The 144,179-nt window shown below is 40.6% G+C and overlaps 3 protein-coding genes across 9 annotated transcripts; 1 reads left to right on the top strand and 2 right to left on the bottom strand.

Annotated features, from left to right (window-relative positions):
• Positions 1-2,175: 2,175 nt before the first annotated feature.
• Positions 2,176-12,245, bottom strand: prph2a (peripherin 2a (retinal degeneration, slow)). The gene is made up of 3 exons (XM_072580699.1): positions 11,346-12,245; positions 10,341-10,587; positions 2,176-3,728 (listed from the first exon to the last, which is right to left on the bottom strand). Exons 1-3 carry the CDS (start codon positions 11,924-11,926, stop codon positions 3,504-3,506), a joined length of 1,053 nt encoding a protein of 350 aa, XP_072436800.1. The 5' UTR covers positions 11,927-12,245; the 3' UTR covers positions 2,176-3,503.
• Positions 12,246-26,606: 14,361 nt separating this feature from the next.
• On the bottom strand, positions 26,607-27,653 carry tbcc (tubulin folding cofactor C). The gene has a single exon (XM_072580700.1). It carries the CDS (start codon positions 27,651-27,653, stop codon positions 26,607-26,609), a length of 1,047 nt encoding a protein of 348 aa, XP_072436801.1.
• Positions 27,654-27,793: 140 nt separating this feature from the next.
• bicral (BICRA like chromatin remodeling complex associated protein) lies at positions 27,794-119,236 on the top strand. Of its 7 annotated transcripts, none has more exons than XM_072580693.1 (14): positions 27,794-29,269; positions 40,149-40,271; positions 40,959-41,233; positions 64,656-64,701; positions 75,407-75,455; positions 84,093-84,164; positions 88,907-90,895; positions 97,623-97,830; positions 100,002-100,123; positions 101,277-101,338; positions 103,179-103,327; positions 114,068-114,162; positions 114,459-114,561; positions 115,535-119,236. In XM_072580693.1, the coding sequence occupies exons 3-14, from the start codon at positions 41,212-41,214 to the stop codon at positions 116,476-116,478; spliced, it is 3,861 nt and encodes a 1,286-aa protein (XP_072436794.1). In that variant the 5' UTR covers positions 27,794-29,269; positions 40,149-40,271; positions 40,959-41,211; the 3' UTR covers positions 116,479-119,236. The 7 variants fall into 7 exon arrangements, with proteins under 7 accessions (XP_072436794.1, XP_072436797.1, XP_072436795.1 ...); XM_072580694.1 differs by lacking the exon at positions 27,794-29,269 and adding an exon at positions 39,504-39,607; XM_072580696.1 differs by lacking the exon at positions 40,959-41,233.
• Positions 119,237-144,179: the final 24,943 nt, after the last annotated feature.

Raw genomic sequence — 144,179 nt, 5'->3', positions numbered from 1 at the left:
AGACCCATTTCCCGAGGTAAAAACAATGACTGCAGATGCTGGAAACCAGATTCTGGATTAGTGGTGCTGGAAGAGCACAGCAGTTCAGGCAGCATCCAAGTAGTTTCGAAGCTACTTCCAGCATCACTAATCCAGACCCATTTCCCTCTGACTGATGCGCCAAACACTATGGACAATTTAGCATGGCCAATTCACTTGACCTGCACATCTTTGGACTGTGGGAGGAAACCAGAGCACCCGGAGGAAACCCACGCAGACACGGGAAGAATGTCCAAACTCCACACACACACGCCCAAGGCTGGAATTGAACCTGGAAATCTGGTGCTGTGAGACAGCAGTGCTAACCACTGAGCCACCGTGCCGCCCATAACTCACTCGTATCTATTTAGTTTAAAGTTCATTTATCAGATTTTTGATAGGTCAAGTTTGTTCATGCATTTTCAGTCACTGCATTTGGGGAAAACATGTTAAGTATTTTGAGATATGTTGATGACAATTTTTTATTTTTAGAAAGTTTCATTTTGATAAAATACAACTTTCTGCTCACTTCATAAGTTCATAAGATATAGGGGCAGAATTATTATCAGTATTCTGTCAAGGATTCAACATCAACAAAAAGAGACTGTGAAAAGCATAGAAGCAAATACTGCAGCTTTTGATTCATATCCAAGAAATCTAAGATAAATGTTTGTAGCTGGCAGCTATCAATATTGCACTGGAGCCTCACCACGAGAGTTTCTTGTTCTTAGAAGAAGTGTCTCAAAAAATTAATAGCGCCAATTTGTACCTGTTGGCTAGATTGATTCAGGGGAATATCAAATGTGCTGTTCTGAAAAGACTCATGTCCTGGGCTGTTCCAATCCTTTAATTGAAGATAGATCCATCCATCATCAAGACTGAGTACCATGTTCTGCTCAAATCTTTATCTATACTTTTGCAGCATCATAGCTTTCTTCTCACCAACATCCAAAGCTCATCACTATGCAGACTTGTGCAAGATTCTAGTGCCTGCACAAAATCTACTTGACCATCACTGCTGCCGTCTACAATTTCCAATGGCTTCTTGCTATTTGAAACACTGAATTTGATATGCTTGGTCACCATAAAGCAGGAAAGACATTGTAGAAATAATGTGAGGCAAGTCCACAACAGCATTCGTAACATTGCACTAAGATTTGGAATTCAGTCCTTCAAGAAATGGAAGCTATTGGACATTGGGTATGACAGCAGTGATCATCAAGTAAATTTAGTGTCAACTTTGATGTTATGGAAGGTAGAGTGTGTGTCTTGATGGGGTTTTGATGCTGGTGAACAAAGTTGAGTTACGCAGCAGCAGAAGTATAGATAACGGTTTTAGTGGGGAAAGGTACTCAGACATGGATGGGTATATCCTCAACTGGAAGACATGGGGTTTCTGTCCAGTTATATATCCTCCTTTTCTTTCTGATCTCCCTTATTGGTGACAGAGCTTCCAGAAGAGCAAGTCCTTGACTGTAACTGACTCACTCTTTGCTTTATTGTTTCACTTTACATCTCTGAAAGTTTGCTGAGAAAGTATTCCTCTCAGTGCTGTTTCTTCCATCCTATTCCATCTATTTCTTTTGTAAAGTGTCCTGAGCCATTTCATTTCTCTTCAAGGTCTCTGCCAATGCAAGTGTTTTTTGCTAAATTATGAAGAACTTCTGGGATTTTTTTTAAGCAGTGGCTATGGTACTGGATTAATAATCTAGATATTTAGAGTAATGATCTGGATTCAGGAGTTTTAGTACCATCATGGCAGCTCAGCAACTTAAATTCTGCTGCTTAAATAAATTTGGAATAAAAGGTTTGTACTATGTAATTAACAGTTGTACTTTAAAATTTTTCTAGTATATTAATACCCTTTGGGGAAGGAAATCTGATCTATCCCTGCCCACCTGGTCTACATGAGACTTCAGACCCATAGAAAAATGGTTGGAACTTCGCAATGGCCTAGCAAACCATTGGTTATCAAAAAGCAGATTCACGAATCTTTTTTTCTGGGGAAGTTAGGGATGGTCAATAAATGATGGCATTGCCGGTGATGCGCACATCCCATGAAGGAATACTTTTATTTAAAAAAAGAGTAAAATGGCGATTGGGAGAATATTTATGTTTTTAATCATAATTCATGTCAACTGTTTACTTTTTTGAGAATTATACAAATAGGACAATGTTTATCCTTTCTGTCCTCTCATTTATCACATTTCCATGTGTAGTTAGATGTCATGATGAATTAGTTGTCTCTCCTTGAAAAAGAATTACATAAGTTAATCCTATAAACTGATGTTAAGCATACTTAGGACTTTTATCCTTGAAGCTGCAACAGGCAGTTACATCTCAAATTGCTAACAGAGAGCTGTTCCAAATAATCAAAAGGACGTTGGTTTATGAGACTTGAGATACAATGGAATTTGGAACCATTTTATCTTAAAATTTCAGACTGCCTGAATTAATGAGACAGACATTTCTTAGCTAGTGTCCTGTAGTAATTGAAATACATTGTGAGTCTATCCTAAATACAACTACAATTTTGTTAGTGACAGTAAGCTATTTATAAAAATTGCATTTAATGAACAAAACGTAACATGGTTTAGTTTCAATATGATATGAATACAAGTCATTGCTATACAGAATCATAAAAAATGACTGCGCTTGTACATATATTGTGGTGTAATTGATTTGTTTTTTTCAACTGCACCTCCTATCCAAATGAATAGGTGTAAACAAATAGTTATGGACTTAACTGCAGACCACAAAGGAATCTCCTTATATATACAATGCTGATTTCAGAAAGTATTGGGAACATCACATTAACTGTGTTTAATTCAAATATTTTTTTGAAATCTGATACAACCTTTGTAATTTTTCCATCTATGTTGTTTATTTTAATAGCCCTGCTTTGAATAGAGAATATTTTAGTTCTTTGTAAAAGTTGATTTGTCACATTTGTGATTTTGATTTGGGTTTCTAACATGAATTATTGAAATACATAAAGTATTAACGGAAAATTTTCACTTCATGAAAAATGCCCTTCTGTCTTGGAAGATGCTTTTAATATTGAACCCTATTTTGTAACAACACAAACTATATAACTTCACATAGCATTTGAGCTACATTAAAAATGGCAGGACTGTTTTAAATAAGTACTGTCATCACACAATCCATATTTCCAGATTCAAAAGCAATACATTGGTTATATTTATCTCTTTATATAGTACAAGCAAATAAATTTCAAAATTAATTTAACATAATTCAAATATTGTAAATAAATGAATTACATATTATGTTAAATGGTGGATGGTTTATACAATAGATTACGCGTGGCAAATACAGGAAAATAAAGTCCTTGGGGTGCATGCCTTTTATATTAAACAACAAAGGGAATTATTCATTTCGTTTTGTATTGTACATTTATTCAATTTTCATTTCCTTCATAGTCTAAATTGTTTCTCCCCTCTTCTGCAACTTGTTGTTTGGTCTCTTCAGCTGACTGTGGCAACAGTCGTGCCCTCTTCCTTTTTCACCTCTTCAGCTGTAGCTACCTGATTGAACTTACCCAGCTCTTTTACACTTTCCAGGAGAGATTTAAGTGTTTCCTTCAGACCTTTCTCCATTAACCAACCCTCACTATCACTCTCAGGATCTTCAGGATTTGCAATGCTATCCAGGGCTGTGCGCAAATATTGGATCCCAACCATCACAGTCACCTAAAATGCAGGTAGAGAATATACCATCAGTTAACTAAGTCAGTGGTAGTCACAAACAGGAGGGCATTGTCCAAGTATAAAACAATTTAAGTGGGCTTTTGACATGCAGTGGTAGTGTCCCTGTCTCTGAGCCAGAAAGTCTGCATTCAAGTCTCACCTGCTCTAAAGGTGCATTGTTGGTAAGTCATCAGACAGCCTGATGGGGTAAATCTATCACTGGGATGAATTAGAATTCTTTCTTGGCTCTGGATAATCCTGCAAGTCCATGCTCCAACAGGTAGTTCTGGCTCGGCACACAGTGATAACGTGAAAATACTCTTTGATGGCATGCTGTACATTTGAAGTTAGATGACCCCTTTGGGGTCCATAAGCCTTTGATTCTGAATGATATTTTACTGTGTTCTCTGAATTTAGCTGAAAGGGGCACACAAAGAGCATGCACTCTGCATTATGCTAAAAATTATTACAATTATGAGTTTGTCAGTAACTTAGTTGTGTGTCTGCAATTTCAGGATGAAGTTAGTTCATCTTGTCCCATTACTGTTTCTACCTGAACCTGCTAATGGATTTATACATTTTTTAGAATCCCTGCCAACCAGAGGACGACTTTATTAATTAACCAATTTTTCTGCTATTGATTGCTGGCTTATGGGTTTTAAGCCATTCCTGATGAAGGGCTCTTGCCCTAAATGTTGATTCTCCTGCTCCTTGGATGCTGCCTGACCTGCTGAGCTTTTCCAGCTCCACACTCTCAGCTTAAGCCATTCAAGGCATTCTAAGACTGAATTTATGCAGTTGACTTAATTGACCTATTGGTATAACATTCTCAGCTAAGAATTTGCAAAGCATATTGAGGATGTTCAGACTGTTATAAAAATTCAAAGGTCAAATTTCCTGACTTGTGCAATTATGTCACAGTATGACTTTGCTGTCTTGCCCTGAATGAGCCTCCAAAAGGCCAGAATGCAAACCAGAACAAGGCAACCGTGTTGTTAGATCAGTATTGAATTTAGATTGCTTTGATGCTAATCTCATTTGAACCCAGAAGGTCATAACTATTTCTATTGCCTTGATTACCCACCTTCTCCTGATAACTTTTCACCTCCTTGTTGACCAAGAATCTATCGCCTCTGCCTTAAAATTATTCAAAAACTCTGCTTGCACTACCTTTTCCGGAAAAAAAATTCCAAAAATCACCATCCTTTGAGAGAAAAAAAAAAGTCTCATCTCTCTCTTAAATGGATTACTCTTTATTTTTAAACAGTGATCCCTAGTTCTAGGTTCTAAAAAAAAGTCCTCTCCACATCTGTCCTATCACCAAACCCTCATGACCTCGATTTGGAGATGCCAGTTTGGGACTGGGGTGTACAAAATTAAAAATCACGCAACACCAGGTTATAGTCCAACAGGTTTAATTGGAAGCACACTAGCTTTTGGAGTGACGCTCCTTCATTAGGTGATAGTCCTTGTTCAATTTGAACCTTGTGTTATAGTGCATTACCATCTTTTCAAGGAGAAAGAAATGTTCAAACTCTAAAATGTGGAAAAACTATTTGAACTGCTCATCATTTCCCCACACAAACATTTATTTAGGGAAATGTTTTACAACTAAAGTGTAGGATATAGGGGCAGGCCTCTTGATAGGTAGAGTCATGGAGATGTATAGCATGGAAACAGACCCTTCGGTCCAACTCATCCATGCCGTTCAGATATCCCAACTCAATCCAGTCCAACCTGCCAGCACCCAGCCCATATTTCTCCAAACCCTTCCTATGCATATACCCATCCAGATGCCTTTTAAATGTTGCAATTGTACTAGCCTCCACCACCACACTCTGCATGAAAATGTTGCCTTTTAGGTCTCTTTTATATCTTTCTCCTCTCACTCTAAACCTATGCCCTCTTGTTCTGGACTTCCCCCACCCCAGGGAAGAGACTTTGTCTATCAATCTTATCCATGCCCCTCATGATTTTATAAACCTCTATAAGGTTGCCCCCTCAGCATCTGACGCTACAGGGACAATATCCCCAGCGTATTCAACCTCTCTGTCTAGCTCAAATCTTCCAACCCTGGCAACGTGTTCTAGTTTCTATTTTCAAGAAGGTGCACGATCTGGTTCTTATGGCTAAAGGGATCAAAGGGTAAAGGAAGAAATCAGGAACACAATAGAACATCAGGCAATAGTAATACAAAAGCAAAACATTACAGATGCTGGAAATCTTGCTGGACCTACTCAGCAGGTCAGGCCGCATTAATCAAGAGAAAATCAGTCATTGCTTCAAGTCAGTGGCCTTTCATCAGAATGATGTCTGATGAATTGTCTTCCACATGAAACTTTAATTCTTCTCTGTCTCCATTGATATCTTCAGACCTATCTTTGATCACAAATTTAAGAATAAAATGTCAAGTCTTTATAATACATGGTTTAACTTGCCAATTTGTTGATTATAGAACCTTGACTTGTCTTTGTTTTTGAGTTTCTCCTGAAGTGTGAATGTCATTGCATAATTTGATGTGGAATGGAAATGTATGAAAGTTATTTTTAAACTAAAATTATGTTTTATTGAGGGAAATAATCTGGATCTCAGGCAATATATAGAGTGTACAATATGAAACATTCACTACTTTCCATTGTGAAATCCGTTTATTTTGATAAATTGCTTGGTAATCATGCATCTCAAGTTTTTTAAAAAAGGCCATTTGGCCCATCAAATAAGCTTCACCAAAGTTCACGCATAATTACACTAATAGTCTTTCCTTCTCTATGCCATGATTTCCCTCTCTGTTCTCCCTAGTTCCCTGCATTCAGTCAAGGAATGTGCTCTTTTGGATGGTGTGCTTGCCAATTGAGCAAAGACAGCCCTACTTGGACTTATGCTGTTTGGAGCTTGGAAGAATGAGAGTGGATTTATTGAAACATACAGGATTCTGAGGGGGCTTGACAATGTAGAGGCTGTGCCGTGTAGAGCTGGATGACTCAGTTTAAAAATAAGAGATCTCCAACTGAAAATGGAGGTTTTACTTTTCCACCAGATGCGTGCTGCCATTAGTAAGGTTAGCCTCTGTTGTCCATCCCTAACTGGCCCTGAACTAAGTGGCTGTGGGTCTGGAGCCAAATGCAGGCCAGACCATGTAAAGATAGCAGATTTTCTTCCCTGAAGGCAATCGGTGAACTATAAGTTTTTACAACGATTTATGCTAGTTGTCTTTGTCACCATTATGGAGACAAGGTTTATATTCTGTAGTTATTATTTGAAGTTAAATAGTATGATTTAAATGCTTGACCCTACAGCATTAGCCTGGAGCTCTGGATTATTAACCTAATACCATTACAATTCCACCACCATCTTTTGCCTCTTCTATGGATTTCTGACCCTCCCTGAGCAGTGAATTGGAGTTATTTAAAATGTTCAAGGTCAGCTGAATGAGATTGATTTTTGATCTAGAATGGTTATGGAAAGGCAGGCAGAACACAGAGTTAAGACTTCAATCAGATCAGCCATGATATTACTGAATGATAGAGCAGGCTTGAGGGTCCATATGATTTAGTCTTGCTCTTATTTTTTGGGTTGTTCTTCGCTCCACCATCCAATACACACACTCAGACAGATATTAGGCTCTGAGTTTGTAACAGTAAATTCACATTCAGATGAAGTATTGGTAGTATGGGGTGCAACCCAAGTCATTGAAGGGAGAGTAAACACAGGCTGTTAGAGGAGAGAAACTCATATTGATATTTCACTTCTTACAATTTGCAGCATCCAAACAATTGAAAAGGTTTTCAGTGCCTGTATTCACTGCTGCTTGTTATAAAGGAAAACATGTCAGTAACTTTTGCAAACCAAGTGCCCACAAACAATAACAAATTAAATGACCAGATAATCTGTTTCAATGGTACTGGTTGAGGAATAGATGTTAGCTAGGAAAGCTTTCACCTGTTCTTTGAGTAATAGCATTGTCACAGAATCTTTTCTCTCCTGGTAAGGTAAACCTTGATTTAATGTGGCCTCTGAGCAATGGTCCCTCTGACCGTGTAGTACGTATTCAGTACTGTGTTGAAATATCAAGCTAGGTTGTACATTCAAGGCTATGAGGTAGAACTTGAGTCTATGGCTTTATAATTCTGAAGTAAAATTTCTTCCAATCAAGGCAAGGTGAGTGCCACTTTAAAGTTACAAAACCTTGAAAATTTAGAGACGCTTGAAGCCAGTGTCCATCATCAACCAGCAAGTGTAAGCCAAAGAATACTGTCAAGATTTGTTTTCATACTACATCTCAACACCTACTCATGTTGACTAAAGAGAAGATAAAACCCATCTTGTCTTGCTTTTGCTATCTTTTACAATTATTCTCTTTATCTGTTGTTTTCAAATACTACAAAATCTGTTTAAAACATTTTAGTAATCTATCAAAGTCGCTGTCTAAAGCTAATGACAAAGAAAATCAAAATGATTTTCTGAAGATGCTTCTTTTTATTTCACTAGATGGGATGTGGGCATTGATACCTGGCCAACATTCATATCCCATCCCTAGGTGCCCTTGGGTGCAACTGCATGGCTTTCTCAGCCATTGAACGTCAACCTCATTTCTGTGTGTCTGGAGTCAGATGTTGGCCAGGTCAAGTAGGGACAACAGGTTCTTTCCCTAAAGGGCATAAATGAGCCAGATTGTCATAAAAAAAATTATGTCATGGTCATTATTACATTTCTTATTCTGGATCTATTTATTGGATTCAAATTTTGTCATTTAAACCTAGGACCCCAAAACATTGCTTAGGTCGTTGGATATTTACTAGTGCTACTAGGCTATTACCTGCCCTTCCCATACAGGACATTTAGAAGCTTGAAGTGGACTTAGAATTTACCAACTAAAGGATTTTGCATCACAATCAAATAAATAGTATATAGTTCATCTCCTTCATTGTCATGAAGACAGGTGGGGCAAAAATACCACGTATACTTCACAGAGAATTCTGCTTAGCAACAACATTTTAGCAAACAAAAGTTTAACTTCATACATATGTGCCATTAATGAGGGAAACGCACTTTAATACAACAAAACTATCAATAATTCATTAATGTAACCATAGACAAAGCAAAACACACACAACTAATCCTCAAAGTGTGCATCTAGACCTGTTTAGTGCAAAAGTAATGCAGACAGCACTTGTGGATAGGGGAAACTGATTAACTTTTTCTCCACAGGTGCTGCCTAGTCTGTAAAGTATTTTTGGCATTTTACAGTTTTATTTCTGATTTCTAACAGCCACAATATTTTTCTTTTGTACAACTTATTGTTGCAGCTTGCATAATATAATCCAGTCCTTATTAATCCTACAGATAGTTTCTAATGTTATGTCATAAACAGAGGAGCTCATTAGCTCACTTGGTTTAAGAGAGCTGGTCTATAGTTCACAATAATGACAACAGTGTGGGCAGTTGCAATTTTGTTTTGGCTGAGGTTGATTTGTGATCTGCCCTCAAGAATAGAAAGTAATGGCAAACTGCTGACAAAAACTGTCAAGGAAAATGGCTCAGGAAGAAGTATCTGTGAACAGGGAGCAAAGGACCTGCCTCTGTGGGAGCTTCATTGATGCTATTTTCCAGTCTTTTCTGCCTCCTTGTATATTGTTTCTATGACACATTATCATCTAACGTCCTCTTCCATCCCTCTATTGAATAAGCTTCCACCTGACTTCCAAGCAACGTACTCCAGATTGGAAAAAAATGTTCTCATCACATCTGTTACATTTGCAAAGCACCTTAATTCTGTGCCCTCTTGTTCTCGATGCTTTTATGAGTGAGAACAGTTTCTTCCTTTTGTCTATCTCATGATTTTGAAAACTTCTATCAGATGTCCTATTGGCTGCCTTTTTCCCCCCCCATGGAGAACGGTCACAACCTTGCCCAATCTATCTTCGCAATGTAAGTAACTGAACCCTGGAACCATTTTTGCAAATTTCTTCTGCACTTACTACAATATGGCACCCACAACTCGACATAATAAACTGTACACAATGCTCCAGGTAAGGTTGAACAAGTATCTTGGATAAATTCAGCATTGCCTCTTTGCTCTTTTACTCTCTGTTAATAAAGCCCAGGATGCTGTATGTTCTCTCTAATAGATACTAAGAGGTATATGGCACAGAAAAGGCCCTTCAACTCCTTGTGTCTGTGCCAGTCAAAAACAAGCACCTAGCTCTTGCAATGTTATAGATAACATGTAGGTGACAAACAAAGCCATTCTATTGATTTGAACTAATATTTAACATTTTGCAAGTTCAAAACAGATCACTTGCCCTTATGTTGATTATTCTGCCTTTTTGAAGATGGCAGGAGACTTTGGTCCTGCCCACTGAATGCAGCAGGCAGCAAGCAGTACCCTTATGTGAATTCTCCAACAAAAATACCACTCAAGCAGTGCAACGATTTCCCAGATGGATCAGTGGGGATAGGGGAGGGACTCAATCATTACTAGAGACATGTAATAACTGAGCTGCTGGATGGACACCTCAGCAGCTAAGTTTAAAAAGATATATTCATCACTTTCTCCCAGACTCTCAACAACAGTGTAAGGGTTTAGTATTTTTTAAAAATTATTGGTCCTCTTACCTCTAGTAACCACAGGATTAGGACTAGTGCTCCCATGGATTGCATCATGTTAGTGTAATAATTGAGGAGAGCTTCCTTGCAGCCCCGAGTCCAGAGGTTGAGCTCCTCGCTCTGGAACTCATAACTGTAATGAGCGGAATTGTTGGTGATCTGCTGCTGGATACAGGGTCGAGGGGAGGCTGGATTGCAGCAACTGAATGGGACCCCATCCGTCAGGTACTTCCCATCAATATTGCTCTTAACACGGCTGTAAGGAGGAGAGATTTAGGACAGGTTACGGCTCTTAGTGACACCTCAACAACACACCAAATGAATCCTGAGTTCAAACTAAGACTGAGCCATGTCTTATCTACACTTTTCACATTATGACTGAATTATTGGGTGCAGCAGGAGGCCATACTCCCATTGGGCCTGTGCATGCTCTGTCATCTAGTGTCAATCTCCTGCCTTTTCTCTGTGTCCTGTATACCGTCCCAACAAAATCCCATGTCCTCTTGAATGCTTCAGTTGAACATCTCTCCAGGGAGTTCATTCCAAACCCTAACTGCTCGCTGATTGAAAACGTTTTTTTTCTCACTTCACCCTTATTTGATCACTTCAAATCTACGCCCTCATTTTTTTTTACAGGTGCAAACAGCTTCTCCTAATCTGCTCTATCCAGCCTTGCTCATTATTTTGAAAACTTCAATCAAATCTCCTCTCAGCCTCTTCCCTTCATGGAAAACAAAACCAATTTCTTCAATCTATACTCCTAGCTGAAGTTTCTCATTCCTGCAACCCCTCACCCCTTCGCGCGCTCTCCAATGCTTTCCCATTTTTTCCTATAACAAAACACCAGAACTGTACACTGACATCTGACGAGTGTTTTATACAAGTTCAGCATTACTTCTGTGCTCTTGTACTCAGTGCCCCTATTATCAAAGCCCAACGCACTTTATGCTTTATTGACTGCTCTCTCTTGCCACCTTCAATGGTCTGCGTGCATCGATTTCCCATCCTACTCACTCTTTCACCTCCTTAGAGCTGAAGTCCAGGTATCTGTTGCTGATCCACTGGATTTCAAACCAGTCTCTGAAGCCGTTGTTGCCACAGCAGTGGAACTCGATCTGAAGTTGGTCGATAGTTTTCTTCATGAAGCACCGTCCCGGAGTGTCGGTGTCTCGATAATATTTCATGCTACTCTTCAGCCCCTTGGCCAGAGTATCCTCCATATAGATCTTCATCAGAAAGCTCAGCACCACAGAGAGGAAGGTCAGGCAAGTGAAGAACAAACAGGCGCCAAGGTAGAACTTGAGGAAAGGTTTCCACCGGGCATATTTCGCAGGGTCAAGGGAATCATAGCAAAACTTGCCACCAAAGCAGTTGATGGTGCAGGCCAGCACACCCACCAGGATCAGGGAGTTGGGGACTAGGTGGCTCTCCGCATTGTCCATCACTTCGCTTCGTTTCCTCAGCTCAATCTTAAGGAACAAGCCCATCCCAAAAACAACGATGCCGGCCAAGACGCAGAACCAGTTCAGGAGCCAGAGCCCCTGAGCCAACTTGACACGCTTCTGCAAGTTGAACTTGATTTTGAGAATGGCCATTTCCTACTGCGGAAGTCCAGGGAATGGGATTTGAAGATTGAATTTGGGGAAATCAGTGAGATTTGGGCATGGGTGCAGTCAGGGCAGGAGACAGACCACCTGAGATCAACTCAACCTTGTGACCCTCCATTCTGACCACTCTCAAAAGCAAAATCTCCAATGAGACGAGAATGGTATGGGCGCTGTGAGCTGTCCAAGGTAACCGAGCCAGAGCCGGGGGACGGAATCCGCCTCCAGCGCTAACCTTGGAGCACCTTTCCCCAGTACTGGAGAGAGCTCCTCCAAGAATGCACTCGGGAAAAATCTGACAGTGCAAGACGTCACCTTAAAACCAGTAATAGGTTTTATCGCTAATCATTTAGAGAAAGCTGTGGCCCAGTTGAGCGATTGAAATTAATCCGCGCTTAATTTCACCGGGTTGTCCTCAGGCTGTCAGCAACTGCATCTTCACCTGGCCGCTTTCTTGTATTTGAAACGTCCAGGGAAAGTGTTTTTTTTAACTGAATATTCTTCGGAATAACTTCATGGATTATTTAGTATTGAATTAATATCGTGCTGATATGTGCATCAGGTTTCCTCCTCTACAATGTAACGAAAGCCAAAACAAATTTTCAACTTAATAGGCTCAGTAAGCTTAAATATAGGTCAATACCCTGGAAAGAACACAGATCAAATAAAAATAGATCGATACTAACGGAGCGCTTTTAAAGCTGCAGTCCTGATAAAATTTTGTGGAGACTTTGTATTTAAAGGCCTGTTATACTGGGCTAAAGATTTGCCAGATATTCATAGTATTCATTTTTTTTTGTCCTTGTACTTCAAAATGTTATTTTCAGTTTCCACTGGTCGCTCAAAGTCTGCGATATACAAACCTTGTGTTTATATAGCGGTTTGAAACTAGCGAACTGTGGCAATGAGCAGTGAGATATAATTTCACCTGGGTGACTCAGAAAGGCGCACTTAATATTCACATGGGGGTATCTCTTGCTTCCCTCAGTATAGAATCACACACCATCTCTCTTGTGATTCACTTATCTCTGTCAACCCAAGAATATATATCTTGGGTTGAGCAGATTTAAGAAATCTTCAGAACAAAGAAAAATTGTAAGCAGACCATTAGAAGACTTGTACATCTATTCCCCCACCTGCAAAATCAGCTGTGTCGACATAGACCGGTAGAATATTTGGGCACTGCATTAAGAATAATACATTAAGATATTGAACTCCCATTAGTGGGAGCCCCTATCCCACTGGAATACTGCACGTGGGTGCCATTGGTCTTGCATTAATCTTTGGTCCTCTGTGCTACATATCACTGGAATTGGAACATAAATATAACTTTACCAACAAAGTTATGGACTTACTTGAACAGCAACGTTTCACTATCTGACTCAAACTGGTGAATGCAGGTAGTGAATTGGCTCCTTGGTATCAATGTAGTGAGCACATTGAAGTTGGTGCAGAAACTCTTTGTGAAGGAGTGACATCAGATAAAAATTGTGGTTTGTGTCAGAACCAATTAACAATGAATAGGGTTCAGATTTCATAAAATGAGTTCCATGAGTTAGGAGACAGCATAAGCTCAAAATCCTCAAAGACTTAAATTCAGATTTTACTGGTGCCACGCACCAGACTGTACTGAATGAGCTGAGGAAGTATGGTATAGGATCAGTGGATTCAAATTCTTAGATTTCAGGGCCAGCATAGACTTGTGTGCCAGAACTAGTGATAACCCAAGCATGCTGTTTCAGGACAGATAAAACAGTGGCACCTACTCAATAATCTGGAAGATTAACCCAAGTACATGCCATTCACAAAAGGCAAGACAAATCATATCCAACAAATTAGCTCCCCCATCAGTCTCCTTCCAAGCATCAGCATAGTGATAGCTGGTGTCTTTTGACATTGTTATCCAGTGGCAATTGTACAACAATAACTTGTTTCATTGATGCTCATCTCCTAATCTCATTTGCCAAACTGATCCAAGCACAGACAAATGAGCTAAATTCCAAATGTGAAGTAATAGAATTTCACGCTGTGTGGTATCAAGGAACATTAGAAAAATGGAAGTCAATGGAAATCAGGGGTAAAGCTCCAAAATGGAAAAGTTATGTTTTTTTAGAGGACAGTTTTTCAACCTTAAGATATACTTTCAAGAATTCCTCAGAGGAGTGCCTAACAGAGTTTCCGAGGCCATACCATACTAGCTGCTTCATAAATAATCCTTCCTCCTTTATAAAGTCAAAAGTGGAGATATTCTCTGATGATTGCACAGTATTGAATACAATTTGTGACTGTTCAGATACTGAAGCAGTTCAAACACATATGCAGTACCACCCAAACTGCATTTAGACTTGGGCTGAGAAGTGCCAAGTGAAATTTGTTGCAAATTGCCAGGCAATGATTATCTCCAACAAGACAGAATCTAAACATTGCCCCTTTTACATTCAATGACATTGCCATCAATGAATCCATCACAAACAGCATCTGAGGGTTATTGACCAGAAACTTAACTAGATAAATATTGTGTCTAATGTAGTAGGTCAGAGGCTTGGGATTCTATGGTGAATAACTCATGTCCTTGCTCTACAAAACTTCTCCAGCATCTACAAGACACAAGTCAAGAGTGTATTGGAATACTTTCCACTTGCCTGGACGAATACAGCTTCAACAATTAAGAAGGTCAACACTATCTAAGACAATGCAGCCTGATTAGCCAGCACCCCATCCATTACCTTAACCATTCACTCCCTCTATCATCAGTGACAGCAACAGCTTGTGTAAACTGTGAAACCCACAGACTCACTTGATGTGTCTTGTGTGTGCGGTGCAAATATCACAGGAAGGCTGAATTGCTGAGATAACATGCACTCTCCTCATTCAGCTGTGTTGACTTTGTGTCACTTAGTACTTTCATGAAACTCAATTTAATTAGTTCTATGATGTTACCACTCCATCAGGTCTTCTGTCTACCTACACTACATTTCCCCCCCTACTTTTCCTTCCGGCATCATCTTTTCTATACTATTGCTTTATCCTCAAAACCAAAGTATTTCTACTTCTGGTTGTCCTCCTCTGATAACAATGTGTTGTCGACTCTCTGCTGCTAATACCCATTTGTTTGTGTGTCTATCAGTCTATTTCTTATTTGCTGTTAGATGATAGTGAATACAGGTTTGGGAGGTGAGTTACTGCAAGTCATCTTTTGAATGGTATATACTGTAGTTTTGTGCTGGTAGTGGAGGAAATGAATCTTTGAGGCAGATGCAGATTAAACTGAATGCCTCACCCTTCTCTCATCCAAGCAATTGACATTATAACATCAGACTGGTTAATTGAGAACCCCTCATTATGGGGAATTTGACAATGATAATGCAATTGAATACCATGGAGAACTGTTGTAATGATTGGTCAAAGATTCTTCAACCCGCATTGGCCCAGTTTCTCTTTAGTTTTCCCCCAGAGAGAATGAGATTAAGTTGGTCATGAGCCTGTGAAATTATCATGAAACAAAAAAGTCAACTTAGCTTTTCTCTCTCCACAGATACTCTCTAGCATGTTATTATTATTTATGCAATATTGCAGTACAAACCTTTGGCCAAATTTTACACCTTTCATTGGGTATACTCAACAACAGTTCCCTGAGCCTGAAGGGATTGCAGTTCCCGAGGATCAGCCACTCCGCCAAATGTGGTCACTACAAGAGCAGGTTGGCCAAGAGTGTCCTAACATGGCTTTGATGAACCCCTGGGTTGCTGCCTCCAATGAGCTGACAGCTTTTCAGTTGGTGCATGGTGACTCTACCTGGCAGGAAGATCCCAGTGATGCTTCTAAATGAGCCTTCATTTAATCAAATCAACTGCTCACCTCTGTGGAATTGGCAGCCATTTTGAGCTAAAATTTTAAAACCGTGACCCAGTTCTAGATTCCCCACTAAGTGGAAATATTCCCCTGTGAAGCATAGCCAGAAGTTTCAATAAGATCAGCTCTCATTCTTCTAAATGCCAATGATCACAAGCCCAACTTACTAATTTTCCCTCATAAAAACAACCCATTCAGCCAAGAAATTAACCAAGTGATCATTTCTCTGAACTGTCCATTGCAACTGTTGTCACCTCTAAATGGCTGACCAAAACTCTAATTAGTACTCAATGACTGGTTTCACCGACATTTTGTTCTTTGCTTCCCAAACAAGGTTCGATTATCCTACAAAATCTGTGTGGTCAATATTAGAACTACACAAGATAACAAAGTTCAAATTTGAAGAAACTGCTTCAGTAATGCTTCTGATCTTCTCAACACGGTGAAACAAATCTAGCAAGCATATTGCAAGAGATGCCAAGTGTACAAATCAAGTTTGAAATATTTTTAATTGCAGTGTACATCACCTATTAAAGATTGTCACTGATGCAGAATGCATAGGTCTACACCAATTTTCTGAACCAAAGACAAAGTAAAATTAGTTCAAGAGACAGTTAAAATGTACTGTTTCCACAAGAATAAGCTGCTGAAGATTTCTTTATGAAGTTGTGGATTTCTCTTGAATATGAAAGGTGCCATTTTAATCCTGAACTTTACTTCTCTTTTGATTCTAACATGTTGATTCAGGGAAACAAAGATTGTCAGGCACATCAGGTAGAGGTTTACCATTTGACTGACTTAAACAAGCTACATTTAAGAGGTGATTCACAGTTTGGAATAGCTCTTCCAAAGTGGAACAGGCTAGTAAAGCAGACAAGAAAACAAAGGATGAAATATAGACTGGTAAAAATGGGATAAGAATGAAGCATATAAAACACAAGTACTGTACAGGTCGTTCTTGTATAATATGTATTTCTTTAATACGAATTTGCAATCACACAATTGATGAATTGGAGACACTGTTTCTAAAGCATAAAGTTTTAAGCATGTCTTGGTTATAATGTGATCCTGGCCCCATTAGTTTCAATGGTGCTGCTATTACACAATTTTCTTTCAACACGAGATTGCATGAGAATGGAATGACTGTGTTTTAGCAGAATTTACTGTATTTGTTTGCATAATATAGGATTAGTATATTGACAGTACAGTCCTTAGAGGAGTCTTATGGAGAAATGAATATTTTGCTTTCCTCTTCACCCCCCATCCAAGCATAATTTCAATCTCAAAACTGACCAGACAACTTACCTGAAATTGCAGCAGTTCAAGCTACAATGTAATATAAATTCATTCATTCACTTACTCACATCCAGAAAGCCAAAGTGAACCAGACCTGGAAAACTGGAAGCTAATACCAAAATTAGTGATCTAGAATGATATTGGACTTCTTTTTAATTGATTTGACAATAAGTGAAGAACAAGTAAAAACTAATTTCAAGCCACTACGATGCTGCCTACAGTTAAGGCAATTGGACTGAAGCTGGACTGAGGCTGTTAGTAGTCCAATCATTGTCCCTTCTATAGCTCAACATCATAATAGTCAAAACTTAATACATTTTAGCCTTCAACCATTTCTTTTCCATATAATGGATTGGACTGCTGCAGAATTGAAAAGACTGTCATCGGTGGAGTTTGCATAGGGCAGTTTCTGGTTATTCAACTATTAGCAGAAACAGATTTACATCATAATTATTTTACTTCAGTTCAGACAGAATTTGACTTCCCATCTCACCCACATTTTAAATTGGAAAACCAGGCACGGAGACTCAATGCAATTCAATTTCATCCTTGTAGTTTGAGTCAGCAAGTCTTGGTTTCTGATTTAAGTAAATTTGACCCAATAGAAAATCAAACATAAGCTAGTTAAAGATGATCAAAAACACTAAATAACAGAAGACTTTAATTTCATCCATTACTGTTCTGCATTCTCATATTAGTTTCAATGCTTCTTTATGAACTATATTCCAAAAGTATAACTAACATTTAAGAAACTCAATACACAAGAACAAAATGATGACAAGATACTTTACAGTATAACATGCAAACTTGGGTTAACACATACTAATAGGGGCATCCAAGATGGTGGCAATCTGAGAGGTCTGCTTTGCTGAGCTCTGCATCTTAGTTCAGGCAAGATTAGCACTCTCGCCTCCCTACTTAACTTATTTCTATGAAAATTCAGCATTTAAAGAGCTCTAGAACTTAAATAAACGTTTTATAAAGTCTGGTTATTACAGAAACATGACAAAAGGTAAAGGTTCCAGCAAGTCCCAACACACGGGACACCCATCTGACACTTCCACTGCTGTAGCTAGTTCATCGGAATTACTCACTCACCAGGCCCTGACTATGGAGTTTGCAAAACTGCGAGACATGATTAAGTTGTCAATTGAGGGAAATTTCTGTGCTAGACTGGACTCAATCGTGGCCATGCTCCACAAGCACAAGGAGCAGCTGAAAGGCCTTGGAAGCCAAATGGAGGAGGTTGAAAGAAGCACCACAGCTTCAGAAACCATGATTGACTCTTCAAGTAAATGAAGTTGAGTACTGTAAAAGCAGGTCCTTACCTTACAGGAGCAAGTTGATGACCTCAAGAATAGAGGTAGGCGATAAAACGTTCTTATTGTGGGGCTGCCAGGGGGAGTGGAAGGCAACCAGCCAGTAAACTTCTTTGAAAGCTGGCTGCCGTGATTTCTTGGTCTGGAGGCCGTGTCAGACCGGGTGAAAGTTGAAAGGGCCCATGAAGTTATGGTGCACAGGCCCGGTTTGGACCAGCACCGTCGCGCGGTCCTAGTGCGACTTCACAACTGCAGGGACAAAGTTTAAAGTTATGGAGGCCTTCAGAATAAAGGCAAAGGATCCACAGGCCTTAACTTATGAAGGTTCCAAGATAATGTTCTTTCAAGACCTCTCTGCAGCTGTAATTCATAAAAGGAAGACCTTTGATGAATCCAAGAGAAGACTGAGAGACCTTGGTATCCAGTATTCCCTGAGGTATCCAGCAGTGCTTCGCTTCCCTTATGATGGGTCTGTGCGCTCTTTTGACTTTTAGGAAAAAGTGAAAAAGTTTTTGGACACTTTAAAATAGATCAGATAAGTTAAAGTGTGTGGACAAAAGTGTTTCTTCTTCCTTTTTCTCTCTCCTTTTCTTTAAGAAAATGTTGCTGATTTTTTTCTGATATTAATAGGCATTAATGTATATTTGGGGATGTACAAAGTTAAAAATCACACAGCACCAGGTTATAGTCCAACAGGTTTAATTGGAAGCACACTAGCTTTCAGAGCGACGCTCCTTCATCAGGTGATTGTGGAGGGCTCGATCGTAACACAGAATTTATAGCAAAAATTGACAGTGTGATGTAACTGAAATTACACATTGAAAAATTGATTGTCTGCTTAATTTCAGTTACATCACACTGTCAATTTTTGCTATGAATTCTGTGTGTTAGGAGTGAGCCCTCCACTACCACCTGATGAAGGAGCGTCGCTCCGAAAGCTAGTGTGCTTCCAATTAAACCTGTTGGACTATAACCTGGTGCTGTGTGATTTTTAACTTTGTACACCCCAGTCCAACACTGGCATCTCCAAATCATATTTGGGGATGGGTAGAGTCTCTACTTTTAATTTCCTTCTTAATATCTTTTTTTCTCTTTTCTTTTTTGGCTGAGTCTAGGATGTGGCTCAAGTTGGAAGGTGTTTTTGGGATATGTAAGTGCACCCTGTGGGCAGGGGATAGAGCCCCTCATTAAGTGTTTTGTACTTGGTTTAGTTTGTTGGTTTTTTGTTTATGTAGTTATTCGTATGACAGGCGTAGTAGTTTTACTTCAAGTTTTTTTTAGGTTTCATGAGTCTTTTTGTTTGTTTATACTCAGCAGTTGATAAATCGAGTTCTTCCTTTTTGGAGATTAAATGATGTTATAGAGAGTCATGGCTAAAAGTGTCCTCAAATGGTGTACCTGGAATATTAGAGGGAGCCATTTGCCAGCTAAGAGGAAGAAGGTGCTTTCTAGTCTTAGAAAGAAGAGGATGGACATTGCCCTTTTGCAGGAGGCTCACCTTGATAATAAAGAACATCTGAAATTGCAGCAGGTGGGTTTGATCTGATATACTTCTCCTCCTTTAATACTAGGAACAGGGAAGTGGCCATACTCCTTCGGAAGACTCTTTCATGAAAGTTGTTAGATCAGATTAAAGATGAGTATGGGCGTATTGTCATTCTTAAAGCACCAATACATGAAGAAGAGTATGGTATTTTAATGCTTATTGTCACCAGTGCACCCCCTTAAATTTTTGATCAATGCATTCTCCAAACTGATGACTCTGACACCACGGCAGATTATTATGGGGTGAGACTTTAATTGACTCATGGATCCTCATGGATAAAATGCCTAAAGGCCCCTCAACATGTTCTTCACAACCTAATCAACTAGTGGACATGTGCGGAATTGGGTTTGGTGGATGTGTGGAGGCGTCTTCATCCCATGGGTAGGGACTTTACCCGCTTTTCTAATCTGCACAAGTCTCATACTAGGACTGATCTTTTCCTTACCCTCCTGCATTATCCTTGGATTTGGCAACATCCTGTATAATTGGAAATATCACTATTTCAGATCATGCTGCAGTATATTTAGACACTGAGATTAAGGACGATGTTGCATTCCTTTATCCCTAAGGACAGTAAGTTCGACGAATATTTCCTCAATGAGTTTAAGATGATTTTAGCTACCAATTCGGATACAGCCAGTAACCCATCCATTCTTTGGGAGACTGCTAAGGCTCATGCGAGGGGGATAATTATTTTTTACTCTGCCAGTCAGAAGTGACCGATGGGGAAGCAACAGCACCTGCTCAAGGCATGGTTAAAGACCGCTGAAAAGATGTATTTTGATAAGCCATCAGTGGCTAAGCTAGGACTTCAGCCCACCTTCCGAGGACCCCTTCGCTCACCTCCAACACACTGCATCCACCTGGACACCCCGCACTGGCCTATTACCTGCCCACCCCGCACTGGCCTATTACCTGCCCTCGACCTCTTCATTTCCAATTGCTGCCGGGACATTAACCGCCTCAATCTATCTACCTCCCTCCCCCACTCCAACCTCTCACCCTCACAACGCGCAGCCCTCCAATCCCTCTGCTCCAATCCCAACCTCACCATCAAGCCAGTGGATAAAGGGGGCGCAGTGGTAATCTGGCGCACTGACCTCTGCACCACTGAAGCCAAACGTCAACTCGAGGACACCTCTTCCTACTGCCCCCTCGACCATGACCCCACCCCCCATCACCAAACCATCATCTCCCAGACCATACAGAGCCTCATCACTTCAGGAGATCTCCCACCCACAGCTTCCAACCTCATAGTCCAGGAACCCCGCACTGCCCGGTTCTACCTCCTTCCCAAGATCCACAAGCCTGACCACCCTGGCCGACCCATTGGCTCAGCATGCTCCTGCCCCACTGAACTCATCTCTACCTACCTCGACACTGTCCTATCCCCCCAGTCCAGGAACTCCCCACATATGTTCAAGACACCGCCCACGCCCTCCACCTCTTCCAAGACTTCTGTTTCCCTGGCCCCCAACGCCTCATCTTCACCATGGATATCCAATCCCTCTATACCTCCATCCGCCATGACCGGGGCCTCCAAGCCCTCCAGTTTATTCCTCTCCAGACGTCCCCAACAGTACCCTTCAACTGACACTCTCATTTGTTTGGCCGAACTGGTCCTCACCCTTAACAATTTCTCCTTTGAATCCTCCCACTTCCTCCAGACCAAAGGGGTAGCCATGGGCACATGTATGGGCCCCAGCTTTGCCTGTCTCTTTGTTGGCTACGTAGAGCAGTTGATCTTCCGTAATTACACAGGCACCACTTCCCACCTCTACCTCCGCTACATTGATGACTGCATTGGCGCCACCTCATGCTCCCGCGAAGAGGTTGAGCAATTCATCAACTTCACCAACACATTCCACCCTGACCTTAAATTTACCTGGACCATCTCTGACACCTCCCTCCCCTTCATGGACCTCTCCATCTCCATTAATGATGACCGACTTGACACTGACATTTTTTACAAACCCACCGACTCCCACAGCTACCTGGATTACACCTCTTCCCACCCTACCTCTTGCAAAAATGCCATCCTGTATTCCCAATTCCTCCGCCTCCACTGGATCTGCTCCCAGGAGGACCAGTTCCATCACAGAATACACCAGATGGCCTCCTTCTTTAGAGACCGCAATTTCCCTTCCCACGTAGTTAAAGATGTCCTCCAACACATGTTGTCTACATCCCGCACCTCTGCCCTCAGACCCCACCCCTCCAACCGTAACAAGGAGAGAACGCCCCTGGTGCTCACCTTCCACCCTACCAACCTTCGCATAAACCAAATCATCCGCCGACATTTCCGCCACCTCCAAACAGTCCCCACCACCTGGGATATATTTCCCTCCCCACCCCTTTCCGCCTTCTGCAAAGACCATTCCCTCCGCAACTACCTGGTCAGGTCCACGCCCCCAAACAACCCACCCTCCAATCCTGGCACTTTCCCCTGCCACCGCAGGAACTGTAAAACCTGTGCCCACACCTCCGCCCTCCCCTCTATCCAAGGTCCTAAAGGAGCCTTCCACATCCATCAAAGTTTTACTTGCACTTCCACTAATATCATTTATTGTATCCGTTGCTCCCAATGCGGTCTCCTCCACATTGGGGAGACTGGGCGCCTCCTAGCAGAGCGCTTTAGGGAACATCTCCGGGACACCCGCACCAATCAACCACACCGCCCCGTGGCCCAACACTTCAACTCCCCCTCCCACTCTGCCGAGGACATGGAGGTCCTGGGCCTCCTTCACCGCCGCTCCCTCACCACCAGACGCCTGGAGGAAGAACGCCTCATCTTCCGCCTCGGAACACTTCAACCCCAGGGCATCAATGTGGACTTCAACAGTTTCCTCATTTCCCCTTCCCCCACCTCACCCTAGTTCTAAACTTCCAGCTCAGTAACTGTCCCCATGACTTGTCTGGATTTGTCCTACCTGCCTATCTCCTTTTCCACCTATCCACTCCACCTTCTCCTCCCTGACCTATCACCTTCATCCCCTCCCCCACTCACCCATTGTACTCTATGCTACTTTCTCCTCACCCCCACCCTCCTCTAGTTTATCTCTCCATGCTTCAGGCTCACTGCCTTTATTCCTGATGAAGGGCTTTTGCCCGAAACGTCGATTTCGAAGCTACTTGGATGCTGCCTGAACTGCTGTGCTCTTCCAGCACCACTAATCCAGAATCTGGTTTCCAGCATCTGCAGTCATTGTTTTTACCTTGCAGCAGGTTACTAGCTCTTCGGTGCATCTTGAATTCCATGCTTACACAGGCAGCAAGAAAGGAACTTTTCTTCACGAAACAAAGACTGTTTGAATATGGTGCCAAGTCGGGCAGGTACCTGACATATCTTGCCAGGAGAAAGAATGCCCCCAATCCATCACCTCAATTAGGGATGGGACTAGGATAGTCACTTGCATCTCTGAAAAGATCAATGATGCATTTTGGAAGTTTTATTCTGAACTATACCAGTCTGAACATTGTGAGGATGGGTGGGCCAAGATGGAGTCTTTCTGTAAGAAGCTGGAACTTCCAGGTGTTACCTCTGAACAGGCGTTTTTTTCCTTAATGCTCCTTTAACAGTACAAGAGACACAGGAGGTTGTGAAGCAGATGCAAAGTGGGAAGGCGCCTGGCCCCACGGTTTCCCCTAGCTAGTTTTACAAATAATTTATAAGTAAACTGTCGGGACCAATATTAGACAAATATAATTACTTGCATAGCCATGATCGCCTCCCACCATCCCTGAGAGAGGCTAATATTTCTCTCGTTCTTAATAAAGACAAGACTCCAAAGGAATGTGTCTCCTAAAGACTTTAAATTCTGATTTTAAACTGCTGTCTAAGTTTTTTGTATTAATCTTGGAAACTGTGCTGCCTTCCATTGTCAAGGATGACTAGATGGTTTTATGAGAGGCAGTACAGTCTCTAATAATGTCAGAAGGTTGCTGAATACGATTCAAGCTTGTCAGAAGCAGTCGGTTCAGGGATTAGTGATCTCTTGATGCAGAAAAGTCATTTGATGGGGTCGACAAGCCGTATTTCTTCTCTACCCTTGAACGATTCCGATTGGGGAAGGTTTTTAATAGGTGGGTGAGGGTCCTCTATACTGATCCTCTGGCACTGGTTCTAACCAATGGTGTGAGATCTAGTAATTTTAATATTTGTAGGGGCATTCGGCAAGGCTGACCCTCTCACCTTTACTTTTTACATTGGTGATTGAGCCGCTGGCAGAGGCGATCCGTAGGGACCCTAATATAGCTGCTCCAGATGTAGGATCTAAATTGCATAACATCACATTATACGGAGATGATGTTCTTGTTTTTTTGTCGAATACAGTGGTCTTGGTATCCAATTTGATACAATGTATCAATTCATTTGGCTCCTTTTTGGGTTATAAGTTTAATTTCTCAAAATCAGGGCCATGTCCATGGGGGGGGGGGGGGGGGGGGGGCTTGGTCTTAGGAGAATATCTGAGGTGGACAGTGAATCACGTTCTCCTTCAAATAGTCACAGGAGGGTTTTCTTTATTTCGATATCTTTGTTATTCCAGTCTTTGATCAGTTGTTTAAGGCCAATTTTGCCCATTTGCTCCACAGGATTAAGCAAGGTTGTCAGCGATGGGAGGTGCTTTCAATATTCTGGCTCGGCTGGGTAGCTCTTATCAAAGTGAACGTTCTCCCCGTTTGCTATATTCTATACAAATGCTTCCTTTAATTTTTCCTCGGCAAATATTTCGGAGACTTAATGGATGGTTTTGCTCCTTTATTTGATGCTAACCTTATAAAGCTAGCTAAATTGTAGTTGCCTCATGGGTTGGGGGGAATGGACCGCCTGGATATTAAAAGATATCAATCAAGTGACGTTCTATCTTTTGTTAGAGACTGGGCTTGTGAGGATCCAGTGTCAATATGGCTAGATATTGAAGCCTCTCAATGTCTGTTGTTCGTCAGTAATCCAAAAATTATTAATACTGTTAAGGGATGGAGGGCAATGTGGCAGAGTGAGGTTAATATATCTAAAATGTCCTTTCTTACCCCTATAGCTCGTATGCTGGGCTTTCAGCCGGGGATAATGAACCCCAGATTTAAGCTTTGGGCAGCTAGGAAATCTCCTGTTTGGATGATTTATTTGAAGGTGAAATCATGATGTCCTTTGAACAAATAACCCATAAGTATGGTTGCGCTAGCAGAGACCTTTTTTGATTTTTTCACGTCAGGGATTTTATTCAAAAAGGGACCACGTTTTTGATGGATCCCTACAGATCTGTTACGGAGAAGAGGGTGCTTCATGCTAAAAGTACTCTCTGTATTAGTACTCTTCATCATTTGTTAGGAGGTGATCTTTCAGATGGCATTGAACGGCTTAGTGGGAGAGAGAACGAGGGGTTGAGATCTCTATGGAGGCGTGGGAGGACATTTGCTAGAATGCGAGGAAGATTTTGATCTGTAATAGGACCTATGTTATGCAGTTAAAGATTCTGCATAGGATCCATTTTGCCCCACACCATCTCTCAAAATACAAGGTGAGAGTATTTTCATTATGTCCTAAGTGTAAAGTAAATATCGGTACTCTCACTCATTGTTTATAGTCTTGCTGCAGCCTCCGTGCATGTTTGAGTGCTATGGCAGGAGTTATAGAGGGTTCTTGGAGACCGAGGTTAAAATGGATCCTATCTCTCTTCTCCTGGGCTTACCCAATCTATCTTCTCTAGACACTCATGGGAAAAAAAAACCTTTTTAATAGTGTCACTTTTTGTGCAAGGAAAAATATTCTAATGTGGGGTTTCTGAAAGCCCCATTGGTCTGTCAGGTTGGCATAGGTTTATCACAGAACATATTCCTCTGGACATTTTTACAAATATGGTACACTGGAAAACTGGAATTTTTTAATAGTCTAAAAAGGGTTGCCATATCCTATCTGGATGTAGATTTATCTGCCATCTTAACAAGGGCTTTTGTGTAGCCATGACAGCTTGATCCAGCCTACTTGATGTCCTCAAAGGAAGAATTTTGAATAAATTCATGTGTAATACTCAATTCACTTGAAGGTCAGGAGCTAAATGTTTTGTTGTGTTGAGCTGTTTTATTTATTATTCCCTTACTGTTTTTATTTTACATGAGTATAGTTGTGTTTTTTCCCCCATTGTTATATACATATACACTAAAGTTTTTGGGTCAGTACAGAGACTCAGCACTTAGCACTGTTGCCTCAGAGTAACAGGGACCTGGGTTCGATTCCAATCTCGGGTTACTGTCTGTCAAGTTTGCACATTCTCCTCACATCAGCGTCAGCTTCCTCCCACAATCCAAAACATGCGCAGGTCAGGTGAACTGGTTATGCTAAATTGCCCATAGTATTAGGTGCATTAGTTAGGGGGCAATGTATGGGTACGGGTGTGGGTTGCTCTTCAGGTGGTCAGTTTGGACTTGTTGGACCGAAGGGACTGTTTCCATACTGTAGGGAATCAAAAAAAAATCTTTCAATAAGAATATTTATAAAAACACATACAAATTATATCCTATAAACAGGACCCCAACATTATTTAATTTTTCTGTCCACAACGTTTATTTTACTTGAATTCAAATACAGGAATGGGTGCAATTAAGTCATGACATTGTCAGCTTGCTCAGTAAACACAGACCTCTGGTACATATGATACATCTACGGCGCTAAGATTTTGTCCCAGTCTGTTATTCGAGACTCTTCAGCCAAAATACTCCAGTTAGGGGAATGATCAGACGCGAGCCAGTTGAAATCGTCTATAACATTCCAATTGTTTTTCGTTCTATCTAAACCCGCTAGCTCAAAGTCCTTTTCAATGCCTTCGTACTTCCAGTTAAATGGAGCAAAGGAAACTCCAGTGCAGTCCTCAACGATGGCTCGGCTAGTCACATGCAAATATATATTAGCATCCTTAGTGTTATGGGTTCGCAGCTGCTGACAAGCGAAGGCAAAGGTGCAGCTAACGGACTGGTCAATGAACACTGAGGTAGAGACAGGTCCGCACAACACCTTCGAATTAGTGACATTCTTGACATGGAGAGTGTTGGGCGAACCCAAGAGCTGGACCACGCAGTTCGTCAACCGGGTCAACAACACATCCTTCCCGGTGATCTCGTCCGCCCGCCGGACCAGCATTTGGGAGTCGACGTCCGAAAAACCGCAGAGGTTTTCCTCGATCGCGACGGGGTCGCTCGGTTTCTTGTCGGACGGGGAATCGACGGACTTGGTTTGTTTGGGGGCGGCCCCTTCTTTTTTGCGGGACTTGAAAGCGAATTTCTTCTTGGGCAGGCACTCCTCCCTCTTCTCCGACACCATCCCCTGCAGCCTCTGCACGGCGTCCTGGGCCTGCCGCAGCTCGTAGGCAGACAGGAACATCATGCTGTCGTTGACAAACTTCTGCAGCCGCTGCATCTTCTGCAAGATTTCCTCGAAGCGGGCATTCAAAGCGCTTCGGTCGGTGCCTTCGCAGCTTTCCAGCAGCGCCTCGATCGCCACCCTCTCCTCCGAAAACGCCGTGTTGAAAAAGTTGGACTTTTCCTCCTTCACCGCGATCACATCTTTGGCCATTTTCCTCCTCTCCACCCCCTGCTGTCTCTCCTGGTCTCTCCGCTGCAGGATCTCCACCATTTTCTCTTTGCGCCGGTCATATTCCGGGATTTCTTCCGTTAAACTCTCCCGGTTCTCGCTCTCCCCGACGAGCGCCATCTTGAACCGTTTCTAACCGAACTCCCAGCATCGAGCCATTTAATTGGTCCTAACCCGGGCCGCGTGCCCCGGTGCTGGTCACTCTGATTGGCTGGTACCATAGGTCAGCGGTCGATGGGTGCAGTTCTGTCGTTGCTAGGCAGAAATCTGACCAATAGGAACATTCTTTTAAACAAAAGACCTTGGTAATGTGAGGCAGCGCCTGTGGCGGGTCAATTCAGGGGGGGATGACCATTTATTAGCACTGAGGCAAAATGGAAATTTAATGTGGAGCATGTTACAAACAAAGGGTGTGGGAGATGTATCATATATGAGGGAAGGAATTTTTATGGGGTGGCATGCGAGAGAGCAAATAGGATAAAGTTTCATGGTAGAAAAGCTTAAGGATATATCACAAGAAAGGATGTGTCCAGATGAGCTGTGAGTTAGAGTTCAGCAAAGCAGAAGTCTGTTTATTCATTCACTTAGTATTCAAAGTACATAACAAACAACAAAATAGAACATGAAACAAAATGGAAACAGATGTTGTGATCTGATGTTACTGATCTCAACGCTGGGTCCAGGAAGCTGTAAAATACCGAGTTGAGAAATGAACTGTTGTTCCTTGAGGTTGCAGTAAGCTTCACTCGTGACCAAAGACATAGGAATACAAACAAGGTGGGAAAGTAAAATGACAAAAAGCTCACAGTTATGCCTGCAGCATGAATAGAAGGGTTCATAAGGCAGTCGCGAACCTGCATTTAAGACCACGTTGTGAGCATTAGCATAACTTTAAACTACTTTAAAGTAAATTACTTTGTAATTTGGGAAGAGTGCTTTGGGCCTTGGTGCGAGAGTGTTTAAGGCTTTGAATGGTGTGAGAAAGGAAGTAAACTGAGGCATCTCCTATGCTGGCGTGGATAGGTAACTGGGAAAGGGATAGCTGAGGAATGATTCTTGGTGTTGTAGAGGAACGGGTCCCTTTGGAATTTTAAAAGGGAAGGACAGGGAGAGATGTGATTGGTGGAGGCTTTGTGTTGAAGGTAACAGAAATGGCAGTGTTCTGTTCCAAAACACATAGTAAGATGGAAGGGAGGGGTTGGTTTTGAGCAAAACTGTAAATAATAGTATACTCCACTATGTTTAATCTATCAATCCTTTAGGGATGAGAATCTTTGAAGAGAAAGGAAGACATTAGAAGGTTGAGAAGAACAATTAGGAGAATGGAATAGAGGAACTATAGTTAAGTAGGATGTGCGACACCTGTGGGAGATAGAATGATTGCAGCATAATAGGTTTAGGGCAAGTAAAGGTGGCAGGGTGTAGGAAAGGAAGAACAAAGGGAGGGAATGTAATAGGATAACATGAGAACAAATAAAAAAGCAAATGGTTTCTGGTAGAAAAGCTAAACGATTTAACATACCAATGGATGTGGTGAATTTGTATGGTAGGGATATTTTAAAAACTTTTTATTTCAGGTGTAGGGATGATAGTTAGTTGCCCAACTTCCACCACAAGGGAGCATAAAATTGTAACAAGTGGTCTTGGGCACCTACCCAATTCAGAAAATCAGAATAAATACCTTCATCCAAAGCACGGTAGGAACGTCGAACTTGCTACCACATGGAGTGGTTGAGGTGAGTTATTTCACAGAGGTGTTATGGCATAGAAGGAGGCATTGATCCACTGTGTCAACACCAGCTCTTCAAATGAGCATTATTACTTAGTATCAATTTTATGATTCTTCTCCACATCTTTGCATATTACTTCAATCTAAAGAGAATTTCCCAATGCCCTTTTAAATGTCTCAACTGATTCTGCTTCCACTGTTGATGTATTTAAGAGGAAACTGGACAAAGGGAATAGATGGTTATAATGGTAGGTTAGATTGGAAAAGATGCCAGTTGTCTCTAAAGGAGATGAAGTACCAGCATGAACTGATTGGGCTAAATTGTTCATTTCTGTACAGTGTATACTTTGTAATCCATGAAAAATAATAAATATATTACAGGAGCAACGAAATGCAAATATCAAATAAATGATAAAAACATGACTGTTCAAAATATATTCCATGCCCTATGGTGCCTACCAGTCTTAGAACCAAGCCTATTTACAAAATAAAGCAGCATGGGCAGTAAGGGGTGCATTATCAGACTGCATTGGGTTGGTTTAAGATAAAGTACTTGGGAAACTTGATCCAATATGGGAATTTGGCATGTGGGTGAAAGAAATGTTTTAAGTCAATTTTAATGCAAGTCAAGCTTGCTGTGTGTGGAGCTGTGAAGGGAGGAGTATATGTTTCTTTCTGAGCAGTTAGTTGCCTAACGATGGCAACTATTCCTCAAAGTTGAGAATTTTTTATTTTTTAAGATCAGTGTAATTCAAGAAAAAATAGTTTATAATAAATAGTACAGAAGTAAGATTAAGGTATGGCAGTACAACTCAGCCAAAGTGGAATACTTATCTGGTGGTTTCTGGGGAGTTAGGGCACTTGATGTGAACTGGTCAAACACATGTAATGAGTGACATTGCTGCACAATCTTGATATCCAAGTTTAGGAGCCAAACAGTGGGTGAGGTCACTGTGGTTCATTGCAAGGCATATAACTATGTGGATAGCATATTCAGAGAGGTGGTCACACCACAAACAGCATGCAGATAGAAAGGGAATAGGTGACCACCAGGTAGTCAAAGACAACCAGGCAGGTAGTATAGAATCCCTTAAGGTCTTGCTCACCAATAGGTTTTCCATACTTAATACTGGTAAGGGTAATACTTCCTCAGAAGAGTGCAGTAAAAACTTGGCACCATGCAGCCCAGTTGTGCAGGAGGGAAGGAGGATGAGGATGAGGGGGAGTGCAGTAGTGAAAGGGGAATGGATAGGTATTTCTGTGGTTGTAGTCTAACTCCAGGATAGTATGTTGCTTCCCTGGTGCCAAGGTCAAGGATATTACATAAAGATTGTGGAAAATTTTCTGGGAGAAGGTGAACAGGTAAAGGTTGTGGTCCATGTTGGTACCATAGTCTAAACTCACGGGTGAGGAAAGTGATTGAAATGACTATTTAGGATAGAAACACATGTGATCAGAAAGAGCCAGCTCAGTTTACTGAAGGGAAAATCATGTTTAACTAATTTGCTGGAGCTTTTGTAAACTGTTAACAGAGAATTAATGAGGCTGACACAGTTGATATGGTATATGCATTCTTCCAAAAGGCAGTGCTAAATAACAGAATTGTGAGAAACGTTATAGCTCATGGAATAAGTAGTTGCAATGTGAGTTAGGGTTAGAGTTAGGCTGAGGGACAGGAAAGAAAGGCTAATGGTTAATGGATATTTTCAGGCTGTAAGTTTGTAATGGAGTTCCCCAGGAATCTTGGTTTCCTGATTGAAGATGGCAGTGGAGCATGGGAGCTGAGCCTAGGACTTGTCTGCTCCCATTGGTTTTTTTTTCATTGTTTTCCTTCTTTTCACTTTTGTTCTTCATTTTCTTTTTAAAGCCTGGAGAGTGGCAGGTGAAGGAGGAAGCCTCCAGTGGCAGCAACACTGGGATGGGGTGGAGCCCAGGGGTTTCCTGTCGAATGAGGAGCAGGTCCTGGGCTGAATCTTTTGGCTCAGACTCACAGACAGGGCTGGGGAACCAGTTCCAGAGTGGGCCTGGGTGTTTGAAGGAGCGGAAGCATCAGCAAAAAGGACTTGGCAGATTGGCCACAGCGTCTGGAGGAGTGTTGGATTGGGAACAGGAGGCTTCTCTCACCCTCAGCAACAAGGTGGCTTCCAGTAGCCTGGTATGGTAGTCTCAGCTTGGCATGGTGGTCTTCTTCACGGATTGAAAATTGGAAAATTGGTTGGCTGACAGGAAACAAAGAGTAGTGATAAACAGCTCCTTTTCGGAAAGGCAGGCGGTGACCAGTGGTGTGCCGCAGGGATCAGTGCTGGGACTGCAGCATTTTACAATGTACATTAATGATATAGATAAAGGTGTTAAAAGTAATATTAGCAAATTTGCTGATGACACAAAGCTGGGTGGCAGGATGAAATGTGAAGAGGATGTTAGGACAATATAAGGTGACCTGGACAGTCTAGGTGAGTGGACAGATGCATGGCAGATGCAGTTTAATGTGGATAAGTGTGTGATTATCCATTTTGGTGGCAGGAACAGGAAGGCAGATTACTACCTAAATGGAGTCAAGTTAGGTAAAGGGGCAGTACAACGAGATCTAGGTGTTCTTGTACATCAGTCAATAAAAGCAAGCATGCAGGTACAGCAGGCAGTGAAGAAAGCTAATAGCATGCTGGCCTTCATAACAAGAGGAAATGAGTATAGAAGCAAAGAGGTCCTTATGCAGCTGTACAGGGCCCTGGTGAGACCGCACCTGGAACATTGTGCGCAGTTTTGGTTTCCAAATTTGAGGAAAGACATTCTGGCTATTGAGGGATTGCAGCAAAGGTTCACGAGGTCAATTCCTGGAATGGCGGGACTATCTTACGTTGAAAGATTGGAGCGACTGGGCTTGTATACCCTTGAGTTTAGAAGGCTGAGGGGATCTGATTGAGACATATAAGATTATTAAAGGATTGGACACTCTAGAGGCAGGAAGCATGTTTCCACTGATGGGTGAGTCCTGAACCAGAGGACACAGTTTAAAAATATGGGGTAGGCCACTTAGAACAGAGTTGAAGAGAAACTTCTTCACCCAGAGATTAGTGGATTATGGAATGTTCTGCCTCAGAAGGCAGTGGAGGCCCAGTCTCTGGATTAATTTAAGAAAGAGTTGGATAGAGCTCTCAAGGATAGTGGAATCAAGGGTTATGGGGATAAGGCAGGAACAGGATACTGATTGAGGATGATCAGTCATGATCATAATGAATGGTGGTGCTGGCTCGAAGGGCAGAATGGCCTACTCCTGCACCTCTTGTCTATTAAGTGGAGTATAGTGGGTATAGTGTGTCCTGGGTGTGGTATTCTCGTCCCGGAATGGCAGACTTGTCTTGGCTATATCTTCAGGGTATTCCATTGTTCCTTAATCAGCTTCCCCCAAGCCCAGGAGCCATTAACTGAACTGTGACGAACTTTGTCTTAATGTTTTTTATTATATATATCTGTCATTAATATAGCTGCTGTGGTGTGGTGGCTTATAAAACCTTTCACTATACTTTCATGTAAAAGTACATGTGACAATAAATTTCTATTCTATATGTTAATGATCAAGATCTTGGTGTGCAGAGGACAATTTCAAAGTCTGTAGATGATGTAAAACTTGGAAGCATTGTAAACTGTGAGGATGACAGTGTAAAACTATAAGTTGGTGGAATGGACATAAATATGGCAAATGATGTGAAATGCAGATAAGTGTGAGGTGATAAATTTTGGTATAATGAATAAGGAGATGCAGTATAAAATAAAGGGTGCTCCCCTGGAGGGTCTGCAGGAAAACAGCCTGGATATACATGTATACAAGAAATTAAAGATGGAAGAATAGGAAGACCAAGCAGTTAATAAAATACAATAGTCTGGGCTTTATTTGTAGGGGTATAGAGTGTAAGAGCAAAGAAATTATACTGAACTTTTATAATGTAAAAGTGAGACCTCAGTTGGAGTACTGCATAGAGTTCTGGGCAACAGACTATAGAAATGATATGAATGCATTAGAAATATTGCAAAAGAAATTTATGAGAATGGTCCAGAGATGAGACACTTCAATTATGAGGGAATACTAGAGAAGTTGGAACAGATTTCCGTGGAGAGGTGAAGGGTAAGCACAGATCTGATCGAAATTTTCAAATTCATGAGGGGGGCAGACAAAGTAGATTGGGAGAAACTGTTCCATCATAAAAGCATTGTGAAAAAAAAGAGAAAAAATTATATTGAGAGAGATTTAAATAATTTGCAAAAGAGGCAAATGTAATGAGAAAAAAAATCATTGCAAGTAATTAGGATTTGGAACACACTGCTTGATTGTGTGATGTAGTTAGTTTCAATTGAGATATTCAAAAGCATATTAGAATGTTATTTACATAGAAACAACATTCAGTGTTATGGATAAAAAGCAGGAAAATAGCACCAAGTCATTCAGTGAGCCAGAAAATAGGTGATGGGTATCTTTATTTACAATACAATGATTTCAATACAGAAACAGATTGATGAGGTCATTCAGCCCATTGTCTGTGTCAGCTGTTTGACACAGCAATCCATTTAGATTTGTCTTTCCACATCACTACTCTTCCCTCCAAGCATGCAATTTTTTCCTTGTTCAATTATTTACCTAATTCCCTTTTGAAAGTTTTTATTGAATCTGCTTGCTGAACCCTTCATACAATGCATTCCAGATGACAGATATTGATTTGCACAGAGAATGTGTTATACTTATGTTGCCTTTGCTAATCACCTTAACAATATTCTCTAGTTATTGCCCCTTTTGCGAATGGACACAGTTTCTCCTTACTAACTTTCAAATAAAACAGCACAATCAAATTATTACTTTTTTCTGTTGTAAGGAGAACAATCTCAGTCTTTCTTATCTCTCCACATAACTGAAGTCTTTCATCCTTGTGACCAATCTTGTAAACGTCCAATTTCCCCTTAAGACTTTGACATCCTTCCTAAGATGTGGTGCCCAGAATTAGCCACACATTTAAGGTTGGACCTAACAAATTTCAGAAAGTGATTGTAACTTCATGTGTGTACCACTCTTCTCGGGTATCTTTCTTCCTTAAGTTCAAATTAATATTTATTAGGATTTTTTGCTGAAATTGAAAATCTTATTTATTTCAAAGCAGGGGATTGATGCTGAAACTGTAAAAACTGTTAGGCCATAGCTAGAGTATTGTGTGCAATTCTGGAATCCACATTATAGGAGGGATGTGATTGTACTGGACAGAGTATAGAGGAGATGAACAAGATGTTGCTTGGCTGAAGAGTTTCAGTTATGAAGAGAGATTGGATAGACTTTGATAGTTTCCTCTGCTCCAAGGAAAACGTGATTGAGATATATGAAATTATGAAGGGCTGAGACAGGAGATGAGAATAAATTCTTCCCCTTGGTGGAGGGATGAATTACTGGAGAGCATCGATTTAAGGTCTAGAGAGGGGATGTGAGGAAATTTGTTTTCAGTCAGAGAATGGTGGGAATCTGGAATTCACTGCCTGGAAGGTGGTAGAGGCAGAAACCCTCATAACATTGAAGTAGTATTTACATGTACATTTGCGATGCCAAGGCATACATTGATATGGGTCAAGTCAGATTAGAATAGTTAGGTGGTTGTTTTTGACCAGTACAGACTTGCAATGGGCTGAAGTATCTTTTTCTATGCTGTAGATATATTTGCGATACTAATGCGAGGGTATGGAAACTGCTTAGTCATGATGGTCCAGTCATCGTGTGTGTTGCTGTGGTTTTGGTGCAGGTAATAATCTCAGCTTGCTGTATGTAGAAGTTGTAGATACCAGAGCTATATTGACTTGTATTCATTTAATTGCCTTTAATGTAATAGAATGATTCAAGGTGTTTCTCAGAAGCATTATGAAGCAGAACTGAACACAGATGTAGAAGATGACAGGAAGAGAGCCAAAAGCTTATTCAGAGGCTGGTTTTAAGCACTGTCTTAAAGGAATAAAAAGGTAGGGAGGCACAGGGATTTAGGGAGGGAATTCTGGAGCTTAAGAGTTTAAGGAACTAAAGACACTGCCACCAATAGTACAAAGATTAAAGGTGAAGTTTGCCACAGACTAAAATTAGTTAAGTGCAGATATCTGAAATGATTGAGGGGATACATGGGATTACAGAGCTACAGAAGTGCAAAACAATGGAGGGATTTTAAAAACACAAGCATTTCAAAGTATTGCTTGACCAAGAGCCAACATAGGTCAGTCTCTAGGCACTGTAGAATATGGGAGCTCTGCTAGACGTGCAATAGAATAGTCAAGTCTAGATATAATAAATCCATAGATGTGCAAATGTGCTAAGGCAGGGGAGGACCTGGGTGATGTTGCTGAATTTGATTTAGTCAACCTCGGTGATGTTGTACAAATGTGAGCCACTCACTTTGGAATCAGAAATTACATGAGGAGACAGAGTTGACAGCTAAGGATGGAATCTGTGGCAGGGAGCAAAAACATTGGTTTTGGGCTTCCCAAAAAGTCCAGTTAGAGAAAATCTCTGATCATTCTCTGCTGCCACAAACAAACAGTTTGATAATTCAGCACCTTTGGAGGAGTTGAGAGGTTGTAACAAGGTAAAGCTGGGTGTTGTCCAGGTCCATGTGAAAACTAATGCTATGTTACTGGATAATGTCACTTAAGGGTAGTATGTAGGTAAAAGGAGGTGGCTAAGGATAGAATTTTGGGAGACACCAGAGATGGTAGTGTGACAGCAGGAAAAGGTTGACCATGAGAACCTTTTTCCACGTATGGAGTCAGCTATTACGAGGGGGCATAGATTTAAATTAAGAGGTGGTAGGTATAGGACAGATGTTAGGGGTAGATTCTTTACTCAGCGAGTCGTGAGTTCATGGAATGCCCTGCCAGTAGCAGTGGTGGACTCTCCCTCTTTATGGGCATTTAAACGGGCATTGGATAGGCATATGGAGGATAGTGGAGAAAGTGAGGACTGCAGATGCTGGAGATCAGAGCTGAAAATGTGTTGCTGGAAAAGCGCAGCAGGTCAGGCAGCATCCAAGGAACAGGAGAATCGACGTTTCGGGCATCAGCCTTTCTTCCTGAAGAAGGGCTGATGCCCGAAACGTCGATTCTCCTGTTCCTTGGATGCTGCCTGACCTGCTGCGCTTTTCCAGCAACACATTTTCAGATATGGAGGATAGTGGGCTAGTATAGGTTAGGTGGGCTTGGATCGGCGCAAAATCGAGGGCCAAAGGGCCTGTACTGCGCTGTATTTTTCTATGTTCTATAAAAGAGCCTTTACAAATGATATTCTGTTTATGTATATAGAGGGAAGGATTCAGCCAAATAAGTCCTACCCAGCTGGATTACAAAATCATGACAGGTTTCAGGTCTGGTGACTAAAAGAAGAAATTGGAGACATAAGGGTTGAGGAAACTGGTCAAGGAGTTTAGCAGTTAGTAACATATGTTGTGGTTCTGTTCGCCGAGCTGGGAATTTGTGTTGCAGACGTTTCGTTCCCTGTCTAGGTGACATCCTCAGTGCTTGGGAGCCTCCTGTGAATCCTTAGTAGCCACACACTCAGATGACAAGCAACATGAGTTTGACTGGGACAACACTACTATTATCGGACAAGCCAAACAGAGAACAGCCAGGGAATTCCTAGAGGCATGGCACTCATCCACTGATTCAATCAACAAGCACATCGACCTGGACCCAATATACTGGCCACTGCAGCGGACAGCTGGAACTGACAACCGGAAGTGGCAGATACAAATCACTGTAAATGCCGGAGGAAACATCACAGAAGCACTTCACGAGAGTGGCTCCCAAGCACTGAGGATGTCACCTAGACAGGGGACGAAACGTCTGCAACACAAATTCCCAGCTCAGCGAACAGAACCACAACAACGGGCACCCGAGTTACAAATCTTCTCCCAAAGTTAGTAACATATGCAGCAAGGAGCTAATGGTTAGATAGGGGTACGGTTGCACAGTAGACCACTGTCAGAAAGAAAGAAGGTACGGTATGTGTCAGGATGTAGGTGTGTAGCATGTTGCATGATGATATTTGAAAAAGGTAGGGATTTCTGAGGGATAGGAGACTGTGCAGTGAAGCTAGAATAGGGCAATGTGGAGTTAAATTTGTAGGAGACATCTCTATTACCGTCTTTGAATTTCAGCATGTCTAAGCTGCTATGCTCTTTTCTGCTGTTGCTTGTCTGGAGTGGTAGCCTCAGTGAAATCGCAGTAACGCTGTAGTATTCCTAGAACCAGCTAAGTGACAGAATCTGTTGCATCTAAAGTCCTGCTCTCGAAAGCTACTTAGTATGAAAGATCTTGCTAACTCAGCTAAGGCATGGTTCCAAAATCCCTAAGAGCCAATAATAATTACCAGAGACTTTCCTTAATAGAGACAGGAATCTTTTCTCAAGTGGTTATGCAGCTCTATTTTTACTATTTTAGTTGGAATAAAGGGGCAGAAAACTTTATTAAATCACTCTAAGAATTCACAGTCCGATGCAATGACTCTGAAGATGTTCTTTGTTATACCTTTTCAAATAATACCAACAGATACTTACTCTCTTAATTATAGTTTGGTAGACAACTGAAATAGAATAGTGGAGATATTGTGCAGCTAACTTCAGGGAAGCAGTCAAAAGCAGGCCGAACTTTTCACATTCTTATCAAACTTTGGTTTTGGATATCAGGAATAGATTAGAATGGTTGTTACAATATACTTCTAACTAAATTAAGACTAAACTAAACAAAATATTTGAATTACTTTTTCAATAAAACAAGTTTCGCTCCATTGCATGAAACTATGATCAACACTTTCTAAATAAATGGTGGTGCAAATTTTACTCTATTAAGTTTAGTACAAATGTATGTGAAAGTATTTGTCAGACCCAGTCAATGGAAATAATCGCGAGTCAATTGTAATTGACCAAGGTAATCCTTAATTAAAAGTCAAACTTTGCAACTTATAGAACCCATATTCTAAACAAAGGCTATTGTACTTTCTGTACTGTCCCGGAAATCGTGCAAGTATGTTTTTCTTCAAGAGGTTCCTGTGCGGGCAGGGATAGATTGTATAAAACACAGAGTGAAAAAGACTACGCCATTGTAACGCTTTCGTGTTTTCTATATGGAACAAATTGTGAAATAGCAGAACATAAATTACCTTAAGATCTGATGTTTACATGCATTATAACAAATACATGTACGTTTAGAACCAGCAAACATATGCAACAGAATGAATACCTGTACTCTTCGTTCCTAATACGTGGTTATTTCATACACAGGTATTCGCATATAGATAGAACTAAAGAAATTGACTAATTATTGACAGAGCTTAGAACCGTGCAAAGTAATCATTGCATTTAACTATATTTCGCTAGGCAGAGATGCTTTAAAAAGATTCTTACAATTAAATGCATGATCAACTTCTGTAACATACAGATATTTCCACTCAGGTCGCTAAAGCTAAACAATTTATTCCTGATTTATCAAAAAATTCTTTCAACATAAAATGAAATTACACTCACAGACTGTTGCAAAAGTTGGTCTTTTCCCGATGCTTGAACAAAATAAAATAGCGTTGTTGAATTAGTATTTTTGTACAGTTTAAGTTACAGCATTGGCCATACCACGCAAAGTGGAATTCAGTCCCACTATTCAGAAACGAATCGCATCAAATATTAGATCGTTTTATAAGATTTCTGAAAACGACAGTTCAACAACTATCCCAACAGAAGTTTTGTTTTGTAAATACTCAAAAGGAGTTAGAGAGAACAAAAATGTTTCCACACTCCCCCACTGGGATATTCGATCCAGAGAAGAGTCCAGCATTTCCAATGTTCTACAATGAAAAGTTCACACCAAATTTGCAAAACCCTACTCAGATATCCCTGTGGTGTAAGCATGGAAATGAAAAAAAGATCGTTACCAGAGATCTCTTAACTTTTCTTTTTCCCCGAAAAAAGATATTTGTTATTCAATGTGTGAAATGTAAAGAAATCAGACTTGGGTAAATTAAGCGCAGTAGGACTGACTCACATCAGCTGCTTCTGTCCCTCCCATCCCCGCGACAGGACTGAGCAGTGACCAATGGGCGCAGCTCGGGGAGTGGGTGGGGTCTCCATCGCTGGCCAATGGGCTGCGGTGGGCGGTTGCAAGGCGCACGTTTGTTTGTTCAGGGTAAGGACCCCGGCCCATGCGCAGCGCTTCGTGCAGCGCGCGGGGGGGGGGGGGGGGTTGGCTTTGCTGAAATATCTCGGTTCACTTTCCTTACCAATTCCAGGACATTTCGCTTTTGAAGGAAAACACAATAAAAGAAATATATCTATATCACATACAAGTAATAACCGCGGCTTCCAAAATCCTTGAAAAATCGCAAGATATTTGCCCTTCCAAACCGATGATGTCATGTGATCCTGGGACCCAGCAAGAACAAAATTTCAGTCCAATTTCGACAATAAAACACAATTTATTAAGATCATTTTTTTTCTTATTGCTTTGGAGAGTTGGGGATATGGAGGGTGAGGGGGAAACTTACAAGAAAACTGAGTTTTTTCCCCTCCCCCCTTTTGAAAATAAATATTCCCGCAATGGAAATGTTTTTCGACGAAATCAAAAAAAAATTGGGAAGTAAAACATTCAAAGGGAACAGAACAACGATCCTCGCACTTACATAAAAATAAGTTTTCAAACATTTCCCACTCCCCACTTTCGCCCCCCCCCCCAAGAGAACAAAAAGGCACATGAAACAAACATATGTTCAAACAAAGCAAAGTGGCTTGCAGATTTTTTTTTAAAAAAGAAAGGCGATTTTAAAAAATAATAAAGACAGACGTGTAATGTTTTCTACATTTAAAAAACGTGTTTTTTTTTCCTTACAGGAAAATGCCCTGAACAGCTCTTACTTTTCAATGTGTGTGGAGTTGGATTTTTTTTTGTTCTTGGTCATCTCGCCCCTGATTTGATGGCGAGGAAACCCCGTTGACAAGGCACGCTTCATGACGGTGAGTTCCTTCAGTGTATTATAATTTTGTGATAAAATTTTCAAGGAAAAAAAACAACTCCTTCGGGGAGGGGGGGGGGGAAGCAAGAAAAAAAAATAGGGTCTAAGGGAAAATATATTTTTGGAAAAAAAAACCACCTCCCCATCTTTAGGAACTGCAGCAGCAAGCCGAAGGGAAAATATAATAATCACCCAACAACGATAACAGCACCACCAAAAGAAAAAAAAAGCTATTCAAGTGGCCCACTTCTTTATACAAAATATACTCTTAAACCCCCTCCCCCCCCTCTCTCTGTTTTCGCTCTCTCCTAAACCCCTCACCCCACCCCCTTCCCTTTCATCTCCACCCTGTCCCCAAACTAAATGAGTCATTGTACAGAGAAAGCCGTTCGAAAATATTTTTTTTCTTTCCGCCCCCGTGATCACGACCAGTCTTTTTTTAAGAACCCAAGAAAAAAAACAAAAAATAGATCGGAGCGAGGGAGAGAAATAATCGTCCGAGATCCCTCCCTCTTTTTTTTCCTGCTTTCTAAGCGGTTTTGTCTGGAATCACGGGCGGCTGTTAGTATCACCATTTGGTAAATTGACCTCACGGGGTTATTTTTCAAAGCGGCGATTCTAGATTCTCCCAGTAGATGTTTTTCTTTTCTCTTCCCCCTCCCTTCTCTCCACCTTCGTCGCCTCAAAGACGGCAAGAGACCGGAGAGAACAAAAAAAATACTCGAGCAAAGATGGATGAAGCCAGACTCGACAGTCGGCGCCGCCTTTGTTTGTTTCTAAGCGCTACGTTACAGATGTTTAAAAAAAACACACACAAATCTGCGGATTACTACCGTTACCGAACAGATGCTGTCCCTCGGCGGCTTAAAACAAAATAAACCTTAAACTCGACGCTGAAGAGGAAAAAAACTAAGAAGCCGTTTGCTCCGCTCCTCCCGTTCATGGCGATGGGCGGGATTGGAGGTCGATCTTTGGTTTTATTTTCAGACTTTTATTTTCTCTCTTCCCTTCTGATGGTCTCTGACTCATTTTCATCTGCTTTTTTTTGCTAAAACTCTTGTTTAAGGAATGGACGGTTGTTTTTTTTAAAAATAAACGATTGCGATGTTAATTATTTCTCCCCATCCTCATTTAAACCTTAAAATACATTGTTGTTTACTAGTTGGACTGATATTCCAGATTTTAAAAAATAAAATAATCGACTAATAATCGTCGTATTTCAGTGTCCCACCGTCGGTTATTATTCTGGTGTCGATTATCCTTCAGTTTCGTGGCTTTCCTTCGTGTATAAATATATCGCTGGAAATGCTCACTCTTCGAAAAAAACAAAATATTTTCTTTCCTTCCTTTATTCGGTGCCCATCTAAAGTTGACAAAAAAATTACACGATCCTATTTCTCTATTTGTTCGGAAAAAAAATCCAAAAGTGCTGCATCTGTGGGCGGGATTTCGAAGGTTTTGTTCAAATTTGGTCTCGACCTTTTTTGTAAAGATAAGCTGAAATAGTGAATAGCCCTCATTTTTTATCATTTCAAACCGTATTTTGGATAGTTTTCCTCGTTGGACAGCTAGTTTTTGCCTTTTAGTTTGCAGGCCTCAGAATCTTTTGCTCGCCCTTCAAAACGGTTTAAAAATACTTATTTCTATTGATTATGTTGGCAATAAACAGTTCAGTTTTCGAATAGCAAACGCTGTTGTTCATAATTTCACTCCGGGAAATGATCACGCTGGCTCTGTGCCAACATTGATTGCGCAGTTTAAATTTGTAGCGTCGCCATTATAGCTCTTTGAACCCATCGGACATTTCAGTTCATGTTTCCAATGCAGCCTAATATAAAATATTTTTCTGACATTTAATTTTTGATTATGATATGTACTGTACAAGTGTTGACGTAATAAAAATGTAAATGCGTGCTTTCGTTGAACGGCATTTGTACACGTTCTGTTAACTGAATGCAGTGTGGCCCTTTAAAGATTGTAGTTTTAATATTGCTCACTGGAAATTTCAAGGGCTTCAAAAATATTTTATTAACCTGCATTACAAGCTAAGACAAAAAAAACAGTTTAGCTTTTTTCAAAGCGTCTACGTGTCCCAGAGATGTGGACATTAGTAAGGCTACTTAGCATCTTATGGAATAGGTAATCGATCCTGCAAAACAAACCCCGGTTTTGCAGCATATATACAAAAATTGTTTTAACTACTTAATGCAAAATCTGGAGCTTGAAACAACTGGCCTTTGATTCCACGTTGGTGGCTTGTGCTGTAAAGATGGTCATCTTTCAAGTAAAATTGTGACATCCTTCACTTGAAGGAATTATGGTTAATGCTAAGAATCTAAATAAGACTGAGAACACAGTACATTTTGCCAAATGGGCCCATTTTCAGAGTGAATGTTTGGATTTGAATATGCAATTCTGGCATTAAAGAATATTTTTTCAAAATCACTGATCACACATTAGAGGTAGGAGTTTATTATTTTGAACCTAGTGTTTTCAAAAGTGACATAAAAAGTACAAACATAAATTACTGTCATTTATAAAAGATATAGGTTAACACTTGAGCAAGTGGGGATACAAATTTAATTCTGCAAGTGGCAGGTTTGACAATGAACTTATGGAAGAGGAATGAATTGACTGTCAGTTCCTTGAACATGTGATGTTCCAAATGTTCTTAATTTCACACTCACATTTGAAATTCATTCTGGCTTGTACACCTGTCACAGCACAATTAACATTTATCAAAGACACCAGTGGTAGTGGCACACACACCTCGAGCCTTCTGGAGCCTGTGACACAGTTGATCGTAAATCTTTCATTTTTTTGTCATATAAATGATTTGGATGTGACCATAGGAGGTTTAGTTAGTAAGTTTGCAGATGTCACCAAAATTGGAGGTGTAGTGGACAGCAAAGAAGGCTACCTCAAAGTACAATGGGATCTTGTGTGGCAGATGAAGTTTAATTTAGATTAAAAATGCTGTATTTTGGAAAGGCAAATCAGGGCAGGTCTTATACATTTAATGGTAAGGTCCTGATGAGTGTTGTTGAACAGAGTCTCTGAAGTGCAGGTTCATAATTTCTTGAAAATTGAGTCTCAGGCACTTAGGATAGTGAAGAAGGCATTTAGTATGCTTTCCTTGGTCAGAGCATTGAGTATAGGAGTTGGGAAATCATGTTGCAGCTGTACAGGACATTGATTAGACTATGTTTGGAATATTGTATGCACTTCTGGTCTCCCTCCTATAGAAAGGATGTTATGAAACCTGGAAGGGTTTAGAAAAGAACTACAAGGATGTTGCCAGGGTTGGAGGATTTGAGGCTATAGGAATAGGATGAATAGACTGGGACTGATTTCCTTGGAGCGTCTGAGACTTGAGGGGTGATCTGATAGAGATCTATAGAATCATGAGGGACCTTAATGGGGTAAGTAGACAAGGTCTTTTCCCTGGGTTGGGGGACTCCGAAACTAGAGGGCATAGGTTTATGGTGAGAGGGGAAAGATTTAAAAGGGACCTAAGGAAAAATGTTTTTACGCAAAGGGTAGTGCTTGTATGGAGTGAGCTGCCAGAGGAAGTGGTATAGGCTGGTATAATAACAGCATTTAAAAGGCTCCTGGATGGATGTATGAATAGTAAGGGTTAGGACAGATATGGGCCAAGTGCTGGCAAATGGGACTAGATTAATTTAGGATATCTGGTTGGCATGGATGAGTTGGACCGAAGGATCGTCTGTCCATCTCTATGATTCTGTGACTCTACAGTGTCCAGGTGGGTTGGATGCCCATCTTTGCTTCCATTTTTATTTGTCCCGATGTAGCCAGAAACGCTCCTATAATGGCTTCTCTCTCATGTGGTTGCCAGGCGCACCCCCACAGATCTTTCTTGGCATATCCTGTTTGTCATTTAGATGCAGTTCTTCAATGATATTATCTGAAACTTGTTATGTCTAGAACTCACATGAGATTCCTTCATTTATTACAATTCTGGATAGAATACCCCAAGTTGTTCAGTTTCCAGATGAGAGATGACCTGCATCCCTATCTTTATTCACCATTGCCTTGGTTAAAAAGGGTCAATTATGGATACCCTTCTCCCAGACATGAACTTGTGTTTTAAAAGCAGCCAATTCATTTAGGTTCCCTTGAATTAAAATAAATTTATAAGATATGCAAGAAAAAAACAGCAATGCAACACACATTAGAAATGAGATGAATTAAAAAAAGATAAAAGTTTTTAAAAATGCATTAGTCTCTGAATTATTAGCGAAGAACATATAGTTAAATGTGTCTTACAATAGACATTATTGTTCCTTGAACAATTAATTTCACATTCCTTTTGCAGATTATTTGAGATTCTGTAGTTTTATTTCTTTTCAACTATCCTTGAATTCTAGCATTCAGGGTGAGTGTCTTTTTATTGTCCTCTTTCCTTTTATCTCCTGTAGCACTCTGTGGGAAATTCTGTACCTGCAGTGCAAGGATAACCTGGGAATAGTTCTTTAACTGTAACCTTCACAGCATATGTGCATTCAAAACCAAGCTGGTACACACCAAAATATACAGTCCCACTAGCGCCCTTCACAGTGTTTTCAAAACTGGCTTTTTAACTGCCGTGATTGTGTCTGCTCTTTGGGCCAGGGATTGTCAGCCCTTTATTACCTTTGTAGTCACAGATCACAGTCCAGTCTGTTTTTGCAGTTTCTTTGACACTACAAGGCCTTAAGTTCCATTGCTATTTCTCTTTCCAAACAGCCAGTTAACTTACATCCAAAGCCACAAGTTAAAATGCCCACAGTGCTTCATGGTTATGATGCGTTATCATAACAAAACACAGTGTCACATTCCACATGAATGGTTGATATCATCCATCTCTAATTCACCACTGGTTTCCCAGATCAATCTACTTTTGTCATGCTGCTTGTTCAACATCCAGTATTGGACAAGCAGGAGGTCCTTCTATTTAAATATTGTAAAGTTCACAACCATCAAACTCTAGGTATTAACCCCACCCATCATAGAGTTTTACAGTTTAACAACATGAAAAGAGACTCATTGTGTTAATGCTGGTCGTCAACCACTGTCTAGTCAGTTTCCAGCTTTTGGCTTGTGCCTATGATGCCTCAAATGATTATCTAAATACTACTTAAATTGAGTGATGGTTCTTGCTTCTCCCAGCCTTTTAGAAGGTGAATTCCAGATAACCAGCATCCTAAGGGTGAAACAGGATTTCTTAATTCCTATCTAACTTTCCTGTCATTTACATTAAATCTAACCTTTTGATTATTGATCTCTGTACTCGGGAAATTTTTTCTTCCAATCTATGCCCCTTTATAACTTTTTACATGTCAGTCAGGTTTCCCCCTCAGCCTTCTCTGTTCTAAGGAAAACAACTGTAGACCAGAAAGTTTCTCTGCATTGCAGAAACACCTCTGACAAGGCAACATCCTGGTGAATTTCATCTGCACCCTCTCTATTGCAGTCAATTCCTGCCTGTAATATGTACAGTTGTTGTTGCCACAGTACTCAAGCCAATCCCTACCTGACATACAGTGCCATCAAAACTTCTCTGCTTTTGTATTCAGTGCTTTAGATAATAAAGGCAAGTAGCCCATATGCCTTCTTAGCCACTTTATCAAGATGTCCCGTTGCTCACAAGAATTTATGGTCATATGTATATTGAGATTGAAACAACCAGCCACTGTGGCAGCCACTCCATCCTATTTGATCTTGAACTGATTTGCCTTTTTTTAATTACAAAAATATACTTTATTCTTAAAAACTCTGTGTAATATACATCTTATAAATGCACTTCTGCTCTGTACAGTATCATATCAAGAAAACAAACAAAAGATTGGAGTTTGACTCTATCCAAAAAAAACCCTCTCACACATACAATACTATATTTACGTACATGTGGCTTTTGCCTGAAACATCGATTTTCCTGCTGCTCAGATGCTGCCTGACCTGTGCTTCTCCAGTGCCACACTCTTGACTCAGGATCTCTTACATGTCTATGGCACAGATTCTTGTCCCATGACAAACTGACTCAGCTGGCTTGCCTAACCTGAAAGACCCTGCAGTTTTCCAATATAGAATCTCACTGCTTTTTAACTACTTTATTCCAGAATATTGCCTTCGATATCTGACACAGAAGCCTACTTTCTACATTGATGACACTATGAAGAACTGACAGCATCAGCTTTTCATTTGTCAATTAGTTTGATAAAGAATTCCAGTTACCTTTTCTGCAGCATGTTGAGTTAGTGTATATGTTATTTTATATTAATTAGGTATTAACAACAAAATAGAGCAGGTAAAAAGTGCTGTTACTCGCATGTGGAATAAATGTAGAGAAGTCTGTAACAAATGCTTCACACTTGAACAAAGTCTGAGTAAGGTGATCCGAAAGCTGAGAAATAGCTTAAAATTCCTTACGTGCTTATACAGTAGGAAGTTCACTATATTAACTGACCACCAAGCCCTTGCAATCATACTTGCTTTAAAGAAAGGACTACCATTCCTAGTGGCAGCACTGTGGCTTCAGAGATAGGTGTTAATTTTTCTGGCGCATCAGATTACAGATATTACAGATCATTAGTCAGCAGATCATGCAAATGTAGACATTCCATTGAGATTTCCCATGAGGACTGCTCGATTTCTAGCCTGAGTTACTTGTAAATAACTTTATATTCACAATTAGCATACCAGTGTCTGTCAGCGAAATTAATGAAGAAACTTAAAGGGTCTGGTGGATAGTGATGTGCTCAACCAAGTCACAGATGGGTGGCCCAAAGAATGTAATAGTGAGAAATTGCGTGAGTATTTCACCAAAGAATTAACTAACTGTAGATCAATGCCACCTCCTAATGCATTTAAAAGTCATTATTCCGCCAAGGTTGCCAGAAGAAATGTATCACAAAGACATACGGATAATTCATATAAATTCAGTAGCAAGGTGACTTGGTGAGTCACTGTACTGCATTTTATACGTGGTACACTCTACAGCCATTGTTCACCAATGACGGGAGTGAATGGTCAAAAAGATTAATGGGGTACCAATCCAGCCAACTGGTTACCGATCAATGCCCAAAATGTTGACTTTCCTGCTCCTTGGATGCTACCTGACCTGCTATGCTTTTTCCAGCACCATACTTTTCAACTACTGTAAAGAAACAAACAGCATTTGTGACAATGTATATACATAAGAGATTTTTAATGAATAAAGCATATGTTTGAAATAAAAAAAAGTGTTGGACAGGCTTGGGGCAGCTGCAGCCAAGATGCAATGGGGTAAGACCACTGTCTGAGGTCTTCCTGCTGAAGTTAATTGAAGGCCAGTTTAGTTACTGGACCCTCCTGGTACCTCACATGTATGTAAATATAGTATTGTGTGTGTGTGTGTGTGTGAGAGAGGTCTTTTATTTTGGATCGAGTCAAACTCCAATGTTTTGTTTGTTTCCTTGATATGATACTGTACAGAGCAGAACTGCATTTGTGATGACATATATTACACAGATTTTTTAAGAATAAAGTATATTTTTGAAATTAAAAAAGGCAAATCAGTTCAAGATCAAATAGGATGTAGTGGCTAGCACAGACTGTTTCAATCTCAATATACATATGACCACAAATTCTTGTGAGTAATGGACATTTTGATAAAATGGCTAAGAAGGCATATGGGATACTTGCCTTTATTAGTTGAAGCACTGAATACAAAAGCAGAGAAGTTTTGATGGCACTGTATGTCAGGTAGGAATTGGCTAGAGTTCTGTGGCAACCAGAACTGTATATATTACAGGCACGATGTGACTGCAGTAGAGAGGGTGCAGATGAAATTCACCAGGATGTTGTCAGATAGTTAGAAACTAGGCCAGTTTGACTGATAATGTTGCATTGGGAGACTGCTGTAGTCAACAATTGAGAAAGCGATAGTACAACGTTTAGGAATTCAAATCATGTTCATATTAAATGGTCTTATGGAAGGGAAATCATATTTCATGTGACATATTTGGATTTCCAAAGGCTGTTGATAAAGTGGCATAAGTTTTTATTATACAATCTAAGAGCTCATGATGAGTATATTAGCATGGAAGAGGAATATCAATCAGGAAGCAAAGTGTTGAGATAAATGGATCGTTTTCAGGTTTGAAAACTGCAACTCATGGGGTGCTACAGGGACTTCAACAATTTAATCTGTATGAGTGACCTAGATGAAAGAACAGTGTATTAGAGCAACATTTGTTGGTTGTACAAATGGGAAGCAATTTGTGAGGAACAATCAGAGTCTGAAAAGGGATAGAGATAAAGTGATTTGGTAAAGATTTGGCCAATGGAATATAATGAAGGAAAATGTGAGGTTATCCATTTAGGTAGAATGGCTAGTAAAGCAGAATATTATTTTAATGGAGAGGAGAAACTGCAGAAGTCTGAAGTACTGAGCAACTTGTGTATTGTCATACACCAGTCACAAATGTTATGATGAATGTACAACAATAATTAGGAAACCATATATGTTGTTAGATGTTTTTGCAAGAGGAATGGACTATAAAAATAGGGAAGTCTTTTGCAACAATTCACATTTATTGGTGAGACCTCAGCGAGAATACTACATGCAGCTTTGGCCTCCTTATTTGCATGAATGAATAAGCTGTAATTTTACTGAATATACATGATTCTGAGAGGGTGTCAGAGGGTAGCTATTGAGAGGATGTTTTCCCTTCTGGTGAAATCTTGAGACAGAGAAGCGCAACTTCAAAATAAAGGGGTCTTCAGATGGAAATTAGGGGTGGAACCTTGTGTTCTTCTCTGTGATAAATTGGCTACAGGGTGGGTTTAACGTGATGAGAGGGTGGGAACACTGCCACCTTTCCACTTCCACCCTAGTTGCAAATGAATCCATAAAACATAGGATTAAAAGATGATGGCTAGTCTGATAAATTTTACTTTCCTGCCATATCCCTATAACCCTTGATTCCCTCGCTGATTAAAAATCTTACTAAATCTTGAACATATTGACTGACCCAGCCTTTGTGGCAGAGGATTCTGCAGATTCATTACTCTCTGAGAAAACAAATTCCTCCTCATCTCTGTCCTCACTAGTCATAGAGCTGTATAGCATGGAAACAGAACCTTTGGTCCAACTTGTCCATGCTGATCAGAAATCCTAAATTAATCTAGTCCTATTTGCCAGCGTTTGTCCCATGTCCCTCTGCTCCTTTCCTATTCACGTACCCATCCAGGTGCCTTTTAAATGTTGCAATTGTATCAGCCTCCACCACTTCCTCTGGCAGCTCATTCCATACACTCAGCACCCTCTGCATGGAAAAAGTTGCCCCTTAGGTCCTTTTTAAATCTTTCCCATCTCACCTTAAACCTATGCCCTCTAGTTTTGGACACCCCCATTCCTGGAGAAAAGACTTCAGTCTATTCACCCTCTTCCTGTAGCTCAAACCCTCCAATCTGGCAACAACTTTGTAAATCTTTTCTGAACCCTTTCAAGTTTCACAACATCCTTCCAATTAGCGGTTCCTTACTTTGCCAGTTCTCTGGTCCTAGATTATCCCACAAGGAGAAACAGCCACTCTGCATCTGTCCTGTCAAGCCCTGAAAGAATCTTGTATGTTTCAATAACATTACCTCTCAATTCTTCTGAATGCCAATGAATATAAGCCCAACCTACTCAATCTTTCCTTGTAAGACAATCCTCCATACCCAGGATCAACCAAGTGAACCATTTCTAAACTGACTGCAATGTCAGTATATCTTTTCTTAGATAAGGGGACCAAAATGATCACAATAGTCTAAGTGTTGTCTAACTAGTGTTTTGTATAAGTTTAGCAAGATTTGCCTGTTTTGTACTACATTTCCTTTGAAACAAAGGCCTGCATTCCATTTACCTCCTGCTAAACATATATGCTAGCTTTACTTAATGTATGGAGGAGTACTCCTAAACCCCTCTAAGCAGCAGCTTTCTGCAGTCTTCCAACATTTAATTAACGTTTGGCTCCTTTGCACTTCTTTCCAAAGTGCATAATGTCTTTTCCTTTCCCACATTATGAACTGCGGATCATTCGGGAGGCAGAGGTGGTCATAGATCAGAGCTTTAGGGAAGTAGTTACTCCGAAAATTATAGAGAGATGGGTGACAGTGAGGGGGAGTGGGAGGAAGCAGCCAGTGCAGGGACCCCCTGCGGTCATTCCCCTCAAGAACAAGTATACCATTTTGGATACTTGTGGGGGGGATGACTTACCAGGGGTAAGCAACGAGGTTCAGGCCTCTGGCACGGAGCCTGTCCCCGTTGCTCAGAAGGGAAGGGTGGTGAAAGGTAGAGCGATAGTTATTGGGGACTCAATAGTGAGGGGCACAGATAGGCGGTTTTGCGGGGGCGACAGAGACTCACGATTGGGATGTTGCCTCCCAGGTGCAAGGGTACGTGATGTCTCTGATCATGTTTTCCAGGTCCTTAAGGGGGAGGGGGAGCAGCCCCAGATCGTGGTCCACGTTGGCACCAACGACATAGGTAGGAAGAGGGGTGAGGATGTTAGACAGGCTTTCAGGGAGCTAGGTTGGAAGCTCAGAGCGAGAACGAACAGAGTTGTTGTCTCTGGTTTGTTATCCGTGCCATGTGATAGAGAGTCGAGGAATAGGGAGAGAGAGGAGTTAAATGCGTGGCTACAGGGGTGGTGCAGGAGGGAGGGATTCTGGTATTTGGATAACTGGGGTTCTTTCTGGGGAAGGTGGGACATCTATAAACAGGATGGTCTACACCTGAACCTGAGGGGCACCAGTATCCTTGGGGGGAGGTTTGCTAGTACTCTTTGGGAGGGTTTAAACTAACTCTGCAGGGGCATGGGAACCTGGAGTGTAGCTTTAGGGTACAGGACCTTGAGTGTAGGGAGGTTAGGAACCTGGCATCGATCTCGAAGGAGGGTGCCTGTAAACAGGAAGGTGGCTTGAAGTGTGTATACTTCAATGCCAGAAGTATAAGAAATAAGGTAGGTGAGCTTGCAGCATGGGTTGGTACCTGGGACTTCGATGTTGTGGCCATTACAGAGACATGGGTAGAACAGGGACAGGAATGGCTGTTGCAGGTTCCAGGGTTTAAATGTTTTAGTAGGGTCAGAGATGGGGGTAAAAGAGGGGGAGGTGTGGCATTGCATGTCAAGGATAGTATTACAGCAGTAGAAAGGGTGATGGAGGAAGACTTGCCATCTGAGGTAGTGTGGGCGGAGGTTAGAAATAGGAAAGGTGAGGTCACCCTGTTAGGAGTTTTCTACAGGCCTCCTAATAGTCCGAGAGAAGTAGAGGAAAGTATTGCGAGGATGATTCAGGAGAAGAGTGAAAGTAGCAGGGTGGTTGTTATGGGGGACTTTAACTTCCCAGATATTGACTGGGAAAGCTATAGCTCGAGTTTGTTAGATGGGTCGGTGTTTGTCCAATGTGTGCAGGAGGGTTTCCTGACACAATATGTAGACAGGCCAACAAGAGGTGAGGCTATACTGGATTTGGTTCTAGGTAATGAACCAGGCCAGGTGTTAGACTTGGAGGTAGGTGAGCACTTCGGGGGCAGTGACCACAACTCGGTGACTTTTACTCTAGTGATGGAGAGGGATAAGTGTGCACTGCAGGGCAACAGTTATAGCTGGGGGCAGGGAAATTATGATGCGGTGAAGCATGACTTAGGATGCGTGGATTGGAAAAATAGGCTTCAAGGGAAGAACACAAATGATATGTGGAGATTGTTCAAGGAACAGCTAATGGGTGTCCTTGATAAGTATGTACCAGTCAGGCAGGGAGTAAAGGGTCTTGTGAGGGAGCCGTGGTTTAACAAGGAATTGGAATCCCTTGTGAAAGGGAAGAGGGCGGCCTATATAAAGATGAGGCGTAAAGGTTCAGTTGGGGCGATTGATAGTTATAAGGTAGCCAGGAAGGATCTAAAGAGAGAACTAAGAGCAGTGAGAAGGGGACATGAAAAGTCCTTAGTTGGTAGGATTAGGGAAAACCCAAAGGCTTTCTATAGGTATGTCAGGAAGAAAAGGATGACTAGGGTAGGTATCGGTCCAGTCAAGGATAGTAGTGGGAAGTTGTGTGTGGAGGTGGAGGAGATCGGTGAGACACTAAATCAATACTTTTCGTCAGTATTCACTCAGGAACAGGACACTGTTGCCGATGTGAATACTGAGTCACAATTAATTAGAATGGACGGCTTTGAGGTATGTAGGGAAGAGGTGTTGGAAATTCTGGAAAGGATGAAAATAGATAAGTCCCCTGGGCCTGATGGCATTTATCCTAGGATCCTCTGGGAAGCTAGGGAGGAGATAGCGGAGCCATTGGCCTTGATTTTTATGTCGTCGTTGTCTACGGGAATAGTGCCAGAAGACTGGAGGATAGCGAATGTGGTCCCCTTGTTCAAAAAGGGGAGCAGGGATAGCCCGAGTAACTATAGGCCAGTAAGTCTCACTTCTGTTGTGGGCAAAGTCTTAGAGAGAATTGTAAGGGATAGGATTTATGAACATCTGGATAGGAATAATGTGATCAAGGATAGTCAGCATGGTTTTGTGAAGGGCAGGTCGTGCCTCACAAACCTTATTGAGTTCTTTGAGAAGGTGACCAAGGAAGTGGATGAGGGTAAAGCAGTAGATGTGGTGTATATGGATTTTAGCAATGCATTCGATAAGGTACCCCATGGCAGGCTAATGCAAAAACTACGGAGGTATGGCATTGAGGGTGCATTAGAGGTTTGGATTAGGAATTGGCTGGCTGGAAGGAGACAGAGGGTAGTAGTTGATGGTATAGGTTCATCTTGGAGCGCAGTTACTAGCGGTGTTCCACAAGGATCTGTTTTGGGACCATTGCTGTTTGTCATTTTTATAAATGACCTGGAGGAGGGGCTTGAAGGCTGGGTGAGCAAGTTTGCGGATGACACGAAAGTCGGTGGAGTTGTGGACAGCGAAGAAGGATGTGGCAGGTTACAGCGGGATATAGATAAGTTGCAGAGCTGGGCAGTAAGGTGGCAAATGGAATTCAATGTAGCTAAGTGTGAAGTCATTCACTTTGGTAGGAGTAACAAGAATATGGATTACTGGGCTAATTGTAGACTACTTGGTAGTGTGGATGAGCAGAGGGATCTTGGTGTCCATGTACACAGATCTTTGAAAGTTGCCACCCAGGTAAATTGTGCTGTGAAGAAGGCATATGGTGTACTGGGCTTTATTGGCAGAGGAATTGAGTTCCGGAGTCCTGAGGTCATGTTGCAGTTGTATAAGACTCTGGTGCGGCCTCATCTGGAGTATTGTGTGCAGTTTTGGTCGCCATATTATAGGAAGGATGTGGAGGCATTGGAACGAGTGCAGAGGAGGTTTACCAGGATGTTGCCTGGCATGGTAGGAAGATCGTATGAGGAAAGGCTGAGGCACTTGGGGCTTTTCTCATTGGAGAAAAGAAGGTTTGGGGAGGTTTGATAGAGGTGTACAAGATGATTAGGGGTTTAGATAGGGTTGACAGTGAGAACCTTTTTCCGCTAATGAAGTCAGCTGTTACTAGGGGACACAGCTTTAAATTAAAGGGTGGTAGGTATAGGTCAGATGTTAGGGGTAGATTTTTTACTCAGGGGGTTGTGAGTTCATGGAATGCCCTGCCAGTAGCAGTGGTGGACTCTCCCTCTTTATGGTCATTTAAGCGGGCATTGGACAAGCATATGGAGGTTATTGGGCTAGTGTAGGTTAGGTAGGCTTCGGTCGGCGCAACATCGAGGGCCGAAGGGCCTGTACTGCGCTGTATTTTTCTATGTTCTATGTTCTATTATATTCCATGTATGAATTTTTTTGCCCATTTGCTTAATCTGTCTGTATCCCTCTACAGTCTCTTTGTGCCATCCTTAAATATAAGGAGCAAGAGGGTAACCAGAGAACGGGTTGGCCTACTCAAGGACAAAGGAGGAAAGTTATTTTTGCAAGGTTTGTGAAGGTTTGTAGCTCAGGTTGAGGTTTAGGGTGTAGGTTTGCTCGCTGAGCTGTAGGTTTGGTATCCAGATGTTTCATTACCTGGCTAGGTAACATCATCAGTGGCGACCTCCAAGTGAAGCGAAGCTGTTGTCTCCTGCTTTCTATTTATATGTTTGTCCTGGATGGGGTTCTTGGGGTTTGTGATGATGTCATTTCCTGTTTGTTTCTGAGGGGTTGATAGATAATATCTGGATCTATGTGTTTGTTTATGACGTTGTGGTTGGAGTGCCAGGCCTCTAGGAATTCTCTGACATGTCTTTGCTTAGCCTGTCCCAGGATAGATGTGTTGTCCCAGTTGGAATGGTGGTTTTTTTTCATCTGTGTGTAGGGCTACGAGGGAGAGAGGGTCGTGTCTTTTTCTGGCTAGTTGGTGTTCGTGTATCCTGGTGGCTAACTTTCTTCCTGTTTGTCCTACGTAGTGTTTGTGGCAATCCTTGCATGGAATTTTGTAGATGACGTTGGTTTTGAGTTGGATCTTTTAAGTTTGTTAGTTATACGTGGAGGAAAGTTATACGTGGAGTCAGAGGAAATGGGTGAGATTCTTAACGAGTACTTTGCATCAGTATTTGCCGAAGAGAGGGACCTGATGGATGTTGAGGTTAGGGGTAGATATTTGATTACTCTTGGTCAACTTAACATAAGGAAGGAGGAAGTGTTGGGTATTCTTAAAGGCATTGAGGTAGACAAGTCCCCAGGTCCGGATGGGATCTACCCCAGGTTAATGAGGGAAGCGAGAGAGGAAATAGCTGTGGTCTTATCAGATATCTTTGCCGTATCCTTGAACACAGGTGAGGTCCCGGAGGACTGGAGAATTGTTAATGTTGTGCCCTTGTTTAAGAAAGGTAGCAGGGATAATCCAGGTACTTCTATACGGGTGAGCCTAACATCAGTGGTAGGGAAGCTTCTACAGAAAATTCTGAGGGATAGGATCTATTTGGAGAGATAGGATCTATTCCCTATTGGAAGAAAATGGGCTTATCAGTGATAGGCAACATGGTTTTGTGCAGGAAAGGTCATGTCTTACCAACTTAATAGAATTATTTGAGGAAGTGATAAAGTTGATTGATATGGGAAGGGCTGCAGATGTCATATACATGGACTTCAGTAAGGTTCGCCATGTAGGCTGATGGAGAAAGTGAAATCGCTTTCAGGGCGTACTAGCTAGATGGACAAAGAACTGGCTGGGCAACAGGAGACAGAGAGTAGGAGTGGAAAGGAGTTTCTCAAAATGGGGACCTGTGACAGGGATCCGTGTTGGGACCACTGTTGTTTGTGATATACATAAATGATTTGGAAAGAGGTATAGGTGGTCTGATTAGCAAGTTTGCAGATGACACTAAGATTGGTGGAGTAGCAGATAGTGAAGGGGACTGTCAGAGAATGTAGCAGAATATAGATAGATTGGAGAGTTGGGCAGAGAAATGGCAGATGGAGTTCAATCCAGGTAAATGTGAGGTGATGCATTTTAAAAGATCCAAGAGCGAACTATATAGTTAATGGAAAAGTGCTGGGGAAAATTGATGTACAGAGAAATCTGGGTTTTCACGTCCATTGTTCTCTGAAGGTGGCAACGCAAGTCATAGAGTGGTCAAGAAGGCATATGGCATGCTCTCCTTCATCGGACGGGGTATTGAGTACGAGAATTGGCAAGTCAGGTTACAGTTGTATAAGACCTTGGTTCGGCCACATTTAGTTCTGGTCGCCGCATTACCAAAAGGATGTGGATGCTTTGGAGAGGGTGCAGAGGAGGTTCACTAGGATGTTGCCTAGTATGGAGGCCACTAGCTATGAAGAGAGGTTGACTAGATCAGGATTATTTTCATTAGAAAGACAGAGGTTAAGGGGGGACCTGACTGAGGTCTACAATATCATGAGAGGTATAAACAGGGTGGATAGCAAGAAGTTTTTTCCGACAGCTGGGGACTCAATTACTAGGGGTCACGTGTTCAAATTGAGAGGGGAAAGTTTCAGCAGAGATATGCGTGGAAAGTTCTTTACTTAGAAGAGGGTTGGTGCCTGGATTGCATTACCAGCGGAGTGGTAGAGGTGGGCACAATAGCGTCATTTAAAATGTATCTAGACAGATACATGAATGAGTAGGGGGCAAAGGAATACAGACCCTTAGAAAATAAGTGACAGGTTTAGATAGAGGATTTGGATCAACACAGGCTTGGAGGGCCGAAGGGCCTGTTCTTGTGCTGTAATTTTCTTTGTTCTTTGTTCTTACCACTTGACTTTCCATGTATTTTTGTGTCATCTGCAAACTTGGCTATAGTATGTTCACTTTCCTCATCTAAGTCACTTATCTATTATGAATAATTGTGTCCCCAACCCTGATCTCTGTGGCATTCCATTAATTACAGGTTGCCATCTTGAAATTATTCTAATTCTCTGCCTTCTGTTAACCAATTTTCTAACCATGCTAACATACTATATGTAACACCTTTTTAAATACCTTCTGGAAGTCCAAATATATTATATCCACAGGGTTCTCTTTATCTGTACCTCTCCATGGAATTATAATAATTCTGACAGGCATGATTTCCTGTGACAGGGATCCGTGTTGGGACCACCTTCATGAAGCCATGCTGACTCTGCTTGATGATATTATGTGCTTCTAAGTGCTCTGCTTTTACATCCTTTATAATACACTCACATATTCCCAATGACACATATTAAGCTAACTGGCCTATAGTTACCAGTTTTTTTGTCTACTTTCCTTTTGAATAAGGATGTTACTTTGACATTTTCCAAGCCTCAGGAACTCAGAATCTAAGAATTCTGAAAAGATGACTACCAGTGCATTCACTATCTTTATAGCTACTTCCTTTAATATCCTTAGATACATCCACTCAGGTCGAAGGGGCTTTATGGCTTTTAGCCCTATTATTTACCCTAGTACTTTTTCTCCAGTGATAGTTCTTGTATTCATTTGTTCTCCCCCTTTTGCCCTTGATTATTTTGTATTTTTCGAATGCTGTGAAGACAGGTGCAAAGTATTTATTCAAATCCTCTGCCATTTGCTAGTTCCCTCCTGTTATTTACGCAGCCTTATTCTCCAAGTGACCAATGTTCACTTTGGCTCTTTCTTTCTTTATATAAAATTAAAGAAGCTCTTGCTTGTAGTTTGATGTTACTTGCAAGCTTACCATCAAGGTTTATTTTATACCTTTTTTTATCATCTTTGCTTCTCAAAATTCTGTCTGTCATTTTGCTTACCACCAAACTTTGTCACATTGTTTGTTTTTCTCTTTCAATTTAATTTATCCTCAATGGTATCCTTAATTTACCTGATTAACCATGTTTGGCTTATTCACTCCCTAGAATCTTTGAGGATGGAAGGCTGTTGGACATTCTTTCAGCCTGATGCCAACTGGCATGTTTAAGTGAGCAGTTAATGCCCATTTAAGAGCCTCATCCTTCTTAGGAAAGTGGTCCCTTGTTCAATGGCACTCAGTGCCTTCTCAAGAAACCCAGCACTGGGAAAGGGAAGTAGTGGAAATCCATCCCCTTGTTCTTGTTGACATCTCTCTCTCTCTCTCTCTCACTCTCTCTCTCACACTCACACAAAGAGGTGGCATGAGGTTATGACTGATGAAGGGCTTATGCCCAAAACATCGACTGTCCTGCTCCTCGGATGCTGCCTGACCTGCTTTGCTTTTCCAGCACCACACTTTTTGACTCTGATCTCCAGCATCTGCAGTATTTGCTTTCTCCTTATGACTGATTCTGCTTGTTACTTTCACAAAATTCCACCTGGGAAATTTCTTCTACCTGAGGAGTTCATTATGTCAGACGTTTGTAAATCTTTATAATTCATTTCAGCAGAGAGAGTTGGAGACCAGGATCATTCAGTAATTCAAAACTGTTAGACAGATGTTTGGATCTGTTGGATCACTGGGCTGGCGCAGTGGCTAAGTGGTTAGCACTGTTGCCTCACAGCACCAGGGTCCTAGGTTCAATTCTAGCCTTGGGTGACTGTGTGAAGTTTGCACATTCTTTCCCTGTGTCTTTGTGGGTTTCCTCAGGGTGCTCTGGTTTCCTCTCACAGTCCAAAGATGTGCAGATCAGGTGAATTGGCCATGCTAAATTGTCCACAGTGTTAGTGCATTAGTGAGGGGTTTAATGTAGGTGAATGGGTCTGGGTGGGTTACCTTTTGGAGGATCTATGTGGACTTGCCTGTTTCCATACTGTAGGGAATCTAATCTAATCATTTACAAGGGAGTCAAGTGTTGGGGTAAGGGTTTGGTTAGCTCAGTTGGCTCTGTGGCTGCTTGTGGTACAGAGTGATGCCAATAATGTGGGTTAAATTCCTCCACCCTCTGTGGTTACTATGATGAACACTCCTTGTCACTTTCTCCCCTTACCAGAGGTGTGGTGACCCTCAGATTAAACCACTACCAGTTGTTTCTTTCTAATGAGAGAGCAGCCCTATGGTTTGGTACGATAATTTTACTGTCATTGGGGTTTGGGAGATGGGTACGATAGTGGAATTGAACTAACAATCTGACGACACCGTCTTTTCGTGTGGCATTGCTAGCCTGAATGCTAAATGGCATACATCTGCTCCTTTCCTTTAAATTGTCATGTTCTTACACATCAAAACATAGATGTGAGAGAAGCACTTCTGGAATTATGTCCAGAAAATAATCGAAGGACTGACAGCATGTGATGAAAATAGTAACGTTGGATAGAGAATTATGTAATCTAGGCCAAATACAATATATATTATATACACATAATATATAATGGAAGAAATAGGACAATTAGATGCAAATTCAGGAGTTCAGTGAAGATTAAGTGCCATTCATCATAATTGACAGTGCAGTAAGACCTGGACAGTATCCTCATTTGGGCTGACACGTGACTAATACTCGTGCCACACATGTGCCAGGCAATGACCATCTCCAACAAGAGAGAATCGAACCATCACCCCTTGGCAATCAGTGGCATCACAATCCTCCACTATCAATGTATTGGGGTTTGCCATTGATTGAAAACTGAATTGGACTAGCCATCTAAGTAGTTTGTCTACCAGAGCGGGTCAGATACTAGAAATTTTAAAATGACTAACTCACATCCTGATTCCCCAAAGCCTCCAATCCACCATCACAAGGCAATATTCAGGTATGTGTGATGGATTTGGAAATTTATCATGGTTTCTTCAGTGTTGCTACATGAAAATCCTCTCTCCCTAAAGGCATTGTGGGTCTATCTAAGGAAGTGGACTACAGTGGTTCAAGAAGGTACTTGACCACCATCTTCTCAAGAGCAACCATAGATGGGCTTAAAAGTCCTTAAGACTATCTAATTACATGCAACCAGTTGGAGAGCTAGAGAAACATTCCTGTATTTTCAGGTAAATTTCCTCATTATGGGCCTGTGGGCAAAAGATTTTACGTCTTGGTGATGTAGCCATATCTTTCCATTAATGGATATATACAATTTTTTTTCAAGGTCTCCAGAAGAATTATGTTATGACCAGGTGAGGAGGGGATATTATCTCCTTTCTTTTGTAAATCCCTCTGGTTTGTTTCAACAGGTATTTTATTTCTTTTATAGAACATAAAAAATTTCAGCACAGTACAGGCCCTTCAACCCTTGATGTTGTGCTGACCTGTGGAACCAATCTGAAGCCCATCTATCCTACACTATTCCATTTTCATCCATATGTTTATCCAATGACCATTTAAATGCCCTTAAATTTGGTGAGTCTACTACTGTTGCAGGCAGTACGTTCCATACCTCTAATACTCTGAGTAAAGAAACTACCTCTGACATCTGTCCTATATCTATCACCCCTCATTTTAAAGCTATGTCCCCTTCTGCTAGCCATCTGAGGAAGAAGCCTCTCACTGTCCACAATATCTAATCCTCTGATTATCTTGTATGTCTCAATTAAGCCACCTCTCAACCTTCTTCTCTTTAATGAAAACAGCCTCAAATCCCCCAACCTTTCCTCATAAGAAAGATTGGGGGATTTAATAGTAACATTCTAGTAAATCTCCTCTGAGCCCTTTCCAAAGCTTCCACATCCTTCCTATAATGTGATGACCAGAAATGTACACAATGCTCCCAAGTATGGCCGAACCAGAGTTTTATACAGCTGCAGCATAGCACCGTGGCTACGAAACTCAGTCCCTCTACCAGTAGAAGCTAATACACTGTATGACTTCTTAAGAACCCTATCAACCTGGGTGACCACTTTCAGGGATCTATGTGCATGAATATCAAGATCTCTCTGCTCATCTACACTACCAAGAATCTTACCATTAGCCCAGTACTCTTTATTCCTGTTGCTCTTTCTAAAGTGAATCACCTCACACTTTTCCAAACTCCATTTGCCACCTCTCAGCTCAATTCTGCAGCTTATCTATATTCCTCTGTACCCTGCAACATCCTTCAGCACTGTCCACAACTCCACTGGTCTTAGTGTCATCTGCAAATTTACTAACCAATCCTTCTATGCTCTCATCTAGGTCATTTATAAAAATGAGAAATAACAGTGTACACAAAGTGGATCCTTGCGATGCACCACTAGTAACTGAACTCCGGGATGAATGTTTCCCATTAACTACCACCCTCTGTCTTCTTTCAGTGAGCCAATTTCTGATCCAAACCACTAAATCACCCTCAATCCCGTGCCTCCATATTTTGTGCAATAGCCTACCGTGGGGAACCTTATCAAACGCCTTACTGATATCCATGTACACCACATCAACTGCTTTATCCTCAAAGAACTCAAGATGGTTTGTGAGGTATGACCTACCCTTCACAAAACTGTGTTGACTATCCCTAATCAACTTATTCTCTCTAATGATTATAGTCCTATCTCTTATTACCTTTTCCAACACTTTGCCCACAATCGAAGCAAGACTCACTGGTCTATAATTACCAAGGTTGTGTCTACTCCCCTTCTTGAACAAGGGGACAGCATTTGCTATTCTCCAGTCTTCTGGCACTATTCATGTAGACAATGATGACATACAATTAAAGCAAAAGACTCGGCAATCTCCTCCCTGGCTTCCCAGAGAATCCTAGGATAAATCCCATCCGGCCCAGCGGACGTATCTATTTTCACACTTCCCAGAATTATTAACACCTCCTCCTCCTTTGTCTAGTTAAAGGTATAGTTAACTGGAGCAAAATGAGAGAGGCAGTTTCAAGGTTTTCATGAATGACTGAAAGAAGAATTTTATTACCCAACAACTTGAGGAAACAATAAAAATGCATCTAAGTTTAAAAGGGAGTATCTGGTACAGACAGGGAAAATTAAGGTTGCACTGTTGACTTTTTTTTAATCTGAGACCAGAGTTATTAAATTGTTGACTGGTAAATCTCAGTGGTGGCAAATTTTGGAGATAGATTTTGAGTTCTCATTGAATGGTTTGTTTCCCCAATTTGCTTTTTCACAAAGCACTGTCTTCTGAGATTATGAGAAATAAGCACGAAGAGAAAGTGAGTCCTCCAGTTGCTGCTTACAAATCAATTTTTTTCTGCTCTGCTATTGAGAAGTAGTTGTGAAAACATAATTCTCTGTATTTTCTAGTGTCCAGACAATGTCCACTCGACTTCTTATTTCCTGTTTAGTGTTTACAAGTTGGTAGAAGAGTTTTGGTTGCCTTTATGTTGACTGCCGCTTTATTTTTAGACTACCTCTTTGCAAGTCATATTTTCAGAGCAGTTAGCACTGCTGCCTCACAGCGCCAGAGACCCGGGTTCAATTCCCGCCTCAGGCGACTGACTGTGTGGAGTTTGCACGTTCTCCCCGTGTCTGCGTGGGTTTCCTCCGGGTGCTCCGGTTTCCTCCCACAGTCCAAAGATGTGCAGGTCAGGTGAATTGGCCATGCTAAATTGCCCGTAGTGTTAGGTAAGGGGTAGATGTAGATGTAGGGGTATGGGTGGGTTACGCTTCGGCAGGGCGGTGTAGACTTGTTAGGCCGAAGGGCCTGTTTCCACACTGTAAGTAATCTAATCTAATCTAATCTCCTCACTTTACCTCCCAATCTACTTTATTGGACCTGGTTTTCATTTGAAGAATTCATGTGAGATACAACATATACCTTTTTATTTTATTATTAGCTCTGACACCTTCATTATCCAAGGAAACCTCATTTTGATCTCTTTTTCTTTTTCACTTTCTGGAGTGTACTTAGCATAAACTTAAAGTTTCTATTCCTTAAAAATCAGCCATTGTTCATTACAGTTCCTCCAATCAGAATCTGGTTCTCTTTTACTTTGCATAACTACATATGCTCTGATGCAGACCCTGACATCATAGTCAGTGATAGTCTGGCTGGAGTAAGGAATCAGTTGCTTAATTCTTTGACGATAAAATAAAAAGCAAAAGTGACATTATTGGGAGAAATAAGAATGTAATGTAATTTTTTTTCAATATAAATAATCAAATAAGAAAGCTATTTAAAAATGGACAACAAATGGGCGGCACGGTGGCACAGTGGTTAGCACTGCTGCCTCACAGCTCCGGATACCCGGGTTCAGTTCCCAGGCAACTGACTGTGTGGAGTTTGCACGTTCTTCCAGTGTCTGCGTGGGTTTCCTCTGGGTGCTCTGGTTTCCTCCCACAGTCAAAAGATGTGCAGGTCACGTGAATTGGCCATGCTAAATTGCCCATAGTGTTAGGTAAGGGGTAAATGTAGGGGTATGGGTGGGTTGCGCTTCGGCGGGTTGGTGTGGACTTGTTGGGCCAAAGGGCCTGTTTCCACACTGTAATGTAATCTAATCTAATCTAATGTAATCTAATCTAATCTAAATGAAAGTTGGAATAAACCCAGATCAACTTTGGAGCTGGAACTAGCAAAGCTGAACCACAATTCCATCTCAAACTTGCAATTTATAATCTTTTAATGATTTGGCCAAATAAGATTAGAAATATCCAAAAATCAGAAGCCTGGGATGGTAAAGCCTCTTTCCCAGGTAGGTAAGGAGGGATTTGAGACCTGCCAGAATTGCTGGCATTTCAGTCTGGTGTTGAGTGCGAAACTGAAGATGATGGAAAAATCCCAGTCAACCTATCTTTAACAAGCCCATTGATGAGACTAATTACCTTTTCTACGCATGGGGTTGGTAGGCTTTCCAAACCATGTCAATGAAAACGACTGTTTGGAACAGGACTGGCACGGACGTTGGTCACATAATACCTGGGCTTTATCTGCTTCCATTCCTGATGTTGCATGCTCAAAAAAAATCAACCTAATGTCTTTTAAGGTGAAAGTGAGGATTGTAGATGATGGAGATCAGAGTCAAAAAATGTGGCGCTGGAAAAGCACAGTAGGTTAGGCAGCATCTGAGCAGCAGGAGAGTTGCTGTTTTGGGCATAAGCTCTTCATCAGCTGTGGTGAAGGACTTATGCCCAAAACGTCGGCTGTCCTGCTCCTCGGATGCTGCCTGAGCTGCTATGCTTTTCTAGCGCCACACTTTTTGACTAATGTCCTTTACTGTTTGGAATGCTTTTAGGAATAAGTAATTTTACTTAAATCTCACTATCTGCTAATGGTTTGTAAGAGATTAAGTTGGATTGTGGTCTGATTAAGCCTGTATTCACCTGTAACCAAGGCAATGTTAGCAGATTCATTTATTACGTATGGTTGGTCACTAAGCCAATCCTTTTCATGTTATATGGTTATACTAACTTTTTATTCTGTTTTCTAAAATTCTTTCTGTAAAGAGAAATGATTTTCTTATCATTGCAGCAAAATTATGCTATAACTTTCTGTTACTTATTGTGATGAAAAGTATAAATTGCACAGGTTACCTATTATGCATAAATATAGTAATTTTCAATTGTGGACTGGAAATACTGTGAAAACTGAGGAAAAGGCTACTGGCCTTATAATGATTTCTTATGATGAATTAGAAGTAGAATGCCTGTTTAACAAAATAAGTTCAAACTATCTAATAACTGTTTTATTAATATAATTTAAGTGTGTAATAAATTGAAACATGAGTAAACCGTTTGGCTATTCGATCCTACTCTGCCCTTCAATGCGATCATGGCTGATCTGCTTCAACTCCACCATTCCTCCCATTCCTATTTCTGTTGATTTACTGGGTGATCAAAAATCTCTCTTATCAAGCCTTGAATATGCTCAACAATAGGTATCCACAGCTCTTTAGAGCTGAGAATTCCAAAGGTTTATAACCCTTTGAGTCAACTTGTCTGATAGTAGAAGCTTTGAACTGAATAGCTGGACATAACAGCTTTCTTTGAATCTGTATGATACTGTTTATGTGGGGCCCTGATATCCTGATTTATGTTCACCTATATTTTAATTTGCTTATCTATTGTCGTGCAGGATTATGAATTATAATTTGCTAAAAGTAAAATGTAAAATATACTATTCAAATCTTGCATCTTTTCCAGTTGTCATGGATGATGATGATGACCGTGATCTGCGAGATGTTATTGGGTATGTATTCTCTTTGTAAAATTATATATATTAAGTAATTTGAATATTGTGTCAGCTTGGTCCAGAAGGTTGTGGGATTTGAAGTCCTACTCTACGTTTTTACCTTAAGACATATGAACAGAAGTAAGCCATTCAGCTCAACAAGTCTGCTCTGCTATTCACTGAGATCATGGCTGATCTGATAATCCTCAATTCCACTTTCTTTCATATTTCCAATAACCTTTACTTCCCTTACTGATTAAAGGTCTGTCTATCCCAACCTTAAATATACTTAATGACCCAACCTCAGCAGTCTTCTATGGTAAGGGATTACACAGATTGTTCGGAGAGAATAAATTCCTTGTCATTTCTGTCGAAAATGTGTGACCCATTGTGATATTATGGCTTCTGGTCCTATACTTTCTCACAAGGTGAAACGACCTTTTTGCATCCATCCTGTCGAGTACTCTAACAATTCTTTCTGTTTCAACCAGGTTGCCAGTCATTGTTCCATATTCTAATGAGTACAGGTCCAATTTACTCAATCACTTTTCATAAGCCAATCCCTCCATATCTGGTTTCAGCTTAGTAAACTTTCTATATTTCCAATGCCTGTATACCTTTCCTTAGATTAGGGCCCCAAAACTGTTTACATTATTCCAGCTATGGTTTGATAAGGGCGTTGTACAGTTTTCGAAAAACCTCCCTATTTTAATATTCTATTTCTTGAAATAAGGGCCAACATTCCATCTGCCTTCCCTATTACCACCTGAACTTGGATGCTAACCTTATGTGATTCATGAATAAGGTCATCCAAATTACCTCTGTTCTATAGCTTTCTGTACTCTATCTTAATATGAATAATGTTCAACCCCTCTGTTCTTTCTGCCAAAATGCAAAACCTCACATTTCCCCACATTATATCTACAGTAATTGTACATTCATTTTTCTGACAGAAGGCATTAATATATTGTAATTAATTGTGGCTCCACAACTGATCCATGTACCAGTACTTCCAGTTTGCCAGCTTGAAAATGCTCCTCCATCTTAACTTTCTGTCTACTATTAAGTAGCCAATCCTCTATCCATGCTAAAACATTACATCCAACAACACTGGTTCTTATCTTATTAAGCAACCTACCTTATCAAATACCTTCTGAAAATCCAAATACATTACAGCTACTTTTTTCTCTTTATCTGTCTTGCTTGTTACCTCCTCAAAGAAATCACGCAAATGTGTCTGGCATGATTTCCTCTTCATGGAACCATGATGAAACTGCTTGATAAAAGTATGTGCTCTAAATGCTGTTTTATTAACACTTCCCTATAACAGACATTGTAAATCGGCCTTTTGTTGCCTATTTTTGTGTCCTTCCCATTTTAAATAAAGGTGGTGTATTGGCAGTTTTCCAAGCCTCTGGGTCTTTTTTCTGAATCTAAGGATTCCTGGAAAAGTACTATCAGATATCCATCATCTCTGTAGCTAATTCCAAGGAAAACCAAGGATGCATCCTCTCAGGCCCAGGAGTCCTATTGATTTTTAGCCCCACTAGTTTCCCTAGTACTTTTTCTCTAGTGATAATTATTTTCAATCCTTTTGCCCCTCTCATTTTTAGTAAGTTATTAGTGTATTGTACTGATAAGACCATAAGACCAAAAGACGTAGCAGCAGAATTAGGTCATTTGACCCATTGAATCTGGTCTGCCATTTGATCATGGATGATATGATTCTTAAGCCCATTCTCTTGCCTTCACCCAGTAACCTTTGATCTCCTTACTGAAGACTGATGCTAAGTATTTATTCAACTTTTCTGCCATTTTCTACTTCCCCATTTTTATTTCCCCTGCCTCATTCTCTAAGAGGCCTGTGTTCACTTTGGATTCTCTATCCCATTTTATATATTTAAAGTAACCTCTTGCCGTCCATCTTGAAATTACTCGTAAGTTTACTCTATCATTTTATTTGCTCCTTTATTTTTTGGTTGTCTTTTGTTGATTTTTAAAACTCTCCTGATCCTCTAATTTAACAGTAATCTATATCTTTTTTTTTCAATCTAGTTTTTCCCTGATTAACCATGGTTAGTTTACCCTGTTCTTAGAATCGTTCCTCATTGGAATTTGTATTTGGTGTGAGCCATGAACTCTTCTTAAAATCTGCTATTGATACTCAAATGTTTTTGTTGCCTCTTTCCCAGTCCATTACAACCAGCTCTGCCCCCATTCCTTTGAACTTACTTTTAAGCTTAGCACAGTTGTTTCTAACCCAAGTTCCTCCCTCTCAAACTGAATACTAAATTACAGCTACTTTTTTCTCTTTATCTGTAATGTGTTATGATTGTTCTTTCCAAGGGATTCTTTTACTCTGTTAATATTTATTAAAGCTGCCTCATTAAACATGACCAGATTCAAAATAACCTGACCCCTGGTTGCATCCTCAACATATCATTCTTATTATTTGTTATTTGGTTCACATAACCTAGGCTGACATTCCAGTGCAAGATTGGAGGAGTACGATATTATTAGATAAGATGTTAAACTGAGAGTTCATCTTATTATTTTGATACATGTTAAAGATTCTGTAGAAATACTTGAAGAGGATGGATTTTTCCTCCCAGGCCCTGGCCAACATTCTCTTTTCATCATTCCACACTTAACAAACACACCCAAAACAGTATATTAAATCATTCATTCATTCATATTCTAACTGGAAGGAAATCAGGATGGCAAGGTGGCTCAGTGGTTAGCACTGCTGCCTCGCAGCACCACGGTCCCAGGTTCGATTCCAGCCTTGGGCAACTGTCATGTGTGGAGTTTGCATATTGTCCTTGTGTCTGTGTGGGTTTCCTCCGGGTGCTCCGGTTTCCTCCCATAGTCCAAAGATGTGCAGGTCAGGTGAATTGGCCATGCTAAATTGCCCATAGTGTTAGGTGCATTAGACAGCGGGAAATGGATCTGGGTGGGTTACTCTTTGGAGGGTTGGTGTGGACTCGTTGGCCTGAAGGCCCTGTTTCCACACTGTAGGGAATTTAATCGAAAAAAACCCTAATCTAATCAAAAAAATTACCAGCCCCCTTTGTCTGTAATACATTGTCTGTAATGCTGCACATTACTGGGAAGGCTTCAAGACCCCTTTAGGCCATGAAAGGGTGTAGATAAATACAAGTTATTTCCAGTAATTGTTTTCTTTATTTTTAGTGTGGTGTTTTAGTAGTATTATCAAAACAAGTAAATGTCAAATGCCTGATATTGCAAGACATCTGTTCAGCACTTGTAAAAGCTTTTTAATGAAAAATGACCACAGCAGCTTACTTCCAGTTGGAGGGGTAGGGTGACCTGTGACTGAAATTCCACCCGACCGCTGATCATTTGCCTTAATTGGCCTTTTCATTATCTCGAACTTCCAGCCACTTGCGAAGAGGTAGCCATTCCCTTTTTTAAAATCTGGCAGGAAAATAGCTCAAGCAAACTGACATGGGGCAGTGGCACACAATTATTCACTGTATGTCAAGAATGCTTTGATTGAAAAGTCCCTATAAAATAGGTAATATAGCCTATTCTTCTTTTAAGGGCAAGTGGTTGACAAAAGAAAACAATGAAAAACATTTTCTGATTCATACCGTTTTAGAAATCACACTGGATGGGCAAAAAAAATGATAAAGAGGAGGTACTGACTATATCTAAAGTACATAGGTTGCATCTTGGTTTGCTGATGGAAGTAAGGGTGAAAATTAGGGAGGTATTGACCCTAATTTTCCAATCCTTTTTATATATGGGATTGCTGTCAGTGGATGAGAGAAATGGTAATGTTGCAGCCTTGATCAAAAAAGGGTGTCCAATTTAACAGAGCAATTACAGAGCAGTGAGTTTAACCTCAGTGGCAGTGAAGCTTTTTGAAATGATAATTAGGACAAAGTTACCAGTCACTAGGACAAGTATGAATTAGTTAATAAAAGCCAATGTGGATTTGTTAACACAAAACCGAAAGAACTGCTCGTGCTGGAAATCTGAAACAAACGAGAAATTGCTGGAAAATCTCAAAAGGTCTGGCAGCATGTGGAGAGAATCAGATTTCTCTCTGGTTTCTCTCCATAGATGCTGCCAGACTTGCTGTGATTTTCCAGCAATTTCTGTTTTTGTTAAAGACAAATTAGGTTTGATTACCTTGATTGAATTCTTTGAGATAGCAGGGAGAGTTAATGTGGGCAGTGTGAATAATGTGTATGTGAACTTTGAAAGCTGTTTGATTACGTGCTTCACAATAGGTGTACGAGTAAAGTTGACTGGAAAAACAAAGAATAATGCAGGCCCTTCGGTCCACCATTCCTGCACCAATACATAATGCCTTTATAATTTAAAAGTCTTTATTCTCTTTGTGGTGTGTATCCCTCTATTCCCTGCCTATTCATGTATCTGTCTAAGTACCTCTATCACCTCCTCTGGAAGTGCATTTCAGGCACTTACATTCTTTGTGTAAAAAAAAACTTGCCTCTCACATCTACTTTGTACTTTCCCCCTTTTATCTTAAACCAGCGTCCCTAGAAATTGACATTTGTATTTTGGGAAAATTACTTCCTACTGTCTATTCTATCTTTGCCTCTCATAAATTTGTAAACTTCTGTCAGATCACCTCTCAGCCTCCCATGTTCAAATGAAAACAAACCAAGTTTGTCCAATCTCTCCTTGAAGCTATTACCCTCCAAACCATGTTAACTTTGCTTAACCATGTCTAACCTAACCGTGTTAATTAAGCAACATCCTAGTAAACCTTTTCTCCAAAGCCCCCTCCAAAGCTTACACTTCCACTAATGTAGCAACCAGGAACTGTTTGCAAAATTCTAAATGTGGTCTTACTAAAGTTCTGTACAACTACAACATGGTTTGTCAATTTTATATTCCATGCTCCAATCAATGAAGACAAGCATACCATATGCCTCCTATAGAACATAGAACGTTACAGCGCAGTGCAGGATCTCAGCCGTCTATGTTGTGCCGACCTTCGAAATTAACCAGATGCCCATCTAACCTACACCATTCCATTATTATCCATATATATGTCCAATGCCTATTTAAATGCCTTTAATGTTGGCGAGGCTACTATTGTTGCAAGCAGGTCATTCCATGCCCCTACTACTCTCCGATTGAAGAAACTACCCCTGATACCTGTCCTAAATCTATCACCCCTCAATTTAAAGCTATGTCCCCTCGTGTTAACCTTCACCATCTGAGGAAAAAGGCTCTAACTGTCCACCCTATTTAATCCTCTGAAGACCTTATACATTTCGATTAAGTCATCTCTCAACCTTCTTCTCTCCAACGAAAACAGCCTCAGTTCCCTCAACCTTTCCACTTAAGACCTTCCTTACATACCAGGCAACATCCTAGTAAATCTCCTTTGAACCCTTTCCAAAGCTTCCACATTCTTCCTATAATGCGGTGACCAGAAATGCAGCCTTGCCAGTGTCTTGTATAACTGAAGCATGACCTTGTGGCTCTGAAACTCAATCCCCCTATCAATAAACACCAACACACCATATGCCTTCTTAACAACCCTATCAACCTGGGTGTCAACTTTCAGGGATTTATGCATCTGGACACCAGATCTCGCTGTTCATCTACACTGTCAAGAATTTTACCATTAGCCCAGTGCTCTGCATTCCTGTTACTTCTTCTGAAGTGAACTACCTCACACCTTTCCGCACTATTTGCCACTTCTCAGCCCATCTCTGCATCTTATCTATGTCCTTGTGTAACCCACAACATCCTTCGGCAATATCCACAACTCTGCCTACCTCAGTGTCATCTGCAAATTTACTAACCCATCCTTCTACGTCCACCTCCAGATTATTTATAAAAATGACAAACAGCAGTGGCCCCAAAACAGGTCCTTGCGGCACACCACTGGTAACTGAGCTCCAGGATGAACATTTCCCATCAGTCATCACCCTCTGTCTTAGTTCAGCTAGCCAATTTTGATCCAAAATGCTAAATCATTTTCAATCCTGAAACTCCTTATTTTGTTCAATAGCCTCCCATGTAGAACCTTATCAAATGCCTTACTGAAGTCCATATACACCACTATCAACCACCTTTCCTTCATCCACCTATTTCTCGAAGAACTCAATAAGGTTAGCGAGGCACGACCTACCCTTCACAAAACTATGTTGACTATCCCTAATCAGATTATTCCTTTCCAGATGATTATAAATCCTATCTCTTCTAAACTTTTCCAACACCTTACCTACAACTGAAGTAAGGCTCACTGGCCTATAATTAGTAGGATTGTCACAACTCCCCTTCTTAAACAAGGGAACAACATTTGCTGTCTTCCAGTCTTCTGGCACTATTCCTGTCAACAGTGATGACATAAAGATCAAAGCCAAAGGCTCCGCAATCTCCTCACTGGCTTCCCAGAGAATCCGAGGATAAATCCCATTCAGCCCAAGGGTCTTGACTATTTTCAGATCTTCCAAAATTGCTAAAATCTCATCTTTGTCAACCTCAATCCTGTCTAGTCTTGTAGCCTGTATCACCATATTCTCACTAACATTGCCCTTTTCCAATATGAATACTGACGAAAAGTATCATTAAGCTCTTCCCCTATGTCCTCAGATTTCACACACAACTTCCCACTACTATCTTTGATTGGCCTTAATCTTACTCTAGTCATTCTTTTATTTCTGATATATTTATAGAAGGCCTTAGGGTTTTCCTTGATCCTATCCGCCAACAACTTCTCATGTCCCCTTCTGGCTCTTATTAGCCCTCTTTTTAGATCTTTTCTGGCTAACTTATAACTCTCAAGCCCCCTAACTGATCCTTCATGCCTCATCCTCACATAAGCGTTCCTCTTCCTCTTGACAACAGCTTCAACTTCTTTAGTAAACCACGTTTCCCTCTCTCGACAACTACTTCCTTGCCTGATAGGTGTATACTTATCAAGGACCGCAGTAACTGTTCCTTGAATAAGCTCCACATTTCGAGTGTGTCCATCCCCTGCAGTTTCCTTCCCCATCCTATGCATCCTGAATCTTGCCTAATCGCATCATAATTCTCTTTCCCCCAGTTATATCTCTTTCCCTGCGATATATACCTATCCTTGCTCAATACTATTGTAAACAAAACCGAATTATGGTCACTATCGCCAGAGTGTTCACCTACCTCCAAATCCAACACCTGGCCAGGATCATTCCCCGGTACCAAATTCAATATGGCATCACCCCTTGTTGGCTATCTACATATTGTGTCAGAAACCCTCCTGCATACATTGAACAAAAACTGACCCATCGAAACTACTTGACCTATAGTATTCCCAGTGAATATTCGGGAAGTTAAAGTCCCCCAGAACAAATACCCTGTTACTCTAGCTCCTATCGAGAATCACCTTTGCTATCCTTTCCTCTACATCCCTGGAGGCCTGTAGAAAACTCCCAAAAGGGTGACCTCTCCTTTCCTGTTTCTAACCTCAGCCCAAACTACCTCAGTAGATGTAATACTACGCTTGATTAACAATGCCACATCCCCGCCCCTTTTACCATCTCCTCTGTTCTTGCTGAAACATTTAAATCCCGGAATCTGCAACAACCATTCCTATCCCTCCTCTAGCCATGTCTCTGAAATGGCCACAACATGAAAATCCCAGGTTCCAACCCATGCTTCATGTTCACCGACCTTATTCCGGATGCTCCTGGCATTGAAGAACACACATTTCAAACCAACATCCTGATTGCTGGTGCCCTCTCGCGACCTTGTAAACTTATCTCTGACATCACTATCCTCACCCTACTTGACCACCTTATCCAGGGAACTGTGGACCTGTAAGCCTAGGTCCCACTGTATGTTAATGCTCTAACTGTTCTGCCATTTACTGAATACTTCCTTCCTGCATCACCTCACATTTGTCTACATTAAATTCCGTTTCCCATTTCTCTTCCCAAATCTCCAGCCTATCTTTTTTCCTGCTGTATGCTCTTGACAATCCTCCTGATTATCTGCAGCTCCCCAACCTTTGTGTCATCCACAAACTTACTAATCAAACCACCTACATTTTTCTCCAGATCGGGATATATATATTACAAACAACAGGGTCAAGTTTAACATGGATATGAAAGTGGATAAATAACAGGGAATGGTGTAGTGGTGAATGGTTGCTTTTTGGACTGAAAGAAAATATACAGTTGTGTCAATACTAAGGTACTGCCTTTTATGGTACAATGTAATAACTAATTTGGGTCTCGACACTAAAATTGGAAGTTTAGTGAACATTGAGAATGATGATAGATATGAGGAGAACGTAACTGGGCTGGTGAAATTGGTGGACACATGACAGGTCAAATTTAATGCAAAGAAATGCAAACTGATACATTTTGGTCAGAAGAAAGGACAGGCAATATAAAATTATAAGTACGTTTCTAAAGGGGTGAAAGAACAGAAATTTGTGGGTATGTGTGAAGATGGTAGGATAGATTGAGAAAGTGATTAAGAAAGTCCACAAATCTTTATAACTAAGAGTGCAGAGTATAAAAGCAAGAGGTTATAAAGATCCTTTATAAATCATTGGCATGCTCACAACTGGAGTATTATGTCTAACTGGAGTTTAGGGAGGAGTGGAATCCTGAGAAAGGGTGCAGAATATATTTACTGAAATGGTTCCAGTGATGAGCGACATCAGTTATGTGGATAACTTGATGAAACTGTGCTTTTCTCCTTAGAGAAGGCAACTTTGAATGGGTATTAGATAGAGCCTTTTAAAACTCATAATATGTACAGGTTAGAAACCTTACCTTTGGTTGAAGAATAAATGGTGGCATAAGTCAAAATATTTCTATACATTGAGTGTTCGGAACTAGAATGTGCATCTGGACGTGGTAGCGACAGATGCAATCTCTGCTTTCATAACAGAATTGGATAGTTATCTGAGATGAATACATTTGCAGGACGCTGGGGAAGAGACAAGGGTGTGGTACCAGCTGAGTTGTTCTTGCAGGTACATTGACACAGTGGACTGAATGTTCTCCTTCTATGCTGTTATGATGCTATGATCCTCTTTGCCTTTACTCTAACTTCTACGATCAATTTTTCTTTACTTGTGTCTGGTTTGTTACACTATCACCTGCAATTTTTTTTGTGTCCTATTCTGCTCTTAATCATTAATTCGTTTCTGTGTGTTTCGGACCTTTGTTTCTTGGAATCTTGATTACAGTAGATTAGTGTGCCATTACATCATGTCACAATAAGGGTTTGTTCTCTTTAAATTCCCCAGTTCATTCCTGATTTCTGAGTCTTAAGTTGGGGCGGTGAGGAGTTGTACAGCACAGGTGAGACATTTTTGACAAAAAGTTAGGGGAAATTAGAGGACATTCCAGTTTTGTCCTTTCAGATTTATAGTGGCTAATTATACAGCTCAATAGACAAAGGCATGTAACTGGTATAATCTCCAAAGCCTTCTTCACTGATGTATGAGTGGAAAGATTCTTAAAACATTGAAAAACAAAATCAAACTCTTCATATTTTGCCTTTTATTTGCTTCTACATTAAGTTTTTTTCTAGTGCAATCTCTAAAGAAGTATCTTTAATGTTCAGAGTGCTGTAGAAAAAACGTTTGGACTTAATTCTGCCACATTTCTGGCTTGTTTCAGATAAACATCCATTCAATTTCATTGCAATCATCTATTTTCTGTAAAAAAAATTCGAACTGACCTCCTATCCATGGGCAGGATTTTGGCCCTGATGTATAGGCAGGAGCTGAGGCAGGTGGGCATATGATTTCACATCAGTGGCTGATTTGCAGACATTATTCTGTTCCCACACAGTACCCCTGGATAGGAGGCAGAATTGTGACCTGCCAACAAGTATTGGGTAGCCAAGTTAAGTACAGGTTGTTCTGCTATAATGCACATTTTGTCAACGTGAATTGGCTGTAACGTGACTGACAAATAGGGGATGCTTCTAAAGCGCGAACTTTTAAAATGGGTATTGGCTATAACATGTTTTCATCGCCAACAATATAAGTGCTATTCTTAATTGCACAATTTTTATATAGCGTGGGATCACACAAGAATGCAACCATCACATTATAGAAGAACTGCCTGTTATTAAAAGATCGTAGCAGTGTTTAGCTCCTTCCACATTGGAGGGCCTTTGGCTGCCTAGTGTTGAGAATCTGTCCACTATTTAATTGAATAGTGAGCATGTGCTTTGGCTACTATTTATAAAATTTCTGAACCATCATTGTCAGATTGCTGTTTCTGGCACATAGTGGGATCTCAACCTGTATTTCACCTCAATGTCAGGGTCCTGACCCAAAACCACCTATCTCAAAAGTAGCTAAAGTACTAATTTGTATTATTGTCATTACTAAAATAATCACAAACATGCTCTGGTTGAAACACTTCTGAATTTGTATTAGTCATTCTGTGATAAAAACTTCACTCCTTTATGGTATGAATTCATTGGACCAATTATTTTGCCTCCTTTTCATAGCGAAACTAAAATACTAGACTTAAGTCTGCATTAGTAACTAGGTGAAAGTTTATTTTAAATTTGTACAATTACATTGGCTTGAGTATCGTCTGCAATAGCATCAAACTGATAAAAAGTATTCATAAAGTTCATTTTTTTTGTAAAGCAAGTGTCAACATGTTTCCATCCTGGAAATTAATTGTAATTGTGTCATGTATAAAGAATTAAATGGTTTTAATTGATTTACTTTAAAAAAATTCTTTTTCAGTGATGTACAGGCATTGAATGATTTTCTTCATGGACCTGGTAGTCAAGAAGTAAGAATTTTTATATTTACCATTGTGAATTTTAATGCTTCCAGATTGGTGATTAACACATTCATGAAATTTTATTGATTTGTCAAATAGTCTTACATTAAGTTTATCTGAACAGTATAATATAAAATATTTAAAGCAAAAGAATTGACCACTTATTATGTTTGTGATTTTCTGATCAATATTAATAGTGACAGTTAAAGTCAAACTAGTGATATAACAACCACAAGCAAAAACAAATTGCAGGAAAAGTTTAGCAGATGTGAAATCAGACTTAATGTTTCGGGTCCAGTGTCCTTGCTCAAAACTTATGATATAACAATATTGATAGATATTATTGCCAATATTCAAAAGGAGATAGAATCTATTTGGCTATAGATTTGGTATAGTCAGTATTAATTAAACAGACTGCTGAACTCTGCATTTCAATGAAGCTTCTAAAAAGGTTTTCCTGAGTTTTGTGATGGTTTTAATGCCCAAAACAATACAGATCAGTCTCAACATAATAAATGTGAATGACTCAATACTGGCTTGCATGTGTGTTCAAAGATATTCTTTTGTCTTTTGTATTCCCTTGAAATACTGACTCCTGTAAACTCCAAGACATTTACAGACTATGTTTTTTTATTCCCAACCATCTGAACTTTGTCACTCTATTTGGAGCATACACTTGGACTGTTGATACACAGAGGGCTGACTGTGTTTGCGCTGCAGGGCAAATAGAGAGGGGTGGAGTTGGAAAGTGTCTTCACTTATTGAGAGTAAAGTGTATCTTGCCCAAACAGATGAACGTGTAATGTTTTACTTTAGATGATCTGTGCTTGGTGAACCTGGTCTCTTGTAAGGAATTTACTTCAATATTCAGCCTGTCAACATAGAACATAAAACAATATAAGCACAGGAATAGTGGTCCTTCAGCCCACTATGTCTGAGCCAACTATGATGCCTTTCTAAACTAATCTCCCTATCAACACATGGTCCACATCCCTTTATTCCCTGCCTGTGCATGTGTCTAAATGCCTGTTAAACATTGCGATCATACCAGCTTCTACCACCTCCCCTAGACGTGCGTTCCAGGCAGCTACTATGCTCTGTGTAAAAGAAACTTTGCTTGTATATCTCCTTTAAACGTTTTCCCTCTCACCTTAAGCCTTTGCCCCCTAGTGTTTGAGATTTCCATCCTAGGAAAAAGACTGAAACTATTCACCTGATCCATATCTCTCATAATTTTATATACTTCTATCAGTTCATTCCTCAGCTTCCAATGCTCTAGCGAAAATAGTCCAAGTTTGTCCAACCTCTCCGTATAACTAATGTACTCCAATCCAGGCAACAAACTGATAAATCACTTTTGCATGTTCTCCAGAGCCTCCAAATCCGTCCTATAATGTGGCGACTAGAATTGCATGCAGTACTTCAAACGTGGCTTAACTAAAGTCTTATACAGCTGCAACTTGACTTGCTGACTTTTATACTGAATGTCCTAACTGATGAAGGCAAACATAGTGTATGCCTTTTTACTATTTCATCCACTATGTGATCACTTGCAGGGAGCAATGTATTTGCACCCAAGATCCCATTGTGTATGAATACTCCGAAAGTCTTGCCATTTACGGTATACTTTTATCTTGCATTTGACCTCCCAAAATGCACCAGTTCAAACCTGTTCAGATTAAACTGCCATTTCTCTGTCAAACTTTCCAGCTGCTTTATATTGTGTTGTGTTCATTGAAACCTTTACTCATGATGGGGCAGCATGGTGGTGCAGTGGTTAGCACTGCTGCCTCACAGCACAAGGGTCCAAGGTTAGATTCCAGCCTCGGGTGACTGTCTGTGTGGAATTTGCACATTCTTCCCATATCTGCGGGAATCTAATCTATCCGCAACTCTTCTAGTTTTCAAGTCATAGAACATGGTACAGCATAGGAACAGGTTGTTCGATCCGCCATATGTGTATTACCCATGATGCTACTGTAAAGTAATCCCATCTGCCTGCATATGGTCTGTGTTCCTCTATTCTCTGACCATTCATGTGTCTGTTTGAATGCCTGTTAAACTTTGCTAACTAATCCATGCAGGTTCCATGCACCTACCTCCCTCTGTGTACAAAACTTCCTTCAGGTCTAAGATGTGGCCATGGGAACCTGTATGAGCCCCAGTTATGCCTCATACTTTGTGCGTTATGTGGAACTTTTCTTGTTCTGATTCTACTTGGGCTCCCACCCACAACTCTTTCTCTAGTTAATTGATGACATCGTCGCTGCTTCCCTCTTTTGTCCAGAATTGGAAAAGTTCATCAATTTCACTTCCAGTTTCCACCCTGCTTTCCCCTTCTTTTGGTTCATCTCTGACTTCTCCTTTCCTTTCCCTGACATCTCTGTTTCCATTGCTTGGAATAGGCACTACAAACACACTGACTTTCACAGTTGTCTTCACTATACATTCTCAATCTCTGCTTCTTGTAAAGACTCACTTCGATTCTCCCAGATTTTCTGTCTCTGTCGCATCTGTTCCAATGATGCAAGCCCTACAAAGGGGCCCCTGACATGTCCACCTTCTGCCTCAACTGAGGATTTCCTATCACTGTGGTTAACAGTGCCCTCGACTGTGCCCGGCCCATGTCCCACCCTCATCCCTTCTCTTCCCTCCCACAACACTGAAATGACACCCCCCCCCGGTCCCCATTTACCATCCATCAACATCCACATCCAAAAGATCATTGGGTGCCATTTCCATCACCTGCACAGGGCTTTCACCTCCATACATACATTTCCCTCCCCTCCTTTGTCAGCATTCCACGGGGATCATAACCTCCAGGTCACCTTGGTCTACTCCTCCACTCTCAACACCTCCTCATGCCTCCCACTGCGCCTTTCCATGCAATTGTAGTAGGTGTAGCACATGTCCATTTACTTCCTCAATCCTCCCTATGCAAGGCCCTGTACAAACCTTCAAGGGAAGCAATGATTTACCTGCATTTCACTTGATCTAGTCTGTTGTATTCACTGCTCACAATGTGGTCGGCTCTGCAATGGGGAGATGAAACACAGGCAGAACACCTACATACTGTCTGCAAAAAATTACCCTGAGCTTCCTTTTGTCTGCCACTTCAACACACCACCGTATTCCCTGGCCAACATCTCTGCCTTGGATTTGCTGCAGCGAAGGTCGATGGAATCTGGAAGAACAGCAGCTCATTTTCCACTTGGGAATCCTGCAGTCTTCAGGACTCAATATCGAGTTCAATAATTTTAGAGTCTAAACATGTTCTCCTCTGTCCTTACCTCAACCCCCATATACCAAACCTTGTCATTATATAGGCTGCTGCCACAACCAACCCATTGTCAGCCACTAATGGTCCCCATAAGCAGCTATTGATTCTCCCAAGCTGACCTTCACCCATTCCTTTGTCTGCCTTACTGTTGTTCTCTTTCTCTGGCTCTACTCAGAATGTTAACTCTGCTTTCTGTCCACAGATGCTGCCAGACCTGATGAGTTTTCCAGCAATTTCTGCTTTTGTTTGATTTTCAACATCCACAATGCTTTGGTTTTTCTTTTGTCACCATAGAACATAGAACATTACAGCGCAGTACAGGCCGTTCAGCCCTCGATGTTGTGCTGACCTGTCATACCAATCTGAAGCCCATCTAACCTATACTATTCCATGTACGTCCATATGCTTGTCCAATGACGACTTAAATGTACTTAAAGTTGGCGAATCTACTACCGTTGCAGGCAAAGCATTCCATACCCTTACTACTTTCTGAGTAAAGAAACTACCTCTGACATCTGTCCTATATCTATCACCCCTCAATTTAAAGCTATGCCCCCTCGTGCTCGCCGTCACCATACTTAGAAAAAGGCTTTCCCTGTCCACCCTATCTAACCCTCTGATTATCTTATATGTCTCTATTAAGTCACCTCTCAACCTTCTTATCTCTAACGAAAACAGCCTCAAGTCCCTCAGCCTTTCCTCATAAGACCTCCCCCCCCCCATACCAGGCAACACCCTAGTAAATCTCCTTTGCATCCTTTCCAAAGCTTCCACATCCTTCTTATAATGCGGTGACCAGAACTGTACACAATACTCCAAGTGCGGCCGCGGCAGAGTTTTGTACAGCTGTAGCATAACCTCAGTTCCAGAACTCGATCCCACTATTAATAAAAGCTAAAACAGTGTATGCCTTCTTAACAACCCTGTCAACCTGTGTACATGGACACTGAGATCTCTCTGCTCATCTACACTACCAAGAATCTTACCGTTAGCCCAGTACTTTGCATTCCGGTTACTCCGACCAAAGTGAATCACCTCACACTTGTCCGTATTAAACTCTATTTGACACCTCTCAGCCCAGCTCTGCAGCTTATCTATGTCTCTCTGTAACCAACAACATCCTTCGTCACTATCCACAACTCCACCGACCTTAGTGTCGTCTGCAAATTTACTAACCCAGCCTTCTACGCCCTCATCCACGTCATTTCTAAAACTGACGAACAGCAGTGGATCCAAGACCGACCCTTGCAGCACACCACTGGTAACTGGACTCCAGGATGAACATTTCTCATCAACAACCACCCTCTGTCTTCTTTCAGCAAGCCAATTACTGATCCAAACTGCTATATCTCCCACCATCCCATTCCTCCACATTTTGTACAATAGCCTACTGTGGGGAACCTTATCGAACGCCTTGCTGAAATCCATATACACCACATCAATCGATTTACTCTCATCTACCTGTTTGGTCATCTTCTCAAAGAACTCAGTAAAGTTTGTGAGGCATGACCTATCCTTCACAAAACCGTGCTGACTATCCCTAATCAAATTATTCTTTTCTAGGTGATGATAAATCCTATCTCTTATAACCTTTTCTAACATTTTACCAAGAACTGAAGTAAGGCTCACTGGTCTATAATTACCAGGGCTGTCTCTACTCCCCTTCTTGAACAGGAGAACCACATTTGTTATCCTCTAGTCTTCTGGCACTATTCCTGTAGACAATGACGATTTAAAGATCAATGCCAAAGGCTTGGCAATCTCCTTCCTGGCTTCCCAGAGGATCCTAGGATAAATCCCATCCGAAACACGGGACTTATCTGGATCAACCATGTAATCTCAATCACCAGAATCCCATGTAACTTCATCTTTTGGACCAGCCCACTATGAAGGACCTTTTCAAATGCTTTTGTAAATTCCATGTAAGGTCCATTTGACTACAGCTATCTTCCACATGTTATCAGCAAGATCCAAACAATTTGTCGATTTCATGCATATGGCCCTGATGTTCCACCTTGCCAACTGATGAGTAGGCATCTTGTTTCTTTGAGTTTGTTTTATTGTTTGTTTGGTGTAATGGATTCCTTTCACTTGTTGAGCAGGCACTAAACACCAAGCAGTCACTGAAGCAGATAAATTAACAATACGTTTCTAATTAGGTATTGTCTGCCTTGTGTGAGTGGTGGCTGTCAAATGGGATGTGATCATTCTTTTGCTGGTCTTGCACATTACATGTCTAGGTGCCAATTTTCTCCATGTTTCACTTCAGCTTTAGATAAGTGCAAGGGACCCAGTTTCCATCGGCCATCATGAGGAGGTACAGCTAGGGGCTAGCCATTGGAGAGGCTTTGTGTTGACAGGAAGAGACCTAAACATTCGGCCTCAGTTTTCATACTACTGCTTCTCAGTGGTGTATATGGAAATAGGTTAAAAATGCAAAGCAAACCATGAAATGCATGGTAACTCTCTTCACTCACACATTATAGATGCATCACATCAACCTATGGGATACAGGTGGATACTGGCTCAACACTGACTGATATAGATGACCCTGGTTAGCACCAAGGCTGGGATGCAAACTTTGAAGGTTTTCTTGCTTTTAAAGTAAAAATGCTGCCGTTATATCAACATTACTCATTTTGCCTTCCTCAACTTAAAAAAGTAATCACAATTGAGCAGGCATTCTTCAGCATTTCTACAGGAAGTGCAAAAACAAAATAGAGCTTGCAGTGAGTTCTCACTTAAAGTTGTGTTAGCATTTCTGAAAATCAAGACTTTTAATGTAGCTAGGTTCTGTATATCCTGCCTTATTAGAAAAAAATTAAAATGTTATGCCCTCAAGTTGAAATATTTTATATTGCAAAATCCCTAAAGAAATAATTTTAAAAGGATAGTAAGTTAAATAAGAAAGACAAATTTAACATGCTACTTAGGTACAGGTACCTCCTTGTACACAGTCCTGCTTCCTGATACTGGTAACTGCGGACACTCTATGCTTTGGACCCTGCATCTGGACACTTTGAGTTGTGGCCTCTCCCCACTCCCCAACCCTTTGAATTGTGGTCTTTCCCCATTTCCTGACCTCCAAATTGCAGCCTCCCTTACTGACCCAAACCTTTGCCACTTCCTTCTGGATTTGCATTCCTATTTAAGATCTAGATTAACTCTGAAGCTGGAGCTTCAACAGTTGGAAGTGCAAGCTCCAAGGGTTCAGAAATGCTGGAGCTTTTATAGTTTAAGTTATTTCTCAATTCACTTTGCTTGCTACTTTGACATCCTGAACACTTGGAGATTTAAGATCTGGGTTCAAGAGAAGAACAACGAGGCAGAAGCAATTTTGAAAATAATTTAAAATTATAAAAAAGGGTTGTTTTCAATCACTATGATGGAACCAATCACTAAAGCCAAATGCTCTAACTCCTATTAATTTCAAAAGAGAGTAGAGGCGGCACAGTGGCTCAGTGGTTAGCTCTGCTGCCTCAGCACCAGAGACCCGGATTCAATTCTAGCCTTGGTGACTGTCTGTATGGAGTTTGCACATTCTCCCTGTGCCTGCATGGGTTTCCTCTGGGTGCTCCGATTTCCTTCCTCAATCCAAAGATGTGCAGGTCAGGTGAATTGGACAGCTGAATTGTCCATGGTGTTAAGTGCATTAGTTCGTGATAAATGTAGGGTAATGGGTCTGGGTAGATTACTCTTTGGAGGGTTGGTGTGGACTTGTAGAGCCAAATGGCCTGTTTTCACGCTAACCTAGAGTGAGAAGACTGAGAGACTGTTAGGCAGAATGCAAATAACTGTTAATTGCAACTTTGCCAGACTATCCAAATACACAAATACTAGGGGCATGTATGAAGGGATCACTAAAGCAACAGGCCTATTGGCAAAGGAACAGCGTTATTGGAAACAAAGGTGGAGAAAGTCATCACTGATTTCAATAAACAGTTGGAGATGTGGGAGGAATCCTATTTGAATGGCTGTAAAGCTCATAGGATTTGATGCCGCCCTGTCATAGCTCATCTTCTAAATTAAGCTGCTTCTCCCTCTAATGCTTTTTTTTGGTGCATAGAAGGATGTGATTACTGCAATCATTACCTCTAGGTGGTACAAAAAGAATGCATGTGCAAGAAGGCATCTGACATTATTCTTAAAATTTGGAAAGCTGCAACCAGTATCAAAGTTAGTGCTGCTGGTAGGTTCCTGTGATCCAGGACTCAATGGCCTGAATCATATCCCACACTAAGTGTGAATAACAGGGGTCAGATTGTGGAGGCTTTGAATAGCGGCTGAAACAGGGATGCTCAAGCAGAAGCACTATTCCAGCAGCTATCAATCGGTAGCCTGCAACCAGGATGAAGAGATGGTGAGGGGGAGCAGCAGATTGGGAGATGGAGGGAGCAGCTACCCCTCAGACATGACCACCTGGCTCCAGAAAGGGCCTATCCCTGTGCGGTAGGCAGTTGGAGAGGGTTGGGCAGCAATGTAGATTGATGTGAGTATGGCAAAGGAACGGTGCCATTAGTGGTGTATGTGCAGATGATTCCTGTAGTCTATTGCAACCAGCTGACATCACAAGTTTTATCTGCACGTGTGGGGGCTATTTTAGTGTCATGAGTTATCATTTCAGAAATAGAAAACTCACCTCGTGGAGATGATGGCTCAGACAAAAAGAAACCAGTAAATCCTGAACATTTTCAGTCCACTGTCGTCTTCTGCATAAAATGTGACAGAGACGCATATGCCAGAGTGAAGCTCCAGAGCAGCTAGGCAGTGCTTATCATCACATTTCAAACAATTGACACAAGATTTTTGATCAGCTTTAGTTGATCTATTTAGTTTAATCTATTGATCAGCTCGAATTGTCCTATAATCCCTTGACCTCTCTGATTTTCTTAGCTTCATCATTGAAGGTTGTGCCCTTAGTTGCCAGCTTTCTAAGTTCAAAAATTCCCTCCTTAAACTCCTCTGGTTCCTCACTTCTGTCTTCTTTAAGACCCTCCTTTAAACCTAGACTGTGATTGTTTTATTCTCAGTTCCACAGACATTGTAGCAGTCCATGCCCACAAGCAAAACGACTTGCATAGTATCCAGGTTTGGATTGATAAGATTGAAAATTGACAATAGTCATCACCAACAATGGAGATTGCACACTTCCATCATGACAATCAATGATATTACCATTGTCGAATCACTCACCATCAATATGCTGGTTGACCAGATGCCCACTTCAGTCCTTTTATCTCGATGTGGTTCAATGTCAAATTTAGTTTCATAATCACTACTGTGGTTTATCAAAATATAAGCATTTTTGTAATTCCACTTTTGTTGATGTTTAATACAATTGAGTCTTGGATCTTTGATTTTCACAGATAGATGAGGATGATTTGCTTGGTTCAGCCTGCACTATTGACAACTCCAATTCACTTTTTGCTGATGCCATTGTAAGTACTGAGATTGAAAAAATTCTTTACAATATATATATGGATTATAATCATGATAAGATTATTCTAAATGTGATATGTTGCATCTGTTCTAATGAAACACCTTTTCATTTTCAGATTTCTATTATTTTCTATATTGTTTTGGACAGCTCACTTCATTGATCAACCTTTTACCCATCTATAGCTTTCCTTTTTTGTCTTGATTATGGCCCTCTGAATCACTTCAGAATATTTTTCCATGTTAATAGATATATAGTTACTTCTTAAAATCTGTTTGGATATGTGATTATATAACTTCATGGCAGGTGGGCTTCAGTCTGGACCTTCTGGCTCAGTGATAGGGATGCTATCACAGCACCATGAGACATTTAAGGTGAATGTCAGGTGTGGGAAACACTCTATAATTTGTTTACCATGAATGATGTTATCCTGTGACATGGGAATCACAATTAATAAATACAGATGTTAATCCCATAGTGTTTTCAGAGCTTGATGCAATCTCCTCAAGTTTTATTCGTGAAAATTGAATAAATCATTGTCCAACCTCACTACTGTACCAAGGCTAGGGATGATAATTGATAATACTTACAGGAAGTATTGCTGATTTAAAGAGTCCATAATGAACCATTGCATGGTTCTATTAGTTTCTATCAGAGAGGGTAGCTAGTGTTTCATTTTAATGTTTTATTCAAAAGGTGGCCCCTACTGTCGTGCAACCATTCCCTCAATGGCTAATCAACCTCTATGCTGCCATTTAAAAAAAAACGCAATTTCAATTTTGTGTTAACACAACAAATAGAATTAATATTGTTTTAGGTTAGGCAAAAATATTTTGACCAAGGAGAGAAAGCAGATTATTTGTTGATGAAGCAGCTTAAATGCTTAAAAATACTTTGATACTTATAACAAGAAGTTCATTACCTTACCTGTACAAATCTAATCACAGTGGGCAGAGCTCAATTTCAGAGATCTCCAATAAACAATTTTCTGGATGGGTGCAGATTTAACAGTATTGAAGAAGCTTGACAACATCCAGGTCAGATTGCATTATTTTGGATTGCATTCATTGGCATGTTTAGTCTGCAACATGAACAATCTAGAAGATGCACTGCAGCAGTTCATTATAGTTACTTTGACAGATGTAACTCATGAAGTATTAGAGCTACTATATACCTAATTGAATTAAATTTTATATTCATAACAAGCATTGACAAATCAAATTGGAACCAATATTAAATTTATCAATCAACATTTACCAAGGCAGGCAGGAAGATCTCCATATAATAGTTTCAAGAAATAATAGTGGCCAATCAGGAGTAGAAGGAGAGCCAAATTTTCCCAAATACTTTTGCAATTCTATATTATCATGCTTTTTCTTCCTCCCATAAGCTTAAAAACCTATGAAATATTGAAAACGTAAATTAATAAATTACAGAAATACATAAATTACAAAGCAACTTTTACTCTTTTGAAACACCTGTAACAAAATTTTCTGTCAGAGGTGTCCACATATAAAAAGCCTAAACCTTGAGTTCACAAAGGAATGCTAAAAAGATTCCAATGAGTAATTTGTAGATCTAACCATGCAGGTGTAAGCACCTTGTAGTTGTTGGTGTCGGTTCGCTCGCTGAGCTTGAATGCTTATTTCCAGATGTTTCATCACCATTCCAGGTAACATCTTCAATGAACCTCCAAATTAAGCACTGGTGGTGTAGCCCGCTTTCTATTTATATGTTTGGGTTTCCTTGGGTTGGTGGTGTCATTTCCTGTGGTGATATCATTTCCTATGGTGATGTTATTTCCTGTTCTTTTTCTCAGGGTGTGGTAAATGGGACCCAAGTCAATGTGTCTGTTGATAGAGTTGTGGTTGGAATACCATGCTTCTAGGAATTCTTGTCCGTGTCTCTGTTTGGCTTGTCCTAGGATGGATATGTTGTTCAAAGTTTGTGAGGCCAAGGGGTCTGAGTAGTCTGGCAATCATTTCCGAGATGCCTTTGGTGTAAGGGAGAAGGGCTAGGGTTTCTGGACGTGTTTTGTCTGCTTGTTTAGGTTTCTTCCTCAGAAATCGGTGGAAATGACTGCCAGACTACTCAGACCCTTGGCATCATGGTAGCCCACAAACCCACCAACACACTAAAACAGCAGCTAATGAACTTAAAAGACCTTATACGGACAACAAGCAAAACTAATGTCATCTACAAAATACCTTGCAAGAACTGTAACAAGCACTGCATTGGACAAACAAGCAGAAAACTAGCCAACAGGATACATGAACATTAACTAGCCACAAAAAGACATGACCCACTCTCACTCGTACCCTTACATATAGATGAGGAAGGACAACACATCCATCTGGAGAAAGCCAGATGGGGACAATGGACGAGAATTCCTAGAAGCATGGTATTCCAACCGCAACTCTATCAACAGACACATTGACTTGGGTCTTGTTTCTCCTGGAAAAAAAAACAGGAAATGGCATCACCACAAGAAATGATGTCACCACAGGAAATTACATCACCAACCCAAGGAAACCCAAACATATAAATAGAAAGTGGGCTACACCACCAGTCCTTCATTCGGATGCTCACTGAAAATGTTACCTAGTATGGTGACGAAATGTCTGGAAATGAACCTTCCAGCTCAGCGAGCAAACATACATCCAGAACTTCAACCTGAGTTATAAATCTTCTCAAAACTCGCTAACCTTGGAGTTGTTTTTGAATAATTCTTGAATGAATAATCCATGCTTGGTTAGTTGTATAGAAATTGCAATCCATCCTCTGATGTTGTGTATGAATACTGCATTGCTGTTAATAATTATTTACTCAAGAATCTGTACCTAGGTACCTTGGTACCTAAGATGGTGCCATAAATGGTGACTTGTAAACTTTTCACTGTAATCAGGTGAGTGCATGTGACAGTAAAGCTAATTCACTATAATTCAGTTCAATTCAATTCAATTCATGTGTAGAGGGAGACTTACAATTGACTCACTTGAGTTTAATGCTTACTCAGAAGATTTAATTGAAGTAAATTTAATTTGATTCCAGAGCTATTCGTTAAAGCAGAAGAAGTGCAAACAAGGACCTTTTAAATTTAATGAATTCCATCAATTTGCTATAAAAAGCCAGGTCCTAATTAGAAGGGCAATATCAGCAAAGAACTGCTATTCCAAATAACATGCAGATATGTGTTTATTTAATTCTGATATGTGGGACTACTTTATTTGTTTATCTATTTACTGTTCAAAGAATATTTATTTCAGTTTTCTGAGGTAATTTCTTCAAAACATCTAGTTACAGTTTTCTCCATGGATGTACGTATCCCAGTATCCTCAATTGTGAATGACAAAAGAGATCTACCTTAATTTTTAAGCAATATATTTTAATGCTCTAATGTCACATTGAAGTATCTGCCTCACACTTGAAACGATGTATGAAGCATAGATATGATCGTTTGGACATTCTGTGTGGTCCTATTCCCAACATTTTCTGAAAAAGAAGAATGGCCTGGTGGTTTCTTAAAATCTGTCATCATGTATAGTTTCCTTAACAGAAATTATGTGGTCTTAAACATGGTGATTAGAAAACAGCATATTGTCTACCTTATGCAACATGGAACACCTGCTAATAGTAAAAGTGTTTGTGTGGCTCTGGTGTTTCATTGATATTAGCATGTTCTTGTTCTCATCAGATTTACCATGAGCATACTGTGATGGATTTAATATTTTAGCAGTATTGAATTTACTATGCATACATGAAGCTATCTGGAAGCTAGTGAAGCCCCCCTAAACCCCAAAAACCTTCCTTGGTCTTTATGGACCTTAGTGACCTCTGCAACACAAACCTTGTGAGCATGTTTCATGTCAGGTGAAGTTACAAATGGAATTCCCAAACAGTGTTATTTAAATTGTATGGAATTAAAGTTTTGTTTAAGAATAGACAGAAATATTTCCAACTGGCAAGCAGGTATTTGAAGGTCATTTAATTCACACGTGGGATGTAGGTGATGCTGGCTGGTCTGTATTTATTGCCTCTTCCTAGTTGGCCTTGAGAAAGTGGTGGTGAGCTGCCTCTTGAACCACTGCTGTTTATTGAAATGTTGGACGTTGAAAAGGATCCATGTTTTCACAGTTTTTCTAGTTCATCCCAAATTCCAGTTGAATGAAGACTATTTTAGGAGTGTGGGTAAGTTTCTGGACTGTGCCGAATTATCACTAGCTATCAACCAGCATGAATTCCAGTGAGACCTTAATAAATATTCAATAATTCTCTCAGACAAAGAATGGGATTGATTCCCTTTAAGGATATTGTATTCCCTTAGGAATATAACAAAAGCAACATCAATCTATTATTCCTCTCTTCCCAGACTTTGAAGTCTGATGGAGTGGGTAAGAGCCATTCTGACTTCCACTGAAGCAGGAGAGGGGTCTCTGAAGTATGCTTGAAGGTGCAGTCTACCCAAACACAATGCAATCCAAATGATGTTCATGATACCATCTTTAGTATGTGGGCAAATGTCTGGCCATGAACAACTGCCATTCACTCTGCCACAGATGGGCCAACAGCTTTGGAAAGTCTTATCCTATTAAATGTTGCTTCTTGCTATTTCTAAAATGTTTGTAATCTGTCCAAAATTTAACTTTTCAAAAGAAACAAAATGGTGCAATTGTTTGTTTTAGACAAGTTTGTATCAATTTGATAAACATATGATTACAGTATGTTCCAACTTCCACCTTTCAGAGTGCTGACCCTACCTCTTCCACTAAAGATACACATAACCATATTGGAGAAGAATCCTCAAGACTGCAATTAGCAAGTAGTCTTAATGTTTTGGAGGAACTGGATGCCTCTTCACCTCTTTCGAACTTAAATGGGGACCAGCCTTTTGATATTCTGCAGAAGTCTCTTCAGGAGGCTAATATCACTCAACAAACCTTGCAGGAGGAAGCAGATTTGGCAGCTGGCATTACTTCCACCCAGGACTTTTCTCAAACTCCACATCATGCTGCATCCTTTTCTCAGGTTTCACAGTTACCTTCTGGCACTTCAACAGTAAAAGGCCTGACACAGCAGCAGATGAATGTAACACCGGCTCCCATTTTGCAGCAAGTTTTACGAACTCCCTTTGTAAATAATGAAGCTAATGTACAGCCTGGATTTTTTCAACAAATGGGCATCAACAGTGTTGCAATTCAGCATGTACCCAGCAGCAACCAAGCTGGTGGTATTGGACCAATCCAGCTGATTAGTTCATTGGATACTCAGCAGCCTGTAATGACTCTTAATCACCTTGAAGGGTCTCAGTTTATCTCGAAGAGCAGTGGACAACCACCAGCTCTAAACCCTGGGCCTCTAGGTGGCTACAATATGTCATCTCTTCCTAACCAGCAACAAATGTCTTTGAGTACATCTGGTTTAAATGAAACCGGTGGGTTGTTGCTTCAGAGACGTGTGACAGCACTTAATGGAAACACTTACTATGGAACATCTAATATTGGCCAGGTACCACAACATATGTCTGTTCACTTTAGTGGTAATAACATTCAAACAGCACTGCCTTTGCATAATATTATCATTCAGCGAGGCCCTGTACCAAGTCAGCCGAAAATTTCACTTAGCATTCAACCTAAGCCCGCTCAAATGAACCAACAACAAACAGTTTACAATGTCAACAACCTGGAATTGCAGACAGCATTCAAACTCCAAAATGAAGTTGCATTACAACAACAGCAAATACAACATGGCCTTCCTTTTTGCTCCACAAACTCTTCTCAGAGTTCATCACTGGGCCCAGCACTGGGTGTCGATATTGCAAAGCACCAGGTGACTAGAAAGTCTGCTAGACCACAAGTTTTAAATCAAACAGGAAACATCATAATTCATCCTCCCATTGGGCAGCATGAACCTCTTGTATCCCAGAACCAGTTTTTCATTCCTACCAGCCTAGCATTAAATATGAATTCAACTGTTCAACACCTTCAGACTGCAAATGGACAGATTCTTCAAAATCGAACTGTACCAACCCAATTGGTCTCCAACCAAGTAGCTTCTGAATGTGTTTTAACAAATCGTAATTCTTCAGGTACAATGTTGACTACCCAGTCTTTTTCAGGACAGTTCTTGAATAATCAGAACTCTGCAGGACAGTTGGTTTCTAGTCAAAGTGGCATGGGACAAGTTATTAACGCTTCAGGAGGGCAGCTGCTAACAAACCATGGCTCATCGCAGCTAGTTACTGGGCAGGTTCCACTCCACCAGGCTTCACAGATGGTATTTAATCTTCCAACCACTCAAAGTGTACAACCCACTGCTGGTGGTTCAAGCATTAATACAGGAATATTTAAGCAATCCGGGCAGAATGCAGTCCGAGGACGGTCAATGCAAAACCAACTTGCTGTTTCAAATACACCTAGTTCTCTGTGCTCTAGCTACGTGTCTACAGTACAGCCTGTAATGTCAGCAAGCAGTGGTGGTGAAAATGTCACACAAGCGTGTTCCAGTGGTAATATTGTAATGGTTTGTCAGGGAGAGCAATCTCTTGTGACAGTACAGTCTGCCCAGCAGCAACCACAGTGTCAGCAACAGTTGGGAATGAATCAAATTTACCGGATTTCCAATCCTTATCACCAAAATGCAGGTGCAATGCAGCCCTCGCGACAGGTTGTTTTCAGCCGGACGGACATGCCAATAACACAAACCAGCAATCAACAGCAATTTCTGTACTCCCAAGTAAGTGATGAATTACTGAATTTGTGAATGATAAATCTTTAAAGAAATAAAATACTGAACTATGGAAGCATCTTTTTCATCACTGCCTGAGCTATTCTCATAGTACAGCATTGCAATGTAGGTGCAATAATATGCTGACTTTGTTGGTGCAAAATTCCACATGCACACATGCATCTTTTAATTTTCTTTTAAAGATCCCAAAAGCTTTGTAGTGCTTTATTAAATTATTTGTCTTTAAAAATGAGCGTTCTATCAGATGACTGATTGATAGAGTTTGTGAAATGTTTACCTATTAGACTATGTGATAATTATTGTGTATTGTTGCAAACACAGCTTGTTTGAAACATTTAATAAGACCATAAGATGAAGGGAGCAGAAGTCGGCTGTTCATCTCGTGGAGTCTGCTCCGCCATTCAATTAGACCATGTTTTCTCAAATAATCCTCAGCTGTATTTTCCTGCCTATTCCCGATAACATTAATTCCCTTAATGAAAATACATCTATCTTGACCTTGAATATACTTCACAATCCATCTTTGACAGCTTTCTGCAAAACAATTCTGCAGATTTACTGAAAAAATTGCTTCTTATTTCTATTTAAATGTGCGATTCCTTATTCTGAGATAATGTCCTATGGTTCTAGACTCTTCGACAACAGGAAATAACCTCTCTTCTGTCCTGTCAAGTCCCCTAAGAATCTTTTGTGTTTCAATGAAGTCACCGCTCATTCTTCAAATTCCAATGAGCACAGACCCAACCTACTCAACCTAAGACAGTACCTCCATTCTGGCATCAGCCTCGTGAACCTTCTCTGCACTGCCTCCAATGCCAGTATATCTTTCCTTAGACAATGAGCCCAAAAATGTTCTTCATATTCCAGCAATGGTCTGCCTAGTGTTTTGTATTGTTTTAGCAAAACCACCCTACTTTTATACTCCATTTTCTTTGAAACAAAGACCAATATTCTATTTGCCTTCCTTCCTCCTGCTGAATTTCTATGATAGCTTTTTGTGATTCATTCCTGAGAACTCCAATTTCCTTTGTTCTATAGCTTTCTCCACTTAAATAATGTTCAGCTCCTCTATTCTTTCTGCCAAAGCGCATAACCTCACATTTTCCCATATTCCATCTGCCACGTTTTTGCCCACTCACTTAACCTGTCTGTCTTCCTCTGCAGACTCTTTGTGTCATCCTCACCACTTGCTTTCCCATTTAATTTTGTGTCATCTGCAAACTTGGCTATAGTACATTGCTTCTTCCAAGTTGTTAATATATATTCTAAATATTTTTGGCCCCAGAACTGATCTCTGGCACTGTGTTAATTGTAGATTGTCATTCCTGAAAATGACCCCATTATGCTAACTCGCTGACTTCTGTTGGTTAGTCAATAGAACATAGAACATAGAACAATACAGCACAGAACAGGCCCTTCGGCCCACGATGTTGTGCCGAACTTCTATCCTAGATTAAGCACCCATCCATGTACCTATCCAAATGCCGCTTAAAGGTCGCCAATGAATCTGACTCTACCACTCCCTCGGGCAGCGCATTCCATGCCCCCACCACTCTCTGGGTAAAGAACCCACCCCTGACATCTCCCATATACCTTCCACCCTTCACCTTAAATTTATGTCCCCTTGTAACACTCTGTTGTACCCGGGGAAAAAGTTTCTGACTGTCTACTCTATCTATTCCTCTGATCATCTTATAAACCTCTATCAAGTCACCCCTCATCCTTCGCCGTTCCAACGAGAAAAGGCCGAGAACTCTCAACCTATCCTCGTACGACCTACTCTCCATTCCAGGCAACATCCTGGTAAATCTTCTCTGCACCCTCTCCAAAGCTTCCACATCTTTCCTAAAGTGAGGCGACCAGAACTGCACACAGTACTCCAAATGTGGCCTAACCAAAGTCCTGTACAGCTGCAACATCACCTCACGACTCTTGAATTCAATCCCTCTGCTAATGAACGATAATACTCCATAGGCCTTCTTACAAACTCTATCCACCTGAGTGGCAACCTTCAAAGATCTATGTACATAGACCCCAAGATCCCTCTGTTCCTCCACCTGTCCAAGAACCCTACCATTAACCCTGTATTCCGCATTCTTATTTCTTCTTCCAAAATGGACAACCTCACACTTGGCAGGGTTGAACTCCATCTGCCACTCCTCAGCCCAGCTCTGCATCATATCTAAGTCCCTCTGCAGCCGACAACAGCCCTCCTCACTGTCCACAACTCCACCTATCTTTGTATCATCTGCAAATTTACTGACCCACCCTTCGACTCCCTCATCTAAGTCATTAATAAAAATTACAAACAGCAGAGGACCCAGAACTGATCCCTGCGGAACTCCACTTGTAACTGGACTCCATGCTGAATATTTACCATCTACCACCACTCTCTGACTTCGACTGGTTAGCCAGTTTTCTATCCAATTGGCCAAATTTCCCTCTATCCCATGCCTCCTGACTTTCCGCATAAGCCTACCATAATCCTCTATCCATGTTCATACATTGCATCCAATGCCCAGAGGCCCTTATTGAGTAGCCTAATGGTCTTTTGACAAATACCTTCTGAAAATCTAAATCTATTATATCCACTGCTACCTCTTTATCTATCCATCTTCTTACTTCCTTAAAGAATTCTAGTAAATTGGTTAGACATGATTTCCCTTCCATGAAATCCTGTTGACTTTCTATTTGATCACATCATATATTTCTAAACGCAGGTTGTTATGCTATAACATGACAGTTGTGTTTCTCCGCAACATCATGCTGTAGAAAATCCTCCTATGGAAACCGCTATTAAATATTAAGTTGTAGAAGATCTCTAATAGAAAATTGCTGTACCCATTCAGTACAAAATTTGCGTTATCCAAACAATGTCCACAATTTGTCAATTGCAATAAAGCCAATTCACGCTAACGAAACGTGAATAGCGTTATATAGCAGAATGACCTGTGCTGTGCAAATCCATTCTCAATACCAGTTGTTAACTTAACTAGCCTACAGTTCCTGTTATTTATTTTCTTCCCTTTTTGAATAAAATTGTTACATTGGCAGTTTTGCACTCCTTTAAAACTTTTCAGACTCTAAGGATTCTTGGAAGATTACTATCGGTGCATCCACTATCTCTACACTTACTTCCTTTAATGCTGGGATGCATCCCATCAGATTCCAGGGGACTTACTGGCTTTTAGTTCCTTTGGTTTCCATTGTACATTACCTCTACATTTGCCCCTGACTAATGCATCTCATCTACACATCCCTGAACACTATGGGCAATTTGGCTTGTCCAATTCACCTAACTTCACATTTTTGGACTGTGGGAGGAAACCTACAAAGACATGGGGAGAATGTGCAAACTCCATGCAGATAATCACCTGAGGCTAGAATTGAACCTGGGTCCTTGGCGTTATTTGGCAGCAGTGCAAACCACTGAGCCATCATGCCTTTTTAAAATCCTTTTTCCTCAATTCATATCTTTGCTATGAACCATTAATTATTTTCTTAAGCATCTACCATTATTCTTCAAGTACGTTTGCTGCTGAGTCCCTTTCCCAGATTCAAAATAGCCTGATCTCTGGTTGGATCTGCAAGATATTTTTCGTGGAAACTGTTCCATATGCACTCTGTGAATTCTTTCACATGTCTTCCTCTCTCAATCTATCCCAGCTACATGAAAATTAGAGTCTCCCAGGATTAACTGCCTTTGTTATATGCACTCATCATCTTCTAATTTATTCTCTGTCCCACTGAAAAGCTACTGTTACGGGAGCTGTGTATTACTCACAACTGTGTCTTCCCATTTTAACTTCTTACCATCACTCAAGTGGACTGTACATCTTTTGATACAAGATCATGTCAAGCTATTGTACTTATTTGATCTCATACCAACAATGCTACCCTGCTATCTTTTCCTTCCTATTTGTTCTTTTCAAAAGTCACACATCCCCAAATATGTGATTCCTGGCTATGATCTCTTTGTAAACATATCTGTATCATGGTTAAAAGATCATATCCATTAATCTGTGCTTGTGCCATTAATTAATTTGTTTTGCTCCAAATTCTATGAGCATTCAAATAAAGAGAAATTATTTTTGTCTTTTTAAATTTTGTTTTCCCCTTTTGACCCTATTTATTGCTCGTTTTCTATGTTTATACATTCTATTCCTTCCTGTACAATTCTGAGTGTCATTGTCAAAATAGCTGCCCTGTAATGCTGCCACATCCTCTTATTTTGTAAGGCTACATTCCTTCTCTCTCAAACCCTTCCTCCTCGAATTAGTGCAAACTCTCTGTACAGTCCTAGTTATTCAATTCACCAGGACAATGGCCCCAGCACAGTTCAAGTGAAACTCATCTCACTGGAACAACCCTTTCTACACTACTACTGGTGCCAGTGCCACACAAACTGAAACTCATTCCACCTACATCAATCATTAAGCCATTCATTTAACTTAATTTGCCCTATGCCAGTTTGCCCGTGGCTCAGGTAATAATCCAGAGGGTTTCAGCTTGAAGGTTCTGTTTTGTAATTTGGCTCCTAAGATTTATTAAGCTGTGAAATAATATAGGAAGTAGTGTGGTGGGTGCTGAAGAAATTGGCCCTGACTTGTAAGGCTTCTTCAGAAACCATAAATCCCAAACATAGATGTAGTGTTAGGCACTATCATTGGAATAATGCAATGACTTGGAGAATGAACAGAGAGACACCGAGCAAGACACTTTGAAAGCGGAAGGGAAGAAGAGTTCATGACGAATCATTATTCCACAGTAGCAGGTAATACTGTCCAGGCTATCCCTTAGTACCCTGTATTGGATTCCGTGGGTGAACCAGCATTAATGGAAGATCTGCAAAATGCATTTAGACATAGTTAAAAAAAAAAAAGCCTGCGGCCACAATGATATTCTAGCTGCGGTCTTCAAAGCTGGAGAACCTTTGCTGTGTCAGGAAATACAGTACGCTCAGTTGAAGTAGCTGTAGTTGAATAGTCATAGAGATGTACAGCAAGGAAACAGACCCTTTGGTCCAACTCAGATATCCTAAATTAATCTAGTCCCATTTGCCAGCACTTGGCCCACATCCCTTTAAACACTTCCTATTCCTATACTTATCCAGATGCCTTTAAAATGTTGTTTGTACTAGCCACCACCACTTCCTCTGGCAGCTCATTCCATACATGCACCACCTTCTGCCCCTTAGGTCCCTTTTAAATGTTTGCCCTCTCACCATAAACCTATGCCCTTTAGCCTCCCCCACTGTAGGAAAAAAAGCCTTGTCTATTTAACCTAACCATGCCCCTCATGATTTTATAAGCCTCTATAAGGTCACCCCTCAGTCTGTGACGCTCCAGGGAAAACAGCCCCAGCCTATTCAGTCTCTCCCTATAGCTCAAACTCTCCACCCTGGCAACGTCCTTGTAAATCTTTTCTGAATCCTTTAAAGTTTCACAACATTCTACCGATAGAAGAAAGACCAGAATAGCACATAATATTCCAAAAGTGGCCTAACGAATATGTTAAACCTGTGTGATATGACTGTGAGATTTTTGACCATGTTTCTTTGTTTTTTTCTCCTTTTTTGTAAGAAGGATTGTAATGTTTAAATTTTTTTAGCTTTGTTTCTTTCTTTTTCTGCTTTGTACCTGAGATTTTGAACCTAGGTACCTTTGTACCTAAGATGGTGCTGTAAGTGGCGACTTGTAAACTTTTCACTGTACTCATTTGAGTATATGTAACAATAAACCTAATTCAATTCAACCTTACTAAACATGTGAAGGTCACGTGAATCTTAGCTCAGAATCATGATTGGATATTACTTAATGCTCCATATCCTAGTAGTTACCAAGCAGCAACCTCTAGGTCTGGTGTAGTTGATGAGATATGCTATTTGAAGCTGCACTCACTGACCATGACCATTTGTTTGAATTAATTGAACTTTTTTCAGTGCTGCATCCTAGTCCTTTGGTTTTGACCTTGTCACTTCCTATGGATGCTGCATATTTCTCCTCAACCCTAAGGCTTCAGTAGTAAAGTTTGAAAATGTGGAATGACATACCATCTTCTTCTCAGTCAGAATTACTTGTAGAATGAAATCCAGTACCTCCTCCAGCCACAATACCTCTCCTATGTGTGAAGATTGGAACTTCAACTCACGTTAGCCTCTTACAGTTTTTGTATCCTTGCTGAGGCTTGCTAGACTGAGGTGTTGTAGACTATAACTCTAGTAATGAATCGGCAGCATTAAGTTGATGTGCATTGTACATTGAAAGCACCAGACAGGTTAGTTCCGCATTATAATTTCTGTGGCTGTTTCAAGGCATTATTGAATTTTATAAATATATTGTGGTGCTATTATTAATTTTCAAACAGTATTTTGAAAATATCAAAAGCAGATTTGACTTTTTAAACTTAAAAGTTAATATTTCTCTGGGGTATGTTTATGCTTTAATGTACTGAAATTTATTATTCTTTTAAGTTGAGTGGGAGCAAGAACAAAATAATTACCATGATTAGATTAAAAAATCTTTTTGTGACTGTTCCAGAATTTGTTTTAGACATTTACTAAAATGATTATATATGAATTAGTATATCAGAATTGTAAATGTATTAATTAGTATGCTGATTTATTTTCCAAAGTTGTGCGTTTGTATGAACTGCTTAACAGAATGCTTATATGTATTCAGTGTCTGATTTTATTCATACATCGACATGATTGCAGGCTCCAAAGAAAATGATGGCGACAAGTAAACACCAATCAGTCACTAGTCACTCCTTGGCTAGTTTGGGGCAGCTCTCCAGTCAAGTTTCAGCTTCTCCCTTTGGTAGTCAGACTCTGCCAAGTTCTGTTTCTAATGATGGCATACAACAGCCCCATATACCCAACTTATTGAGCAATACAGGGATCCATAGCAAAACTACATGTGTGGGTAAGTAAGGGAAATTTCAGTGTAATTGTATGGATGGAAATTGCAACAAGACCCACCGCCTTTTATTTTCATTGTTTTTTTTTGTGTTTCATTGTTTATCGTTGTGTTTCATTGTTTTTCGTTGTGTTTTTATACACAGGGTGTACTTGTACAATGAATATACTGTAAAAGTGTTGTAATGAGGCACCTAGAAGTATGGGTAAAATAAATGATAGTGCAGTAAACTTGCAAAATATGCATATTGCCTGAAGTAGACAATAAATGATTAAGCATTTGAATAGAGAAAGCATGAATTAGTATTTCAGTTGCAAAGCCTGCATGAAATCTCAAATTGGCTACATTTTTCAATAATATTGAGATAAAAAAAGGGCAGACAATGTATACGAAAACATTATTTGTTAAATGTAGATTGAAGATAAAAATTGTAGAAAATTCAGAAATTAGGATAAAATTCAAAATCCAAATCAATTGTAATTCAAAGGAGTAGCATGTCAAGGAAATAATTGGCACTTTTTAAATCAACAGGAGCTAAACAATGGAACAGAGGGACCTTGGAGTTCAGGTGCACGGTTCTCTGAAAGTGGAGTCACAGGTAGACAAGGCAGTGAAGAAGGCTTTTGATACACTGGCCTTCATCAGTCAGGGTGTTGAGTGTAGAAGTTGGGAAGCTATGTTGCATTGTACAGGATGTTGGTGAGGTTGCACTTGGAGTATTGTGTTCAGTTTTGGTCACCTTGCTTTGGAAGGAAGTTATTCAACTGGAAAGAGTGCAGAAGAAATTTACAAGGATGTTGTCAGGGCTCAATGGTCTGAGTTATTATAAGAAGAGTTTGGACAAGCTAGGACTTTGTTCTTTAGAGCGTAAGAGATGATGGTGAGGATCTTATAGAAGTGTACGGGATCATGAGAGGCATGGATAACGAGAATGCATTCAGTCTTTATTCCAGGGTTGGGCAATCGAGGACTTGAGGGCATCAGTTTAACTGAGAGGGGAAAGAATAAAAGGGAACCTGAGAGGCAACTTTATTGCACAGAAAATGTTAATGCACATGGAATGACCTGCCAGCAGAAGAGTTTGAGGCGGGTGCATTAACAACATTTAAAAGGTATTTGGACAAACACATGGATAGGAAAGTTTTAGAAGGAAAAGGGGTCAACTGCAAGGAAATGGGGTTAGAGTGGGTGGACATTTTGGTAAGTATGGACCAGTTTGGGCCTAAGGGCCTGTCTCCGTGGTGTAGGACTCTATGACTCTCTAATATCAGGTCAAAGCAAACTTGAACTTTTAAAAATGCATGAAGACAGATAATGGTTTTCCTGTGAAATACTTTGGCTTCTTACTTCCTGAAAGTGTCACGTCATGTTGTGTAGGATGTATAAGTAAAAAATGTACTTTCTCCCATGGTGTCTTGGCACATGTATTATGTCAAAGTTTTCAATTAAATGTAACTTGTAAAATGAATTAGGTCTTTTTGACTTTTACTTTCCTTTAGTGGGGAATAAACAAAAGAAATATTATTCATTTTTGATCCATATTTGAGGAAAAAGTTTGACAAAATGGCTTTTCCTAGTGTTTTCTCTTGCTTTCTACTAGTACATCTATTAAAAAATTGCCTTTAGAAAGATGTCGCCATTTACAGCAGTAACATCTTCCATGTTACAATATGCATGTATCTAACTAAAGCAACTGTTTCTAAAAAGCTTAGGAATGCTTTTTGACATGTATGAACCAAATGAATTGCAACTGTTTGTTTAAATCCACTTATACAGTATATCTTAGACATAAGGTGTATTAGGAACAGCTATGAAGGTTATGTGACTCTTATTGTCACGACACTGAGTTTCAGCAGAATTGAGGCACATAATGTATTTTATTTTGTTTTAATGAACATTACCATCAGAGAGGTAAGTATAGGTTTTCGTTAAGATTTTTAAAATTAGTTGCGTGAAAATATATATGAAGCCTTTGTATTGTGTCTTGGAGATTTTCTATAATGATGTACAGTTTATCAACTCAGAAATAGAATTCCCTGTGATTAGTATAAGTTGAACAACTAATTAAAGGCAAACGCCTTGTTTCTTTAGTAAATTAGCAAATTTAACATGCTCTATGATACTATTTCTTTAAGTGTACTTTACAAAGTTGTGTTCTATATCTCTGTATATTACAGGTGTGCAAATGAATGACAACCAACTTCACAAAACAGCTGGTACTTTACCACAGCATTTGGGACAGCTGCATTCACTGCAGGATAAGATGTTAGGACAGCCAGAGACGCAGAAAATTTCACAAGTAAGTTGTCTTTATGGTGTCGTTTTCTGTCCGATGCAATTTTACAATTGTTATGCTATCAGCTTGTCTTGATAATAAGTTAAGCAAAATACAGTACCTTAAAATGTGGCTGTCAATTATGAATTTTAATAATTATTGAATATGTAAGTAATCTTCCCAAAAGAAGCAGTGAAATTTTGACAAAACTTTTATATATTTTTCCCCTATTAGTTAAGCTTAGAGTCATAGAGATGTACAGCATGGAAACAGACCCTTCGGTCCAACTTGTCCATGCAGACCAGCTTAAAATGTAGTGAATAGTTAATGTGTCAATATTAGAATAAACTTTTAAAAACTTACTTCATAAAGAAAACTTCACTATTTACAAAGCCACATTCAATACAATATTTTTATGGATTGCTCCAATGTCTTTGCATCAGAATATTAAATGAGATGTCAATTGAAAGGATTCTCCTTATATTACAAAAAAGTAATTTGTATTTTTTTCGTATGTATCTGCTTTTGTAGTTTTGAATGTGAGAAATATGCAAAATTCTTTCTGTACAAGATGTTTAGTAAAAATGTAGTTGTCAGAAAGATTCATGGAAAATGCAAAGAATGATATTCTATTTAAAATGATTGTGAATTTGCTAACAATTTGAGCTATTTAATTATTTTAAATATTTTCTTATATGCAATATGAAAATATTCATTTACTCTAATGGTATATCTTCAAGAGATTGAGTTGCCATAAATTGGTATTTACTTTTCAAAACACCATAGTAAACTGAGCAGGTCTAAAATTCTACCTTGCTAATAGGAGCATGAATAACTTCTTAGCTAGTTCAGTCAAACATGCTTAATATTCAGATATTAGGAAGGAGCTTTTTCTTTACATTGAACACCAGCTTGGTTTGCTATTGTTCAGCAAACTGAAATCTATTTATTGATTGACTGATTGTTTCCAAGTGGATTAGAAAGCTGTAATTTGAAGTGGCATTCTGCAAACAAAAATTAGTGTGAACTGTTCCACAATGCCACAAGTGTATTATGATTTCTTTGGAGATAGGTTAGGCTGTATTTGTCGATATATTGTTAAAGTTGCTATGTATTACTTGTATTATTTGTGATGTGCATGTATATAGTTTTATGTCATTAGTTTGTTTCATTGTAGTTCGAAGGCCAAAATGTTGGACAGAAGAGACCTGCTTCAAAGCAACTTACTAAAGAAAGTTTGTATGTATATTTGTTCACCTGTTTACTGCACATTTTGTTCATGTGTATTCCTAGCTAATACTTTCTATAGCTGTCTTTCTTCTGAGCCAACACTGCACATTCTTAAGTCATTGCTTCTGTTGCTCTACTCCATCACATCTCTGCCTCTGCTTTCGATGGCTTTGTATCCTGCATATATCCTTCATTGTCCTCTCTTGTCCCTGATGTCCTAACACATTTGTTACCTTTACATCCTTAGATCTGAGTGCCTTAGGCCTGTGTGTTCCTGCCACCTGACTGGGCTGGTTGTCCACTGCCAGATTTGGCTAAACTATCTCAAGCTACTTTGCTACTTATATTCTGTGACTAAACCCAGTGCTATCCAAGCAAACAAAAACCTCCTTTCTCCACCATCGCATACAACTTCCTCACAGCCATTGTCTTCTTGCTCTCCGTGTGGTCTCAGCCCCATCAGTCCTTTCTCAGATCCTCACATTTAAGTCCTACAAGTTGTGTCAATAATGGCTTACTGTTTCATTTTGTCAGATCTTGTTTCTCCCTTTCAAATGAACTTTTAATTTGTTCTGAAAAACATTCAAGCTTTTGAGCCTCTCAAACTGTTTCAGCTCTATCTTTAAACTCATAATTTCTATGATCCTTAAGAATATTGTCAATAGTTAACTCACTATCAATTTTCTTTCCATTTGTCATTTGAATGCCTCCTTTTGTTTCTAACCTTTGTGTAACAGGAGATTATACCATGCATCTCATCCTGGCATGCTGACTGTCCTTGACCTTAGTGTCTCCATGTATTTGCTCAAGGAGGACACATCAAGCATTTATTTGTATATGCATTACTTCTGCACAGTCACTGCACTCTGAACAGCTATAGTATTGGTCATACCCACCAGCCTATGTTCGCATCACACATCATATATGATTCTGCAATAGAGGAACATTTGTTGTTCAGTAGACTCGGCATGGCTAACTTACGTGTGCTATAACCTATCTATATTCATTAGGAGAGCATTGTCCTTTGCTAATGGAAAGGGCATGTTCATGCATTGCATCTTTTTCAACTATAAAAAAGCTTGGGGCACAGCTAATCCTTGGTGCTTTCCCTATGGCAAAGCCTTGGCCAAACAAAGGAGGTGATTTTCCTAGTTTGGATTCAAACAAATCCTTAACTCTAACTGTTCCCTGTTGCATTCTGTATGGCAACCCTCTCCCAATCTGTCCCCTTGCTAACCAAGCAACACCTTCTTCACATGTAGATTAATTTGTTGTTGCCTCTGAGATTTGGTATTTTTGTATTTCATTCCTGAGACTGCAAGCCAAAAAGCTTCAACTGCATGTCTCTCTTTTGTTAGTAGTTCTCAAGATTTTGTGTTGTGGGTCCATAGTTACATAACTAGGTCAGACTAATATTAGTAACTTTTTGTAGAAAAATATCCAATAGGCATGGACAAAACCTTCAATCAATCAGTCTGTTTGGATTCATACAAATGTCTCAGTGCAGGCCTATTGTGGTACTAAATGCCCCCTTCTTTTAACAATTTGATTAATTAAGCTATGAAAATCTTCTCCACAGAAACATAACTTGAATATAAATATATACCACATCATTCCTCAATATGTATTTGAAAAGCTATGGGCCTAATTAAACCCACTACCCACATTTTCTGCCTAGTGCAAAAAGTGTAGTCAGTAGTTTTTTGGGAGGCACACAGCTATCATACAGTACATTTCATTGGATCATTCTAGCCATTGAAATAGGCTAGATAAATGTGCAAGTTATTTTTAAACTGTAAATTAACAAGTTGTCTCATTTTGATCGTTGCTTTTTATGTTTTTACTTAAGGATTCTTCAGCAATTACAAGAAGAACAAAGAAATGTTCTACAACCTGACTATAAAACACCCTTCAGTTCGCTAGAGGATGCCGTACAAAGGCTTCTTCCATATCATGTGTTCCAAGGGAATCTGCCTTCCCAAGAGGAATTTCAGAGAGGTAAATATTTGAATATATAAATACCATTTTGGTATAAAAAGTAGTAATTCATATTTTTATGTGGTTTCAATAGCAATATTTCAGTCTGCAATAATTAGGAATTATTTATTCCTAGTCTTTTATAAGTTCTTTGTGCTCTGATTGCTTAATTACCCACTACAACTGTAAGGTTCTTCTGGAGTTTATGGCAACAAATGTGAAACAGTTAGCATTTGCTTTATTGTCTGTATTCGGATAGATAAAAGTTCAAACAAAGGCAGTGAGGTGCAAGTAAAGAAACTAGTTTAGTACCATTTTCCTCCAAAAATGTGCACATGTGCACCCCTCTGGTGCTGGATGCCATTTATATGGAGGTGCTCGCATAGTGAGCATCTACTGAAAGAAATCATGGTAGGCAGTTGCACTTTCAGTCAGCGTTGGTACTGATTTGAGACCAGCATTTCCATTTTGGCACTCAGTACTCACAAATAATGCACTCTGTTAACCTTGCAGACTGAAAATGCCTTGACCAGTGCTATTTACAGGGATCATTAACTACATTTAAGTTAGTTGCTGTCTGATTTTTGTTAGCTGTTTCTGTGATAATAGAAGTGTTTGGTGCTTTATACGATTGTTAAGTAGCTAAGGTTTATAGGAGTATGATAAGTGTTGAAGGACTTTGATCTTAATTTACACAATTACACAGGATTCTACACAATGGCTTCTCCCGGACATGGTGCAGCAGCCTGCGTTTCCCCTGTGCATGAGTCAGATTGGGAGGAAAAGGGTCAACACAGAGAGGTGCAAGCCACTAGAAGAGGGAAGAGGTGGACAAACAATCCTCTAGAAGGACCCCTTCTTCTTGAACCTCAGTGGGGAAATCGTGTGCTGGATGTCTCCACTTGAGTAGAGATATCTTCACTGAAATCTGCCAGCTATTGCGGCCTCAATGCAGGACAAGAACAATGTTGTTACTGGCTCTGAAGACCATGAATGTTTCTCCATCTGGTTCTTCCACCATGTATTAATTGTGACATCTTACAGTTTTGCATTGACCTTTTGTATGAGGCAAGTCATAGATGTTCTGTATTCCAAGAGAGCTGAGAACATTTCATTTTCTGTTGTCAGAGAGAAGCAGGTATATAAGCACATTGCACCATGTGGATTGCAATCTTCCAAAGATGCAGGGTGCTGCTGCATGCACATTTGCAGAATGTCATTTCAGCTCTGAGATATACCTCAGTTGAAAAGGCTTCAACTCCTTATGTTGAACTGGTGTGCAACTGTTCAAGCAGCAGCCATGAAACCTTAATTCTGTTGCCATCCACTACGCCATCTGCATTTAGCCCCTCATGACCAGAGTTTTGCTTCTGGGTGGCAAAAGCTACCCTTTGACAAGATGGTTGCATTCTGGAGTCCTGAATTCTTGTCATATTTAGCAGAGCAAGAATCACAGTGGTCTGTGTGCATCAAAACTTCACCAACACAAATAGATTGCTCTTGCTACCAGTAGTATGGAGACCAGCTACAGGAGGGGAGGAGTAGAACGGGAAAGTGAAGAAGTAACAACGAAGACTATCTCTGGTCAGATTGTCTGATCAAGTCATCTGACTGCACTGTGAGGAAACGTAACCCAATTCCTATTTACTTCCATCCAACTCTATTTTGCCAATGTGATATCACACAGTCTACTTAGTCACAAAGTAAGTTATGGAAAAAAAAGTCACCACAAAATAAACATTCCAAACTAATTTTATCTTTCAAGCTATGCCATGCTGCATATAAATGTCAACTGATCATCTTTGTTCATTCTCTTGTGCGTCTATGCCTTTGTTTGTCTGTGTGTTTTATGCAATGGCTGCTGGATGTTTGGTGGACAGCAGCTGACTTTTAGTGGGAGAGACTCCGGATGACTTTGCAAGATAACTGTAAATAGCTTTAAGCATAGAATGCCAGTTTAGGAACGAGAGGGAATAGATTAGGCTGTTTGGCATGGATTGTTGGAGTTGCAGTGGTAGAAGGATGAATGCTGTCATTTTGCAAGGGTGAAAACTCCTGGAGCTCATTTTCTCGAATGAGATGCCATTATTATGTGTTCCTCACATTAGAGTTACCGTCAAGGTGACTTACAGTATCTGCTTCAGCCATAACGTGTTTATGAGTTGCAGTTTAGCTTTAAGTAGTATTTTAACTTGTACTAGCCTCTCACGATGTTGCAACCTCTACTTGATAAGTTGTGTAGCTTATCAATAGCACATTTAGTGCTAGCTGCAAGTATAACGAAGTGGCATGAAGTTTGTATCTGCCTGATCAGAAGAAGTGGGCACAAAGTATTTTTGCATTGTGGCCTCTGACTTGTTTTCAAGCCTTGTTCAATTTTGTGCTCACTGTTATAGTTAGGTTTTGTAAAAACTGAATATGAGTTCAGGTGCATTGGTAGCAGAGAAAGGTCGGGGACATACATTGCGGTCAGCAGGATTTGAGCAGCTTCCTCTCCTAAAGTACCCAAAGTATGAGCAAAATCTTCCCTTTTCTTATAAAACATGTTGGGCATATGTCAAACTCATCTTATTGCCTGCCTATCAACTCATTAGGAGCTGACAGGCAAGCAAGGGCAAATATTCTTGCCACCAGTAGCTACTGACCATTCAAAGGCCAGCATTTTTTGAATCCTGAAGTCAGCCATTTAAGGCCTATTCCTCAGGGGATCCAGTGATGAGAAGGTAAGTATTTTTACTTTTTGTCACAGTAGGGATCAAAGGGAGAAGGGATGTTAGGGATTTGGAGGCAAGGGTAATGGGATGACTTTTGGAGCGATCCCTTTGCCCTCCAATCTGTTCCTCCACCTGTCCCCACCCTGAACCTTTTTGGCAAGTCCACATGGTTCTCAATTAGGAAACTGGAATCTTTTCTCACTTGCCAGAGAGTTAGCATGTTGAAGTCCTTAAATGGCCATTAATTGACGACTTAATTTGCTCCCTACCTCCTTACAAATGTCAGTTGCAAACCAACCAATTATACAGAAATGGTACCCTACAATGATAATATGCTTTCAGCAGCCTAAACACCTGAGACATTGATTTTACACAGTAACTGCAGTTGAAACTGCAGTTATTTTCCTGAAGAAGAGAGCATAGACCCAGGAGACAGGTAAGTTTGCTTATTTTGGGTAGGGTGAAATTGGACATGAAAGGAAGGGGAGCAAAAGGCTGAGGGTATTGGAGGTAGGAAAAGGAGGCACAAAGGTGATGGGATGGGAGATAACATCTTTTTGGGTGGCACATCAGCTCTAGTGCTCACAGGTCACCTCCCAAGGGTGTACATGGTTTCATTCCATATTATCATCAATTTGGTTTCAAAAAAAGCCCTTCTACTTTTGCCAGTGCACTGGGTTGGTAGTGGGTGGGAACATGGGCTAGCTACCTGTCATATTTTATGTGTCTATCCCCTCCAATACCCCAAACCTGCCAAAAACACACCTGAATGGTCACTGTAAAATCCTGCACTACCAGTTGATTTTTTTTGCTACACAATTAAGTTGTTCATCACAGATTTGAAACAAATACTACAGCCATTTTAGCCATTTTGAACATTTGCAGTTTGGTGGAGAGATGGTGGCATAGTGGTAATGTCATTGGACTAATAATCCAGAGTCCCAGGCTGGAGCCTTGGGAACGCTGCTTTAAATCCCACAACAATAGTTGGTGCCATTTAAATTCAATTAATAAATCAGGATTTGTAAACTGAGTCACAATAATGGTGGCCATGACAACTACTGGCTATTGTTTTAAAAACTGACCTGGTTCACTAATTTCCTTTGGGAAGAATATCTGCCATCCTTACCTGGTCTGACTCTTAACTGCCCTGAGTTCAAGGGCAATTAGAAATAGGCAACAATCTTCACACCCTTTGAAAAAATAAAGAAAACTTTAAAAGAAAGATAATGTTATTTTGCTGCAGCACTCTTATTCAATCAATTCCTTGCAGGCTTCAGGCATAGCTTGGTTTTTGAATTTTTGGATTTTTCTGCAGCTCCCTATTTTCTGTTTGAGATGGCTTGGTGGCAGTTGCAATTTATATTTCAACAACACAGTTTTTAAGATGGATATCCTGTTGGGTAAACCTGTCTATGTGCTGATTATAGAGAAGGAAGAAGAGGATCTGAGGAGACTTAAGAGAGAGGTCTGTTTGCACTGAAGTAGTCTTGCCGCATTCGCTCTTGCCTCACATCTCACATCTCCTTCATAAAACTTTCATGGTGCGAACAGCTCTTCCAGTGGCTGTCAAGGTAACCACAGCCTTTAACTTCAATGCTACTGGATCTTTTCTAGCAATGGCAGGGAAATATGCCAAATTGCACAACCAGCGCTTCTCCAAGTAGATGACAGATGCCTTTCTTGGCAGAGCTTGTTCTTTTTCTGAATGAAAACAGATAGCAAGAGAGATGACTGCTGCTCATTCTCCTATTATGAAAGATATATTGATGATGCATTTAGAACATAGAACAATATAGCACAGAACAGGCCCTTTGGCTCTCGATGTTGCGCCGACCTGTGAATTATTCTCAGCTTGTCCCCCTACACTATCCCAAAATCATCCATGTGCTTATCTAAGGATTGTTTAAATCTCCCTGATGTGGCTGAGTTGACTACGTTAGCAGATAGGGCATTCCACGCCCTTACCACTCTCTGCGTAAAGAACCTGCCTCTGACTTCTGTCTTAAATCTATCACCCCTCAATTTGTAGTTATGCCCCCTCGTACACGCTGACGTCATCATCCTAGGAAAAAGTATTTCACTGTCTACCCTATCTAATCCTCTGATCTTCTTGTATGTCTCTATCAAATCCCCTCTTAGCCTTCTTCTTGCCAATGAGAACAGGTTCAAGTATCTCAACCTTTCCTCATAAGACCTTCCCTCCAGACAACATCCTGGTGAATCTCCTCTGCACCCTTTCCAATGCTTCCCGAAATATGGGGACCAGAACTGTACACAATATTCCAAGTGTGACCGCACCAGCATTTTGTATAGTTGCAGCATGATATTGCGGCTCCGGAACTCGATCCTTCTACAAGTGAAACCTAACACACCGTATGCCTTCTTAACAGCACTATCCACCTGGGTGGCAACTTTCAGGGGTCTATGTACATGGACTCCAAAATCCCTCTGCACATCCACACTACCAAGAATCTTTCCATTGACCCAGTACTCTGCCTTCCTGTTATTCTTCCCAAAGCGCATCACCTCACATTTAGCTGCATTGAACTCCATTTGCCACCTCTCAGCCCAATTCTGCAGTTTATCCAAGTCCCCCTGCAACCTGTAACATTCTTTCATACTGTCCACTACTCTATCGACTTTAGTGTCGTCTGCAAATTTACTAATCCATCCACCTATGCCTGTGTCTAAGTCATTTATAAAAATGTCAAACAGCAGTCGTCCCAAAACAGATCCTTGTGGCACACCACTAGTAACTGGACTCCAGGCTGAATATTTTCCATCAACCACCACTCGCTGCCTTCTTTCAGAAAGCCAGTTTCTAATCCAAACTGCTAAATCACCCTCAATTCCATGCCTCTGCACTTTCTCCAACAGCCTATCATGTGGAATCTTATCAAAGGCTTTACTGAAGTCCGTGTATACCACGTTAACTGCCCTACCATCATCTACATGCTTGGTCACCATCTCAAAAAACTCAATGAGGTTTGTGAGACATGAGCCCTTGATGAAACCATGTTGACCGTTTGAAATCAAATTGTTGCTTGCTAGATGATTATAAATCTTATCTCTTATAATCCTTTCCAAAACCTTTTCTACAACAGAAGTAAGGCTCACTGGTCTATAATTACCTGGGTCATCTCTATTGCCCTTCTTGAACAAGGGCACAGTATTTGCAATCCTCCAGTTCTCTGGTACCAAACCTGTAGACAATGACGACTCAAATATCAAAGCCAAAGGCTCTGCTATCTCCTCCCTAGCTTCCCAGAGAATCCTCGGATGAATCCCATCTGACCCAGAGAACTTATCTACTTTCACTCCTTCTAGAATTGATAACACATGTTTGTAACTAACCTCGATCCTTTCTAGTCTAATACCTCGTACCTCGTTCTTCTCCTCAACAATATTCTCCTTTTCCTGAGTGAAAACCGATGAGAAATGTTCGTTTAGCACCTCTCCGAACTCCACAGGGTCCACACTCAACTTCCCACTTCTGTCTTTGATTGGCCCTATTCCGACCCTAATCATCCTTTTATTCCTCACATACCTATAGAACGCTTTAGGATTCTCCTTTATTCTATTTGCTAAAGACTTCTCGTGTCCTCTCTTTGTTCTTCTTAACTCTATCTTTAAATCCTTCCTAGCTGATGTGTAACTCTCCATCGCCTCATCAGAACTATCCTGCATCATCAACACATAAGCCTCCTTCTTCGTAACAAGAGATGCAATTTTTGTTGTAAACCACGGTTCCCTTACCTTATCACTTCCTCCCTGCCTGACAGGGACATACCTATCAAAGATACGCAATTTCTGTTCCTTAAACCAGCTCCACATTTCCATTGTCTGCATCCCCTGCATTTTGCTACCCCATTCTATGCATCCTAATTCTTGCCTAATCGCATTATAATTGCCCTTGCCCCGTCGATAACTCTTGACCTGTGGCATGTACCTATCCCTTTCCATCGCTAAACTAAACATAACTGAATTATGGTCACTCTCTCAAAAGTGCTCACCTACAACTAAATCAAACACCTGGCCTGGTTTATTACCAAGTACCAGATCTAGTGTGGCCTTCCCTCTTGTCGGCCGTTCGACATACTGTGTCAGGAAACCCTCCTGTACACATTGGACAAAAACTGATCCATCTGACGTACTAGAGTTATTTGTGACTATATAGGCCTCTATTCTGCACTTCTGGCTGTAAAACAAGGTTAACACAACTAAATTAGTCTTTGAATTGGAGGCACAAAGTTGTGGATATGCTTGCTTCCTATCTTTGTATGATCCTGATTGCTTGATCTTGAAGTTATTATTTGGAGAGACAAGAGTACTGAAAAGCAATTCTAGGTCTCTAACGAGTTAAACAGTGTTATAGCTCTTTCAGCCCAACTATAACTGGAAGAAAAAAATTGCTATATATTCAAAAGCAAACATGAATGCCTAGTCAAAATGTTCAACAGAGAATTGAACTTAAGACCTCTGCTACTGGGGGCTACAAAGTAGATCATGCAATGGCCCCACTCTGTGCATATTCTACAGTTCACTTAGTCTTCAAATATCAGTTCATAGAGATAAATAATGGACTTTTCTATAGCTGTTTTCAAACTTTGCAAGTTGATAGATGTTTGTACGTAATGGTCTCAAGTCATCATGCTATGTAAGGTTCTGTTTATGACCTGAGCAGCTGAAGCAGGGCCCAAACTAGTCTTGTGCACTTAAAAAAAGCAATGAACAGATGCTAGAATGCTGTGCATTCTGAGTAATATTGAACTAAGCTTCATGTGAGATATAGCATGCAATGTATGGCAGTACTGTAAAATAATACAAATTGTGAGCAGTATTTATCAAAGACCAGTATTTTTCATTCTCATTTTCTCTCACCTTCATTCAGGTGACACAACATTTATTCTTTATGTTGTTACCATCCACATTACTATGTGGCAGCTCTTCAATATTGAGTGATCCTTAACTCCCTAGCTGATTTGCTGTGTTTCAGGTTACAGTTTAAGTGAATATCATAGTTTTGTGTTAATTCCTTTTGATCCATTTTAGCAGGACAGCTGTAAAAGTGCACTTGAATTTTCCCACCTTACTAAATATGAATCCAAATAGTATCTAACTAATATGTGGTCCTAGTGCTAATGTGCTGAGACTGCATTATCAGCTTCCCAATGTCTTGAGTGTTGATGCCGGTTCTGTGACAATAGACGAATAGAGTCATAGAGATATACAGCATGGAAACAGACCCTTCAGTCCAACTTGTCCATGCCGACCAGATATCCTGAATTAATTTGGTCCCATTTGCTAGCATTTGGCCCATATCCCTCTAAACCTTTCCTATTCATATACCCATCCAGGTGACTTTTAAATGTTGTGATTGTACCAGCCTCCACCATTCCTCTGGCAGCTCATTCCATGCACACACCACTCGTTCTGAAAAAACGTTGCCCCTTAGGTCCCTTTTAAATCTTTCCCCTCTCACTGTAAACCTTTGCCCTCTAGTTCTGAACTCCCTCACCTCAAGGAAAAGACCTTGTCTATTTACCCTATCCGTGCCCCTCATGATTTTATAAACTTCTATGAGGTCACTCCTCAGCCTGCGATGCTCCAGGGAAAACAGCCCCAACCTCTTCAGCCTCTCTGTATAGCTTAAACACTTCACCCTGCCAACATTCTTGTAAATCTTTTCTGAACCCTTTCAAGTTTCACAACATCCTTCCTATAGGAGGAGGACCAGAATTGCACACGATATTCCAAAAGTAGCCTAGCCAATGTCCTGTACAGTCGTAACATGACCTCCCAACTCCTGTACTCAGTGCTCTGACCAATAAAGGAAATTGTACCAAATACCTTCTTCACCATCCTATCTAACTGCGACTCTACTTTCAAGGAACTATGAACCTTCACTCCAAGATCTTTGTTCAGCAACAGTCCCCAGGACCTTACTATTAAATGTATAAGTCCTGCCCTAATTTGCCCTTCCAAAATGCAGCTCTTCATGTTTATCTAGAATCTGCAGATTGAGAACTATTCTCTAACAAGCAGTACCAGTATGAGATCAAATTGGTTGAATTAAGGCAGTCAACAGTTCAGAGAAAGATAATACTTCCCATTACTTTCAATAAATCTTAGCATCAGTGTTTCAAATTCAAGTTTGTTTTGGACACCTTCTCAAGTTCAGTGACACTCTGAGATCTTATTTGTAGGGATTTATCTTGTGCTATCCCAGACTATGGGAAAGTAGAGCTGGTTACATTTTTGATTTTTTTGTGTGATTCTGAACTGTGTATTTATAACTTTAGCATGTGCACTTTGTTACCCTGAAGGCAGATCAAGTAACCAACTGAATGAGGTGAAGTTTGATACAAATCCATAATCTACATTAGTTCACATTAAGTGAACACACAGATTGGAAACAGTGAATTCGGCCAATGCAATTTAACTGTGCTTAATAATACAAACTAAAGAATATGCTGCAATTCTCCCAAACAGTGAGTCAGTTTGCTTGACTTTAGTAAGATGTGATTTGAACTAGATATTCTTGTGCCTCACACCCATACCCCTCTGAAGGCTGACTGGACAGTTAGTGAAAAGAAACTTAATATAAGTTGTTAAGCTGCTTTATTTTCTATCAGTTGAACATAAATAACAGTTCTGATTGCTTTAATTATTTCCATCAATTCGATTTGTTTTTGTCTCTATTATTTGCAACGAATATAGTGTACCAAACCACTTCTAACCATGCTTGAATTTAAAAATAAATTAGAACTCCTCTTGAATTCTATTCTTCATGCAATTCTTTGTTTCCTGACTGCCTGTAGTTTTCATAGTTCTGTTTTTAAAACAACATTAAATTCAATATCAGTTCTTATCGCTCCCTCACTCTCCAATCCCATCACAGAGAAAAATCGACTAGCCTAAATTGGCAGTGATACTTAGAACAGAATAGAATCCCTTTGGCCCAACAAATTCACACTGACCCTCCAAAGGGTAACTCACCCAGACCCATTCCCCCTACCCTATATTTACCCCTGACTAATGCACCCAACCTACACATCCGTGAACACTATGGGCAATTTAGTACAGCCAATTCACCTAACCTTGGACTATAGGAGGAAACTGGATCACCCGGAGGAAACCCACCCAGACACTGGGAGAATGCACCAATTCCACACACACAGTCGCCTGAGGCTGGAATCAAACCTGAGTCCCTGGCGCTGTGAGGCAGTAGCGCTAACTGCTGAGCCACAGTGCCCCCTAAGTTTGAACTTGAGTTCAAATTTAGCATTATTATAAGTATTGGTGATTGACTATCACTTATTCTCTGCAGCACCTGGTTCAAGCACCTTATCTGAAATTTAATTAGTACTTGCTATCTATGTTTCCTTTGAATTTATTGCTCTGGGAGCCAGTTTAGTTCAGTGAAAGTATTTTTGTCATATTTATGCATAGTTCCTCCCATGACAGTATAGTCTTAAACTGGAGATGTTGCAGACTTTAGCATAAAGCTTGTGTAAATTCACAATGCTTTAAAACAAATCATAACAAGTTTTTAAAAAAAAAATTCAAATCCTTTATTTGGAAAAATGATCAAACATTGTTGAAATGTGATAGATGGTCACTATTGTCTTATTTATTTTATGGAGATCTAACTAATAACATCAGATAGTTCACTCACACTGAAATGGTCATTTTTAATGATGTGGATAAGTGACAAATCAGCTCAACATAAAATGTTTTTAATGTTCTTTCCGCGATAGTAGTGATGTAAAGTACTGTGTGTCTCCTTTTCCAGTTATCTCCCATCAGCCAGTGATACTGCAGAATTTCACTGCAATATATAAAGGAGAGTAGGATTGATTTCCCATTGATGATATGTATCAGGTTGATCTGGTATTGCAGATCTTTGATATACTAAAGTAAAGCCAGCACGTGAGAATCTCTGCTTGCCATATTTTTGAAGACAATCAATATTTTATTTACAAACTGTAATAAAAATTGACATTGGCATAGAACGCTAATTTTAATCTTTTTCTTAAACTAGTGGATAATGAATTTGAAGATGTCTCAGTGCAGTTGCTGAAACGTACTCAGATGATGCTCAGCAAGTATAGAAGTCTGTTATTTGAAGATGCAGTGGTAAGTTGTACTGTAATATGAAAGCATTTAGTGAGCAATTAACATTCTATTTTATCCTAATTGGAAAATCACAGCAGAAAAAAAATATATTAAAGAATTTTGAATGTTGATATATGTACAAATCACCTGTAAATTATCGAATGTTGCCAATAATAGATTGTAAATGTAAATTGCATTGTGATTAGCATTGAGAGAAATGCATTCATACTGAAGGCTTACTTTTTGATATGCATGTATAAAGGAGAAGTGACAATATTTTTGACAAATTGTAGTAACCCTTATTTGTTTGGTTTTAGCGGGTAAATCCTTCTTCTGAAATGGTTATGATTGACCGAGTGTTCAATCAGGATGAGAAAGCAGCCCTTATCCAGGACAAACGCTTTGCTTTGGAGGATTCTGGTAAGTATTTTGGCTGTCTTGATTATTGTAAAGTAACCTGAAATATGTATTTTAACATACTCAAATCTGTCAGTATTTTTAAATAAAACCTTGCTGCAGTGATCAATTTGTAAAATGTTATTTTTTTTAAATATTGAAGAGAGGCAAAGCGTCCTCTCTTCTTCATCCGCAGTCAGAAGTTTGCTGGTTGAAAGTCATAATGAAGGTCCTGTGCTGGCTGAGGGACAAAGGAACTCATACTTAACAAAACAGGCCATGCTGTTCTAATTGTAATAACATTAGTAGCCAGCAATAGAGATGTGATTAAAATGATTTCACAAACAGAATAACATAGTTAACGTGTTTTGTGTATTTATTATCGTGGTGTGTTTCATTTATTAAAAGAAATGCAAATTCAGTGAACATATTAGCTCAGTTATAAAGTTGATCATATTTCAGAAGACCAGGGTAGTAAATTGGTCTGCTGTCTCTGTCTACCACTTCTAGATTTCTTAGCATGAGTGATAGGACATGAATGAGCATGCTAGCATTGGTGAACATAGATGTACTAAACATAGATGACAGAATGTAAAAACATGAAATTATTCCTGCCTAAAAATGCTGAACACTAGGAATGCTAGTGTGTTCTTGATGTCCAGGATTGCTGTGACAGCAAGAATAGTATTTAAAACTTAAAAAGCTACACAAGCTAAACAATCAATTGTAGAAGAATATAGTCACTGTAACATAAGTTTTTTTTAAAGGTTGTCTTAGTCTAAAAAGAAAGAGACCACTTTCAAAGATATGATATTCTGACTTTGGAATTACAAAGGAATAGATGAAAGCCTACTATAAATTGAAGACATGCACATTTTAAATTATTATTAACTAATCTTAAGGGGTGTAACTATAGTTGTGAGTTGAAAACATTGTTCATTACAGTCCGATGGATGTTTAATTTTATACTGTAATGTTCTACTTTTTTTTCTTTTAGATGGCTATTTGGCAAACTTCTGTTGCTCCTCTACAGTTGTTGTAAAATCTGTACCTGAAACACAACCACTAACTGCAGATATGATGCCACATACATCTTTAGGCAATAGTAGCAGCGAGTCCTCACCAGCGAACGCTACTATCAACCAGAAAGATGACTCCTCACGATTAATTAATTTAGTTGTTTCTGTGACAAGGGAAGTCAAAGCAACTACAAACTCTCCAACTAGTAGTCCATGTGCTGGTAAATCCTATAACAGCTGTAGAGCACTAAAACTAACAATCAAGCCAGAGACATCTTGTGGAACTGGAACGCAAAGTAAATCTTCAAAAGCTCAAGGGCGATCAGACACAGATAACCATGATGGTAAAGTTACTATTGGTTCCACATCTGGTTATGCACAGACTCAAAGCACAAAAGTTTGTGAACCTGCTGTTGAAGCTATCCAAATATGTGAAGGAGAAGAAAGTATGTCTGATGTTGAGGAAAAGCATAATAATTCTTGTGATAAAGTCACTTTGGAAGGTATAATGAAGAAAGCACCGGATGCTATTATTAATAAGATTAGTGATCCCATTAAATTGGAACATAATGAGGGTGACTCACAGTTGCCTTGGCATGACCAGCCACAAAACAGAAATGCTAAAAGTTTTCAACAGCAAGACTTAACATGTGTCCAGACTAAAGATGCAAAAGAAGCACAATGCGACACATCACTCCATGAACATTTGGAGAGTGCAATTAATAGCATTTTGGATCTACAACAAGCTCAGAAACCTTCTGACAATACTGTCATCAAAAATAACTCACCTGAAACTCCTCATTTTTCAGCCTTAGCTCCTGTGGAGAACTATATAGACAAATGTATCCCAGATCATAATGAGGGCATCAGAGAAACAGACTCCATCTTAGAAGCAGCAGTGAATAGCATCTTGGAATGTTGATAATGTGACCATGAAGGAAGAGAAATGACAAAGATTGTCAGCTGTGTTGACAACTTATAGGGATAAAGTAGCATGTTACTCAGTATTGAGAACAGGCACATAGAGTTCCTGGAAAGAGGATAAATGGAGTAGAAACTAGGAAATAGATTTATTTTGAAGCATATTAGTTTGAGTTTAGGAAGATCCATTGTAGTTTGAAAATAATTATGGTGGCACCAGGTGCACATTAAGTCTTTTGTTTAAAGTTGTTAAGAGATATTTAATTTTATTGAGTTTTGTTTTGAAAGCTCTAATTTTGTGTAAAATGTACTCTTCAATTTCAAGGGTGCTTTTAAGTTTGTCGTAGTAATTCATGTTTTTATTCATACATTAATGTATAAGTGTTATTTTTTGGTTCTTCTTGTCTTTCATTTTATGTAAGACGTTTTGAGAATCGAGTGCCAATAAGTTAATTTTTGAATAGTTGATGAGCAACATTCCCATTTAAATCAAAATTTAAAACTGGAACATTGATTTTGAAGTGAAAACCCACTTCGTCATTCATTTTCCATTTTTAATACCACTAAGTGTGATTTTTTTAAAGGAAAGCTGCCTTAGGTCTTAAAAGACCTAAGTACAAAGTGCAGTGTGGATGTCCATATTGTGATCCTTTGGATTCTAGATTTAAGAGATGCCGATTGCATTCCCAATTTGCAGACTTATTATTTTTGTCTTGCACATGCAACAGCAAGCTTCCATGCATAAGTGAGGAGCACAAAGTACACCATTAGATCAGTGAGGCCTTACAAACTGACTTCACAAGAAGAAACTGTCACTTATGGATGCAATGGTACAGTACCTTTTGCTTTAAATTCTCTGATTTGTGTAGTGTCCAGCTATGGTCCTCCTTAGAAATGCTTTGTACACATTTTTAAAATATTTATAAAGATTTTTTGTAAAAAAGAAAGAAAAAAGGAAATGTCAAAGTTATTTTTGTTATGTTGGTTCAGTACCTATATATAAAGCATGGTAAAACATGATCTGAATGAATTATTAAAAAATATTTTAGTTGGATGCTAACAAAACACTGAATCAACTTGTCAAATGAGCCAAAGAATTCAACAAAACCAATTTGTGTTGATCTTTTCTTCTCTTAATTTATTGAAGATTATCTGTATTCAAATTTGTAGCACTGCAGGCTAGTGGCCACCATTTCTCAATATTACAGTTTATTTGAATATTGTGTTGTAATTATTTATTTTGATATTCGTTGCACGAGAAGTAACTGAGTCTATGATAGATATACTTAGATAGTACAGTAACAGTAAGAGTCTTAGAATTCTTAAAATGATGGCAGAAGATTGGCACAAAATATTTTGAGATGTGGGATTTATTTCTTATGAAAGGAAGTATGCTTTGTGAATAGTTATTTAATTGCTGCCCTGCCAAAGATGAAACCTAATTAATTTTTGTCATGTATTTTTTAAGATTAGTGAATTGAAAAATTTGTATGCACACAGAGCAACAAAAGTCCTTGAGTTGAATCCCCAGCCTTAAAGACAATAAACTAAGAAAAAGGCATGTTTCATTGATTGTGAACTTTGAAAATGTTAAATATTTTTGGAAGTTAATGTAAGAAGTGTTGAAAAAGCAAATTGAATCTAAATAATAATAATAATTCACCTACAACTGAGGTGCCTAATGGCATAGTAGATAAATTGTGTTCTTGATTTGTGGTCCTGAGCCAAACAGACTAGGAAATTCCCAAGTTTGTTTAATGTAAAACAAATCAGAAATTATTCTTGACTGTATTACATTTGGGTTCAGTTCTTCCATGCTAAGAAAATTAATGAAATAAGGTAGTTTCTAGAGCACTTCTTGTGACTACTGCAGAAACATGTTGGGCTAGTAGAAGCAGAGTTTACTTCACTATATGATAGCCCTTCAATTGTCGCTTTTTGTGTTAAGTCCAAAAATTAATGAGTGGAGAGACGCCAATCTTTATGGATATGTGTGAAGAATGAATCACCTTTCTTGGAGGAGGTGAGGAGAAAAATTGTTTTTTTTTGTAACTAGAGAAAATCATTTTATATTAGAATCAACTTAAAACACCATTATAGCACATGAGAACACTAATTAAAAAACCTTGATGTTACGTTGACAAAAATAAGGTTTCTCTGCTGATTATGAGGTTATAATCTAAAAAGTTTAATGATGTTAACCAAATTTATGGTGGGATGGAACAGCAGTGCAAATTCAGCAATGTGACAGGATATTTTGCTAGTTAAATTAAAAGTTATACGACAGCATTGACAGCCCTTAGCTAGTTTGGTTCCTTGAATGATACGGTATTTTGAAGATGATAGTTGAGTAAAGTATCCTAAAGTGTTGAAAACTTCAAAAAATGAAAGATGTCAGAATCTGACGGGGTTCGACAAGGTGGACTGTTTATTTGTTTACCCTAACTGGAGAATCGCGAACACTGGACCATAAGATATAAGTCAATCGTTTTGTCCAGAGATAAATAGACATGTTTTCACTCAGAGAGTTGTGAATCTTTGGAATTCTTTATATTGAAGGGTTAAGGTTGCTCAATGGTTGAGTATATTGAAAGCTGAGATAGATATATTTTAGTTCCTCCAGGAAGCAGTAGGTTGCAAAGTGGAGTTGGGGACATGATTAGCCACAATCATATTTAATGGCAGAACAGGCTGCAAGGGTGTGTGGTCTACTACTTCTGTTTCTTACGTTCTTAATAAGCACAATTAACAAATAAAGTATACATTCTGAAAAATACTTAATATACTGCGATTTGAGTTGCTATAATAGACTTTAAAATGATTATGCTGTCTACCATCTACACACTATATAAAAAATGTAAAAAAAAATGAGGGTATAGTGAAGGTATAACTGCTCAGTAGTGGGAAAGAGATATAAAACCAGTATATAAAAAAACATAGCTGATTTTCCACTTGGGTATTGACCATGGTTGTGGGATTTTTGCTTTCTCAATAAGGCAAGAGCTGACGCTAGTGTCAGTGCTAAGTATATTTATCCAAAATATGGGCGACCTCCAGGGAGAAGGGATTATGTGACATTGTAGAATTCAAAACGTCTACAGCAGATTAAAGGAGCAGGAATTGTGTTGCATTATAAATAACAGAATGAAGTTTATTCTGGGCCAGGATTTTTACTTCTGGGTCTGAAACTGCCAGCCAGTTCAATTCTGCATCCTGACCCCGTGCAATATATTCCAGACATGCCCCCCAGAACTTTGAGGGCCTGCAAGTCAATTAATGGCAAGAAGTGGGCCCATTTTTCAGTTAGGAAAAGCAGATGTGCTCCTGAAATTGGAAGGTAATTGGAACGCCTCCAGCATTTACACATTGGCCAGCCCACAAGCCAAGGTGGGAAGTACAAAAATGCACGTCAACAAAGGGTACGTCTGAAAAGGAGACTGGTTTGTTTTAAAATGCCTGCATCCACCTAGCCACAATCTGAAGGTTCCTGATTCCCCATTCCTACTGAAAGGCTTATGCCCGAAATGCCGACTCTCCTGCTCCTCGGATGCTGCCTGACCTGTAGTGCTTTTCCAGCACCACACATTTTGACTTTCAGTCGTGGAGAGACAGCAGATTCATTATATGGCCAGCAGCACAAAAAAACTTAACCTTTATTATGAATTAGGATGGGAGTCCTTCAAATGAAATATTTCCATCCCCCGCCTCTCTTTCCACTCTCTTTCCACTTTAGACCTGGTCCTGACTTAGGCTGTCCACATAACTGGCAAAAATTCTGAATTGCCATAAGAACAGGATTTTATGAAGGTTTGTAATCAACATTAATTGGCTGTCCGCTGGAATGTGGTGGGCAGTCGATTTGGCCTTAAACCATGCCCATTGAAATTGCTTGGAATCAGGATGTTTGTGGGGAAGCAGAACAGAGGTTGGTAGTTTGAATCTGCTTGCATCTAATTTCTGTCCTGACCCATTTACAAATCCAGTCCATGGTGTCAAATTTGTTTCAGTAGTAATGTTCTTGGCTCTTGATTCCAAGGCTATGAATTCAAATTCTGCTCCACATTGATTCCAAGGCTTCAGTGCAGCACTGAAGTAATGAAGTAACGTTTCCATAGTGCTAAACAATCATGTGGTCTCATTAGAGAGGTGGCTTAACCTGAGAGTCACTGCATCTCAGGTGAGGGGAGTATTGCACTGTTGTATGATGTCTTTTGGAAGAGTTGGAACTTTATTTTTAGGTAGATACACAAAACTCCTGTGATACTATGAATAAAAGTAGTTTTAGCCAATGTTTATCATTCAAACTACTCCAGAAATAGAACTGGACTATCCATATAAATACTGTGGCTACAAAAGCAGGTCAGAGGCTAGGAATTCTGCAGAAAGTAACTTGGCTTGTGTCTCAATGTCTTTACCATCTCCAATGCACAAGGTGCAAGTGTGATGGAATATTCTCAACTGGCCTGGATTGGTGTGGCTCCAAAAACACTTGAAAAGCTCAACACAATTCAACTCAAAGTCACCTTGATTAGCACTCTCCACCACTTTCAATATTCAATCCTTCATTACTAATGCACGTAGCTATGTGTACCATCTACACTATTCACAGCAGTAAGGTTCCTCCAACAGTACATTTTATGCTCATGACCTCTAGCAACTAGAAGGACAAGGGTAGCAGATACATGGGAACAACATCATGGGCTGTTCCTCTCCTTGCCACATATCTATCCTCGCTATATATCATCATTCACTGTTGCACGGTCAAAATTGTGGAACTCCCTCATTAAGGAGTGTGGGTGTCTTGACAGCCCACGGCCTGCATTGAATCGAGAAGGCAGCTCAGCACCAATTAGGGATGGACAGTAAAAGCTGGTCTGGCCAGTGATGTTCACATTCCATGAGTGAATAATAAAAGCAAGTTCCAGTAAAAATAGAGACAAGAGAAGACCATTCAGCCCCTCAAACCTATTGAACTATTAAATCATGGCTGATTTGTATCTTTAATTTCATTTCCCTGCTTTGGTTCTACAATCCCTATTTATTTAGGCTTAATATTTTAGCCAAACACGAATCTATCAGTCTTGAACTTGAAGTTTTCATTTGACCTTGGCTTGAGGACATATCTTGACTCGATGCAATTGTGTACAATTGAGCTGCAAATGTATTACACATTTTACTTAAAATTAAGATTTACCCCATAGATGTATAAAATAAATGCCAACCATGAAGTATCACGTTTAATTAGATTAAATCAAAGTTGGAGATTGGTTCTTTTCCCAAATGCAGGTCTATTCATTGTTATTTGGGAACAATAACTGACTTTCCTTTAATAGTTCTATCCTTGCACTATCTGTCAGTGTCATTGGACATAGGGTAAGTAATCTGATTAGATGTACCTTTCACCTTTTGAGTACTTAATACCACAATTGGCTTTAGCAGGAGCTTAATTCTTTATTCTATTTTATGCTGCATGATATGAAAATTAATGTGTTATTACTTAAATATTCTAATAATAACCTCGAGTATTTCAGACTGCTGTCAGCATAAAAACAAAGATTGTAATGTTTTCCTCAGAGTAGAATTAAGTAAGATAGTTATTGACAAATATTAAAAGATCTGTTCATCAATGCTGTGAATGAACACTGCATTTATATTGTTACATCAATTTCACTTAAAGACCTGCAATAATAGCCAAAGGGATACTTCAAGATCCACTCGTTCTGAACCTAAGTAGTTTTACAGTAGCTTGCAGCACAAGTCTTAAACTAGTATCAACAAGGAATTTACAATATAATCTCTTTGATTAATTCTAGTACTTATCACTGCAGACTTCTTAAAACTATAACGTTATGCTTAATAGAGGAATCAGTATAGGCTATAGGCCAAAGGAAGGGAAAACCAAATACTTACAGTTCAGATTTTAATATATCGATTAAGATTCAGAAGCAGAAAATAGCAGTATTAACATACCATAGTTAGTTTTTATTTACGCTACACCTACATGCCAGTGAAACAATGTAATAATGTAAATATTGAAAAGGTGTTAAAGTATTCAAAACTGGATGTTCAGAAATCAGTAAGTAATTCAGGAAAAACTTACCCTAATGATGGTTAGAAAATAGAACTTCCTACCATGTGGAATACATGAGGACAATCACATAAATGTATCTCCAGAGAAACTAAATAAGTACATAAGGGAGAAGCGATTAGGAGGACATCCTGAAAGGGTTTGATAATGGAGGGTAAGAGGAAGTTCGTGTGGAGCATAAGTACTATTGAACAGTTGAACTGAATGGTCTATTTACTGCAAATGCAAAATGTTATATAATAATACTTTTTATTATTTAATCAATTTACTTTTTCTCAGTTGTTTTGTCACTATTTCTAACTTGCTTTTTAAAAAATATAACACTGCCTGCTAGATTGTAATAATTCTTTTTATGAGTCAGTCAATTCACTTTGTATCTTTCTTGAAAATTATTTTATTCCTATCTGTGACACGGATGTTTTCACAATGCAATCAGTCATCCGTCCACTGGATTTTTATATTTTTGAAAGCCTCCTGCTCGTTCACATTTAATTACTTTTGCACTTGTTGATAAATTTAACACTAATGGATCAACATTTGTCTCTTGCTAACATTTATAAAAATCATTTGGATAACGAGGAATCCCATGTGTAGGCTATTAATGCCAGATGGAAATCAAACTGATGTCTAATGGTTGTGGTTCTTTTCCAGAAATATGTTACTAATATGTTCAACAATTCTGATGTTATGAGGGAGGGAAGAACATTGATGAGCAGTCAATGAAGCTAAGATATTATCCTAAGGAGCTTCTGCAATGTTGTCCTGGGACTGATTTTGAGCGCTGATAAGCGTAGCCATCTTCCTTTGTGCCAGCAAAGATTCCAATCAGTGGAGTGCTTCTCCCTGTCTCCCACTGGCTTTGATTTTGCCAGGTCTCCTTGACATCACCCTCGGCCAAGCGGCCAGTCAGACATCTGGAATTCAGTTCATTTGGCCTAAATGTGGACCAAGACTATGTTATGTGGCCAGGAGCTGAGTGACCCAGGTGGAACCTAAATTGAGCAGGTATTTTTGTGCATGTGGTACTTGATAGTACTCTTGACAACCCCTCCCATGACTTTGCTGATTATTTGTAGTAGACTTGACAGGGTGATAATGGGCCAGGTTGGCGTTGTCCTGATGTTGCGGGCAGAACATATTTGAGCAATTTTCCACTTGTTAGACAAACAACTAGCATTGTAGCTGTGCTGGAACAGCTTAGTTAGGTGAAAACAACATCCTAGAGCAGATATCTTCAGTACTACTGTCACAATGTTGACAGGCCTCATAGCCAGTGCCTTCAGCTATTTTGTGATGTCATGTTGGGTAAAGAGAATGACTGAAGATTGACATCTATGACACTGGGGACTTCAGGAGGAGGCTGAGATAGATTATACAATCATTATTTCTGGTTGAAGGTGGTTAAAAATGCTTCAGCAATAAGCTGAACATAGTCTGGAAGGCGAGATCACATCCAGAGTGAGACACAGCCCGAGTGAGTATATAATTTGGGGAATATTATGTAGAAGGGAAGAGGTCCTTTTTGCTTGCTTCTTTGGTTATAATTTGTAAGGTCTTTTTACAGGATAAACTGAAGCCCAGGATTGGGGCCCAACCTAAAGAGAATGCCATAACATGAAAACCGTAAATTCATTGGTTTGTGACAGCTACTAATTAGACTCCCTATTATAAGTTACTTTCAGAAAGCGAAGGTAAATAGGGGAAATATTTATAGGTTGCAAACTAAAAGACCAGTAGGAAATTTATAAACTAAGGACTAAATAAATGAAATAGAGATGTTGGGCCAGGTGATGAGTTGTCACTGCATGATGTTGGAGCAGGTGGACTGCATTTGATTCACAGTCACCAAAGCTGTAGCAAGTGTTGTTTGCTTGCGGAACTTCAGCTCAGAGTTGATGTGCTGGGGTCTGAGCCTCAAACATTGTGACATATCAGGGAGGGTGAGAGTTACCTGGACACTGTATTTCAGGAGGCAGTCATGCCCCTTAGATTAACTACCTCAAATCCAGTCAGTGGTCAGGGACAGGAGGCTGTGACTATGAATGAGGCAGATAGAGGGATCAGGAGGTAGTGCTGAAGGAGGCTCAGTCCTTGAGCCTGTTGAAAAAAATTGAGATTCTTGCTCCTTGTGTGGATGAGAGTGGGGGCAATTGGGTGGATGAGCAAACTGACCATAGTGCTGTGGTACAGGGAGCCATTTAAGAAGGGGAGAAAAGAGAAATGTAGTTGGTATCAGGGATAGTATAGTCAGGGGAAGGACAGTGTTCTCTGTGGCTGGGATTGACACTCCCAAAGGCTGTGTTGCCTGCCTGGTGCTCAGGTTCAGGATATCTCATCTGGGCTGCAGAGGTACATGGAGTAAGAGGGGAAAGGTCCAGTTGTCATGGTCCACTGTACCAACAGTATAGGTAGAAAGAGGAAAGAGGTTATGGTAAGGGAATATGAGCAGCCAGGAACTAAGTTAAAAAGGAGAATGAGAAAGGTAATAATCTCCTAATTACGATCTGAGCCATGAGCAAATTGGCACAGGGTCAACAAGGTTAAAGAGGTAAACGCGTGGCTCAGCAATTGGTATGGGAGAAACAAGTTTGAATTCATGGAGTATTGGCACCACTACTGGGGAAGTAGGGAGCTATTCTGATGGGCTGGGTTTCACCTGAATCATGCTGGGACCTTGCAAACTGCATAACTAGGGAGGTGGCTAAGATTTTAAACTAAATAGTAGGAGGGGGTGAGTTCAGTTGCATGGAAAATCATGGAAAAAGCTAAAGGGGTATGGGGGTAGCTCAGCAGAAGCTAATAAAATTTCTAGAACAAATAATTGGACAGAGAGTATGGAAAGGGTCAGGAATCTAACTTCAGGCATAGCAGATGAGGGGGACAACAGTGAGAAGGGCGATGGTCAACTCTTCTGAAGGTATTGTATGTATGTGTATGTTATACAAAACAAAGTAAATGAGCTTTTAGCACGGATTGAAATTGATGGAGATGATACTGTGGGTATCACAGAGACATGGCTGAAAGGGGATCAGGGCTGGGAGCTAAATATCTAAGGATACATGTCCTATTGAAAGAAAAGGCAGATAAGCAGAGCGGGGGAGCTTACCTTGCTAGTAAGAGATGAAATTAAATCAATAGCAAGACGTGATATAGATTCAGAAGGCATAGAATCTGTGTGGGTAGAATCACAAAGGAAGAAAATCCTGATGGGAGTTGTGTACAGGCCTCCTAGCAGTAACAGGATGTGTGTCAGAAAATAAATCAGGAGATAGAAAAGGGATGTATATAAAGCACTATTACATGCACAGTGGATTTCAATATGTAGATGGACAGGGCAAATCAAGTTGGTAGCAGGGCCTAAGAAAAGGAATTAATTGCATGTCTACGCGATGGTGTTTTGGAGCAGCTTATGGTGGACTCAGTAGGGAACAGGCATTTCTGGATTTGGCGACGTGTAATGAGGCAGACTTGATTAGGGAGATACGGGACAGTGATTATCATATAATTGAATTCAACCTGCAGTTTGAGAGGGAGAAGGTGGAATCAGATGGAGCTGCATTACAATTGAGTAAAGGTCACTACAAAGACATGAGGGAGGAACCGGCCAGTTGATTGGAAAGGGAGCCCAGCAAGGAAGATGTTGAGGAGCAATGGCTGGAATTTCTGAGGTAATTTGGGAGGCACAACAGAAATTCGTCCCAAGGAAGAAACAACATGTGAAGGGGAGGACAAGACAAGCATGGCTGACAAGGGAAGTCAGGGTCAGCATAAAAGCAAATGAAAAATACAATATGGTGAAGATTAGGGGGAAGCCCTTAATTACCAGCAGAGGACAATTTAAAAAATAACAAGGGGGAAGAAGATGAAATATGAGGGCTGGCAAGCTCATAATATAAAAGAAGATTGCAAGAGTGTTTTTTTTATTAGATATATAAAAGCTAAGAAAAAGGCAAGAGTAGACATTGGACCACTGGAAATAAAACTGGAGAGGTAGTAAAGAGGAACAAAGAATTAACGAAGGAACTGAATGGATGCTTCGCATCCATCTTCATGGTGGAAGACAACTGTGGCATACTAGAACTTCAAGAGAGTCAGGGGGCAGAGGTGAGTATAATGGCCATCACTAAGGGGGAGGTGCTGGGAAAACTTAAAGTGGATAAAGTACCTGCACCAATGGACTTCACCCCAGAGTTCTGAAGGAGATAGCTGAAGAGATTGTGGAGGCATTGGTGGTGATATTTCAGGAAACTCTGGAGTCAGGGAAAATAGCTAATGTAATGCCCCTATTTAAGAAGGGAGGAAGGCAAAAAACAGGAAACTAGATTGGTTAGCATGACCTCAGTCATTGGTAAGATTTTAGAGTCCATTATTAAGGATGAGATTGAGGAGTTCCTGGAAGTGCAGAGTATAAATGGCTGAGTCAGCATGGCTTTGTCAAAGGGAGGTCATGCCTGACAAATACATTAGACTTCTTTGAGGAGGTAATGAGCAAGTTAGATAAAGTAGAACCAGTGGGTGTGATCTATTTGCATTTCCAGGAGGCCTTTGACAAGGTGTTGCACAGGAGGCTGCTAAATAAAACAAGAGCTCATGGTGTAGGAGGCAAGGTACTGGCATGGATAGAGGATTGGCTGACTGGCAGAAGGAGAAAGTGAGGACTGCAGATGCTAGAGATCAGAGTCAAAATGTGTGGCGCTGGAAAAGCACAGCCAGTCAGGCAGCATCTGAATAGCAGGGGCATCGACGTTTCGAGCATAAGCTCTTCATTCCTGATGAAGAGCTTATGCTCGAAACATCAGCTCTCCTGTTCCTCGGATGCTGCCTAACTGGCTGTGCTTTTTCCAGCATCACGCTTCTTGACTGGCAGCCAAGAGTGAGGATAAAGGAGTCTTTTTCAGAATGGCAGCTGGTCACTAGTGGACTTCTACAGGTGTCAGTGTTGGGACTATAACTATTCATGTTATACATTAACGATATTGATGAAGGAACTGCAGACAGTGTTGCTACGTTTGCAGCTGACACAAAGAGAGGTGGAGGAACAAGGGCTGTTGAGGAAGCAGAAAGGTTTCAGAAGGACTTGGATAGGTGAGGAGAGTAGGCAAAGAAGAGGCAGATGGATTACTATATGGAAAAGTATGAGGTTATGCAGATTGGTAGGAAGAATAGAAGTGTAGACTGTTTTCTAAATGGGCAAAGGCTTTGGAAATCTGAAGTGCAAAAGAACTTAGGAATCTTTGTTCAGGAATCTTTTAAAGTTAAAATGCAGGTTCAGTTGACAGTTAGGAAGGCAAATGCAATGTTAGAATTTATTTCAAAAGGCTGGAATTTAAGAGCAAAGATGTACTACTGAGGCTATATAAGGTTCTGGTCAAACTGCATTTGGAATATTGAGAGTTTTGGGCCCTGTATCCACAGAAGGATGTGCTGGTATTGGAGGATTCCAGTAGAGGTTTACAAGAATGATCCTGGGGATGAAGGGGTTGTCATGAGAGGAGCGGGTTAGGATTCTAGGTCAACATGTGATAGAGTTTAGAAGGAAACCGGGGGATCTTATTGAAACTTACTGAATACTGAGAGGCCTGTATAGAATGGACGTGGAGAAGATGTTTCCACAACTGTAATAGGAGAGACTAGGACCTGAGGGCACAGCCTCAGAGTGAAGGGACAACGCTTTAGAGCTGAGATGAGGAGGAATTTCTGCAGCCAGAGGGTGTGAATCTGTGGAACTCATTGCCACAGGGGGCTGTGGAGGCCAAATCATTCGGTGTATGTAAGACAGGTAGATAGGTTCTTGATTAGTAAGGGGATCAAAGGTTACAGGGAGAAGGCAGGAGAATGGGGTTGAGAAACACATTAGCCATGATTGAATGCTAAAGCAGACTTAATGGGCTGAATGGCCGAATTCTGCTTAGATGCCTAATGGTCTGATGGTCTTATGCAAAATATACTCCATTTTGGGTTGAGATAATTGTGCAGCTTCTACCTCCAGTTAGTTGTTTAATTGTACATCACTATTCACAATTGGATGAGGCTGCATTGCTGAGGTTAGATCTGATATGTTGGTTATGGGATCCCTTATTTCTGACTGTTGCCTGCTGTTTGGCATGCAAATTAGTTGCCTTGTAGATTCATGAGGTTGGCACCTCATTAATAATTACACACAGTGTCATGCCCACCTGCACTTTGCATTGAACTCAATTGGTTGTCCAGCTTAATTGTAATGACAGCCTGGCATATTTTCACTATCAGGTTACATATTATGGTTAAATACAAATCTGTTGTTGCTAATGACCCACGGCTCCTCATTTATGTCTAGTTTTGAGTTGTTAGTTCGGTTCAAAGTCTATCCTATCTAGCATGATAAAACAAATCAAAGCGATGGATAGGATCTCATTTCCATAGGACGGTATGGTGGTCACTCCTATCAATGTTGTCATAAACAGATATGTCTGTGACAGGTAGTTTGGTGAATATGATATCAAGTAAGTTATTTTCTCTTGTTAGTTCCCTCACCACCTGCTACAAAGCTGGCAAAACTGTCATATTCTTCAGGACTCAACCAGCTTGATCAGTGGTGGTACTATTGAGTCATTATTGGCTGATGGACATCAATGACCCCACACAAAGTGCAAGCCTCAGTGCTTTTCCATTTCAAGTTCAACATGAAGGAACACTAATTCATCAGCTGGAGTGCGGAGAGTGCAGTGGTGGTAGTTAGCAGGAGGTTTCCTTACCCAGTTTTGTAGATGAGTGACATCAGATTATTGTATTAACTCTGTTGCTCTCTCCATAGATGCTGCCAAGCCTGCTGAACTTCTCCAGCAATTTCTTTACCCATGTTTGATTTGTTTCCATGAAAGATTTCGTTTTGGTCTAATTAACTAATGTATCATAACTAATCTGATGGTTTTAATAAACTTAATGAACTAGGTGAAAATTCGTATAAATGATCAACATTCGTTAACTGTGGTTAGTTAGGAGCCTCAAAAGTCCAACAGCTGACAAGTAGAAACTAACATTTGCATCACACAAGTGCTAGGCAATAACAATAAGGGTGGAGTGCCATCCTTACTTGGTCTGCCCAGACCCAGAAAATGTGGTTGACTCAAAAGTGTCCTCTGGAATGTCTGAGCAAGACACTCAGTTCAGTTAAACAATTATGTGAAGTCTAGAAATAAGACTGAAGTCGATAAATCACAGGCTCCGAAAACTGGTCAGCAATGCCAAGATTTGCAAATGCATTCAAATAATTACAACTATGCCACCACGTCCTCAACCTGTGGAAGCATTCCATCTCCAGAGGGCTAGTCTGAATGTTATTGCCATTTGTTTATAAAATTCAATATGTGTTCAGAGGGTGCCTTGAGATGGAAATGTCCTTGTGAACTCCATCCTGACCTGGCAACCATTCCCTCTGCTAGAGGCCTGGCTCTGATGGAGCCTTGGGAAACAGCTAATGATAGTGGTGACTGTCTGAGGCCTCTAAGATTGTGCCAGCCTTACCAGTGCAACTCAGATGGCAATTTATTTCAAAATCAAACGTGCATCTGCTCTTCCCTGTAAATAAATAATAGTGGATGCCATGAGCCTCGCTGTTATTTCGATGACAAATCATAAAACACACCTAGCAAAATAAAAACTCCCTTGCAAATATATTTAGTATAGAGGAGCACTCGTGGTATTAACATGACGAAAGAATTGCTAAATAAACAAATGAGTGTAGAAAGACTGGCTCAGGTGTTGAAAAAAATCACTGTATGGCATTACTCTGATTCAACCACTAGATGGCAGATGGTTCCTGTCTGAAAGCAAGATTGCAAGTGTAACTTTTCGAGATTTCCGTAACTGATTTTATATTTACTGAAAAGGAATTGGGATCCTTAAAATTTGTCTGTGTGGTTGCAATGTGTGATTTTGGGATTTCTAAGATGGTGTCCATGGTGTATGTGTCTGTGTATGTGTGCGCGCGCGCATGTTTTTACAATGAATTGTGCCAGTCACTAATGGTGCAACAATGGGTGAGCATCCATTGGAGCTGTGTAGATCAGTGACTGTGATATAGCATGCAATGCTAAAGTCTGTTGCTTGTGCAGATATTTTGGAGCTGACTGCTGCTCTCAATTGTGCAACTGAAGGTGCATTCAACAGCAGGAAGGATTACACCAACACCACACACGCACTATTTACAAAATCACTAATTAACAAGTTGGTTGATGGTGGATTTCTGCTGATTGCTATGATTTAAAATTATTTTCTTAATTCTAAAGCTGTTTCAATGTACAGAAGCCTACAGGGAGTGGTGTGGCCGATGCTGAAGAACTTGTTTTTCGCTGACTTCAAGGCTTTGGTGCAAGCCAGTAGCTTTCAGACATGGGTGTACTAGTAGGCACAGTGTTTATAATATAATGTGATTTAGAGAATAAACAGAGGCCGGGACAAAATGCTGGAGGGGGTGGCAGGAAGAAGATGACAATTAAGGTTATCAGTAGGAGGCTATATTGGCCTAGAATGTTTACAGGGAGCAATTCCTCTGCTAGATTTCAGGGAAGAATGGTGCATCAGACGTATACATTTAGGTATGAATGCCCTCAGGGAACCGTCCTTGCCAATTTCTTTCCTCAACTCATCCATCCCAGTGCTGACCCTGTAGATTCTGCCAGTGCACATACCCGCTCTCCACACATTCCTCCAGAATGTCATCATGTTCACTCACTGCTCTTTTATCTTGTTTAATCTCTCCCTCCAGGGATGTTGTATTATGGCATAGATTCCAGACCACCCAGGCACTGTACCTGTAAGACAGTTACGAAACATCGCAATATGTTCTGGAATAAAGGTATCCATCCACCTCTCCCTCAGCCACTCTGTCTGGGTCATGTAGTCCATGTGGTGTGTTCTGTCAGTTTGTTACATGTCAGGCACCAGTCTATAAAGCTGAATCTCATTTTTCTTTTGGCTAAGTGTTAATTGTGTTGAGGTTTTTGGAGGGTATCCTGCAGCAAGGCCTAACACGACCTCTTGTCATATCTGTTCAGACATATCTCACTAACTGTCTATTCCACCCTTATGGAATCCCTCTTGTCTGATTCCAGCTCCATCTTAACACATGCCATACTTGGAACAACTTGCTGTTCAGCAGATATCCATTGAAAGACTTACATCACTATGCCTGGTTCATCTTTTAAAAGGCACAAGATGGACAGTACGGTGGCACAATGGTTAGCACTGCTGCCTCACAGCACCAGAGACCTGGGTTCAATTCCTGCCTCAGGCAACTGTCTGTGTGGAGTTTGCACATCCTCCCCGTGTCTGCGTGGGTTTCCTCCGGGTGCTCCGGTTTCCTCTCACAATCCAAAAATGTGCAGGTTAGGTGAATTGGCCATGCTAAATTGCCCATAGTGTTAGATGAAGGGGTAACTGTAGAGAGATGGGTTGCTCTTTGGAGGGTCGGTGTGGACTTGATAGGCCGAAGGGCCTGTTTCCACACTAAGCTACAAAAAAGAGTGCAGGGAACACATGCCAAACCATGGCTTAGGAGGGAAGTTAGAGATAGCATTAGGTGCATAGAACAGACATACAAATTGGCAAGAAAAATCAATACATCTGAGGATTGGGAACAGTTTTGAATTCAACAAAGTAGAACCAAGGTAAAATAAATCAACATCCCATCACCAAGTCAACCTTCATTTACACATGAATAGACTTTAACTTTAATACTGCCGTTTCAGAGTCAGCTATCAGAGTGGCAGTATCTCTGACACCCACCCCCCATTTATTTATTTGCTTTATTTTATTAAGCAGTGCAAATTACAAATCAACAGTTAACATGAACAGCTGTATACAAGAAAGAGCAATTTACAGGGGAAAGGAGCGGTGAAACCAGACCTCAAACCCCACCGTTCAACCATTTTCAGGGAAATGACGACAAACCTCAAATCCCACTTTCATTCATCACAAAAAATTAACAGTAACAAATACAACAAATACACTCCACCCTCTCCTCCTTGATCTATCGCCTTCATCTCCTCCCCCACTCACCCATTGTACTCTGTGCTACTCTCTCCCCACCCCCACCCTCCTCTAGCTTATCTCTCCATGCTTCAGGCTCACTGCCTTTATTCCTGATGAAGGGCTTTTGCCCGAAATGTTGATTTTGCTGCTCGTTGGATGCTGCCTGAACTGCTGTGCTCTTCCAGCACCACTAATCCAGTATTTGGTTTTCAGCATCTGCAGTCATTGTTTTTACCTACATATATGACAGTCCAATCAAATAAGAAACAGTGCATAGAAAGCAGACCCTCCCAGCAAGGCATCCGTCCCTCCCACCTTCCGATCACTCAATGGCAGCCTGCCCCTGCACCCATTCCAGCTCGCCCCCTCACCCCCCTTTTTCTCTCTTTTTCTTTCTTTTTACTTTTTTAGTGCTTATTTTTTCCCCAGCACCCATGTTGCCGCACCCCCATTTTTTTTTTCTTTTCTTTCTTTTATTATGCTGAACACTCCTGTTTATTTATTTATTTTTTTAAAATTTAACCCCCACACTACCGCCTAAGTGCGGTAGTGCTTATTTTTTTCCCCAGCACCCATGGTGTGTGTGTGTGTGCAGATGTGAGACACAGTGAAAGACACAAAGTGCACAAATCTTTATTCAATTTCCACCACCAGGAAGATATGAAAAACACCTGAGTGGCCAGTGACAAGCACTGCCCTTCAAACCACAGGGCAATGCTGTGTGAGCAAAACAGTGAAGGGGAGGGTAGGGACTAAATCAAAATAGAGTTGGAGGGAGAAATGATGCACTCCACTCCCTGCGGCGCCCACCTCTCCCTGAACGACTCCAGGGTGTTGGTGGACACCGCGTGCTCCTTCTCCAAGGACACCCGGGCTCTAACGTAACCCCGGAAGAGGGGCAGGCAGTCGGCCCTAACGACCCCCTCCACGGCCCGCTGCCTGGACCTGTTGATGGCCAGTTTGGCCAGGCCCAGGAGCAGACCCACGAGGAGGTCCTCGGACCTGCCCTCCCTCCTCCGTACCGGGTGCCCGAAGATCAGGAGCGTGGGACTGAAGTGCAGCCAGAAACAGAGGAGAAGGTTCTTAAGAAAATCAAAAAGGGAGTGCAAACACCCACACCCAATATATACATGGTCCACGGACTCCACAGCGCCACAGAACAAGCAGTTGGGCTGGGAGTCCGTGAACCACCGCAATCTGCGGTTGCAGGGGACTGCTGCGTGCAGCCCGCACCCCCTTTTTTTTTTCTTCTTTTTTTCTTTTTTTTCTTTTCTTTTTTTATTTTTTTTTGTTCTTTTTTCTTTTTTTTTATGCACTCCACTCCCTGTGGCGCCCACCTCTCCCTGAACAACTCCAGGGTGTTGGTGGACACCGCGTGCTCCTTCTCCAAGGACACCCGGGCCCCCGCACCCCCTTTTTTTTTTTGTTTTTTTTTGTTTTTTATTTCTGACTGTAGCACCAGCCAGCACAGAGTCAGTCCCCTAAACTGAAGAGACTCTGAATCTCCTGTTTATTTTTTTTTCTCCTGGGTGTCGGTGGACACCGCGTGCTCCTTCTCCAAGGACACCCGGGCCAATCTCCTGTTTATTCTTTTTTAAATAATGCACTCCACTCCCTGCGGTGCCCACCTCTCCCTGAACAACTCGAGGGTGTTGGTGGACACCGCGTGCTCCTTCTCCAAGGACACCCGGGCCCCCGCACCCCCTTTCTTTTTTTTTTTTCTTTTTGCTTATTTTTTTCCCCAGCACCCATGGTGTGTGCGTGTAGATGTGAGACACAGTGAAAGACACAAAGTGCACAGATCTTTATTCAATTTCCACCACCAGGAAGATAGGAAAGACACCCGAGTGGCCAGTGACAAGCACTGCCCTTCAAACCACAGGGCAATGCTGTGTGAGCAAAACAGTGAAGGGGAGGGTAGGGATCAAATCAAAATAGAGTTGGAGGGAGAAATGATGCACTCCACTCCCTGCGGCGCCCACCTCTCCCTGAACGACTCCAGGGTGTCGGTGGACACCGCGTGCTCCTTCTCCAAGGACACCCGGGCCCCCGCACCCCCTTTATTTATTTTTTTTTTTTTTTTCTTTTTTTTTTTTTCTTTTCCCCACACTACCGCCTAATCGCGGTAGTGCTTATTTTTTCCCCAGCACCCATGGTGTGTGTGTGCAGGTGTGAGACACAGTGAAAGACACAAAGTGTACGAATCTTTATTCAATTTCCACCACCAGGAAGATAGGAAAAACACCCGCGTGGCCAGTGACAAGCACTGCCCTTCAAACCACAGGGCAATGCTGTGTGATCAAAACAGTGAAGGGGAGGGTAGGGATCAAATCAAAATAGAGTTGGAGGGAGAAATGATGCACTCCACTCCCTGCGGCGCCCACCTCTCCCTGAACGACTCCAGGGTGTCGGTGGACACCGCGTGCTCCTTCTCCAAGGACACCCGGGCAAATCTTTTGGTTTTTTTTTTTTTTTTTTTTTTTTTTTTTTTTTTTGTGTGTGTGCGCAGGTGTGAGACACAGTGAAAAGACACAAAGTGCACGAATCTTTATTCAATTTCCACCACCAGGAAGATAGGAAAAACACCCGAGTGGCCAGTGACAAGCACTGCCCTTCAAACCACAGGGCAATGCTGTGTGATCAAAACAGTGAAGGGGAGGGTAGGGATCAAATCAAAATAGAGTTGGAGGGAGAAATGATGCACTCCACTCCCTGCGGCGCCCACCTCTCCCTGAACGACTCCAGGGTGTCGGTGGACACCGCGTGCTCCTTCTCCAAGGACACCCGGGCCCCCGCACCCCCTTTATCTGTCAACTATTGCTCCCTGATTGGACCAGATTAACAGCCCCAATTAGGGAACTCATATTCTATGATATCCAGCTGGCTCACCTTGTTACAATCACTACGCATCCTCCTCACCCTTCCACCCCAACTTGTGTCGCAAGGAATTGATTAAGAACAGGAAAATAGTGTATGAGAGAAACTATAAGGATTAATTGTAAATGTTTCTACAGGTATATGAAGAGAAAAACATTGATGAAAACTAATATAGATCCCTTATAGTCAGAAATGTGGGATTTTATAATTGAGAGCAGAAATAGCTGATGAACTAGATTAGATTAGATTCCCTACAGTGTGGAAACAGGCCCTTCGGCCCAACAAGTCCATACCGACCCTCTGAAGAGTAACCCACCCACACCCATTCCCCTACTCTGTATTTACCCCGAACTAATGCACCTAACACTATGGGCAACTTAGCATGGCCAATTCACCTAAACTGCACATCTTTTTGGACTGTGGAAGGAAACCGGAGCACCCGGAGGAAACCCACGCAGACACAGGGGGAATGTACAAACAGTTACCCGAGGCAGGAATTGAACCCGGGTCCCTGATGCTCTGAGGCAGCAGTGCTAACCACTGCGCCACTGTGCCAACTAGATTCATACTTTGCTTCTGTCTTCACAAAAAGGACATAAAGGATAATAGATCAAGCATGATGGGGAACACAGAGTTTAGTGAGAGGGAGAGAATGAAGCAAACCTGCATTCGTAGTAAAATGGTATTGAGAAATTATTGGGATTGAAGGCTGATAAAGCCTCAGGGTCTGATAATCTACATCCTAGAGTACTTAAGGAAATGGCCCAAGAAATAATGGATGCATTGGTGATCATCATCCAAGATTGTCTACACTCTGGAACAGTTCCTACAAATTGGAGGGTCAGTAATGTAACCCCACTATATAAAAAATGAGGTAGAGAGAAAACAAGGAACTATAGTCCAGTGAGTCTGATATTGGTAGGGGCAAGATGCTAGAGCCTATTATCCATAATTTTACAGAAGAGCACTTAGAAAATAGGGGTAGAATCAGACATGGTCAGCCTGGATTTAGAGAAGGGAAATAATGCTTGACAAATCTACTGGAATTCCTTGAGGTTGTATCTGGTAGAATTGCTTGGCTTATTTATAGTGTATTGAGATAGTTAGAAAATTGGTTAGCAGACAGGAAACAAAGAATAGGAATGACTTTTTTTAATTCTGAATGACAGGCAGTGATGAGTGGGGTACCAGGCAGATCGATACTAGGACCTGAGCTATTCACAACAGATGTTAATGATTGAAATTTTGGAGAAGATTTGTAGCTTAGGTTGTGGATCAGGTCGTAAGTTTGCTCGCTTAACTGGTGAGTTTGCTCTAGATGTTTTGTCACCATGCTAAGTAACATCATCTGTGAGCCTCTGCTGAAGTACTGGTGTTCTGTCCATCTTGCTATTAATGATTTAGATGACAGAACTAAATGTAATATCTCAAAATTTGCAGATGACACAAAGTTGGGGTGGAAGGGTGAGGAGGATGCAGAGCTGTTACAGGGTGGTTTGAACAAGCTGACTGAGTGGGCAATGCATGGCAGATGTGATATAATGTGCATAAATGTGAGATTATTCACTTTGATAGCAAAAATAAGAAGGCAGATTATTATTTGAATGGTTGTACTCATGCACCAGTCTCTGAAAGTAAACATGCAGGTGCAACATGTAGCAAAGAAGGTAAGCTGTATGTTGGCCTTCATAGCGAGAGGATTTGAGTACAGGATCAAGGATGTCTTGCTGCAACTATATGGTGCGTTGGTTAGGCCACATATGGAATATTATATGCAGACTTAGTCTCCTTATCTATGGAAGGATTCTCTGGCTATAGGAGTGCAGCAAAGGTTTACCAGATTGATTCCTGGAATTATCGGACTGCTGCCTGAGGAGAAATTGAGTAAGTTAGGATTTTATTCATTAGAGTTTAGGACAATTAAGAGGGGAATCTCATGAAACCTCTAAAATTCTAACAGGACAACTCAGGTTAGATCCAGGAAGGATGTTCACACTGATTGGGGTGTCTAGAACCAGGGGTCATAGCTTATGGTAAGGGATAAATCATCTAGGACTGAGATGAGGAAAGATTTCTTCATCCAGAAAGTGGTAAGCCCTTGGAATTCACTACCACAGAAAGCAGTTGAGGCCAAAACATTATGTGTTTTTAAGAAGGAGGTAGATTTAGCTCTTGTGGCTAAAGAGATCAAAAGATATGGGGACAGGTGAGATTAGCTTGATAATCAGTCATGACCCTATCAAATGGCAGAGCATGCTCGAGGGGTCAAATGGCCTACTCCTATTCCTATCTTCTGTGTTCCTATTGCAAGACTGTTGTGCAGCCAGATACTTGACAATCTGGTGACGCCCCTTACCAGCAATGCAATGGTGAAATCGGACGATGTCCTCACTAGCAGTGCAATGGTACAACCCGGCAATGGTCCCCGTCAACAATGCAATGGTACAATCAGTGATGCCTCTCACCAACAATGCAATAGCACAATCCAGCGATATCACTCATGAGCAATGTAATGGCATAGCAGCCACAAAGAGACACTGATCACTGCTCACAGCTGGGCATGGCTGACATTTCCTCATACATGCAACCCATCCTCTCACCCTAGTCGCTGTTAAACAGCCATGCCACACACTTTACCTGCCCTTAGCTACATCCCGTTTAAACATCTTCAGTCACTGCTACTCTGCCCCCAAAGCCCAACAGACACCCACAGCTTGTTACTGCCCAGTAGGAGGCCATCACATCCAGGCAAACAATCAGTAAGCTCCAGACAAAAGCTTTTATTGACTGCCAGCAAAAGCAAACACCAACAAAACCAACAGAGGCTGATGTTCACAAGCACAATGCCAACCAAATGCTGGCAATACGACCAAAGCATACTTTACATTCCACGATGGTTTTCTGCATTCAGCTTAGATCTACTGAAATCGGGCATCAATCTGATTCTGGCTGACTGGTTGGACCCAATGCAGCTAAACTCTCCTTCCCAGTGTCCTGTCCTTCTCCTTGTAATTCTGCTCCCAGTTCCTCAATATCCAACACATCACCCCATTCCTTACTCCAAATGTGCACAGCACATCTCTCCAGGATGATGCCCCACACTCTCTCCAAATTATACTGGAGGGTGCCCAAGCAGAGGAACTGCATCTTCAGCAGCTCCACTGTCTGGCCCTCCACTGCCCTGATGGCAGCACATGCACCAACCTGGTGAAGCTTCAGTGCCAGAGGAGTGATCAATGTGTTACATGAGAAAGGGAATACCTGCTGCACTCCAAGCCCCTTCCCATCCCAAAGCCAGATTGACCACTCAACTTCTCATTGCATTCAGTACAGTCAATCAGGGTACTGACATGATGTATGATAAAGTAATGTTGTTCTTATCCCACAGTACCCCTGAAGCTTTGCAAGTGCTGGGCTAATTCTGGCCAGCAGTTGTCGGATTGTAAACTGTAGTTGCTAACTTTTGCATCACTGAGATGATGACAATCTTAGATTTGCGAGAATAATACCATGATGCAATTCACCTTGACCAGCATTTAAACCATCGGCATCATCACTCTGCACGTATTGCAAACAGGCAGGATGTAGCTTGGGAATTAAGTATAACAGAAGTTTGCAAATGCTTGCTTCTTGTCTTTGCCTCTTCAATGGTCTGGTATCCAGCAGACTGAGATCCAGTGACTCTGTCACCTTGGGTATTGTCTCAGCCATTTCCAGTTGTACTTAGCATCTAAAGAATAGCAAATGTTGGCAGGAAGCACAGCTTACCATGGACACCATCAGCACTGGGTAGTGACTGGTCACCAGGTATCACCTAGAGCCACTATATCTGCTTTTTCCTCACATTACCTTGTGAATACCCCCCACACTGAATTGTGGCACAATTATCTTCAATGTCTCTTGAGTACCAACATTACATATTCATGGAAATAGGTTTGCTCGCTGAGCTGGAAGGTTCGTTTTTCAGACGTTTCATCACCATACCAGGTAACATCTTCAGTGAGCCTCCAAATGAAGCACTGGCGGTGTAGCCTGCTTTCTACTTATATGTTTGAGTTTCCTAGGATTGGTGATGTAATTTCTTGTGGTTACCTCATTTCCTGTGGTGATGTCATTTCCTTTTTTTCAGGGGGTGGTAAATGGGGTCCAAGTCAATGTCCTTGTTGATAGAGTTCTGGTTGGAATGCCATGCTTGTAGGAATTCTCATGCATGTCTTTGTTCGGCTTGTCCTAGGATGGATGTGTTATCCCAGTCGAAGTGGTGCCCTTCCTTATCCATATGTAAGAATACTAGTGAGAGAGGGTCATATTGTTTTGTGGCTACTTGATGTTCATATATTCTGGTGGCTAGTTTTCTGCCTGTTTGTCCAATGTAGTGTTTGTTACAGTTCTTGCATGGTATTTTGTAAATGACATTAGTTTTGCTTGTTGTCTGTATCAGGTCTTTCAAGTTCATTAGCTGCCATTTTAGTGTGTTGGTGAAAGACCCAAAACGATATGACCCACTCTCACTAGTATCCTTACATACAGATGAGGAAGGACACCACTTTGACTGGGACAACACATCCATCCTAGGACAAGCCAAACAGAGATATATACAAGAATTCCTAGTAGCATGGCATTCCAACCAGAACTCTATCAACAAGCACATTGACTTGGCTCCCATTTACCACCCTCTGAGAAAAAGAACAGAAATGACACTACCACAGGGAATGACATCACCAACCCTAGGATACTCAAACATATAAATAAAAAGCGGCCTATACCACCAATGCTTCATTCAGAGGCTCACTGAAGATGTTACCTGGTATGATGACAAAATGTGTGAAAATGAACCTTACAGCTCAACGAGCAAATCTACATCCAGAACCTCAACCTGAGCTATAAATCTTCTCAAAACTTTCTATTATACATTCATGTTAGTCTTTTATGTTCACCTGTGGAAACTACAGTGGTGGTCACTGCCAGTAACCCTTTTCCCATTGCCTAGCATACCCTCCAATTCTGTCCTGCCTATTCTCTTTATACCTCGAGTGTCTCTCCGTCACCATCTTGTCTTCACCTCAACCCATGCCTTTGCTCTTCCCCAAGCTTTGACTATGCCCCTCATTTTGCAGTAAAGCCCATTGCACCCTAATGAATGATCAATGTACAGAGCTCCAGGACTAAATTCATCCCAAATTTTCGACTGAGTTTGAGTCAGAGAGTCATAGAGCTGCACAGCATGGAAATGGATCCTTTACTCCAATACACCCATACCAATCAGATATCCCAAATTAATCTAGTTCCACTTGCCAGCATTTGGCCAATGTTCCTCTCAACCCTTCCTATTCATATGCAATCCAGAGGCCTTTTAAATGTTGTAATTGTGCCAGCCTCCACCACTTCCTCTGGCAGCTTATTCCATACATGCACCATCCTCTGCATGAAAAGTTTGATGCTTTTTAAATGCTTTTAAAATCTTTCCCCTGTCATCTTAAACCTATGCCCCTCAGGTTTGGACTGCCCCATCCTGGGGTAAAGACCTTGGCTATTCAACTTATCCATGCCCCTCTTGATTTTATAAAATTCTCTGAAATTACCCCTCAGTCTCCAACCCTCCTGAGAAAATAGCCCCAGTCTGTTCAGTTGCTCCTTATACCTCAAACCCTCTAACATCATTAAGAAACTTTTTGAACCCTTTCAAGTTTCACAACATCTTTCCTACAGCAGGGAGACCAGAATTCAATACAGTATTCCAAAAGTGGCCTAACCAATGTCCTGTGCAGTTGCAACATGACCTCCGAACTCCTAGGGGAAAGTGAGGACTGTAGATGCTACAGATCAGAGTAGAAAAGTATGATGCTGGAAAAGCACAGTCAGGCAGGCAGCATTCGAGGAGCAGGAGAGTCAATGTTTCGAGCATGAGCACTTCATCAAGAACCTTCATCCTGATGAAGAGTTCATACTCGAAACATCAACTCTCCTGCTCCTCGAATTCTGCCTGACCAGCTGTGCTTTGTCCAGCAACACACTTTTCGACTTCCAACTCCTATACTCAATGTATTGGCCATTAAAGGCAAGCATACCAAATGCCTTCTTCACTATCCTATCCACCTGTAACTCTGCTTTCAAGGAGCTGTGAACCTGCATTCCAAGGTGTCTTTGTTCAGCAACAGTCTCCAGGACCTTACCATTAAGTGTATAAGTCCTGCCCTGATTTGCCTTTCCAAAATGCAGCATCTCACATTTATCTAAAGTAAACTCCATCTGCCACTCCACAGCCCATTGGCCCATCTGATCAAGGTCCCTTTGTATTCTGAGGTAACCTTCTTCACTGTCCACTACACCTCAACTTTTGGTATCATTTGCAAATGTAATAACCATACCTCCTATGTTTTCATCCAAATCATTTATATAAATGACGAAAAGTAGTGGACCTAGTATCGATCCATGTGGCACACCATTGGCTCCAGGCCTCGTCTGAAAAACAACCCTCCACCACTACCCTCTGTCTCCTACCTTCGAGCCAGTTCTGTATCCACATGGCCAGTTCTCCCTGTATTGCATGTGATCTAACCTTGCTAACCAGTCTACCATGAGGAACCTGGTCAAATGTCTTACTGAAGTCGATATAGATGCCATCCATCATTCTGCCCTCATCAATCCTCTTTGTTACTTCTTCAAAAAACTCAATCAAGTTAGTAAGACATGATTTCCCATGCAAAACGCCATGTTGACTATCCCTAATCAGTCCTTGCCTTTCCAAATACATATAAATCCTGTCCCTCAGGATTCCCTCCAACAACTTGCCCACCACTAATATCAGGCTCACTGGTCTATAGGTCCCTGACTTTTCTTTACCACCTTTCTTAAATACGTGACTGACCAGGCCCCTGACCAGTCTCTTTAAAGCTCTGGGATTGATAATATGTGATTCCCTTGATTGCTTGTGATGGACCTGATAAGTGCCCATGCCCCAGACTGTTGTCAGACATATTGCCTGACCGTGAATGGCTGAATGGACAAACGCCTGTGGCCAAGCCCCTGGACTATGTGCAATCTGTGACTCTGACTGACAATGGCCTTGACAGGACTGACGACTTGCCTCTACCCATTTTGGATATGCCCATTTGGTTGAATAACTGTGCAATGTGTTTGCAGTCCTGGCAGCTGGCACATACTGTAGGCATTAGATTGGCATCTCAGCATACAGCAAGATGCTCCTAACTTTGCAGAGATCCTTACTGACAAACACAAGTTGAACAATCAGGCTGTGTGTGTGCCTGTGCATTAGAGGACATCACTACAGCAATACTGACCGCCTATAAACTCTGGCTAAAGGGGGCGATGTCTGCCTGTGAAGATCCAAAGGGCACGATTACAAGCCAAGTTCCCAAGTGACCATCTCTGATGTACTTAGCCTTCTTCCAAACCCCACATCGAACAAAGGTATTCCTTCAGATCTGTAAATGGACATTACTGAATCTGAACTGGAAAATAGTACTTATGTCAATTCCATGCACTTCCTTTGCCACCAAGCACAGCAAATTGAGGAAATTACTTCATGACCAACCATTACAACTCATACACATCATCCTCAATGTGTGACCTGAAAACATCCAATAATGATAGAATCCCCCCTTGTTCTCACTTTTCACCTGACCAACCTCTGCATCTATAGGACTATAAGCTGCTGTTTCCACTGCCTCCAGTAGGAATCCTTCCCATTCCTTGTCAGTTTTACACAGGGACTGTGCCCTCTGTGACACCCTGGTTCATTCTTCTGTTAGCACCCATTCAGCATCTACCTACCACCTGGCTTATCATAAGCAATCCCCTTGTCTGCTTTTCCTATTATGGTCTCACTTCCTGGCCACCATCTCCACCTATTCAACTTACTCCTTTCCATCCCCACCTCAGCCATCAGCAGGAAAATCGCCGTTTCATAGCTACTTTCACTTCTGACAAAGAGTCACTGGACTGGAAACATTCAATCTTCTCCGCATTGACATGAAAATGCATTTCAAGAAATCCACCCCTCTAAACCCTTTACACTATGACTATCCTGATTAATATTGGGGAACTTGTGTGTGCCTCAACAAAACAGGCCTTACTTTCAAGAGTTGGCAGCCAATTGATGGTAGACACCTTTTTAGTCTCAACAGGAACTGGTGACCACTGTTGAAACTGCAAGCAGATCTTAATGTTGATTGAGAAGATAATGTGGGGAATTCTGATGCAGCAGTCTGCCAGTGAGGTGAATGGAGGTCCAGGATTGAGAGAGCAGTGGTGAGGTTTGAGGATACTGTGCTTGGGGATGGGAGAGGCCATGCCTCCATTAGGCACAGGGGTACCTGGACAAGGAGGACTGCACCTCAGTCAGCAAAAAGCCCACAGGCCACATGGTGTAGACAGTTCTCACCCCACACAAAGTGCTACTAATGTCAGAGGAAGCCCATGAAACCTGAAATAGCTCAAGGGCAGGTAATTGCTCAGTGCTTCCCTGCTACTTGTATACTGTTAGCAGAAGTGGATAGGCAATAGGACAGTGATACAACCATGACAGCAGATTTTATAGCCCTTGTCCCTGCCCCTGCCTGCTCAGTTCACCTTCAGGGAAGGGGGAGTTGTGTAAAATTCAACCCAATGAATCTGAGCGTGATATTATAGGAAAATTAATGTATATGGCATGGAAAAGATTAACTCTGTAATAATACAATGATATCTTGGGAGTAGGATAAGGA

Source organism: Chiloscyllium punctatum, chromosome 11, assembly GCF_047496795.1.
Source record: "Chiloscyllium punctatum isolate Juve2018m chromosome 11, sChiPun1.3, whole genome shotgun sequence".
Taxonomy (NCBI): domain Eukaryota; kingdom Metazoa; phylum Chordata; class Chondrichthyes; order Orectolobiformes; family Hemiscylliidae; genus Chiloscyllium; species Chiloscyllium punctatum.
The sequence above is the reverse complement of the archived record's forward strand: the minus strand, read 5'-3'. Positions and strand labels throughout refer to the sequence as shown.

Excerpts from the sequence above, each read along its gene's own strand:
- prph2a (XM_072580699.1), bottom strand. The coding sequence starts at position 11,926 with ATGGCCATTCTCAAAATCAAGTTCAACTTGCAGAAGCGTGTCAAGTTG. Across the intron at positions 10,588-11,345 it reads AGCTCTAAGGAGGTGAAAGA|CCGTGTTAAGAGCAATATTG; the intron begins GTGAGTAGGATG and ends TCCTCCTTACAG. Across the intron at positions 3,729-10,340 it reads TAATCCTGTGGTTACTAGAG|GTGACTGTGATGGTTGGGAT; the intron begins GTAAGAGGACCA and ends CCTGCATTTTAG.
- bicral (XM_072580693.1), top strand. The coding sequence starts at position 41,212 with ATGGCGATGGGCGGGATTGGAG. Across the intron at positions 64,702-75,406 it reads GATCTGCGAGATGTTATTGG|TGATGTACAGGCATTGAATG; the intron begins GTATGTATTCTC and ends ATTCTTTTTCAG. Across the intron at positions 84,165-88,906 it reads CACTTTTTGCTGATGCCATT|AGTGCTGACCCTACCTCTTC; the intron begins GTAAGTACTGAG and ends TCCACCTTTCAG.
- tbcc (XM_072580700.1), bottom strand. The coding sequence starts at position 27,653 with ATGGCGCTCGTCGGGGAGAGCGAGAACCGGGAGAGTTTAACGGAAGAA.